The 117,830-nt window shown below is 40.5% G+C and overlaps 1 protein-coding gene across 1 annotated transcript; it reads left to right on the top strand.

The window, feature by feature from the left end:
- The first annotated feature begins 11,083 nt into the window (after positions 1-11,083).
- Positions 11,084-92,861, top strand: TMCO1 (transmembrane and coiled-coil domains 1). Its single transcript, XM_055401837.2, has 7 exons — positions 11,084-11,301; positions 11,712-11,789; positions 28,682-28,741; positions 49,866-49,912; positions 52,036-52,103; positions 70,209-70,353; positions 92,271-92,861. Exons 1-7 carry the CDS (start codon positions 11,232-11,234, stop codon positions 92,367-92,369), a joined length of 567 nt encoding a protein of 188 aa, XP_055257812.1. The 5' UTR covers positions 11,084-11,231; the 3' UTR covers positions 92,370-92,861.
- The last annotated feature ends 24,969 nt before the right edge of the window (positions 92,862-117,830 follow it).

The raw sequence follows: 117,830 nt of genomic DNA, 5'->3' as shown, positions 1-117,830 counted from the left end.
TTTGGTGTCTTTCCACTATCACGGCTCTTTTACACTTGAGATATTTAAATGCTCAGGCAAAAGTGTGGCAGTCAATCAGAGGGTACTTGAAGCTACATGAGAAATGTGAAATTTTTCTAGAATGTCATTTTTACTTGATAGCAAGTAATTTAAAAGATTACCCCCCTCCTTTTCTTCAACAATATCAAGCAGATATAGTTCAATGCAAAAAGAAAGAAATACTTTTAAGCTCAGATGCAGAGAATTAGATTTACTATTATTCTTGGCTCCTGACACATTCTCACCAATCATTCAAGGCTCTCAAGCCTTCATTCATTCTGTCAACTACAAATTGGCACTTACCAAGAGCATCACTAATGCCTGAACAACAAGGCATTTGGCATCTGCCTCTACGGAGATTGACCCCCATGATGCAATAGCTGTTGACCTTCAACACCCCCTGAGGAAGTTCAGGGTGGAGTGAGGCACCCTGTACTCCAGGGAATCTGGTGGGGCAGGTCTTTAGATAGTTGGATGTTTTTAGGAACAGATTTTATGATCTCAATCCCTGCATCTCCTCATATCTAGAGAAGCACTAAATCCTTTCACGGTGACATCAGATCCTCATGACTGACAAAAAACCTTTTGTAAATTGAGTGCTTCATGGTATTGAACTCCCCCTTCACCAAAACCTTATATAATGACTTTCCTCCACTGCCGCTTTGGAGCAGTCAATCAGAGCTATCTGAGATGCTGCCTCCCGGGCTGCAGTCCTCTTTTTGCCCCAAATAAAACTTAACTCATAACTCTCAAGTTGTACATCTATTTTTTCGTTGACAATTCTTTCATTTAAAATAATACAACAGGACTTTCTTGGTGGTCCAGTGATTAGGAATCCACCTACCAATGCAGGGGCATGGGTTTAATCCCTGGTCTGGGAAATTTCCACTTGCTGAGAGGCAACTAAGCCTCTGTACCACAGTTGTGAGGTCTGTGTGCCGTAGAACCTGTGCTCCACAACAAGAGAAGCCACCACACTGAGAAGCCCACTCACTGAAAAGCAACTAGGGAGTAGCCCCTACTCAGTGCAATGAGAATGCTCACCCACAGCAATGAAGATCCAGTGTAGCCAAAACTTAATCAATTAAAAAAATACCCATGAAATTACCAACGTGAAAACTAGAACATGAATTTACATTCACCTCTTTGACCCTCCATTGAATCATCTAGTCGCTCAGTCGTGCCCGACTCTTTGCAACCCCATGGACTGTAGCCCACCAGGCTCCTCAGTCCATGGAATTTTCCAGGCAAGAGTACTGGAATGGGTTGCCATTTCCTTCTCCAGGGGATCTTCGCAACCCAGGGATTGAACCTGGGTCTCCCGCATTGCAGGCAGACGCTTTACCATCTGAGCCAACAGGGAAGCCCCCCTATTCAAGGTACCACTATCTAAATTATCATTCTCCTAGATGGCAGAGTAGAAGGACAGGACATGTATTTATCTCCTCCTGCGAAAGCACCAAAATCACAATTAGCTGTTGAACATTCAACAGGAGGACTCTGGAACAAACCAAAAAAAGATGTGAAAGTCACTCAGTCATGTCCGACTCTTTGTGACCCCTTGGACTATATAGTCCACGGAATTCTCCACACCAGAATACTGGAGTGGGTTGCCATTCCCTTCTCCAAGGGATCTTCCCAACCCAGGGATCGAACCCAGGTCTCCTGCATTGCAGGTGGATTCTTTACCAACTGAGCTATCACTGAAGCCACCCCCTCCCAAAAAAAAAAGACAAGAAGCTGCAGTGAGATGGTAGGAGGGGTACAACCACAATAAAATCAAATCCCATACCTGCAAGGTGGGTGACCCACAAACTGGAGAACCAAAGAAGTTCTCCCACTGTGGTGAAGCTTCTGAACCCCACAGCAGGCTTCCCAGCCTGGGGATTCAACAAAGGGACTGGGAATCCCCACAGAATCTGACCTTGAAGGCCAGGGGAATTTGATTACAGGACTTCCACAGGACTGGGAAAAACAGAGACTCCACTCTTGGAGGGCACAAACAAAATCTTACACACACCAAGACCTGGAAGGAGCAGTTACCCTCCAGGAGACTGAACTAAAGGTATCTGCGAGTGTTGAACCATCTCCTGTGGAGGCGTGGATCAGCAGGGGCCACCACAGGGACGCAGGCACTGGCAGCACCTGTCTGGGAATGTCCCAGTTGGAAGTTCCTCTTGGAGGTTGCCATTAATCCTACCTTAGACCCCTGGGCTGGACTGCCTCAGGCCAAACAACTACCAGGGAGGGCGTAAGACCCCACCCATCAAGCAGATAATTGGATCAAAGCTTAACTTAGCAAGGTCCAGAGCAAGATCCAGTTTTTCCCATCACCAGTCCCTCCCATCAGGAAGCTTACACAAGCCTCTTCAGTTCAGTTCAGTTCAGTCGCTCAGTCCTGTCCGACTCTTTGCGACCCCATGAATCACAGCACGCCAGGCCTCCCTGTCCATCACCAGCTCCCGGAGTTCACTCAAACTTATGTCCATCGAGTCGGTGATGCCATCCAGTCATCTCATTCTCTGTCGTCCCCTTCTCCTCCCGCCCCCAATCCTTCCCAGAATCAGAGTCTTTTCCAGTGAGTCTACTCGTCACATGAGGTGGCCAAAGTATTGCAGTTTCAGCTTTAGCATCAGTCCTTCCAATGAACACCCAGGATCGATCTCCCTTAGAATGGACTGGTTGAATCTCTTTGCAGTCCAAGGGACTCTCAAGAGTCTTCTCCAGCACCACAGTTCAAAAGCATCAATTCTTCGGCGATCAGCTTTCTTCACAGTCCAACTCTCACATCCATACATGACCACTGGAAAAACCATAGCCTTGACTAGACGGACCTTGGTTGGCAAAGTAATGTCTCTGTTTTGTAATATACTATCTAGGTTGGTCATAACTTTCCTTCCAAGGAGTAAGCGTCTTTTCATTTCATGGCTGCAATCAGCATCCGCAGTGATTTTGGAGCCCCAAAAAATAAAGTCTGACACTGTTTCCACTGTTTCCCCATCTATTTCCCATGAAGTGATGGGACCAGATGCCATGATCTTTATTTTCTGAATGTTGAGCTTCAAGCCAACCTTTTCACTCTCCTCTTTCAGTTTCCTCAAGAGGCTTTTGAGTTCCTCTTCACTTTCTGCCATAAGGGTGGTGTCATCTGCATATCTGAGGTTATTGATATTTCTCCCGGCAATCTTGATTCCAGCTTGTGCTTCTTCCAGCCCAGCGTTCCTCATGATGTACTCTGCATATAAGTTAAATAAGCAGGGTGACAATATACAACCTTGACGTACTCTTTTTCCTATTTGGAACCAGTCTGTTGTTCCATGTCCAGTTCTAACTGTTGCTTCCTGACCTGCATACAGGTTTCTCAAGAGGCAGGTCAGGTGGTCTGGTATTCCCATCTCTTTCATACATATAGATAATTACCTTAAATGTAAATGGATTAAATGCACCAACCAAAAGTGACTGGCTGGGCAGATATAGAATGTTTATTAGATATATGTGTGTGCATGCTAAGTCACTTCAGTCATGTTCAACTCTTTGCAACCCTACAGACTATAGCCCAACAGGCTCCTCTGTACGTCAGATTTTCCAGGCAAGAATACTGGAGTGGATTGCCACGCTCTCCTCCAGGGAATCATCCTAATTCAGGGATCGAACCCACTTCTCTTATGTCTCTTACACTGGCTAGGCAGGTTCTTCACCACTGGCACCACCTGGGAAGCCCTGGTAGTTATATGTGCGTGTATGCAATTCCAATTACCACATCACTTGCTGGACCCCCAAACTGTATTACATACATTGTTTTATACTATTAGGTTAATCATGTTCCCATTAAGGCTTGCAATGTAATGTTCTTTTATTTTTCATCTACTGATGGTGTAAACTGATAAATATTTTTTACTATTGTGATTATGTAACTATTACTCACTTAATACCATTGTAGCATGATTGGTCAATAGAAAAATAATAGACCTCTATATCACCAAAACTACTATTAATAGAAACACCTGTAATCACCTTTTAAAATCCTGATGCGTATCCTAGTTATCTTGGAATTTTGTGAAAAATACAAACTCCCAGGTATTGTTTTATTTTCTCCAGAGTTCCAGATATATTTCTAATGAGAATCCATGTTTAAAAACAACTGTACTATATGATAATCTTTTACGTTATCTAGTTTGTTTCACTTTTTCTATTTCATATTCAGTGCTCCCATTTTGGAGAAGGCAGTGGCACCCCACTCCAGTACTCTTGCCTGGAGACTCCCATGGACGGAGGAGCCTGGTAGGCTGCAGTCCATGGGGTCGCTAAGAGTTGGATATGACTGAGCGACTTCACTTTCACTTTTCACTCTCATGCATTGGAGAAGGAAATGGCAACCCACTCCAGTGTTCTTGCCTGGAGATTCCCAGGGATGGGGGTGCCTGGTGGGCTGCCGTCTATGGGGTAGCACAGAGTCGGACATGACTGAAGTGACTTAGCAGCAGCAGCAGCAGCTCCCATTTCAATTAGTTTGTTTTCCAATTTCTCCATCTCCTTTTTTTTTAAGATGTCTTTTCTCAAGCCTTTATCAAGCATGGTATCTTGAGATATATATATACATTTTTGTATATATAAAAACATTATATATATATATTTTTGTATATATTTTCAGTTCAGTTCAGTCACTCAGTCGTGTCTGACTCTTTGCAAACCCATGGACTGCAGCATATACATATAATATGTATAATATATATATATTTTAGAGAACTTATGAAATTTTGCCTATTTGAAACATTTATGACATTTTGATTCCACTTATTTGACTTAGTATGAATAGAATGCTAGATTTCTAATTTAAAAATATGCAACAAGCAATAAAGGTTTACTGTATAGCACAAGGAACTCTAGTCAATATCTTGTAATAACCTATAATGGAAAATAATCTCAAAAATATATGTGTATATGTATAACCTTGCTGTGCACCTGAAACACTATAGGTCAACTATACTTCAAAAATATGTATATACTAAAAACAATCATTTTCTTGCTTTTCTTTTTATCATCACCTATATATATCTATATATACATATATATTCCTAAATAGTGTTGGGTGGGGAACTTAGAAGTTATTAACATTATAAAGTCTGCTTCATGCTGTATATAATTCTTACATTCTTTTCACTCAATATTGTGTTGTTAGGATTAGTTAAGGTATGCTTGTGTGCACGCTCAATCGCTTCAGTTGTGTCCAACTCTTTGCAACCGTATGGACTGTAGGCTCCTCTGTGCACGGGATTCTTCAGGCAAGAATATTGGAGTGGGTTGCCATGCCCTCCTCCAGAGGATCACTCTGACCCAGGAATCAAACCCGTGTCTCCTACACTGCAGATTTTTTACCTACTGAGCCAACTGGAAAGCCCATTATTAAGGACTATAACTGTAGTACTGTATAATCTAGAGTATATATCCTAATTTATCTACCCTCTATTTGTATATGAGCATTTGGGTTGTTTTTAGATTTTGATATTAAAGAGAATGCTCATATGAACAATCTCGTATATATTCTGGTACTTGTTCAAGTTTCTTTTGGGTATATACCTAGGAGCAAAATGGTAGGTCATGGGGTATGCAAATCTCTACAGGGTAATGACAGGCTTTTGAAGGGGGCTGTACCAATTTACACTCCCACAAGGATAAAAAGATTCTGCTGATCCATATCCTCTAGATATGGTCCAAATTAACACAATCTTTTAAAATTTATGGTACCATATACACAATATCAAGCCGACCTTTTTAACTGTGTCTAAGGGTACAGTTCCCCTTTCATAGATAACAGCTTTGACATGTTGAAGAGGCTTGCATAACTCAATGAAGCTATGAGCACCCAAGACAAATGGGTTATAGTGAAGAGTTCTGACAAATCATGGTCTACTGGAGGAGGAAATGGCAACCCACTCCAATATTCTTGCCATGAGAACCCCACTGACAGTATGAAAAGGTAAAACGATATGACAGTGGAGCAATTACTAATAGCTCCAGAAAGAAAAAACTAAAAACTAAAAAAAAAAACAAAAGCCAAAAACCATGAAGCAGTTGTGGACGTGTCTGGTAGTGAAAGTAAATTCCAATGCTATAAAGAACAATACTGCATAGGAACCTGCAATGTTAGGTCCATGAATCAAGGTAAATTGGAATGATCAAGCAGGAGATGACAAGACTGAACACTGACATCTTAGGAATCAGTAAAGTAAAATGGATGGGAATGGGCAAATTTAATTCAGATGCTCTTTATGTATAGTACTATGGGTAAGAATCCCTTGGGAGGAATGGAGTAACCCTCTTAGTCAAAAAGAGTCCAATTCATTCATATTGCTGTACAACAATCAGCCACCACATCCATCTTCAGAACTTTTCATCTTCCCAAACTGAAATTCTGTGCCTATTAAACAATAACTCTTCTCTCTCTCCTCTTCCCAGTCCTGATCATCCACCATTCTACTTTCTATGTCTATGGATTGATGACTCTAAGTACCTCATAGTGGAATCACAGAGTATTTATCCTTTTGTGACTGGCTTATTTCACTCAGCATAATGTCTTCAAGGCTCATCTATGTTGTAGCATGTATTAGAATGTCCTTTTTAGACTTAATAATTATATATATATATTTGTATATATATATAAGGGAAGTGTAAGTATATATGTAAGTATAAGGGAAGAAGAGAAAACTGGAGTTTGGGTGAAAGAACTGCATAGATTCAGTTTGGATTATCCACGTGAAAATGCCTAGTTGGCAGTTAGATACTAGGTCTGAGAATCAGAAAAAAAATTTCAGCTACCAGTGGATAGATGGTAACTGAAGCTATTGAAGAAAGCAAGGTCACCAGGAAAATGAACAGAATGAGAAAAAGCTAGTCCAGGGATTATGTGCTAGGTGCTTTAATAAGAACCAATAATAGTAACAGTTAACACTTACTGTGAACTTTCTATGAGCCAAGTGCCATTTTAAATACCATTTTAAATACTATTCACATAATTAAAAAAAACCTTTGGGCTTAGGTGCTATTATTATTATGTCATTCAGGGAAACCAAGGGACAGTGCAGTGAAATAATTTGCGTAAAAATGCACATCTACTTGAGTGGTGAAGCTAAGACTTGGAGACAGGTATCCTGAATCCAGAACTTTGCCCCTAACCTGATATAAACCTCATAGTAATTCTGGAAAGTAGATATTTTTACCTCCATTTCACATATTAAAAAAAAAAGAGGCTCAGAGAAATTAAATTCACTTCCTAGAATAATACAGGTTGCATGAAGTAGGGTTACAATTTAAACCTAAAGACCATATTCTTTCGTACCTCAGTTAAGAGAAGGAATTTAATTTCTCTCATAATCTGACAATGCTGAGCCTAGTAGTAAATATAATTATTTCTACTAATAATGTAAGAACACTGAAGTTTAGCTCCCACTTAGCTTTCACAGAAAGTTACTTGAGGTTGCACCACAACATAAAAAAAAGGTATAAACTAAGACAGAAGATGTGGGTCCAGGAAGCAGTGACTCCTTTCCTAGAGAAGAGTGACAGGAAGTTCCAGGACAGAAGCCTTGAATAGTCATAGGAATTAGAGCAGGACAGTGACTTTTTGGAGTGGTCTTCAGGGACAAAACTTTGAAACCTAAAAATTAGTACAACCGAGTGCTTAAAGAGATGATAAAGGAATCTAGTAGCATGCAATAAAGATGTCATTGCATTGCCTCTAGCACTATTCTTCAGCAAGAGGGTCACATCATTGCCCTAGGGAGGGCTTCCCAGGTGGCGCTGGTGGTAAAGAATCCACCTGCCAATGCAGTAGACATAAAAGACAAGAGTTCGATCCCTTGGTCAGGAAGATAACCTGGAGAAGGGAATGGCAACCCCCTTCAGTATTCTTGCCTGGAGAATTCCATGGACAGAGGAGTCTGTCAGGTTCCTATGCATCCACTGGGGAGCAAAGAGCTGGACATGACTCAGCAACTAACACACACAGAGACGGAAATGTTATCCTAACAGTAGACGGTTTGTAGTAAATATTATTTGAGGAATAATTTAAATGCTTTTTATTACATTTTAACACCTTTGGATGAGATACATCTTACAATCATGGTTTCATTAGTTATTTTCTTTCTTAGTAGTACATAAAATAATACCATGTTGGATGTGATCAAATGTGTGTGCCACAGTTTTATATGTTTTATAATATACTCTAATTTAATCTTCATAATGGTTTCATCTAGTTGATGCTATTACTATTTTACAGGTAAGGAAATTGAGGCTTAAAGATGTTAATATGTTCAAGGACTGTGGTTAATTAAGTGCAAAAGCAAGTACTACAAACCAGGTATGGGGAATTCCCTGGCGGTTCAGTGATTAGGACTCAGTGCTTTAACTGCCTGGCCCCAGGTTCGATCAGCAAGTCTTGTGGCACGATGGCAAAAAAAGAAAAAAAAGACAGAAAGGAAATCAAGAGAGAAAACCAAGTCTAACTTCAAAGGTCATGCTCTTTTGTACCTCAACATTTACCATGAGTGATACAAAGCTGAATAAAAACCATCCAAGTTGAATAGTTCAAATGGGATGAAGCTTTTCCAGCTCCTCCGGAAAGAGCCAGTCTTGCCCTCATCTGTGCTTGTAACATTTTATGAACATCTCTGTGGATGTAAAATGTCACTTGCCATATCAGCAACACATGATGCTGCAGCCATCAAGCCATCAGCCACTATTCAGCCCTGAGGGAGCTCAGGAAAGAGACAAACAGGCTGCCCACCACCAAGCTGTCAGCCACTGCAGTTGTCCCTGGTGGTGCATCCTGAAGGGATTCAGGAAGGAGTAAAACAACAACAACAACACCAAAATAGGATACTGGACCTAGATAGTTAAGGTGCATATCAAAAGAATAACTTCAATAATCCCAGACTCTTGCATCTTCCCATATATGGCTAAATTCATTAACTTGAGATGTCTGGTTTTTCTTTAATTAGCAGTGATCACTCAACTTCCAACCTGGTTTTTATTGTAGAAAACTCCTCCTGGCTCCTCCCATACCCCTTTGGAGCAGTCCCTCAGAGCTTCTTGGCTGCCTTCAGGGCTTAAAGCCTCAGAAAGACTTGGGAACAAAATGTTAACTCCCAACTTTGAGGTTGTAAGGTGGTTTTTGTTGTTGTTTTTTCAGTCAACACCTCTCTTACATCTTATTATAACATGTAACTTTCAAGGAAGTCAGGAATAGTATCTTGATAATTACTGTTTCCAATCACTGTAGTGTCTACCAGTGATCCTCACACATGTAGAAGCTCAATGTCGTTAAAAGGAAACAGGATATCTGCCACTAAGTCTAAAGAGGAGACAAGAAATGCATATATAAGAAATAAAGGCCAAATACAGTTGTTACAGGGAAATTATAAATAAAGTGCACTGGTGTTTAGGAGAAAAGAACAAAGAATAGAAAGTACAAGTTAAGGGGAGACAGTTCAGCCAGCTTCCTGATTTTCATACACACTCACACAGACATAATCAGTCTGGAAAAGCTGAAAAGGCTGAAACTAAGCTGCTGAGACAACTTCTTTCTTCAACCATTTTTCCTGTATTGCAGGCGGATTCTTTACTTTCTGAGCCACCAGGGAAGCCCTTTAAAAAGTTACCAGCATCTATAGATTGAACATTTAAAATTTCACATAACTCAGGATTTGGGGATTTTCTTGAAAAATGGGAAGATACTGGAAACTGGGTGCTCATTCTCCAAGGTAAATTGGTTACATGAAGCAGTGGTTCCTTTCAGATCAAGTTCGTGCTCCCTTACTCATCATAGTACCTCCACCATTTTCTTAAGCCCACCCTGTGTAATGGTGGTTATTTGAGTGTATGTATCAGTTCAGTTCAGTCATTCAGTTGTGTCCGACTCTTTGTGACCCCATGAACCGCAGCACACCAGGCCTCCTTGTCCATCACCAACTCTGGGAGTCCACCCAAACCCATGTCCATTGAGTCAGTAATGCCATCCAACCAACTCATCCTCTGTCATCCCCTTTTCCTCCCACCTCCAATCTTTCCCAGCATCAGGGTCTTTTCAAATGAGTCAGCTCTTTGCATCAGGTGGCCAAAGTATTGGAGTTTCATGAGTGCTAAGACATGCCGCTCACTGCTCTATTACACACCAGGTATTTTCAAGGACTGTGTCTTTGCCTTTCTCCAAAACACTGACTCCTCTGCTGCTAAGTCACTTCAGTCGTGTCCGGCTCTGTGCGACCCCACAGATGGCAGCCCACCAGGCTCCCCCGTCCCTGGGATTCTCCAGGCAAGAACACTGGAATGGGTTGCCATTTCCTTCTCCAGTGCATGAAAGTTAAAAGTGAAAGTTAAGTCGCTCAGTCATATCCAACTCTTAGCGACCCCATGGATTGCAGCCCACCAGGCTCCTCCATCCATGGGATTTTCCAGGCAAGAGTACTGGAGTGGGGTGCCACTGCCTTCTAAGTCACTGCTTCAATTCCTTTCCTTAGCTCCCTCTGACCACCTGCTGAACCAGGTCACCGCAGCATTCTGATCACACCTCTGTAAAAGTTCTAATCACACCGTATGCACAAGTTTCTCTCCTTTGCTAGGATCGGAGTGCCCGGAAGCCAGCGGCCCGGGGCTCATTGATGTTCGCGCCTCCTGCCCCAAATCCATGACCTGGAACCTAAACAGAGTTTAGGTATGTGTGTTTGGAAGCCAATTTCCCCACTTTAGGCAAACCGAAACTACACTATCTACTCGGCCTTAAATGTGGGACTGAAACAGAAACACGGACGAGCAGACGAGTCAAAACACGCATAGGGGGCGGCAAAAAAGAGCACACCAGTACCGCAGCTAGCAGACTGTACCAGAGGAAGTCCCGCCGCTACAACCAGGTCGCAGGCCCGCCAGCTCCAACTCTCGCGAGGTTGGGCTTGAAAGCCAGCCCATCCGCCCCAGATACTTGCAGCGCGGTTTCCTCAGGATTCTCGCGGCAACAGAGCATGTCAGAATGAGCACTTCCGGCGCTGCGCCCAGGAAGCGGAAGTGAGGCTTCCTGTCTGTCAGAGTCTGTGTGTTACTCCGTGGTCCTGAACTCTAGGAAATCGTTTTCGCTTCACTTTCCCTGGCTGTGAAGGGCTTCCCCCCGGAGGGTGGGAGTGCAGAGAGTGAAGCGTCGCGAGATGAGCACGATGTTCGCAGACACTCTGCTCATCGTCTTTATCTCCGTGTGCACGGCTCTGCTCGCCGAGGGTGAGAGCAGCTGGTTTTTTCGTGTGATCAGACCCCGAGGGAAGGGAAGGAGCCTAGGCCCGGGGTCCCTGGAGCCTCCAAGGAAGAGGTCACGAGCCTTGCTTCCTTTGGTGGCGGTGGGGATGGGTCTCATGTACTCTACTTAAGGGAATCTTACCTTCAGGAGTGGGAGGGAATCCAGTGTGCAATCTATTGTCAGGTTTCTCCGGTCCAGGGTAGATTTCATTTGCGTGTTTGTGGCGACAACTTCTAATCGTGTCATGGTTGTTTTGCTTGAACATCAGTTGGTAAGCACTAGTGAATATAAAGGAAAAAGTCGAAATGCATTTTTACCTAATAGTAACCACTAGTAAGGGTTTTGTGACGGTTCAAAACATTTCTCTATTAGCATGCTGCTTTTAATGTTTCAGGTATAACTTGGGTCCTGGTTTACAGGACAGACAAGTACAAGAGACTGAAGGCAGAAGTGGAAAAACAGAGTAAAAAATGTAAGTATGCCAACATCCTTTAGAAACAAGTCAGGTTTACTGAAGTGCATGTTCACAGTACGTATTTTAGGAGCACCAACTGTTGTAAAATTTTATAAGACTACAAAGGTGAATCCGACTTTAAGTCTATTTAGAAATATAAGACTTTTGTGCAAAATATGTACTACAAACCTCAGCAGAACAACTCTGGGGAGCCGTACTTGTTATGTGTTGTGGTAGTTCTAAAGAAGATATCCCAGTTCAGTTGTGAGGGGCCACGGAAGCCTTTGTGATGCAGATAGCCTTGGAGTCCTTCTTGGGTAGTTAGAATTTGGACAGAGGATGAGATAGCGAAGGAATTCCAAGCAAAGAGGATAGCATATGTGCAAAAAACGTGGAAATTTTAACTAGTAAGATGTGTTTGGAGAAATCAGGTCATTATGATTGGTGTCAAAATTAAATGGTGTCTTTAGGGATAAGCCCAATTTTCAGTTGGGTGTGACAGTTGAAGGAATATTTGAGAAGAGAGTTAAGAGCAAGTCTAGTTGTTTTTGAAATAAAACAGGAATTCCACAGGATACAGCTGAGGGAGCTGCTAGAGGTATAATGTGGATGGTTCCTTATAGTCTTGGTCTGGTTTTCAGTCTTCTGTCTTACAAAGATTAACTTGCACATCTTAACTTTCTGTATTCCATAACTTTTCTGTATGTATTCATAGGAGTTTGAAGTCTTCTTTCTTACAACATGTCATTTCTAATATCCACATAGCAACCATTTGTGTAAATATTGTTGTATAAATATTTTTCTCCCTTTGTAAAAAAGGAGATTGAGACTCAGAAAGGTTAAATGACATGTTAATGTCTCAGAGCAAACAGAAACCAAATCCAGACCTTTCAAATTACATTTTACAGTTCCTTTACTTATTCAGTGTTGATAATGTACCTCAACATATTTAAAGCCAAACTCATTATCTTTACCTTCACACATGGGATCCTTTTCTGCTGCTGCCGCTGCTGCTAAGTCGCTTCAGTTGTGTCCGACTCTGTGCAATCCCATAGACAGCAGCCCACCAGGTTCCCCCATCTCTGGGATTCTCCAGGCAAGAACAATGGAGTGGGTTGCCATTTCCTTCTCCAATGCATGAAAGGGAAAAGGGAAAGTGAAGTTGCTCAGTCGTGTCCGACTCTTCACGACCCCATGGACTGCAGCCTACTAGACTCCTCTGTCCATGGGATTTTCCAGGCAAGAGTACTGGAGTGGGTCGCCAGTGCCTTCTTCGGATCCTTTTTTAGGATTTCTGTATTTGGAGAATGTTACTTCCTTGCTTCCAATGGTACAAGCCAGAAACTTTGCTATACTTTCTTCATTTGGCTTTCAGGACACCACATTCTTAGTTTTGCTTTTGTTAATTGATTATTCTTTTGAAATTTCCTTGTTCGTTCCTCTTCTTGACCTCTTACTGGCAGTGATCCAATTTTTTTTTCCCTCTATACTCACTCTTTTTTTTTAATTTATTTTTTTTAATTGAAGGATAATTGCTTTACAGAATTTTGTTGTTTTCTGTCAAACTTCAACATGAATCAACTACAGGTATACATATATCCCTTCCCTCCCCATCTCACCCCTCTAGGTTGATATGAGCCCCTGTTTGAGTTTCCTGAGCAATACAGCAAATTCCCAGTGACTGTCTGTTTTACATCTGGTAGTGTAAGTTTCCATGTTACTCTTTCCATACCTCTCACCCTCTCCTCCCTCTCCCCACGTCCACAAGTCTACTCTGTCTGTTTCTCCATTCAGTTCAGTTCAGTCGCTCAGTTCTGTCCGACTCTTTGCAACGCCATGAATCACAGCATGACATTACTGCCCTGTAAATAAGTTCTTCAGTACCATTCTTCTAGATTCTGTATATGTGTGTTCAGTTCAGTCGCTCAGTCGTGTCCGACTCTTCGTGACCCCATGAATCACAGCACGCCAGGCCTCCTTGTCCATCACCAACTCCCAGAGTTCACTCAAACTCATGTCCATCGAGTCGGTGATGCCATCCAGCCATCTCATTCTCTGTCATCCCCTTCTCCTCCCACCCCCAATCCCTCCCAGCATCAGAGTCTTTTCCAGTGAGTCAACTCGTCGCATGAGGTGGCCAAAGTATTGCAGTTTCAGCTTTAGCATCAGTCCTTCCAATGAACACCCAGGACTCTCCTTTAGGATGGACTGGTTGGATCTCCTTGCAGTCCAAGGGACTCTCAAGAGTCTTCTCCAACACCACAGTTCAAAAGCATTAATTCTTCGACGATCAGCTTTCTTCACAGTCCAACTCTCACATCCATACATGACCACTGGAAAAACCATAGCTTTGACTAGACGGACCTTTGTTGGCAAAGTAATGTCTCTGCTTTTTAATATACTATTTAGGTTGGTCATAATTTTCCTTCCAAGGAGTAAGCGTCTTTTAATTTCATGGCTGCAATCAGCATCTGCAGTGATTGCTGCTGCTACTGCTGCTAAGTCACTCCAGTCGTGTCCGACTCTGTGTGACCCCATAGACAGAAGCCCACCAGGCTCCCCTGTCCCTGGGACTCTCCAGGCAAGAACACTGAAGTGTGTTGCCATTTCCTTCTCCAGTGTGTGAAAGTGGAAAGTGAAAAGTGAAAGTGAAGTCGCTCAGTCGTGTCCGACCCTTAGCACCCCACGGACTGCAGCCTACCAGGCTCCTCCATCCGTGGGATTTTCCAGGCAAGAGTACTGCAGTGATTATGGAGCCCAAAAAAATAAAGTCTGACGCTGTTTCCACAGTTTTCCCATCTATTTGCCATGAAGTGATGGGACCAGATGCCATGATCTTTGTTTTCTGAATGTTGAGCTTCAAGCCAACCTTTTCACTCTCCTCTTTCACTTTCATCAAGAGGATTTTGAGTTCCTCTTCACTTTCTGTCATAAGGGTGGTGTCATCTACATATCTGAGGTTATTGATATTTCTCCTGGCAATCTTGATTCTAGCTTGTGCTTCTTCCAGCCCAGCGTTCCTCATGATATACTCTACATATAAGTTAAATAAGCAGGGTGACAATATACAACCTTGACCTACTCCTTTTCCTATTTGGAACCAATCTGTTGTTCCATGTACAGTTCTGATTGTTGCTTCCTGACCTGCATACAGGTTCCTCAAGAGGCAGGTCAGGTGGTCTGATATTCCCATCTCTCTCTTTCTGACTCACTTGACTCTGTTTAACAGGTTCTAGTTTTATCCACCTCATCAGAACTGACTCAAATGCATTCCTTTTTATGGCTGAGTAATGAATCACAGCACGCCAGGCCTCCCTGTCCATCACCAACTCCCGGAGTTCACTCAAACTCATGTCCATCGAGTCGGTGATGCCATCCAGCCATCTCATTCTCTGTCGTCCCCTTCTTCTCCCACCCCCAACCTTTCCCAGCATTAGAGTCTTTTCCAGTGAGTCAACTCGTCACATGAGGTGGCCAAAGTATTGGAGTTTCAGCTTTAGCATCAGTCCCTCCAATGAACACCCAGGATTGATCTCCTTTACAATGGACTGGTTGGATCTCCTTGCAGTCCAAGGGACTCTCAAGAGTCTTCTCCAGCACCACAGTTCAAAAGCATCAATTCTTCGGTGCTCAGCTTTCTTCACAGTCCAACTCTCACATCCATACATGACCATGGGTTAAAAACCATAGGAGTCGGACACGACTGAGCGACTGAACTGAACAGAACTGAACAGAACTGAATATTCCATTGTGTGTATGTACCACAACTTCTGTACTTATTCTTTTTTTTTTTTTTTTATCTTCATTGGAGGTTAAATGGCAACCCACTCCAGTATTCTTGCCTGGAGAATCCCATGGACAGAGGAACCTTACGGGCTACAGTCCATGGGGTCGCAAGAGTCGGACAGGACTGAGTGACTTTCACTACTACTACAATATTGTAGTGGTTTTTGCCATCAGTTCAGTTCAGTTCAGTCGTGTCCGACTCTTTGCGACCCCATGAATCATATCACACCAGGCCTCCCTGTCCATCACTAACTCCCAGAGTTCACTCAAACTCATGTTCGTCGAGTCGGTGATGCCATCCAGCCATCTCATTCTCTGTCGTCCCCTTCTCCTCCTGCCCCCAATACCTCCCAGCATGAGTCTTTTCCAGTGAGTCAACTCATTGCATGAGGCGGCCAAAGTATTGGAGTTTCAGCTTTAGCATCAGTCCTTCCAATGAACACCCAGGATTGATCTCCTCCAGAATGGACTGGTTCGATCTCCTTGCAATCCAAGGGGCTCTCAAGAGTCTTCTCCATACATTGACATGAGTCAGCTATGGGTATACATGTGTCCCCTATCCTGAACCCTGGTCCCACCTCCCTCCCCAGCCCATCCCTCAGGGTCATTCCAGTGCACCAGCCCTGAGCACCCCGTCTCATGCATCAAACCTGGACTGGTGATCTCTTTCACATATGGTAATATACATGTTTCAATGCTATTCTCTCAAATCATCCTACGCTTGCCTTCTCCCACAGAGTCCAAAGTCTGTTCTTTAAATCTGTGTCTCTTTTGCTGTCTCGCATATAGGGTCATCGTTAGCATCTTTCTAAATTCCATAAAAATCCGTTAATATACTGTATTGGTTTTTTTCTTTCTGACTTACTTCACTCTATAAGTTCCAGTTTCGTCCACCTCGTTAGAACTGATTCCAATGCATTCTTTTTAATAGCTGAGTAATATTCTATTGTGTATATGTACCACATCTTTCTTATCCGTTCATCTGCGGATGGACATTTAGGTTGCTTCCATGTTCTAGCTATTGTAAACAGTGCTGTGATGAACATTGGGGTACACATGTCTTTTTCAATTCTGTCTTCCTCCATGTGTATGCCCAGCAGTGGGATTGCTGGATTGTCTAGTCAAGGCTATGGTTTTTCCAGTAGTCATGTATGGATGTGAGAGTTGGACTATAAAGAAAGCTGAGCACCAAAGAATTGATGCTTTTGAACTGTGGTGCTGGAGAAGACTCTTGAGAGTCCCTTGGACTGCAAGGAGATCCAACCAGTCCATTCTAAAGGAGATCAGTCCTGGGTGTTCATTGGAAGGACTGATGCTAAAGCTGAAACTCCAATACTTTGGCCACCTGATGCAAAGAATTGATTCCTTGTAAAAGACCCTGATGCTGGAAAGAATGAGGGCAGGAGGAGAAGGGGACGACAGATGATGAGGTGGTTGGATGGCATCACTAACTCAATGAACACGGGTTTGGGTGGACTCCGGGGGTTGGTGATGGACAGGGAGGCCTGGCGTGCTGTGATTCATGGGGTCGCAAAGAGTCGGACACGACTGAGTGACTGAACTGAACTGAACTGATGGCAGTTCTATTTCCAGTTTTTTAAGGAATCTCCACACTGTTCTCCATAGTGGCTGTACTAGTTTGCATTCCCACCAACAGTGTTAGGGGGTTCCTGTTTCTCCGCACCCTCTCCAGAATTTATCATTTGTAGACTTTTTGATAGTAGCCATTCTGACCAGTGTGTGTACTAACTCTTTTAATAAACTCATTTATGTGCTCTATTTGCCGTGGAGCTCCAAATATATGTCCTTAGTCTTTTATCCTTAATGCAAGATTCAGATATCCAATTATGAACTTGTTAATTCTACTGGAATGTCTGATAATCATCCTAAATGCAACCTGTCCAAATTGAACTCTTATTCCTCGCTTCTAAGCCTATTATGTATGTTATCTTCACAATCTTGGTCAGTGGTAATACTGTCCCTCCAGTTGTTCAGGACATAATCCTCCTGTTGTTATCTTTAACTTTTCTCTCACAGCCACATCCAGTACTGTTGGCCTGCCTTCAGATATATCCACAGCCTGACCACTTTACATCATTTCCATTGCTAACTACCAGAGTCTAAGCTGCCATCATCCTTTGCATGAATTATTATGATAGCCTCGAACAAATGTTCCTGTTTCCCTGTAGTCTGTTCCCAAGATAGCAACCAGAATAATCCTTTTTTGTAGTGTATCAGTTCATGTCCCTCCCCTACTCATAACTCTGTGATAGTGTCCCATTTTACTAAGGAAAAAACCACAGAGTTTTTACAGAGGTCCCAAGTTTCAGCTCTGAGCTTCTTTCCCTCTCACTCACTGTGCCCACCCTCACTGACCTGTTGCTGTTCCTCACTACACGTCAGCCTCACTCCTATGTCAGGACCTTTCTAATGGCTGTGCCCTCTACCTAGGATGTTCTTCCCTATCAAATCTGCTTACCTAATCCTCATGTGTGCTTAGTCGCTGAGTCATGTCCAACTCTGCAACCCCATGGACTGTAGCCCGCCAGGCTCCTCTGTCCATGGGGATTCTCCAGACAAGAATACTGGAGTGGGTTGCCATGCCCTCCTCCCGGGGATCTTCCCAACCCAGAGATCAAACCCAGGTCTCCCGCATTGCAGGTGGATTCTTTACCAACTAAGCCACCAGAGAAACCGAAGAATACTGGAGTGAGTAACCTATCTCTTCTATAGGGGATCTTCCTGACCCAGGAATTGAACTGGAGTCTTCTGCATTGCAGGCAGATTCTTTACCACCTGAGGTTCCAGGGAAGCCCATATCTTCATATCTTCTTTAAATCTTTGTTTAAAGCTCACCTCAGCAAGTCTTAACTTGGCCACCCTATTTAAAACTGCAGTCAGCTTACCTCCTCTACCACTGCTACTCAACTACTTTATCCTGCTCTGTTTTGTTTTGAGTCATCTGCTAAAATGATACTTCACTGGAGCAGGATGGTTTTATTTTTTTAATCGTTTTTGTGTGCTGATTTATGCTGTACACCTAGAACAGTGGTTGGCACATGCTTACTGTCTAATAAATACTTGTTGATTCCGATACTTTCTCCTGTCCCCCTGTATGTGCAGTCCATTGTCAAGCCCTGATGCTTTACTGTCCTTCTGGATTGTTTTCAGTCTTTGCACATCTCTTCACTTCCGCCAGCATCATCGAGTCCAAACTTCCATCAAGTCTCATTTAGTCTACTGGGACAGCTTCCTCACTGTCTACCTGCTGCTGCTCAGATCTCCTCCATACAGAAACACCTGGAGTAATTTTTCAAAATACAAATGTGATTATGTTACTTTTCCTTCTTAAAACTCTCAATTTTTTCCCATTGCTTTGAGGACAAAGGTGTGGCCTACAAAGTCTATCATGGTCATGTGCCTCCCTGTCTCCTCTCTGACCACATCTGTATCATGTTTTTCCCTACTCTTTCTCTAGCCATCGTCTGAACTAATTTTGCTTTTTCTTACTATGTAGTTGGGCTTTTGTACTACTTTTTCCTCTGGGATAATTTTTCTTTCCCATTTTATATAATGAACTCCTACTCATTCTTCAGATCTCAAAGCCTTATTTAGTCTCCCCTATAATGATCCCTAATTTCTACAGCTACTTCTCCTTAGAGAACTTGTCATAATTATAATTTTATCTGTGTATGGTTATTATTGTTTGAATAATGTCCTCTCCCCAACTAAACTATAATTTCTATGAGAGCAAAGGCCATTGTATCTCTAGTACACACAGTGCCTGACATAGATTTGATGCTGATAGCTTATGGTGAACAATGTTGGATTTGTGATCTCTGAAGAATATTTAGCTTCGGGACCTGGGCTTGATCACTCAAGAGCTTTTTTGTAGGAGTTTTATTGGAAGTATTAAAGGGACAGAGAAAGCTTCTGACAGAGACATCAGAAGGGGATTGGAGAGTGCAGCCACTCACTACTAGTCTTATCAAGGCCTTATATACTTTTACCACCCACTCCCACAACATACATCTTAAAGTTAACAAGATTAGAGCTAACAATAGAAAGGTCTTACCAGACCCACTCCCACAATGTACATCTTAAGATAACAAGGTTAGTCAGAAGGTTCTTCTTAAGGAGAAACATGTCCTCATTGTTATATTGACTAACACAAAGCAATGTAGAAAAAAATGTTTGTCCTTTTCTCCTCCTTGAAAACCCAGATCTCTTCCTCCTTGAGGGCCCCAGACTCCCTATCAACCTACCTAAGCCTTAGCTCTCTCAATGCTTGATAAAAGTGGGTTGAATATATTAAAGAATAAACTATTTCTGTAACATAACACCACATATATTCTTTGTGAGAAATTGTTCTGCTCTGATCATAAACTAGTTAGCCAGCATGTAGCAGCATCCATAGACAAATTTCTTCATGTCATATGTATCATGAAGTAGTCTTATGAAATATAAAACACATTTAACTTTGAATTTGTTTAGATCAGTATTCTCATATCTTAAATACTTACATGAATTTACTCTATAGATTTTGGGATTTCTTAGTGTCCACAATTAATTACCTTGTTTATAGTAGTTATCTGTATTACAAACATTGTCTCCTTCACCTGACACCTGAATTCAAAGTAGTATAGTTGCCAGGCAAAGCTTCCATAGTTGTATTTTTTAATGTAATTGACTAATGTTCTTTCTTTGAAGATAAGTATAAGGTTGGTTGACAGTGATTAGAAAGTCTCTTGGTATTTTTTATGGTCTTATGTCCTCTACTTTATAAAAACTCGGTGAGCATGCACAGACATAGAAAACAAATTTATAGTTACCAAAGGGGAAGGGGAGGGGAGGAGTAAATGAAGAGTTTGGGATTAGAAGTATATATAAAATAGATAAACAAAAGGTCCTAGTGTATAGCACAGGAAACTGTTCAATATCTTGTAAACTGTAATGGAAAAGAATCTGAAAAAGAACTGAATCACTTTGCTGTATACCAGAAATTCACACAGCATTGTAAATCAACTATACTTCAATTAAAAATAAAACACAAAAACTCAGTGAGCATGTGTTATTTTCATTTATACGATCAGTTGAAACTTATGATTGCTTGCTCTGTATAGAGTTTACCATGAAGAGTGAAGTATACAGTGAAGGGGCGTAGATACCTTTTTCTAGATATTCGTAACAGGAAGAAATAAGATAAATTCCCTCTTTAACCAAATGTCTTCATTGCAAACAAGCCCTTCTGACATTCTCTGTTCAGAATGGTATGGATCAAGGCAAGAAAAGTTTGTAGGGACCAAGTTTAGAGATGGCCCAGGTATAGAACTTGTACATAACTATGATTGGCATGTTATAGCATCTGGTAGAAAAGGTAGACAACATGCATGAACAGATGGGGATTTTCAGGAGATGGAAACTCTAAGAAAGAATCACATGGAAATGGCAGAAATAAAAACATATTCCAGTAGTCATGTGTGGATGTAAGAGTTGGACCATAAAAAAAGCTGAGCATCGAAGAATTGACGCTTTTGAAATGTGATTGTTGGAGAAGACTCTTGAGAGTCCTTTGAACTACAAGATCAAACCAGTCGATCCTAAAGGAAATCAGTCCTGAATATTCATTGGAAGGACTGATGCTGAAGCTGAAACTCCAATATTTTGGCCATCTGATTCAAAGAACCGACTCATTGGAAAAGACCCTGATGCTGGGGAAGATTGAAGGCAGGTGGAGAAGGGGACGACAGAGGATGAGATAGTCGGATGGCATCACCAACTCGATGGACATGAGTTTGGGCAAGCTCCGGGAGTTGATGGACAAGGAGGCCTGGTGTGCTGCAGTCTATGAGGTTGCAAAGAGTCGGACACAACTGAGTGACTGGATTGAACTGGACATAAAGGATCCTTTGAGAAAATTACCAGATACACAAGGTCTTAAAGTTTTTTATCTCAGCAAACTATTGGAAAATACTCTACCTCAAAACAAATGAGTAAACCAGAAAAAGAAGATATGAACTCCAGGAAATAGAAACACCAACATAGGTTTCCAGTAAAGGGAATCCGCTGGACAATGGTGAAGGCAGATTTAGATCTGACATGCTTAAGAATGTCAGGTTTGCTCCATACTGAGCTTGTTAGAAGATGCTAGGAGAAACTTCTTTAGAAAAACTTATAATTCCTAATGATCTGATTTTATATTGGAAAGATGAAGACAGCTAGCCAAGAATTTGGGGCTGAATTAGTGATAAGTATGGAGAAGGAAATGGTAACCCACTCCAGTATTCTTCCCTGGAGAATCCCATGGAAGGAGAAGCCTGGTAGGCTACAGTCCACAGGGTCGCAAAGAGTCAGACACGACTGAGCGACTGAACGGAACGGAACGGAACGGATGGAGACAATTGAACAAATTTTAAAATGACATAAATCTGGGGAAAACTTGCAAGAAGGAAAGAATCATCATAGTTTCCTGTGTAAATCACCTGTGAACAGTATTTTCACAGTCATAATTTTGTAAATGTTGAACTCACATTTAACCAAAATTACAACTATGACAATGGGTTTTATGATATTTCAAGACACAGAAGTTAAAACACACACACAAACACACACACACACAACTTTATGGGCGTTCCCACTGCTATGGCCCCAGGTTCAGCCCCTGGTTGGGGAACTGACCTGCTGCATGGCTCTGCCAAAAAAAAAAAAAAATGATATAGGAGTAAATACCAAAACAGTCAGCTGAAAGAGGTAAAAGTGGTTTTTCTTTGAAATGAAGGAAATGGGAAAGTGCGGGGCAATCATAAGAACCTTGCTTATCTTTAAAACTACAGGATGACTGACACTTTAAATGAGTGTTTTACTGTGGTATTTTAAAAATGTTTTTCAGTGACAACTCTCACTGGATGATCACCAACTTGTGGACTGTTAAAATACTTACTATGTGATATTTCAAACTTAAATAAAAATCTAATCTATTCACAGCTTTGTTGGTGGTGGTGGTGATTTAGTCTCTAAGTCGTGTCCGACTCTTTGCGACCCCATTAACTGTGGCCTGCCAGGTTCCTCTGTCCATGGGATTTTCCCAGTCAAGAATACTGGTTGGGTCGCTGATCTCTTCTCCAGGGGATCTTCCTGACCCAGGGATCTAATTCATGTCTCCTGCATTGGCAGACCAATTCTTTACAGCTGAGCCACCAAGGAAGCCCATTTACAACTTTCAGTTCAGTTCAGTCACTCAGTCGTGTCCAACTCTTTGCGACCCCATGAATCACAGCACGCCAGGCCTCCCTGTCCATCACCAACTCCCGGACTTCACTCAAACTCATGTCCACAGAGTTGGTGATGCCATCCTGCCATCTCATTCTCTGTCGTCCCCTTCTCCTCCCTCCCCCAATCCTTCCCAGCATCAGAGTCTTTTCCAATGAGTCAACTCATTGCACGAGGTGGCCAAAGTATTGGAGTTTCAGTTTTAGCATCAGTCCTTCCAATGAACACCCAGGATTGATCTCCTTTAGAATGGACTGGTTGAATCTCCTTGCAGTCCAAGGGACTCTCAAGAGTCTTCTCCAGCACCACAGTTCAAAAGCATCAATTCTTTGCCAATCAACTTTCTTCACAGCCCAACTCTCACATCCATAAATGACCACTGGAAAAACCATAGCCCTGACTAGATGGACCTTTGTTGGCAAAGTAATGTCTCTGCTTTTTAATATGCTATCTAGGTTGGTCGTAACTTTCCTTCCAAGGAGTAAGCGTCTTTTAATTGCATGGCTGCAATCAGCATCTGCAGTGATTTTGTAGCCCAAAAAAAATAAAGTCTGACACTGTTTCCACTGTTTCCTCATCTATTTCCCATGAAGTGATGGGACCAGTTGCCATGATCTTCGTTTTCTGAATGTTGAGCTTCAAGCCAACCTTTTCACTCTCCTCTTTCAGTTTCCTCAAGAGGCTCTTGAGTTCCTCTTCACTTTCTGCCATAAGGGTAGTGTCATCTGCATATCTGCTGCTGCTAAGTCACTTCAGTCGTGTCCGACTCTGTATGACCCCATAGACAGCAGCCTACCAGGCTCCCCCGTCCCTGGGATTCTCCAGGCAAGAACACTGGAGTGGGTTGCCATTTCCTTCTCCATGTGTGAAAGTGAAGTCGCTCAGTCATGTCCGACTCATAGTGATCCCATGGACTGCAGCCTACCAGGCTCCTCCATCCATGGGGTTTTCTAGGCAAGAGTACTGGAGTGGCTTGCCATTGCCTTCTATGCTGCATATCTGAGGTTATTGATTTTTCTCCGGGCAATCTTGATTCCAGCTTGTGCTTCTTTCAGCCCAGCGTTCCTCATGATGTACTCTGCATATAAGTTAAATAAGCAGGTGACGATATACAACCTTGACGTACTCCTTTTCCTATTTGGAACCAGGCTGTTGTTCCATGTCCCGTTCTGACTGTTGCTTCCTGACCTGCATACAGATTTCTCAAGAGGCAGGTCAGGTGGTATGGTATTCCCATCTCTTTCAGAATTTTCCACAGTTTATTGTGATCCACACAGTCAAAGGCTTTGCCAAACAAAAATCCTGTATAAGTATTAATAAGTATGCAGCCACAGTTGAAAAGTAGAAATTTTCTGTTGAGACAGTTTTGAATCAATTAATCCATTTTGGACTTTTATAGCTCAAAATAAATTTAAGATGACTAAGTGTATTTTCACACATTTCAAACAAACAAATCAATAGTAATAAACCAAACTGAAAGGAGGCCTTGCTGTTTCATCTGCTCTTTTTCTGTAATAAAGTGGTTTTATGTTTTGAGCACAGACTCAAAATGTAAAAGACTAAAATAATTAAAATCTCCCAAAAAAAGGTTTGTTGCGCTTTTGAGGAATATGAAATATAAATAGATTTCAATCACAGATTCAAATCCTCATCTTGTGCAGATCTGATCTTAGGCATTATTTGGAGAATACTGATGTTGTCTAGAAAACTGTGCTACTGTGGTAGACATCCCTGTTGAAAGATGCTTTTTTAAAGGTACCAAGTTGTTTGATTCAGGTGGTCTCTAGATGAGTGTGCTCTAAATGTCAGTCAGTCTTTTTTCATTGTTGTATAATATAGACTGATGAAAGAACAATTCAATAAATGAGAAAGATTAAATAATAAGGATTCTTGTAACAAAATTATTTGAGAACATTTATTAAGTACAAATTATTGTAATGTATGAAGTATTTCTTTGGTTTACAGTGAAACATGATAAAGCTTTTCGAGTAATTTATAAACTGTTTGACAGCTATGGAATTCAGAATGCAGTAATACCAGGTCATAGGCAAAAATATATTTCATAGTAGACATCTTTTTTTTGTCAACTCTGATATCTCCATTTCTTAGAGTTCCTTTGTAACTTTGTGAATTTAAAGAAAACCTTGTATTATCCCTGGAGAGGATTTATCTAGTCTTGATCCACGGTGCTAGAAGATCAGGTTAATGGTCATAGTATCATCTTATGTTTCTGTTTTCTAGCCTTCTGATTTGTTTCCTCCAGTTTTTATGCAGCCATGGTTAAATGCCAAGTAGTTGTGTTATAGTCCTTCTGGGGTGAGGAGAAATATTTTTTGTTTCTGTAACATCTTGTACAATATGACTCTTTTATGATCTCACACTAGTAGTTCATTCTACATCTCTGTTTTTCTCTCCCTATATATGTCATCTTTTTCTTTTTATCTACCTGGAATAGTGCCTATCACTTAGACACCCAATGTATATATTTACATACACACTCAGGTTTTATTTTAGTCAGAATTTACCATTTTATTTGTAATTGTGGAGTTAAATTAAATTTTACATCTCTGATAAAGGAGTAACGCCAATTTTGCTTTTAAAAGTCAAGCAGCATACTTAATATAGTAAGGGAAAGATTCCTAGCTGCAATTCTCTTTAATGCAACTTTTAGAAATAATATATATACTGTACCATGTGCTAGTAAAGGAAGTATACTAAGATACTATAAGAAGCAAATAATGTAAATAAAGGTTTTACTGTATATATTGCTAGTCTATTGACAGGTAGTTCTTCTCCAGGGAATCTTCCTGACCCAGGGATGGAACCTGGGTCTCCTGCATTGGAGGCAAATTCATTACCATCTGAGCCACTAGGGAAGCTCCATAGGTGATTAAAGATAGTAAACATAAAATACAAATACGTTACATTGTTCTCCCAAAACTCACTCTATTGTCATATTTGAAAAGTCTCAGGAAGTGTTCATCCTAGCTGTTTTGACTCTCCTGGTCTTCCTACCCTGCGCATTCTATACTGTAATTGTTATTTGATTATATGCCCTCACTAGATTGCTTTTTAGATGGCAAGGATCGTGTTTATCTTTTTATCTACCTAGAATGGTGCCTATTACTTTGGCAGAGAATAACTGAATGAGTGAATGCCCATTTTCTGTAGTGAATTTGAGACCGGAACTGCAATTAATCACCTGAGGAAGCAGAATTTTATTTTATTTTAAAATTTTTACTTAATAAATGGTACAAAGCACAATGCCAAAAACATTAACAGTTAAAATTTCACCAAATGAAAAAATACTATAGAATACACAGTTGTAAAAAGCTACATTAAATTATTTTACAACTGCCTCAGGCTGCAAAAAGAAAAAAACCCAATGCCATACCTAAGTTATCCCTCTCTCAAAATAATGCCATTTGTGTTATAAACCATGAGCACCCCATCAAAAGACGGGAACTGCTTTTGTTAATTCATATATATATATGACTGTATTACTTTGCTATACACCTGAAACAGACACAACACTGTAAATAAAATATAGTACAATATAAAATAAAAATAAGTTATAGACCTTTGGGGCTTTACACCGAGTTAGAGTTCCTATCAGAGGGATAACGGCATCACAGCCGCACTAAATCCTCATGAAGGAGGCACACGAATGACTGGATTACAAGAGTTACAGGAATGAGAGCTGCTCACTTCCCAGAAACTACAGCTCACAGAAAACCAACAAAGGCACGAGATACAGACCATTTACTTATGAATGTGTAAAACTCAAGAAAATCCACATTATTCCTACAGCATGTTGAAAGTGCTTCAGAATTCACACGATACTAATTTTCTTTTGGTTCTGGTTAAATTATATATACCAGTTTATAACAAATGGTAAAATCTGTAACTCTGTTCAAAGTTTTAAAAGATTACTTAAGAATAGTTTCTTGTATTTCTATGCCACCTTTATAGTTCGGGTTTCTCATTTCTTAATTAGTAAATTCAGCATGCAGGTTCTATTCCAGGCTAATTTATACACTTCCGGAAGGAACAGCCTCTTAAATCCACAGAGTGTTGAGGTGGGAGCCCCCAACCACGTCAGATTCGTTTCACATATGATAATATACATGTTTCAATCCATTCTCCCAAATTATCCCACCCTCGCCCTCTCCCACAGAGTCCAAAAGACTGCTGCACACATCCAAGTCTCTGCTGTTGTCTCGTCTACAGGGTTATCGTTATCCTCTTATGTGTTAATATACTGTATTGGTGTTTTTCTTTCTGGCTTACTTCACTCTGTATAATAGGCTCCAGTTTCATCCACCTCATTAGAACTAATTGAAATGTATTCTTTTTAATTGCTAGGTAGTACTCCATTGTGTAAATGTACCACAGCTTTCTTATCCATTCATCTGCAGATGGACATCTAGGTTGCTTCCATATCCTGGCTATTATAAACAGTGCTGCAATGAACATTGGAGTACATGTGTCTCTTTCAATTCTGGTTTCCTCAGTGTGTGTGCCCAGCAGTGGGATTGCTGGGTCGTATGGCAGTTCTATTTCCAGTTTTTTGAGGAATCTCCACACTGTTCTCCATAGTGGCTGTACTAGTTTGCATTCCCACCAACAGTGGAAGAGGGTTCCCTTCTTTCCACATCCTCTCCAGCGTTTATTGCTTGTAGACTTTTGGATAGCAGCCATTCTGACTGGTGTGAAATGGTACCTCATTGTGGTTTTAATTTGCATTTCTCTGATTATGAGGGATGTTGAGCATCTTTTCATGTGTTTGTTAGCCATCTGTATGTCTTCTTTGGAGAAATGTCTGTTTAGTTCTTTGGCCCATTTTTTGATTGGGTCGTTTATTTTTCTGGAATTGAGTGGCAAGAGTTGCTTGTATATTTTTGAGATTAATCCTTTATCAGTTGCTTCATTTGCTATTATTTTCTCCCATTCTGAAGGCTGTCTTTTCACCTTGCTTATAATTTCCTTTGCTGTGCAGAAGCTTTTAATTTTAATTAGGTCTCATTTGTTTATTTTTGCCTTTATTTCCAATATTCTGGGAGGTGGGTCATGGAGGATCCTGCTGTGATTATGTCGGAGAGTGTTTTGCCTATGTTCTCCTCTAGGAGTTTTATAGTTTCTGGTCTTACATTTAGCTCTCTAATCCATTTTGAGTTAATTTTTGTGTGTGGTGTTAGGGAGTGTTCTAGTTTCATTCTTTTACAAGTGGCTGATCAGTTTTCCCAGCACCACTTGTTAAAGAGATTGTCTTTTCTCCATTGAACAAAAAACCTCGCATAGCCAAAGCAATCTTGAGAAAGAAGAATGGAACTGGGGGAAACAACGTGCCGGACTTCAGGCTCTACTACAAAGCCACAGTCATCAAGATAGTATGGTACTGGCATAAAGACAGAAATATAGATCAATGGAACAAAATAGAAAGCCCAGAGATAAATCCATGCACCTATGGACACCTTATCTTTGATAGGGGAGGCAAGAATATTCAATGGAGGAAGCAGAATTTTAAATTGTGCTTAGATTCTGCATAAGGCTGTCTCAGCTAATGGCCTGAAGATCATCTCAGTTTTGATTATGACTTTGTCTTTATGAAGTCTTTTTTGGGTATTTGATTAATGATGTTTGCCATGTTGCTGTTACATTCTTAGAATATTGTGTCTGCCTTTTACTGTCAGCAGGTGTGGGAGCACACCAGTTAACTTAATCACGACTACCATCAAAGTCAGTGTGTAACTTTCTTGTAAGCTTCTTTCATTGGTTCAGCTGTGATAAAATATAGTCTTTGTTTCTTGAGTGTAATGAATAATTAATTTTTTATGATTTCACTATGTTTACAGTAGAAAAGAAGAAGGAAACAATAACAGAGTCAGCTGGTCGACAACAAAAAAAGAAAATTGGTAAGATGCATTATTGCTATATACAATATTAAGGTTTTCTTGGAAAAATAAATTCTTAGATAATGAAAATACAAGAAATTTTTTTTTGTTTTGTCAAAGAATGTTTGGCTGTGCTGGTTCTTCGTTTCTGCACAGCTTCTTTGTAGTTGCAGCAAGCAGGGGCAGGGGCTCCTCTCTAGTTGCCATATGTGGGCCTCTCATTGTGGTGGTTTCTCTTGATGTGAAGCATGGGCTTTAGGGCATGTAGGCTTTTCTTTTTAAATAAAGTTTTCAGTAGTGATAACTCATGTTTGTATAGTTTTACAGTCTACAAGAGCACTTGCATACATTATCTTGCATGCATGTGTGTTGAGTCACTTCAGTCATGTCCAACTCTGTGCGACCCTGTCGACTGCAGCCTGCCAGCCTCCTCTGTCCAAGGGATTCTCCAAGCAAGAATACTCGAATGGGTTACCATGACCTCCTTCAGGGAATCTTCCTGACCCAGGAATCAAATCTGTGTCTCATATCTAACCTGCATTGGCAGTCAGGTTCTTTACTGCTAGCACTGCCTGGGAAGCCCTGTAAATTATCTTACTTGATTCTTTCTACCATATTGTAGGACAGGTTCAAGCACTTCCTTATTTTTGCTCCTAACTTTCAAATTTCAATTTAGTAAATTGATGTTGACAGTCATGGCTTTTGAACTTGGCTGAAGGTGTTTGGCATAGTTTGTAAAAGTGTTTTGTTTTTCTTATCTGAGATGATTATTTCCAGTTAAGTCTGAGTTACGTGTTTATTGTCACCATGACTTCCTTGCTGAGAATTGACTGGTGATGGAAACCCACCAACTCATAGGAAATTTTCTGCTGAATAATTTTACCTACTCTGCAAAATAATTTTTTTTTGTTTTTCAGTGTAATTTGAATTTAATTACAGAATGTAATTCTGTTCCAAAAAGAACATTTATAAATGGCTATATATAATTTGTATTTGTACTTTATGATGCTTCCTGATTCTAAAATCAGAAAAAAATTGTTGTGAAATTGTGTATTTGGATCAAAAACAACGTCTCTATACCTGGATCATTGCTATTAAACCCTGGAAGATTACTCTACCAGGCTTGACTATACCAGTGTCCTTTACTAGTTATTGTTGTTTTTTAATCACTAAGTTGAGTCCGATCCTGCAACCCCATAGACTGTAGCCTGCTAGTCTTTTCTGTCCACGGGATTTCCCAGGCACAAATACTGGAGTGGGTTGCCATTTCCTTCTCCGGGATCTTCCTGACCCAGAGATCGATCCTGAATCTCCTGTACTGGGAGATGGATCCTTTACCACTGAGCCACCAGGGAAGCCCAGTTTCCTGTTCTGGTTAAAGCTTCTCAACTTAGTGTTGGGATGTTAGATGTGTTTTTAATGGCCTGATCATTCAGTTCCATGGCAAAATGCTATTGTACATCTGCTCTGTATGGGTATACCAGTGCACTACTCTGTATACCCAGTCACTCTGGTAGGCATTGATGCAACAAAGTAGAAAAATAATCCTGTCTTTTAAGAGATCTTCATTGGAGGGACTGATGCTAAAGCTGAAACTCCAATACTTTGGCCACCTCATGCGACGAGTTGACTCACTGGAAAAGACTCTGATGCTAGGAAAGGTAGGGGGTGGGAGGAGAAGGGGACGACGGAGAATGAGATGGCTGGATGGCATCACCGACTCTGTGGACATGAGTTTGAGTGTACTTCAGGAGTTGGTGATGGACAGGGAGGCCTGGCGTGCTGTGATTCATGGGGTCGCGGAGAGTCGGACACGACTGAGCGACTGAACTGAACTGAAAGACGGAAAGCAAATCAGTGCAGTATAATACATATTTTTTAGAAATACATTCTGAGTGTCATAAAAGTAAAGAGAAAGGATATTCAATAACCAATCTACGGGATCAGGTTTTCTTGGAGATAATGCTTTAAGTTGAAACTCAAAGCTTTAGTGTGTATTAACTAAGAAAACAAAGATCATGGCATCTGGTCCCATCACTTCATGGGAAATAGATGGAAAAACAGTGGAAACAGCGTCAGACTTTATTTTTTTGGGCTCCAAAATCACTGCAGATGCTGATTGCAGCCATGAAATTAAAGGACGCTTACTCCTTGGAAGGAAAGTTATGACCAACCTTGATAGTATATTAAAAAACAGAGACATTGCTTTGCCAACAAAGGTCCGTCTAGTCAAGGCTATGGTTTTTCCCATGGTCATGTATGGATGTGAGAGTTGGACTGTGAAGAAGGCTGATCGCTGAAGAATTGATGCTTTTGAACTGTGGTGTTGGAGAAAACTCTTGAGAGTCCCTTATACTGCAAGGAGATCCAACAAGTCCATTGTAAAGGAGATCAGTCCTGGGTGTTCATTGGAAGGACTGGTGCTAAAGCTGAAACTGCAATACTTTGGCCACCTCATGCGACGAGTTGACTCACTGGAAAAGACTCTGATGCTGGGAAAGGTTGGGGGCGGGAGGAGAAGGGGACGACAGAGAATGAGATGGCTGGATGGCATCACCGACTCGATGGACATGAGTTTGAGTGTAGTCCGGGAGTTGGTGATGGACAGGGAGGCTTGGCATGCTGTGATTCATGGGGTCGCGCAGAGTCGGACACGACCGAGCGACTGAACTGAACTGAACTAAGTAAACATATAAATAAATAAAATACTGGTCAGTTGGACCATCTGCAAAACCCTGAAGTAAGCCTTTACATATTTTTTAACTCTTTTGACAGTGGTATTTGGTAGTGAAAAGTGTTACTTCATTTTTAGTGATGAGAAAATTGAGGCTTAAGTAACTTGTTCTTGGTCATTCAGTGGTATGGTACAATTAATTAAATCCCAGTGGAGAAGGGATTTGAACCTGTACATTTATAACTTTAGAATACACATTTTTAAGTCTTGTATATTCTTGGCAGGATAGCCATATGCAGAAGCATAGAGCTGTCAATAGCAAGGTATATACCTGGAACTATAAACAGTATACTATAACAAATGTAAAAAGGTATGTGTAACATGCAAGCAGACAAGCCTAGAGAAATGAGTAGTGCCTAGTCCATAAAGGTCCTTATAAATTAAACTAAGATAAGGAGATTAACATATGTAGAAAGGAATTTAAACAGAGGTTTGAAATCACATTTTAAGGAAGACAAATCTGGCAATATTTGGAGGATAAACCAGAGAGGGGATCATTCTGGAGGTAGGGGAGTTATGAGATTTTTCAAGTATTCTTGGCATACAAATAGCATAGCAAGAACCTGAACTAAGGCAGTGGTACTGGGACTGGAGTAGGTGGCACATATTCAAAGGATTTAAGCAAGTAGTGTAACACAACTTGATGACCTTTTAGATGTAAGGTCTGGTCCCATCACTTCATGGGAAATAGATGGAAAAACAATGGAAACAGTGTCAGACTTTGTTTTTTTGGGCTCCAAAATCACTGCAGATGCTGATTGCAGCCATGAAATTAAAAGACGCTTACTCCTTGGAAGGAAAGTTATGACCAACCTTGATAGTATATTAAAAAGCAGAGACATTACTTTGCCGACCAAGGTCCGTCTAGTCAAGGCAATGGTTTTTCCCGTGGTCATGTATGGATGTGAGAGTTGGACTGTGAAGAAAGCTGATCGCCGAAGAATCGATGCTTTTGAACTGTGGTGTTGGAGAAGACTCTTGAGAGTCCCTTATACTGCAAGGAGATCCAACCAGTCCATTCTAAAGGAGATCAATCCTGGATGTTCATTGGAGGGACTGATGCTGAAGCTGAAACTCCAATACTTTGGCCACCTCATGAGACGAGTTGACTCACTGGGAAAGACTCTGATGCTGGGAAAGGTTGGGGGCGGGAGGAGAAGGGGACGACGGAGAATGAGATGGCTGGATGGCATCACCGACTCTGTGGACATGAGTTTGAGTGTACTCCGGGAGTTGGTGATGGACAGGGAGGCCTGGCGTGCTGTGATTCATGGGGTCGCGGAGAGTCGGACACGACTGAGCGACTGAACTGAACTGAACTGATGTAGAGAAGAATGAGTCTGGGAAGAAGCCTGGATATCTGATTAGAACAAGAAATATTGGAAGAGTAGCAGATTGGGATAAGGAAGAAGAGAGGATGATTTCATTTTTGAACATGTTGGATTTGTTGTGCCTGTGTGACAATTTGTTGGAAATATTTGGTACACCATTGGATGTATGGTTGGGAGCTGGCAGAGAGGTAAAGGCTACAAATAGAGTTTCTTTATTTATTATTTTTAAAAGTTTGTTCAGTTTTTGTCTGTGCTGGGTCTTCATTGCTATTCAAGGGCTTTCTCTAGTTGCAGCGAACATGGGCTACTCTTCATTGCAGTGCGCAGTCTTCTCATTGAGGTGACTTCTCTTACTGCAGGGCACAGGCTCTAGGCACACAGACTTCAGTGGTTGCAGCATGCAGGCTCAGTGGTCGTGGCTCAAGGGGCTCTAGAGTGTAGGCTCAGTAGTTGTGGTGCATGCTCTGTGACATATGGGGTCTTCCTAGACCAGGAATTGAACATCGAACCCCTGTCCCCCACATTGGCTAGCAGATTCTTAACCACTAGATCACCGGGTTTGTTATCGTTCAGTCACTAAATCGTGTCTGACTCTTTGTGACCCTGTGGACTGCAGCATGCCATGCTTCCCTATCCTTCAGTATCTCCCGGAATTTGCTCAAACTCGTGTCCATTCAGTCAATGATACCATCCAACCATCTCATCCTTTGGGCCACCAGGGAGGCACCTACAAATAGAATTTAGAATCATATGATTATAAATTGTAATTGGGTCCACAAACTAAGTGAGATCACACAGTGAGGTCTTATAAAGTAACAAAAGCAAAGGGCTGAGGATGGAGAGAGTCCTGAAACATAAACATTTAAGGAGTAGGAGAAGTGAAGCTCAAAAAAGTAACGCCCCAGAGCTGTTAGAAAAGATCTGTGTCACAGAAGTTGAGGGGAGAATTTCAGGGGACAGGAAGGGTTAGAGGGTAGGTGTTAAATATCTAAGAGGCAAAACAAAGATATTAGTGATTTAGCAAGAATAATTTCAGTGGCATGGGATTTCCCTGCTGGTCCAATGATTAAGAATCTGCTTTCCAGTGTAGGAGGTACGGGTTGGATCCCTGGTCTGATCAGGTAGCTAGGATCCTGCATGCCATGGGACAACTAAGTCAACGCTCCACAACTAAGACCTAACTCAGCCAAATAAATATTTTTAAAAGAGAGTAGTTTCAGTGGCATTATAGGGGACAGAAGCCATATTGCATAGATTAGGGAAATAATGCACGTGAGAAAGTGAAGACATTGGATATAGGCAGTTTACAGCTTTGTTATAAAGGATAAGTAAGATATAAAAATGGAAGGCACATTACCCCTACCCCTAAAGTGACAGCACAGAGTGTCTACACTCAAATTATTTCAAATTAGCTTAACATGGGGGGCAACCTTGAATTGTTTGCTCACCAGAATATTATCAGAATGTAAAAGAAATAATATTTATGAAGAGTTGCTTATCAAAATCTTATCAAAAGTTACAAGACATAATATTTAATAGCAGTTGCTTGAAGGGCAAACCTCCTATCCATTCTGTAGATTTATAATTTTTAGTCCTAAATTAAGCCAGGCTATCATCACTACAAACAAAGCTAGTGAAAGTGATGGAATTCCAGTTGAGCTATTTCAAATCCTAAAAGATGATACTGTGAAAGTGCTGCATTCAATATGCCAGCAAATTTGGAAAACTTACCAGTGGCCATAGGACTGGAAAGGTAAGTTTTCATTCCAATCCCAAAGAAAGGCAATGCCAAAGAATGTTCAAACTACCACATAATTGCACTCATCTCACATGCTAATACAGCAATGATCAAAATTCTCCAAGCCAGGCTTCAATAGTACGTGAACCATGAACTTGCAGATGTTCAAGCTGGGTTTAGGAAAGTCAGAGGAACCAGAGATCAAATTGCCAACATCTATAGAAAGCTGATCGCCGAAGAATCGCTGCTTTTGAACTGTGGTGTTGGAGAAGACTCTTGAGAGTCCCTTATACTGCAAGGAGATCCAACCAGTCCATTCTAAAGGAGATCAATCCTGGGTGTTCACTGGAGGGACTGATGCTAAAGCTGAAACTGCAATACTTTGGCCACCTCATGCGACGAGTTGACTCACTGGAAAAGACTCTGATGCTGGGAAAGGTTGGGGGCGGGAGGAGAAGGGGACGACGGAGAATGAGATGACTGGATGGCATCACCGACTCTGTGGACATGAGTTTGAGTGAACTCTGGGAGTTGGTGATGGACAGGGAGGCCTGGCGTGCTGTGATTCATGGGGTCGCGGAAAGTCAGATACGACTGAGCGACTGAACTGAACTGAACTGATAGATCATCATAAAAACAATAGAGTTCCAGAAAAACATCTATTTCTGCTTTATTGACTATGCCAAAGCCTTTGACTGTGTGGATCACAACAAACTGTGGAACATTCTGAAAGAGATGGGAATACCAGACCACCTGACCTACCTCTTGAGAAACCTGTATGCAGGTCAGGAAGCAACAGTTAGAACTGGACATGGAACAACAGACTGGTTCCAAATAGGAAAAGGAGTACGTCAAGGCTATATATTGTCACCCTGCTTATTTAACTTATATGCAGAGTACATCATGAGAAATGCTGGGCTAGAAGAAGCACAAGCTGGAATCAAGATTGCCGGGAGACATATCAATAACCTCAGATATGTAGATGACACCACCCTTATGGCAGAAAACAAAGAAGAACTAAAGAGCCTCTTGATGAAAGAGGAGAGTGAAAAAATTGGCTTAAAACTCAACACTCAGAAAACTAAGATAATGACATCCAATCCCATCATTTCATGGCAAATAGATGGGGAAACAATGGAAATAGTGAGAGACTTTATTTTTTTGGGCTCCACAATCACTGCAGATGGTGACTGCTGCCATGAAATTAAAAGGCGCTTGCTCCTTGGAAGAAAAGTTATGACCAACCTAGATAGCATATTAAAAAGCAGAGACATTACTTTACCAACAAAGCTCCATTTAGTCAAAGCAATGGTTTTTCCAGTAGTTGTGTATGGATGTGAGAGTTGGACTGTAAAGAAAGCTGAGTGCCGAAGAATTGATGCTTTTGAACTGTGGTATTGGAGGAGACTCTTAAGAGTCCCTTGGACTGCAAAGAGTTCCAACTAGTCAGCCCTAAAGGAAATCAGTTCTGAAAATTCATTGGAAGGACTAATGCTGAAGCTGAAACTTCAATACTTTGGCCACCTCATGTGAAGAACCCACTCATTGGAAAAGACCCTAACGCTAGGAAAGATTGAAGGCAGGAGGAGAAGGGGACGACAGGGGGTAAGATGGTTGGATGGCATCACCAACATGATGGATATGAGTTTGAATAGGCTTCGGGAGTTGGTGATGGACAGGGAAGCCTGGTGTGCTGCAGTCCTTGGGGTTGAAAAGAGTTGGACACAACTGAGTGACTAAACTGGCTGATCAGAAATCTTTAAACCTAAACTTGTATTATTTGGGCCTTTATAAAATTGCTTCAACTGTATTTTGCCTTGACATTGCACTTTAGGTATGTCATGAAAAACTCAGCCAGATATAATTTTTTTTTATTTTTTAATTTATTTTATTGGAGGCAAATTACCTTACATTAATATATTGGTTGGTTTTGCCATACATTGACACGAATCCGCCCCAGGTGTACATGTGTTCCCTTTCTTGAACTCCCCCTCCTACCTCCCTCTTCCCCATATCTTCCCTCCAGGTCATCCCCGTGCACCCGCCCCAAGCATCCTGTATCATGCATCAAACCTGGACTGGTCACATATGATAATATACATGCTACAATGCCGTTCTCCCCAATCATCCCACCTTCACCCTCTCCCACAGAGTCCCAAAGACTGTTCTATATACCTTAAATGGCAACCCACTCCAGTGTTCTTGCCTGGAGAATCCCAGGGACAGGGGAGCCTGGTGGGCTTCCATCTATGGGATCACACAGAGTCAGACACGACTGAAGTGACTTAGCAGCAGCAGCAGCAGCATACAGGGTTAAGGTTGCCATCTTTCTAAATTCCATATATATGCGTTAGTATACTGTATTGATATTTTTCTTTCTGGCTTACTTCACTCTGTATAATAGGCTCCAATTTCATCCACCTCATTAAAACTGATTCAAATGCATTCTTTTTAATGGCTGAGTAATACTCCGTTGTGTATATGTACCAAAGCTTTCTTATCCATTCATCTGCAGATGGACATCTAGGTTGCTTCCATGTCCTGGCTATTATAAACAGTGCTGCAATGAACATTGGCGTACATGTGTCTCTTTCAATTCTGGTTTCCTCGGTGTGTATGCCCAGCAGTGCGATTGCTGGATCATATGGCAGTTCTATTTCCAATTTTTTGAGGAATCTCCACACTGTTCTCTATAGTGGCTGTACTAGTTTGCATTCCCACCAACAGTGTAAGAGGGTTCCCTTTTCTCCACACCCTCTCCAGCATTTATTGCATGTAGACTTTTGGATAGCAGCCATTCTGACTGGTGTGAAATGGTATCTCATTATGGTTTTGATTTGCATTTCTCTGATTATGAGGGATGTTGAGCATTTTTTAATGTGTTTGTTAGCCATCTTGATGTCTTCTTTGGAGAAATGTCTGTTTAGTTCTTTGGCCCATTTTTTGATTGGGTCACTTATTTTTCTGGAATTGAGCTGCAGGAGCTGCTTGTATATTTTGGAGATTAATCCTTTATCAGTTGCTTCATTTGCTATTATTTTCTCCCATTCTGAAGGCTGTCTTTTCATCTTGCTTATAATTTCCTTTGCTGTGCAGAAGCTTTTGATTTTAATTAGGTCCCATTTGTTTATTTTTGCTTTTATTTCCAATATTCTGGGAGGTGGGTCTTGGAGGATCCTGCTGTGATTTATGTCAGAGAGTGTTTTGCCTACGTTCTCATCTAGGAGTTTTATAGAATCTGGTTTTACATTTAGCTCTCTGATCCATTTTGAGTTTATTTTGGTGTATGGTGTTAGGAAGTGTTCTAGTTTCATTCTTTTACAAGTGGCTGACCAGTTTTCCCAGCACCACTTGTTAAAGAGACTGTCTTTTGTCCATTTTATATTCTTGCCTCCTTTGTCGAAGATAAGGTGTCCATAGGTGCGTGGATTTATCTCTGGGCTTTCTATTTTGTTCCATTGATCTATATTTCTGTCTTTATGCCAGTACCATACTGTCTTGATGACTGTGGCTTTGTAGTAGAGCCTGAAGTCTGGCAGGTTAATTCCTCCAGTTCCATTCTTCTTCTTCAAGATTGCTTTGGCTATTCGAGGTTTTTTGTATTTCCATACAAATTGTGAGATTATTTGTTCTAGTTCTGTGAAAAATATCGTTGGTAGCTTGATAGGGATTGCATTGAATGTATAAATTACTTTGGGTAGTATACTCATTTTCACAATATTTATTCTTCCAATCCACGAACACGGTATATTTCTCCATCTATTAGTGTCCTCTTGATTACTTTCACTAGTGTTTTATAGTTTTCTATGTACAAGTCTTTTGTTTCCTTAGGTAGATATATTCCTAAGTATTTAATTATTTTCGTTGCAACAGTGAATGGAATAGTTTCCTTAATTTCTCTTTCTATTTTCTCATTATTAGTGTATAGGAATGCAAGGGATTTCTGTGTGTTGATTTTATATCCTGCAACTTTACTGTATTCACTGATTAGCTCTAGTAGTTTTCTGGTAGAGTCTTTAGGGTTTTCTGTGTAGAGGATCATGTCATCAGCGAACAGTGAAAGTTTTACTTCTTCTTTTCCAATCTGTATTCCTTTTATGTCTTTTTCTGCTCTGATTGCTGTGGCCAAAACTTCCAGAACTATGTTGAATAGTAGTGGTGAGAGTGGGCACCCTTGTCTTGTTCCTGACTTTAGGGGAAATGCTTTCAGTTTTTCACCATTGAGGATAATGTTTGCTGTGGGTTTGTCACATATAGCTTTTATTATGTTGAGATATGTCCCTTCTACTCCCACTTTCTGGAGAGTTTTTATCATAAATGGATGTTGTATTTTGTCAAAGGCTTTCTCTGCATCTATTGAGATAATCATATGACTTTTATTTTTCAGTTTGTTAATGTGGTGTATTACGTTGATTGATTTGCGGATATTGAAGAATCCTTGCATTCCTGGGATAAAGCCCACTTGGTCATGATGTATGATCTTCTTAATGTGTTGTTGGATTCTGATTGCTAGAATTTTGTTCAGGATTTTTGCATCTATGTTCATCAGTGATATTGGCCTGTAGTTTTCTTTTTTTGTGGGATCTTTACCAGGTTTTGGGATTAGGGTGATGGTGGCCTCATAGAATGAGTTTGGAAGTTTCCCTTCCTCAGCAATTTTCTGGAAGAGTTTGAGTAGAATAGGTGTTAGCTCTTCTCTAAATTTTTGGTAGAATTCAGCTGTGAAGCCGTCTGGACCTGGGCTTTTGTTTGCTGGAAGATTTCCGATTACTTCCTCTAGTTCCGTGCTTGTGATGGGTCTGTTCAGATTTTCTATTTCTTCCTGGTTCAGTTTTGGCAAGGTGTACTTTTCTAGGAATTTGTCCATTTCTTCCAGGTTATTCATTTTATTGCCATATAATTGCTGATAGTATTCTCTAATAATCCTTTGTATTTCTGTGTTGTCATTTGTGATCTCACCATTTTCATTTCTAATTTTATTGATTTGGTTCTTCTCCCTTTGTTTCTTGATGAGTCTGGCTAGTGGTTTGTCAATTTTATTTACCTTCTCAAAGAACCAGCTTTTGGCTTTGTTGATTTTTGCTGTGGTCTCTTTTGTTTCTTTTGCATTTATCTCTGCCCTAATTTTTACGATTTCTTTCCTTCTACTAACCCTGGGTTTCTTCATTTCTTCCTTTTCTAGTTTCTTTAGATGTAGAGTTAGGTTATTTAGTTGACTTTTTTCTTGTTTCTTGAGGTGTGCCTGTATTGCTATGAACTTCCCCCTTAGCACTGCTTTTACAGTGTCCCAGAGGTTTTGGGTTGTTGTGTTTTCATTTTCATTCATTTCTATGCATATTTTGATTTTTCTTTTGATTTCTTCTATGATTTGTTCATTATTCAGCAGCGTGTTGTTCAGCCTCCACATGTTGGCATTTTTAATGGTTTTTCTCCTGTAATTGAGATCTAATCTTACTGCATTGTGGTCAGAAAAGATGCTTGGAATGATTTCAACTTTTTTGAATTTACCAAGGCTAGATTTATGGCCCAGGATGTGATCAATCTCGAAAATGTTCCATGTGCACTTGAGAAAAAGGTGAAATTCATTGTTTTGGGGTGAAATGTCCTATAGATATCTATTAGGTCTAACTGGTCTGTTGTATCATTTAAAGTTTGTGTTTCCTTGTTAATTTTCTGTTTAGTTGATCTATCCATAGGTGTTAGTGGGGTATTAATGTCTCCCACTATTATTGCGTTGTTGTAAATTTCCCCTTTCATACTTGTTAGTAATTGTCTTACATATTGCGGTGCTCCTATGTTAGATGGATAAATATTTATAATTGTTATATCTTCTTCTTGGATTGATCCTTTGATCATTATGTAGTTTCCTTCTTTGTCTCTTTTCACAGCCTTTCTTTTAAAATCTATTTTCTCTGATATGAGTATTGCTACTCCTGCTTTCTTTTGGTCTCTATTTGCGTGGAATATCTTTTTCCAGCCCTTCACTTTCAGTCTATATGTGTCCCTCAATTTGAGGTGGGTCTCTTGTAGACAGCATATATGGGGGTCTTGTTTTTGTATCCATTCAGCCAGCCTTCCTCTTTTGGTTGGGGCATTCAACCCATTTACGTTTAAGGTGATTACTGATAAGTATGATCCCGTTGCCATTTTTCTTTATTATTTTGGGTTCGAGTTTATACACCCTTTCTGTGTTTCCAGTCTAGAGAAATCCTTTAGTATTTGTTGGAGAGCTGGTTTGGTGATGCTGAATTCTCTCAGCTTTTGCTTGTCTGTAAAGCTTTTGATTTCTCCTTCATATTTGAATGAGATCCTTGCTGGGTACAGTAATCTGGGCTGTAGGTTATTTTCTTTCATCACTTTAAGTATGTCTTGCCATTCCCTCCTGGCCTGAAGAGTTTCTGCTGAAAGATCAGCTTTTATCCTTATGGGGATCCCCTTGTGTGTTATTTGTTGTTTTTCCCTTGCTGCTTTTAATATTTGTTCTTTGTGTTTGATCTTTGTTAATTTGATTAATATGTGTCTTGGAGTATTTCGCCTTGGGTTTATCCTGTTGGGGACTCTCTGTGTTTCTTGGACTTCGGTGATTATTTCCTTCCCCATTTTAGGGAAATTTCCAACTATTATCTCCTCAAGTATTCTCTCATGGTCTTTCTTTTTGTCTTCTTCTTCTGGGACTCCCATGATTCGAATGTTGGGGCGTTTAATATTGTCCCAGAGGGCTCTAATATTGTCCTCATTTCTTTTAATTCGTTTTTCTTTTCTGTTTCTGTTTCATTTATTTCTACAATTGTATCTTCTAGCTTGCTTATCCTGTCTTCTCCCTCCGTTATTCTACTGTTTGTTCCCTCTAGAGTGTTTCTGATCTCATCTATTGCATTATTCATTGTATATTGACTCTTTTTTATTTCCTCTGATTCCTTATTGAACATTTCTTGCATCTTCTCAATCCTTTTCTCCAGTTTATTTATCTGTAACTCCATTTTGCTTTCCAGATTTTGAGTCATTTTCACAATTAAAATTCGAAATTCTTTATCGGGTAGGTTCCCTATATCTTCCTCTTTGTTCTGTTCTGTTCAGTCGCTCAGTCTTGTCCGACTCTTTGCGACCCCGTGGACTGTAGCCTACCAGGCTTCTCCATCCATGGGATTCTCCAGGCAAGAATACTGGAGTGGGTTACCATTTCCTTCTCCAGGGGATCTTCCCGACCCAGGGATCGAACCCGGGTCTCCCGCATCAGAGGCGGACGCATTAACCTCTGAGCCACCAGGGCTTGTTGGGTATTTCTCTGCCTCTTCATCTTGCTTATATTTCTGTGTTTGGGGTGGCCTTTCCGTCCTCTGGCAGTTTGTGTAGTTTTCTTTATTATGTAGTTACCTCATTGTGTGTGGGGTTGGATGGGTGACTTGTCAAGGTTCCCTGGTTAGGGAAGCTTGTGTTGATGTTCTGGTGGGTGGAGCTGGATTTCTTCTCTCTGGAGTGCAATGAAGTGTCCAGTAATGAGTTTGAGATGTCAGTGGGTTTGGAGTGGCTTTGGGCAGCCTGTATATTGAAGCTCAGTGTTATTCTCCTGTGTTGCTGGATAGTTTGCATAGTATGTCTTTCACTGAAACTTGTTGACCTTTGGGTGGTGCCTGGTTTTAGTGTATGTATGGAGGCATTTGATGAGTACCTATCAATTAATGTTCTCTGGAACAGGAGGTCTCTGGTGTTCTCAGGATTTGGCCTTAAGCCTCTGCCTCTGGTTTTCAGTCTTATTCTTGCAGTAGGCTTAAGGCTTCTCCCTCCGTTACTTCCAGGGCAGTTCCTTCTGTTGAAAAAGCTCTTCTGTTTTCTGGTCTCCTCGGTGTCTAATTCCTGTCCTGACACCAGGAAGCGGTGGTGAACACTTTTTTTCCCGGCTCACCTATTCAGTCCTACTATGGGGAGGGAGGAACAGCTAACAAATATCCCTGGCAGGCGATATCTCTGTGGGGAGTGCTCACAGTGTCTCGGATACACTGGGAATGCTCCCGCTCGAGGCGTGTGTGCTTTCCCTGTTTATGCTGCTTAGGCTTTAGGTTGCTCTGCTGGGAGCTGTCCGCGGCTGGTGCTGGGTTGCATGCACTTCCCAGGTCTGAGCAGCTCAGGTTCAGGTCCTCGGGTACTCGACAAAGGCGCAGACTTGGCTGGGCCTGCGTTTTGTGCCTTCCCCGGTCCTAGCAGCTCAGGTGACCAGACGTTTGGCGAGCGGGGTTGCTGCGACTTATCGCCTTCCCGGTCCCTGCCGCTCGGTTTTCTGGGAGTACAACCGGCGCACTTTCTTAGGCGGATATCGACCGGCCCGAACCCAAGAAGTCCTGGCCAGCAAGGAAGCCTGCCTGCAGCTTGGCACGGGAAGCCTCTCTGGGGCCGTGGCTGCCCCCGCCCCGGTGGGGGCTGCCATCCCCGCCTGCGTCGGTGGGGGCTGGGGGCTGGGCCGCCCACTGCTGGCTCGCTCTGCTCAGCGCCCTGTTCTGTGGGCGGGACTAGCGAAGTCCTGGGTTGGGGCTTTTCGCAGGCTTTTCCTAGCCTTTTTGCCTTTTAGCTGTAACTTCTGCTTTGGTATCTTAAGTTTGAGCCCTCAGTTTGCCCTGGGGCGTTCAAGCCTAAGCACCTGCGCTGGTGCCTCCCTGCCCAGCCCCCACCTGCCAGTGGAGGGCGCAGCCGTCTTTGCGCTTCTCCGCTGAGAGTTTCCTCTGGGCGCTTAGTCTGTGAGTTTTAATTATTTATGTCTTTTGTCTCCCAGTTATGTGGCCCTCTGAGATTCCACTGGCCAGTGTTTCCAGGTGTTTGGAAACTTCTCTTTTTTTTTTTAAAGCCTCCGTCCCTCCCTCTTTTGTCTCACTTTTTATCTATTTCCTACCTCCTTTCAATGACTATGGGCTGCTTTTCTGAGTGCCTGATGTCCTCTGCTGGTATTCAGTTGTTTTGTGGGATTTACTCAGCGTTCAAATGTTCTTTTGTTGATTTTGTGGGGGAGAAAGTGGTCGCCCCATCCTATTCCTCCGCCATCTTCCTGTGCTCCCCCAGCCAGATACAGTTTTATTTTAGTAGTACTATGGACTATTTATTGAGAACATTACATTACTTACATTAGATGGTATTCCTTTGATAAGAGATTATGGAAACTTTCTAGTAGTTTAAAACATCAAGACAAGCAGTGATTCTCATAAATAATGAATTTACTTTTATCTTATTGACACTGTGTTTGAACTGATGGTTTTTCCTCCTACTTTAAACCAGCTGCTAATAAGCATAGAGTCAGATTTTCTATTTCATTTCCAGCAGCTTTATGAGACCATTAAATGCATTTCTGTCACTGACCCTACCTATCAATATAATTTTATTATGTAATGCTTATTTTTCCTTTTCTCAGATTCCCCACTTGGGCTTCTTTAAAAATTAAATGTATAGGGACTTTCCTGGCAGTCCAGTGGGCTAAGACTCAGCACTACAAACGCAGGGGCCTTGGGCTCAATCAGTGGTCAGGGAACTGGATCTCACTTGCCACTTGCTGCAACTAAAAGATCCCTCACACTGCAACTAAGACCCAGCACAGCCCAAAAAAAAAAAAAAAATACACACACACACACACACACACACAGGGCTTCCCAGGTGGCAGTAGTGGTAAAGAACCCACCTGCGAACACAGGAGACGTAAGAGACACAAGTTTGACACACACACACACACACACACACACACACACACTGGGCTTCCCAGGTGGCAGTAGTGGTAAAGAACCCACCTGCCAACACAGGAGACGTAAGAGACACAAGTTTGATCCCTGGGTCAGGAGATATCCTGGAGGAGGGAATGGCTACCCACTCCAGTATTCTTGTCTGGAAATCCTGCAGTCAGAGGAGCCTGGTGGGTTACAGTCCATAGGGTCACAAAGAGTTGGACACGACTGAAGCGAGTTAGTATGCATCATACACACACACACACACACATAGTGATGAGGGGACTATAAAGAGTGATATTGCTGCTTTGAAAGGAGGGAGTTTTTAGTAAGAGGGGAAAGGTCAGCAAATTCAATGTTTCAGAGAATCAAAATGTCATTGATATCACTTAGGTGACACTCTTAGACTGTGGTCTTAGAGACATTAATTTGAAACTGAAGTGTCTGAAGAATTTATTTTTCATTCCTAATTTCAGGAGCAGATATTTTGGTTATTTTATGTTTCCCTATCATAGAAGATAAACTACTTTTGATGTATTTTATTTAGCTCTTTGGCTATTGTAAGCTATTTCAAGTAATGAGGAATTTAAGGGTATATATGATCAAAAACTCAGGAAAAGCTGAACTAACTGGTTACAGGAAGGCAAGAACTGTGTTAAAGCAATTCCTGCAGATAGAGCAAGCCCTGGGATAAGCCAGACATTGGGCTTACTATGAATTTATAGTACCTTTCTCTCTTCTGTATGCAGTGCTTCCTAGCATTTAATTTTTGCCTGCACCTAACTTTGGCTTGTGTCCTACAGTTCTTTCTATATAGTATTTCTCATACATGGTCTCCAGTGCTGCTGCTGCTAAGTCGCGTCAGTCGTGTCCGACTCTGTGCGACCCCGTAGATGGCAGCCCACCAGGCTCCTCTGTCCCTGGGGTTCTCCAGGCAAGAACACTGGAGTGGGTGGTCTCTAGGCCACGCATATCGGTTTTGCTGGAGATACTTGTTAAAACGAAGGGTTCTCTGTCTTTGTTGTTCATTTGCTCAGCTGTGTCCAACTCTTTGCGACTCCACGGACTGCAGCACGCAAGGCTTCCCTGTCCTTCATCTTCTCCCAGAGCTTGCTCAAACTCACGTCCATTGAGTCATTGATACCATCCAACCATCTCCTCCTCTGTCATCCCCTTCTCCTGCCTTCAGTCTTTCCCAGCATCAGGGTCTTTTCCAGCGAGTCGGCTGTTCACATCAGGTGGACAGAGTATTGAATCTGAGTCTTACTCCTAGGTTTTACTGAATCAGAAGTTCTAATCCAGTGTCTAAGACTGTATTGTCCAATTCTGCACCCTCTAGCTACCTTTGACTGTTTAGATTTTAAATTAATTGAAATTAAATGAAGTTGAAATTTTATTTCTTCAATCACACTGGTCATATTTCTTTGCTAAGTAGCTATATATAGCTGTATTTATAGCACAGATATAAGATATTTTTATAATTGTAGAAAGTTCTTTAGAATAGTATTGCTCAAGGAATCAAGATTTTCCAAAGGAGGTGACGTAAGAGCTGAGGCTTAAAAGTTGAGTTATAGGCTAGCCAGGAAAGGATTTGATGGGATAGGATGAAATAGTCTAGGTAGAAGTAGGGTAGCCAATCATTCCAATTTGTTTCACCCAAGGAGTTTCTTGGGATGTGAGATTTTCAGAGCCAAAACTGGAACAATCTAAGAAAGCTGGGACACTTGGTCACCCAAGGTAAAAGAAACTTTATGCACAAAGATGTTGAATCAAGAGAAAGTCATCATATATAAAGGAACTTTGGTGATGTAAGAACATAAAAATTTATGGGAGTGGTCAGAAATGTGTCTTCAGAAGTAAACAGGAGCCAGATATAGGACTTGCAAGTGATATTGAAACATCATCTTGGGACTTCTCTGGTGGTCCAGTTCCACTGGACTCTGCACTTCCACTGCAGGGGGTAAGGGTTTGATCCCTGGTCAGGGAACTAAGATCCCACATGTTGCATGGCACAGCCAAAAAAAAGATAGAAAGAAATAAACATGATCTTATAGGGATAAAAAGCCATGGAAGGATTTTAAGCTGGTGAGTATCTTGATCTTGTTCAGTTTGCCTTTTCGGTAGATCTGATATGCATTTATGTGGAACGTGAATTTGAGGAGAAAAGTTTGGAGACAGTGAGGTCTGTTAGGAGGTTTGAAAGTAATATAGATAGCATATTAAAAAGCAGAGACATTACTTTGCCAACAAAGGTCCGTCTAGTCAAGCCTATGGTTTTTCCCGTGGTCATGTATGGATGTGAGAGTTGGACTATAAAGAAAGCTGAGCACCGAAGAATTGATGCTTTTGAACTGTGGTGCTGGAGAAGACTCTTGAGAGTCCCTTGGACTGCAAGGAGATCCAACCAGTCCATTCTAAAGGAGATCAGTCCTGGGTGTTCATTGGAAGGACTGATACTAAAGCTGAAACTCCAATACTTTGGCCACCTCATGCGAAGAGTTGACTCACTGGAAAAGAGTCTGATGCTAGAAGGGATTGGGGGTGGGAGGAGACGGGGACGACAGAGAATGAGATGGCTGGATGGCATCACTGACTCGATGGACATGAGTTTGAGTGGACTCCGGGAGTTGGTGATGGACAGGGAGACCTGGCGTGCTGTGATTCATGGGGGCGCAAAGAGTCGGACACGACTTAGAGACTGAACTGAACTGAAGAGATGTTGCAAACCCTAGCTAAGGAAGTGATAGTAAGGAGGAGGGGAGGCGGTAGATTTCGTAAGCATTTATGAGGTATAATTAATAGAAATGGATGTTTGATTGAAGATAGAGTTGGAAGTCAAGGGTGTGCAGGTTTCTAGCACAGATGCTTTTCTATACCTTTCTTTTCATGTCTCAGTGGCAGTCCTTTCCCACTTACACTTGTTCTTTGCCTGTTTAACTTCTGGTCATCTCTTACCCCAGTCCTCAAACCTCCAGTTTTAAAGTGTCTTATTATACTGTAAGAGAGCTGCTCAGTAGAAAAGGAGCTCTAGCCCTCGAGATACACCGTAGCTCCATCCCATTTTGTTCATTTTCTTCCATATATCTTCACCTTCAACTCTTTCCTGCCTGTATCCTTTCCTCCATGGAGAACAAACTGGGTAGGAACTGTTTAAGACAAGGAGTCATATATTCATCTCACCCATGCGTTGTTTGAAAACTGCAGTCTAGTCTGCAGTTCCTATAGGCCTGTTTTTCTTCCTTTGTTTCTTTTACCTGCCTGAACTTGCCCTCCCTCACACCACTTTAATATACTCCAATTGTGTGGTTTTTTTTATTTTAGAAGGTTTTTTATATTTTTATTTCATAATGTTCTTGTGAGGGTATGAATTGGTGTGTGTTTTGATCATTCATTTACCCCTAGTACCCGGAAAAGTGCTTGGCATGTAGTAGGTAATCAATAAGTATTTGTTGAGTGAATTAATCCTGGTGATAAAAATACATGATCAAAGAAAGCAGTAGCATGGTATATATAGAGATCATTGGATTGGAGTTTGGGAAACTTGGATTCCAGTCCTGGGTTTGCCATAAAATGCCTGTGTGGGCTCTGAGAAGTCACTTCCCCTTTGCTGGACCTCAGTTTCTTCATAGGCACAGCAATAAAGTCCATTATGTTGATGGAAAACTCAGCAGTGGCCACAGGACTAGAAAAAGTCAGTTTTCATTCCAGTCCCAAAGAAGGGCAGTACTAAAGAATGGTCAAGCTACCGTACAATTGCTCTCATTTCACATGCTAGCCAGATAATGCTCAAAATCCTTCAAGCTAGGCTCCAGCAGTACATGAACCAAGAACTTCTAGATGTACAAGCTGGATTTAGAAAAGGCAGAGGAATGAGCGATCATATTGCCAACATCTGTTGGATCATAGAAAAAGCAAGAGAATTCCAGAAAAACATCTACTTCTGCTTCATTGACATTTAAGACTTTCACTGCGTGGATCACAACAAACTGTGGAAAATTCTTCAAGAGACAGGAATACCAGACCACCATACCTGTCTCTTGAGAAACCTATATTCAGGACAAGAAGCAATAGTTAGAACTGGACATAGAACAACAGACTGTTTCAAAATTGGGAAAGGAGCACCTCAAAACTGTACATTGTCACACTGCTTATTTAACTTATATGCAGAGTACATCATGTGAAATGCCGGGCTAGATGACTCACAAGCTGGAATCAAAGATTGCTGGGAGAGATATCAACGACCTCAGATATGCAGATGATACTGCCCAAATGGCAGGAAACAAAGAGGAACTAAAGAGCCTCTTGATGAAGGTAAAAGAGGGGAGTGAAAAAGCAGGATTACAACTCAACATTCAGAAAACTAAGATCATGGCATCTGGTCCCATCACTTTATGACAAATTGATGGGAAAACAATGAAAACAGTGACAGATTTTCTTTTCTTGGGCTCCAAAATCACAGCAGATGGTGACTGCAGCCATGAAATTTAAAAAACACTTGCTTCTTGGAAGAAAAGCTATGACAAACCTAGGCAGTATATTGAAAAGCAGAGACATCACTTTGCCGACAGAGGTCCATATAGTCAAAGCTATGGTTTTTCCACTGGTCATGCTTGGATATGAGAGTTGGACCATAACGAAGGCTGAGAGCCGAAGCTTTGATGCTTTCGGATTGTGGTGGTTCTCAAGAGAAGACTCTTGAGAATCGCTTGGACAGCAAGGAGATAAAACCAGTCAATCCTAAGGGATATCAGCCCCAAACATTCATTAGAAAGACTGATGCTTAAGCTGAAACTCCAGTAGTTTGGCCACCTGATGCGAAGAGCTGACTCATTGGACAAGACCCTGATGTTGGGAAAGATTGAGGGCAAGAGGAGGAGGGGACAACAGAGGATGAGATGGTTGGATGACATCATTAACTCAATGGACATGAATTTGAGCAAACTCCAGAAGGTGGTGGAGGACAGGGAAACCTGGTGTGCTGCAGTTCATGGGGTCGCAAAGAGTGGGACACAACTTAGGAACTGAAGAACAACAACAATATTCATGGGATACAGAAGATAAGAGCGTTAATGTGTAGCTGAAACTTCTTTAGCAGTTTAGATTTGGTGTATATAACAATTTTCTTGAAATATATGTCAAATTTCCTAGCTTTCCAAGTGACTTAAACATAAAAGTATGCTTATTTTTAGCTTCATTTGACTGTAAGATGAAACAAGCTGAACCTTAACTTTATCTTAATTGGCTTTTAATTTTTAGATGCTGTGCTCTCTTAAACTGAAAAAGGGGGAAAGAAACTTGAGATGGGTAATTAATATTTGAAACCTAAGTATAGTCATTATGATTGTACCTCCCATTGATGTAATAATAAGATTATATCTTAATGTACAAGTTGAAACACTTAATACCAGATGTAATTTTTAAAATTAAACTTTAAAGATTTTTATTTATTTAAATCGGACTATTTTAGTGCTCTCCTGCATTTGAATTTTCTGTTAATACAAAGTATATGGTACTCCAGGTATTCAGCTTCCCTTATTAAGTGATGGCTGAGACAGAAACGTTGTTGTAGTCACCAGTCAGTGGCACTTTAACATCTGCTTCTTGCTCAGCGCTGTGTGTTAACCAGTTCCTTAATCCCTTGCAGAGCGGCAAGAAGAGAAACTGAAGAATAACAACAGAGATCTGTCAATGGTAAGAGTCCTAAATATAACTTCATGATAAACCACATGTTTTTCTGCAAAAGACCATGATTTCCATCAAGTCCATTGTACCACCTTGTCAGAAATTTATAGTTATGCATGCTATAAATAATATAATGGGTGTTCCTAGACCAAATAGAAGTGAAAATATGCTCCAGGGCTGAAGCTTCATGTTGGTAATATGAATAGCTTCTTTTTTTAAGGGTGTCTTGAGGTCATAATTTTGTCATTTTCACACAGTTTTGTTTTTTTTTTTTTTTAGCTTCTCCCTTATGTTTTCAAATGAAGTCACTTATTTTCTTTTTTTTCCTTATGTTATTACTGAATCTTTGGCTTATGGTGACCTGGTAATCCCATCATAAGAGTTGGAACATCGTAGATGGCCTTTATTCTTTAACAGACCTTTTGTTCTGAAGGTCAGGCATATCATAAAGTGTAAGGAAAAGTGATTTTATTGGTTATTTGCTCATTATTTATAAAGAGTAGAGTTTGTTCAAGCATGTCTTTCTGAGGCATAGGTAGGCGAATTATATGGCTTGACTAATTTTTCTGCCTCATTTCTGTATATTCAACACAAGATACCTAAACTGTGCAACAGTTACCTTTTGCTTACTGAGAGACCTTTGCTATATTATTTTATCTTCTGTTTCTTAAAACTCTTTTTTTTAAAAAAAAAAATATTTATTTGTTCGTTTATTTGGCTGTCAGGTCTTAGTTGCATCACGTGGGATCTTTCATTGCAATTCAGACTCTCTAGTTGTTGCATACAGGCTTAATTGTTCCGTGGCATGTGGTATCTGAATTCCCTGCCCAGGGATTGAACCTGAGTCCCCTGCATTGCAAAGTGGATTCTTAACTACTGGACCACCAGAGAAGTCCCTTGAAATTCTTTTTAAGAAAGGTTATAATTTAGAAGTGTATTTTTTTGAAAATAGCTTTTCTTTTTTTTTTTATTTTATTTTTATTTTTTTTTAATTTATTTTATTGGAGGCAAATTACCTTACATTAATATATTGGTTGGTTTTGCCATACATTGACATGAATCCGCCCCAGGTGTACATGTGTTCTCTTTCTTGAACCCCCCTCCCACCTCCCTCTTCCCCATATCCTCCTTCCATGTCATCCCCGTGCACCAGCCCCAAGCATCCTGTATCATGCGTCGATCCTGGACTGGTCACTTATGATAATATACATGCTACAATGCCGTTCTCCCCAATCATCCCACCTTCACCCTCTCCCACAGAGTCCCAAAGACTGTTCTATATGTCTGTGTCTCTTTTGCAGTCTCGTATACAGGGTTCAGGTTACCATCTTTCTAAATTCCATATATATGCGTTAGTATACTGTATTGATGTTTTTCTTTCTGGCTTACTTCACTCTGTATAATTGGCTCCAATTTCATCCACCTCATTAAAACTGATTCAAATGCATTCTTTTTGATGGCTGAAAAATACTCCATTGTGAAAATAGCTTTTCTGTTGTCACAGTTATTCCACTTTCAAGAGACCAAATTTGAAAACTGCAGAAAGAAGAGATAAAAATTTCTGATAAACTGTTAGTCATGTCTTTATGATCTTTTGTTTATTTATGCTTTTATGGCACATGTAATTAAGAAAGTAGCAAGCTGCAAAAAACAAAATACCTTATATGCTTGAACATGTTTTTTTACTTGATCAAGAGGTAGACGTTGGTAGTCCCGGGCTGGTGTGGCAGCACAGTAGTGTCACTAAAGACTCCAGTTAGCCTTCTTTAGCTTATGGTCATTTGGTTGTTTGATGTTGCTTTACTGTCAGGAATTATGTTCTTCATTCCAGACAAGAAGTATGGGCAGAAGGCCTAAAGGGATGCTAGCCAAGTTTGCCCCTTTTAAAAGTTCTGGTTAGTACTTGTACTTGTCACTCATTGGCCAGAATTAGGTCATATGGCCACTCCAGTACGGTTCATCAGAAGGTGACACGGAGAAGAGGCCTTGGAGGTGGAGGGTGGGTTAGACAACAGACAGTTTTTTGCCAAGGAGCACCTTTTCAAAATGATATGATGTTAAAATTTTGGGGGATATGCTTTAGTAGTGGTTTTCCTTTAGTGTGAAGTGACAATTTGTTGATCTCCTTACAGGTTCGAATGAAATCCATGTTTGCAATTGGTTTTTGTTTTACTGCCTTAATGGGAATGTTTAATTCCATGTGAGTATCCTTTTATATGGATTTATCTAACTTGCTCTGTGTGGACAATTAACTTTTTTGTAATATTTTGGTATTTCATATTTACAGAAAAGTTATAGGACTAGTATATCCATTAACCAGATTCACAATTGTTAAAATTTTTCCTCATTTGCTTTCTTTTGTTCTGTTTCTCTATATCATAAATATTTGTGCTCATTCATATATTATTTGTATATTTTTCTGAATCTTTCAGAAGTTTGATGTGGATTTCATGCCCCTTTTTTCATAACTACTAAAAGTATGTGTTACCTAAGAACATGGACATTCTCCTATCCTCAGTCCAATTGTCAAAATTCAGGGAAATTTAATTTTGTTAGAATACAGTTATATGGTAACTTTTTCACCCTCTTAATTTTGAGGCTATCTTATGTATAAAGCAAAGACTAAGCTTTTATGAGGCCTCTAAAAGGAGTTTAGTATGTCCGTTGGGTTTTTAAGTTCCTTACTAGCAAACTGCTTCCAAATGAAGGTAGACAGTCATTCAGAGATATTTGACTCTTAAAATAATCTTAACAACTATAATCTTGTTTAACAATAAGGTAAGTGACTGTTTTCTAAACTAACGTGTAGCAGGCCTGAATAATTATGGGACTGATTTTGGCAGAAGCTGGGAAAATAGCCAAAGATGACAAGCAGTCATTTATTACCTTTCAGAGCTCACCTGAGCTATCCCACACATATGAGGATTTTCCTCTTACTCTTCCTTCTCTTTCTCCTCTTTCCCCCCTCCCTGCTTCATTTCTGTCTCTCCCTTCCCTTGTACTCATCCCCCCAACACTATTCTGTTCTCTTCACACCTGTTAAGTACCTGCTTTGTGCCAGGAATTGTGCTAGGTATCAGAATATAACAAATAACATGTGTTCCCTGCCTTCAATAGTATCAAAATTTTATGGAAAGAAAAGACTGATAAATCAATACATTAATGGATGTTAGTAGACATAAGTGTGTGTGAAATATAGTAGGGGGAAAAAGTATAGTAGGTCTCTCATGGTTAGGTGAGAGACCAACGGGAATGTCCAAAATTATTTCAATACAAAATTTCCACTTAACTGGTGATTTTGAAAAGGACCTTTGGAAGATTGAATAACTTGCCCAGGTTATATAGAAGTCTTATAATTTCTGACTTATAACTCTAATCTCAGTATTGTTTTTTCACTGCTCTGCTTTCTCTTATTTCTTGGATATATTTCACCATGGATTACCAGTCAAATCAAACACTGAAAGATTTTATACTTAACTAGCAAGCTTAACGGAGAAGGCAATGGCAAGCCACTCCAGTACTATTGCCTAGAAAATCCCATGGATGGAGGAGCCTGGTAGGCTGCAGTCCGTGGGGTCGCTAAGGGTCAGACACGACTGAGTGACTTCACTTTCACTTTTCACTTTCACACATTGGAGAAGGAAATGGCAACCCACTCCAGTGTTCTTGCCTGGAGAATCCCAGGGACAGGGGAGCCTGGTGGGCTTCCGTCTATGGGGTCACACAGAGTCGGACACGACTGAAGTGACTTAGCAGCAGCAGCAAGCTTAAGGTTATGACCGATCTAGGCAGCATATTAAAAAGCAGAGACATTACTTTGCCAACAAAGGTCTGTATAGTCAAGGCTATGGTTTTTCCAGTGGTCATGTGTGGATGTGAGAGTTGGACTGTGAAGCAAGCTGAGCACAGAATAATTGATGCTTCTGAACTGTGGTGTTGGAGAAGACTCTTGAGAGTCCCTTGGACTGCAAGGAGATAAAACCAGTCCATCCTAAAGAAGATCAGTCCTGGGTGTTCATTGGAAGGACTGATGTTGAAGATGAAACTTCAATACTTTGGCCACCTGATGAGAAGAGCTGACTCATTGGAAAAGACCCTGATGCTGGGAAAGATTGAAGGCAGGAGGAGAAGGGGACGACAGAGGATGAGATGTTTAGATGGCATCACCAACTTGATGGACATGAGTTTGAGCAAGCTCCAGGAGTTGGTGATAGACAGAGAAGCCTGGCGTGCTGCGGTTCATGGGGTTGCAAAGAGTCGGACACGACTGAGCGACTGAACTGAACTGAACTGAACTGAGCAAGCTTAACTAGTAAGCTGTGTGGATCACAACAAACTGGAAAATTCTTAAAGAGATGGGAATATCAAACCATCTTACCTGACTCCCGAGAAACCTGTATGCTGGTCAAGAAGCAACATTTAGAACCAGACATGGAACAATGGACTGGTTCAAAATTGGGAAAGGAGTATATCAAGGCTGTATATTGTCACCCTGCTTATTTAACTTATATGCAGAGTACATCATGTGAAATGCTGGGCTAGATGACTCACAAGCTGGAATCAAAGATTGCTGGGAGAGATATTAACGACCTCAGATATGCAGATGATACTGCCCAAATGGCAGAAAACAAAGAGGAACTAAAGAGCCTCTTGATGAAGGTAAAAGAGGCGAGTGAAAAAGCAGGATTACAACTCAACATTCAGAAAACTAAGATCATGGCATCCAGTCCCATCACTTCATGACAAATTTATGGGGAAACAGTGAAAACACTGACAGCTTTTGTTTTCTTGGGCTCCACAATTACTTCAGATAGTGAATACAGGCATGAAATTAAAAGATGCTTCCTCTTTGGAAGAAAAGATATGACAAACCTAGACAATATATTAAAAAACAGAAACATTACTTTGCCAGTAAAGGTCTATATAGTCAAAGCTATGGTTTTTCCAGTGGTCATGTATGGATGTAGGAATTGAACCATAAACGTGGCTGAGTGCAAGAAGAATTGATACTTTTGAAATATGGTGTTGGAAAAGACTCTTGAGTGTGAGTCCCTTGCACTTCAAGGAGATCAAACCAGTCAATCCTAAAAGAAATAAGTCCTGAATATTCTTTGGAAGGACTGATGCTGAAGCTGAAGCTCCAATAGTTTGGCCATCTGATGCAAAGAGCCAACTTATTAGAAAAGACCCTGATGCTGGGAAAGATAGAAGACAGGAGGAGAAGGGGACGCCAGAGGTTGAGATGGTTTGATGGCATCACTGACTCAATGGATATGAATTTGGGCAAGCTCCGGGAAGCCTGGTGTGCTGCAGTCCATGGGGCTGCAAAAGAGTCACACATGACTGAGCGACTGAACAACAGTAAGTTCACTGCATGCATGTGTGCTCAGTCATGTCCAGCTCTTTACAACCCCATGGCCTGTCACCCACCAGCCTCCACTGCCCATGGAATTTCCCCAGCAAGAATACTGGAGTGGATTGCCATTTCTTCCTCCAGGGGATCTTCCCTGACCCAAGAATCAAACCTACATATCCTGCGTCTCCTGCATTACATGTGAATTCTTTACTGCTGAGCCAGTGGGGAAGCTTCGCTGATACAACTCAAACACTCAAAATTCTTTAATTTGTCGCATTCTGGACAGTATAGAGCTGGCTAAGTTTTCATCTATATTTTATAAATTTGATCTTTAACCTCTTGTTTATCTCATACTTCTGATTTTTAAAATAATATTTTTATAGGTTAGTGGTGTGTGTGTATGTGTGTATAGCTATTCTTAACGGGTCTTGGCTTCTGTTGCTGTGCTGTGCTCAGTCATGTCTGATTCTTTGTTGTGTGATAACTACAACAAATTTGAATCCCTGCTTTGCTTGAAGTTGACCATTTGATTTTACTCCTTAGTCCATGTACAGGTGCCTTCTAATGAAAGAGATTGAGAAATAATTGTGGGGAATATAACTAATATTTTATAATAACTCTAAATGGAGTATAAACTTTAAAAATTGTGAGTCACTGTGTTGTACACCTGAAACTTATATAATATTGGAAATCAACCATAACTGAATTTAAAAAAAAATAAAGAGAAAGAATGATGGCCATTTCTATCAGTAGTAATGCTATATTATATTCATGTGATTCCCTTTCTTAATGTTATTTGTGAACATATTGTGGTGTGAAAGGCTGCTCTATGGAAGGGACATCTGCTTCAAATATATATTCACATATGTTTAATATTTATTTATTTGTCTGTGTTGGGTCTTAGTTGCAGTGTATGGGGTCTTCACTTTGTCATGTGGGATGTTCTGTTAAAACACATGGACTCTCGTTGTGGCACACATGGGCTCAGCAGTTGGGATGCACAAACTTAGTTGCCCTTTGGCATATGGGATCGTAATTCTCCCCACCAGGGATTGAACCCATGTGTCCTGCATTTCACAGGGGATTCTTCTTTTTGTTTCTTTGTTTTGAAATTTTTACAATGTTGTATTGGTTTCTAACATAAAACAATGAGAATCAGCCACAACTACACATATATCACCTTCCTCTTAAATCTCCCTACTCTCCCCCAGTCCCAGCCCTCTAAGTCATCATAGAGCTCCAGGCTGGGCTTCCTGTGTTATGCAGCAACTTCTTACCAGCCATCCACTTTACACGTGATAGTGTATATATGTTGATGTTACTTATCTCCATTCGTCTGACACTCTCCCTCCCGCACTGGGTCCACAAGTCCATTCTCTACATCTCTGTCTCCATTCCATCCTAGCAAATAAGTTAATCAATACTGTTGTTCTAGATTCCATGTATATCTGTTAATGTGTGATATTAGTTTTTCTCTTTCTGACTTCTGTCACTCTGTGTAACTGACTCTAGGTTCATCCACCTCACTAGAACTGACTCAAGTTCGTTCTTTTTTATGGCTGAGTAATACTCCATTGTATATATGCACCAAATCTTCTTTATACATTCATATATCAGTAAACATCTAGGTTGTTTCTATGTCCTGGCAATAATATTGTAAATAGTGCTGCAGTAAACATTAGGGTACATGTGTCTTTTAAAATTGTGGTTTTCTCAGGGAATATGCCCAGTAGTGGGAGTGCAGGGCCATATGGTAGTCCTGTTTTTAGTTTTTTAAGGAACCTTGGACTGTTCTCCATAATGACTGTATCAGTTTACATTCCCACCAACAGTGCAGGAGGGTTCCCTTTTCTCCATGTCCTCTTCAACATTTATTGTTTGTAGATATTTTGATCATGGCCGTTCTGACTGGTGTGAGGTGATAGGTCTTCTGCCCACTTTTTGGTTGGGCTATTTGTTTTCTTGATATTGAGCTGTATGAGCTGCTTATATATTCTGGAGATTAATCTTTGTCAGTTGTTTCATTTTCAATTATTTTTGAGGGTTGTCTTTTAATCCTGGATGTTCATTGGAGGGACTGATGCTAAAGCTGAAACTGCAATACTTTGGCCACCTCATGCGACGAGTTGGCTCACTGGAAAAGACTCTGATGCTGGGAAAGGTTGGGGGCGGGAGGAGAAGGGGACGACGGAGAATGAGATGGCTGGATGGCATCACCGACTCTGTGGACATGAGTTTGAGTGTACTCCGGGAGTTGATGATGGACAGGGAGGCCTGGCATGCTGTAATTCATGGGGTCGCGGAGAGTCGGACACGACTGAGCGACTGAACTGAACTGATTGTTTCCCTTACTGTGCAGAAGCTTCTTAAGTTTCATTAGGTCCCACTTGTTTATTTTTGTTTTTATTTCCATTATGCTAGGAGATGGGTCAAAGGGGATCTGCCTGTAATTTATGTCAAAGAGTGTACTGCCTACATTTTCCTCTAAGAGTTTTATAGTTTCTGGACTTACATGTAAGTTCTTAATCCATTTTGACTTTATTTATGTATATGGTGTTAGGAAGTGTTCTAGTTTCATTCTTTTAGATATAGCTGTCCATTTTTCCCTTACTGGAGAGGCTGTGTTTTATCCATTATATTTTCTTGCCTCTTTTGTCAAAGATAAGGTGCCCAGAGGTGCGTGGGTTTATCTCTGGGCTTTCTGTCTTGTTCCATTGGTCTGTATATCTGTTTTTGTGCCAGTACCATACTGTCTAGATGACTGTAGCTTTGTAGTAAAGTCTCAAACCAGGAAAGTTGATTCCTCCAGCTCCATTTTTCATCCTCAAGATTTCTTTGACTATTCAGGATCTTTTGTGTTTCCATACATCAGCAGTGGCCACAGACTGGAAAAGGTCAGTTTTCATTCCAATCCCAAAGAAGAGCAGTGGCCAAGAATGTTTCAACTACAGAACATTTGCACTCATTTCAACTGCTAGCAAGGTAATGCTCAGAACGCTTGAAGGATTTTGAAGGCTTCAACAGTACGTAAACCGAGAACTTCCAAATGTACAAGCTGGATTTAGAAAAGCCAGAGGAACCAGAGATCAAATTGCCAACATCCATTGGTTCATAGAAAAAGCAAGGGAATTCCAGAAAAACATCTGCTTCATTGACTACATTAAAGACTTAGTTTGTGGATCATGACAAACCGTGGAAAATTCTTAAAGAGATAGGAATACCAGACCACCTTACCTGCTTCCTGAGAAACCTATGTGCAGGACAAGAAGCAACAATTAGAACTGAAGATGGAGCAATGGACTGGTTCCAAATTGGGAAAGAAGTATGTCAAGACTGTATATTGTCACCCTATTTATTTAACTTATATGCAGAGTACGTCATGTGAAATGCCGGCTGGGTGACTCACAAGCTGAAATCAAGATTGCTGGGAGAAATATCAATAACCTGAGATATGCAGATGATACTGCCCAAATGGCAAAAAGCAAAGAGTAACTAAAGAGCCCCTTGATGAAGGTGAAAGAAGAGAGTGAAAAAGCAGGGTCAAAACTCAGTATTCATAAAACTAAGATCATGGCATCGGGTCCCATCACTTCATGCCAAATAGATGGGGGAAAATAGAAACAGTGAGAGACTTTATTTTCTTGGGCTCCAAAATCACTGTGGCTGGTGACTACAGCCATGAAATTTAAAAATGTTTGCTCCTTTGAAGTAAAGCTATAGTAAACCTAGACAGCGTATTAGAAGGCAGAGACATCACTTTGCCAACAAAGGTCCATATAGTCAAAGCTATGGTTTTTCCAGTAGTCACATACGGATGTGAGAATTGGACTCTATAGAAGGCTGAATGTGGAAGAATTGATGCTTTCAAACTGTTGGGCTGAAGAAGACTCTTGAGACTCCCTTGGACATCAAGGAGATCAAACCACTCAATCCTAAAGTAAATCAACCCTGAACATTTGATAGAAAGACTGATGCTGAAGCTCAAGCTCCAATAGTTTGGCCACCTGATGCGAAGAGCTGACTCATTGGAAAAGACCCTGATGCTGGGGAAGAAAGAAGGCAGGAGGTGAAGGGGACGACGGATAAGATGGTTGGACGGCATCACCGACTTAATGGACATGATTTTGAGCAAACTCTGGGAGGTAGTGAAGGTTAGGGAAGCCTGGTGTGCTGCAGTCCATGCTGTCACAAAGGATTGGACATGACTTAGCAACTGAGCAGCAACAGCAAATTGTATAATTTTTTGTTCTAGTTCTATGAACTATACCATAGGTAATTTGATAGAGATTGCATTGAAGCTGTAGATTGCTTTGGGCAGTATAGTTCATTGTCACAGTATTGATTCTTCCAGTCCAAGAACGTGTATCCATCTGTTTGTGTTGTCTTTGATTTCTTTCATCCATGTCTTATAGTTTTATGCTTACAGGTATTTTGTCTCCTTAGGTGGACTTATTCCTAGGTATTCTATTCTTTTATTGCAGTGGTGAATGGAATTGTTTTTTTAATTTCTTTCTGATTTTTTCATTGTTATTGTATAGGAATGCAAGAGATTTGTGTGAATTAATTTTGTATCTTGTAACTTCAGTGTATTCATTGATTTGCTCTGGTAATTTTCTGGTGGCATCTTTAGGGTTTTGTATGCTCCAAGGCAGAGGAACCAGAGATCAAGTTGCCAACATCTGCTGGATCATGGAGAAAGCAAGAGAGTTCCAGAAAAACATCTATTTCTGCTTCATTGACTATGCCAAAGCCTTTGACTGTGTGGATCACAATAAACTGTGGAAAATTCTGAAAGAGAAGGCAATACCAGACTACCTGACCTGCCTCTTGAGAAACCTATATGCCGGTCAGGAAGCAACAGTTAGAACTGGACATGGAACACCAGACTGGTTCCAAATAGGAAAAGGAGTACGTCAAGGCTGTAAATTGTCACCCTGCTTATTTAACTTACATGCAGAGTACATCATGAGAAACGCTAGGCTGGAGGAAGAATAAGCTGGAATCAAGATTGCCAGGAGAAATGTCAATAACCTCAGATATCCAGATGACACCACCCTTATGGCAGAAAGTGAAGAAGAACTAAAGAGCCTCTTGATGAAAGTGAAAGAGGAGAGTGAAAAAGTTGGCTTAAAGCCCAACATTCAGAAAACTAAGATCATGGCATTTGGTCCCATCACTTCATGGCAAATCGATGGGGAAACAGGGGAAACAATGGCGGACTTTATTTTTCTGGGCTCCAAAATCACTGCAGATGGTGATTGCAGCCATGAAATTAAAAGACGCTTACTCCTTGGAAGGAAAGTTATGACCACCCTAGACAGCATATTAAAAAGCAGAGACATTACTTTGCCAACCAAGGTCCGTCTAGTCAAGGCTATGGTTTTTCCAGTGGTCATGTATGGATGTGAGAGTTGGACTGTGAAGAAGGCTGAGCGCCGAAGAACTGATGCTTTTGAACTGTGGTGTTGGAGAAGACTCTTGAGAGTCCCTTGGACTGCAAGGAGATCCAACCAGTCCATCCTAAAGGAGATCAGTCCTGGGTGTTCATTGGAAGGACTGATATTGAAGCTGAAAGTCCAGTACTTTGGCCACCTGATGTGAAGAGCTGACTCATTTGAAAAGACCCTGATGCTGGGAAAGATTAGGGGCAGGAGGAGAAGGGGACGACAGAGGATGAGATGGTTGGATGGCATCACTGACTCGATGGACATGGGTTTGGGTGGACTCCAGGAGCTGGTGATGGACAGGGAGGCCTGGCGTGCTGCAGTTCATGGGGTCACAAAGAGTCAGACACGACTGAGTGACTGAACTGAACTGAACTTATGCTCTAAACAATGACAGTTTTTCTTCTTTTCGTATCTATATTCCTTTTGTTTCTTTTTCTTCTCTGATTACCATGGTTAGGATTTCTAAAACTATGTTGAAAAATAGAGATGAGAGAGGGCATCCTTGTCTTGTTCCTGATCTTAGAAAAAAATGCTTTTACATTTTCACCATTAGGAATAATGTTTGCTGTGCATTTGTTGTATATGGCCTTTATTATTTTGAGATTGAGTACTTCTAGGCTTAATCTAAAGAGGTTTGTTTTGGGTTTTTTAAAAATCATAAATGGGTGTTGAATTTTGTTGAAAGCTTTCTCTGCATCTATTGAGATGATCATATGGTTTTTATCTTTCAGTTTTTAATATGATGTGTCACATTGATTGATTTGCATATATTGAAGAATCCTTGTATACCTGGGGTAAACCCCACTTGATCCTGGTGTATGATCCTTTTACTCTGTTGTTGGATTTGTTTGCTAGAATTTTGTTGAAGATTTTTGCACGTGTGTTCATATTGGCCTGTTGTTTTCTTTTTTTGGTGGCATCTTTGTCTTGTTTTAGCATCAGGGTGATGGTGGCCTCGTAGAATGAATTTGGGAGTTTTCCTTCCTCTGCAGTTTTCTGGAGGAGTTTGAGCAAGATAGGTGTTAGCTATTCGCTAAATGTTTGGTAGAATTCACCTGTGAAGCCATCTGGCTCTGGGCTTTTGTTGGAAGATTTTTGATCGCGGTTTCAATTTCAGTGCTTGTGATTGGTCTATTTATGATTTCTGTTTCTTCTGAGTTCAATTTTGGAAGGTTGTACTTTTCTGAGAACTTGTCCATTTCTTCCAGGTTGTCCGTTTTATTGGCATATAGTTGCTCTTAGTAGCCTCTTATGATCCTTTGTATTACTGCATTGTCTGTTGTAACATCTCCTTTTTCATTTCTAATTTTATTGACATATAAGTCTTCTCCCTTTTCTTGATGAATTTGGCTAGTGGCTTGTCCATTTTATTTTCTCAAAGTTTTTTTAGTTTTATTGCTGCTGCTAAGTCACTTCAGTCGTGTCCGACTCTGTGCGACCCCATAGACGGAAGCCCACCAGGCTCCCCCGTCCCTGGGATTCTCCAGGCAAGAACACTGGAGTGGGTTGCCATTTCCTTCTCCAATGTGTGAAAGTGAAAAGTGAAAGTGAAGTCGCTCAGTCGTGTCCGACCCTTAGCGACCCCAAGGACTACAGCCAACCAGGCTCCTCCATCCATGGGATTTTCTAGGCAAGAGTACTGGAGTGGCTTGCCATTGCCTTCTCCGTTAGTTTTATTGGTCTTTGCTATTGTTTTCTTCATTTTTTTCCCATTTATTTCTGCTCTGATATTTATGATTTCTTTCCTTCTACTATCTTTGGGTTTTTTGATCCTTCTTTTTCTAGTCACTTTAGGTATAAGATCAGGTTGTTAATATGATGTTTTTCTCATTTCTTGAGGTAGGTTTGTATTGCTATAAACTTCCCTCTTAGAACTGCTTTTGCTGCATCCTCTAGGTTGGTAAAGAATACGCCTGCAATGCAGGAGACCCTGGTTTGATTCCTGGGTCGGAAAGATCCACTGGAGAAGGGATAGGCTACCCACTCCAGTATTGTTGGACTTCCCTTGTGGCTCAACTGGTAAAGAATCTGCCTGCAATGTGGGAGACCTGGGTTGGGGAAATCCCCAGGAGAAAAGAAAGGCCACCAACTCCAGTATTCTAGCCTGGAGAATTCCGTGGACTGTATTGTCCATGGGGTCACAAAGAGTCGAACCCAACCAAGCAACTTTTACTAGGTTTTGGATTGTCATATTTTTATTACCATTTGTTTCTAGGTATTTTATAAATTTTCTTTTAGTGTCTTCAGTGACCTCTTAGTTTTTGAGAAGGGTGTTGTTTATCTTCCATGTGTTTGTGGTTTTTTAACAGGTTCTTTCCCTGTAATTGATATCTAGTCTCATAGCATTTGGTCAGAAAAGATGCTTGATAGGATTTCAGTTTTAAATTTACCAAGGCTTGATTTGTGACCCAAGTTGTGATCTGTCTTGGAGAATGTTCTTTGTTTAGTTGAGAAAAAAGTGAATTCTGCTGTTTTGGGATGAAATGTCCTAAAGATATCAATTAGGGCCATCTGGTATAATGTGTGCTTTAAGGCTTGTGTTATTAATTTTCTGTGTAGATGATCTATCCTTTAGTGTAAGTGGGGTGTTAAAATCCCCAACTATTATCAGTTTACTCTCAATTTCCCCTTTTATGGTTGTTAGCATTTGCCTTTTGTATTGAGGTGCTCCTATACTGCATGCATAAATATTTATAATTGTTGTATCTTCTTGGATTGACCCCTGCAAGCTGGATTCTTAGCCATTGGACCGTCAGGGAAGTCCCCCTATGGTAATCTTTAAAATACAGTACGTGTGAACTTTGCATAATCATTTTTATTGTCTGTAAATATTCCATTGAATGGATGTACCCTTACGTATATAATCTTCTATCAATCTTCACACAGAATTTTCACAGGTAGTATATACACCAGTATACATCTACTTATTTTTTCCCCATGTATATCCTACAAATACTGCTTGGGTAAAGTTTTGATAGAAATTGTTCTCTAGAATGTTGCTTTTTGTTTGGCTGTGCTTTGTGGTGTTGGGGAATCTCAGTTCCCCAACCAGGGATTGAACTTGGACCCATGGCAGTGAAAACATAGAGCCCTAACCACTGGACCACCAGGAAATTCACCTAGAAAAGTTTTTATTCATTTATGTTTTTAGATTACTGTCCTCAAGGCTTGTGGATGGTTCTTTCTGTATATATTTGTCATCACTAGAAATTATGTATCTGTTTAATATTTGTAAATCTAATAATTGAAAAATAATATATATTTTTTAATTTGCAATTTCTGCTGATGTTTAGCATGTTTTCATTTATTTATTATGCTTTTACTATTTCTAAATTTCTAGTTCATGTTATCCTTATTTTCTTTTTATAAGAATTCTTTACATATTAAGACTCTCCTTTACATATTAAACTCTCCTTTTGGAGATACATCAGTTCAGTTCAGTTCAGTCGCTCAGTCGTGTCCGACTCTTTGCGACCCCATGAATCACAGCACGCCAGGCCTCCCTGTCCATCACCAACTCCCGGAGTTTACTCAAACTCATGTCCATCAAGCTGGTGATGCCATCCAGCCATCTCATTCTCTGTCGTCCCCTTCTCCTCCCACCCCCAATCCTTCCCAGCATCAGAGTCTTTTCCAGTGAGTCAACTCGTCGCATGAGGTGGCCAAAGTATTGGAGTCTCAGCTTTAGCATCAGTCCTTCCAATGAACACCCAGGATTGGTCTCCTTTAGAATGGACTGGTTGGATCTCCTTGCAGTCCAAGGGACTCTCAAGATTGTCTTCTCCAGCACCACAGTTCAAAAGCATCAATGCTTCGACGATCAGCTTTCTTCACAGTCCAACTGTCACATCCATACATGACCATGAGAAAAACCATAGCCTTGACTAGATGGACCTTGGTTGGCAAAGTAATATGCTATCTAAATTGGCCATAACTTTCCTTCCAAGGAGTAAGCGTCTTTTAATGGACAATATTAATTTTTATGTTACTTTTCTGTTGTATAAATAGTACCTTTCTTACACCCAATTATATAGTTTTTTCTTTTTTATATTTAAATAAATTTTGTTTCATCTGTAATTTATTTTGGTGTTTAGTTTCCAACTTTACTAACCTCTTAGCTATTGTCAGTACTAGGTAGGGAATAAATAATGTTTTCCCTCTTGATTTGAAATTACTAGTTTATGATATATCATGTAGCTTCTGAAGCTTATGCAATAGATCTTAACCAGGAATGTACATCAGAACCAAGGAATTTTGGTTCCAAAATTCTAAAACAAGAATTTTCTTATGCTGCTGCTACTGCTGCTAAGTCACTTCAGTCGTGTCCGACTCTGTGCAACCCCATAGATGACAGCCCACCAGGCTCCCCCGTCCCTGGGATTCTCCAGGCAAGAACACTGGAGTGGGTTGCCATTTCCTTCTCCAATGTGTGAAAGTGAAAAGTGAAAGTGAAGTCGCTCAGTCGTGTCTGACTCGTAGCGACCCCACGGACTGCAGCCTACCAGGCTCCTCTGTCCATGGGATTTTCTAGGCAAGAGTACTGGAGTGGCTCGCCATTGCCTTCTCCGATGGTACATATATTGGTGCATATATTGCAAAATGATTACCACAATAAGATTAGTTAATAAATCCTTCACACAGATATCAGTTTGTTGTTGTGGTGGTAAGACTAATTAAGATTTACTCTCTTAGGAAATTTCAAGTATATAATACAGTAGTATTAAATATAATTACTATTCTGTACATTAGATGCCCAGAACTTATTAATCTTAAAACTGAAAGTTTGTACCCTTTGACCAACATCTCCCTGTTTCTTTCACCTCCCATCCTCTGGCAACCGCCAACCTAGTTCTCTAAGAGTTAAGCTTTTTTTAGATTCCACATGTAAGTGATGTCATACAGTATTTGTTTTTCTCTGTCAAACTTGCATACAGTATATATATACACATGTAGAGATGTGTGTATATATTCACATTTCCTTTACCCGTTCATCTGTTGGTGGCACTTAGGTAGTTTCCATATCTTGGTTATTGTGAATACTACTGCAGTGACATGGGAGTACAGATCTCTTTGAGATAGTAGTTTATTTCAATTTCTTTGGCTAAATCGCTAGAAATGGGATTTCTGAATCATATGGTAGTTCTGTTTTTAATTTTTTGAGGAACATTCATGTTGTTTTTCATAGTGGCTGTACCAATTTACATTCCCACAAATAGTGCCCAGCATTTGTTATCTCTTGTCCTTTTGGTAATAGTCATTCTAACAAGTGAGAGATGAAATCACATGGCTTTAATTTGCATTTCTCTGATGGTTAGTAGTATTGACCATCTTTTTATGTACTTCTTAGCCATTTGTATGTCTTTTTCAGAAAAATGCCTATTGAGATCCTCTGCCCTCATTTTAATTGATTATTTGGGAGAGTTTTGCTATTGTACAGATCCTTATATATTTTGGATATTAATTCTTTAACAGATATATGGTTTACAGATATTTTCTCTTATTCCATAGTTTGCATTTTCCTTTTGTTGTTTCATTTGCTGAGCAGTAGCTGTTTTGTTTGATGTGGTCACACTTGCTGAGTTTTGTTGCTTGTGCTTTTGGTGTCATATCCAAAAAATCTTTGCCAAGAGCTGTGTCATGGAGCTTTTTCCCAGTGTTTCCTTCTAGAAGTTTCATGGTTTCAGATCTCATGTTTAAATTCTTAATCCATTTTGAGTTAATTTTTGTGGGTGGTTTTTGATCGGGGTCTGGTGTCGTTCTTTTGTGTGTGAATATCCAGTTTACGCAGCATCATCTACTGAAGAGACCCCCTTGAGAATTCTTTGCTCCCTTGTCAAATACTAGTTGACAGGGTTTATTTCTGGGCTCTTCATTCTGTTCCATTGGTCCACATGTCTGTCTTTATGCCAGTGTCATCTTTGTTTGATGACTGCACATTTGAAATCAGAAAGTTTGATGCCTCCAGCTTTCTTAAGACTGCTTTGCCTATTTAGGATCTTTTGTGATTCCATATGGGTTTTAGTATTAATTTTTCTATTTTTGTGAAAAGTAGAATTTTGATAAGAGATTATATTGGATCTCGGGATGACTCTGGATAGTATGGGCAAGTTTTTTCTTTTTAATATTTATTTATTTATTCTGCTGGTTGGATCTTTGTTGGGGTTTTCAGGCTAAGTAGTCGTAGCGCACAGGCTTAGTTCCCCTGTAACATGTGGGCTCTTAGTTCCCCAACCAGGGGTCAAACCCACAGCCCTCACATTGCAAGGCAGATTCTTCACCACTGGACTACCAGGGAAGTCCCAGGAGGGACATTTTAACAATAGTAATTCTTCCAGTCTATGAGCGTGGATATCATTTGTGTGATCTTCAGTTTATCAGTGTCTTACAGTTTTTAGCATAAATGTTTTTCACTTCCTTAATTAATTTTGATTAAATAAATTAGTTACATTAGTGATGCTGTTGTAGATGGGATTTTGTGTGTGTGTGTGTGTGTGTGTGTGTAGGGCTTCCTTGATAGCTCAGTTGGTAAAGAATCCGCCTGCAATGCAGGAGACCCCAGTTTGATTCTTGGATTGGGAGGATCCTCTTCTGAAGGTATAGGCTATCCACTCCAGTATCCTTGGGCTTCCCTTGTGGCTCAGCTGGTAAAGAATCCACCTGCAATGCGGAAGACCTGGGTTTGATCTCTGGGTTGGGAAGATTCCTTGGAGAAGGGAATGGCTACCAACTCCAGTATTCTGGCGTGGAGAATTCCATGGTCTGTATAGTCCATGGGGTCACAAAGAGTTGGACACAACTGAGCAACTTTCACTTCACTTAATAGGTCATAGACGTGCAACTGATTTTTGTAGGTTGATTTCTGTCTTGAAACTTTACTGAATTCGTTTATTAGTTGTAAAAGGTTTTTGTTTTGGTTACCGTTTCAAATTAAAAATAACAAGAAATAAAATGACTATAGAAGGTGAATTTGGGGGTGCATATCAAGGCTATGGTTTTTCCCATGGTCATGTATGGATGTGAGAGTTGGACTGTGAAGAAAGCTGATCGACGAAGAATTGATGCTTTTGAACTGTGGTGTTGGAGAAGACTCTTGAGAGTCCCTTGGACTGCAAGGAGATCCAACCAGTCCATTCTAGAGGAGATCAATCCTGGGTGTTCACTGGAAGGACTGATGCTAAAGCTGAAACTCCAATACTTTGGCCACCTCATGCGACAAGTTGACTCACTGGAAAAGACTCTGATGCTCGGAAAGGTTGAGGGCGGGAGGAGAAGCGGATGACAGAGAATGAGATGGCTGGATGGCATCACCGACTCTGTGGACATGAATTTGAGTGAACTCCGGGAGTTGGTGATGGACAGGGAGGCCTGGCGTGCTGTGATTCATGGGGTCGTGGAGAGTCGGACACCACTGAGAAACTGAACTGAACTGAACTGATGTTAGCAATAAGAAGGATAAACATTTTTGTCTTTATTTATTTCAGCCCTGCTTCTCACAGTTAACTCTATAAAAAAATAGTAGAGTGTCATACGTAGAACCAGCATAGTGTAAACAGCATATATATAACCAGGAAATACTGCAGCAACTCTATATCATACTTCTTATGACTAAATGGGAGTATCTCCTCCTGGAAAAGTTCTCTTTTGCTTTGCTTTTATGAGGTTAGTAGACAAGAATGATTACTTCTTATGGATCCTTCAATATTTTTTATCATATCCAAGTAATAGCACTTCATGATTGAGCCCTTTCCCTGTGTAAATATATACTAGGAAGGCAGTTCAAAGTAGTAAGTGGATAATCATATGTATTTATAGAATATGTCTATTTCATTCTGTTCTATTTTCTTTGGAGTTCAGCTATGTAAGAAGCTCGCAATAGTTTATATGGATAGATATTTAGGAAATTTTTCTTCAAAGGAAAAGATAGTAATGCTACCTCTCTTTTCCCTCTCCCTCTATAGAAACATTCTAAATACCAAGCATTTTTTTTTAAAAGGAATGTTCTTGGACTTCCCTGGTGGTACAGTGTATAAGAACCTTTCTGTCAGTGCAGGGGACACAGGTTGGATCCATGGTCTGGTAAGATTCCACATACCACAAAGCAACTAAACCCATGTACCACAGCTACTGAAGCTGCAGTCTAGAGCCCATGCTTCACAACTATTGAGCCTGTGCTTCAGAACCGGGGAACCGCAGCTGCTGAGCCAGGTGCTACAGTTACTGAAGGCTGCTTCTAGCTCTGTGCTCCGCAGCAAGAGCAGTCACCTCTATGAGAAGACCACGGGCCACAACAGAGACTAGCCTCTGCTCACCACAGCTAGGGAAAGTTCACGTGCAGCAACGAGGACCTAGCACAACCAGAGATGAATAGAATAAATACATATTTTTTAAAAGCAAATGTTCTAGACATTTTAACTGGAAGTAAAGACTTTATTTGGATAATTTAACTGATGTGTCATATATTTTTCTAATATTGTGAAGTATCACTATCCTTAATTGCACTAATTTCATAATTCTCTTTGTCTGATTATACAACTTATTGAAGAGTATAAAAGAAGCTCATATCCCCAGTACCTCAAAATAAACACTGATATATACTTCTAGCTTTTTTATAAGCTTTTCCTCTTTTCAAAACATTTTTCTTTTCTGTTTTAGAAAAAATAGAATTAATTTCAAATATTAGAAGTATGTTAAAAGTTATCTCAGAATATTATGTATACTATTTTTCATTCACCACTGTCTATATTCCATGAATTTCATGTTTAAGGTATATACTGGGAATCTTTGACTCTTGGTAAAGAGGATTCTTAAAATCTTATTGATGTCATGGTTTAGAACAATGCTTCTCAAAAGTATGGTTTGGGGAATGCTGGCAGTCTCAGACTTTTAGGAGGTCCTTGAGGTAAAAATTATTGTAATAATTCTAACAATTTTTTTTTTTTGCCTTCCTCACTTTCATTCTCTCATGAATGTATGGTGGAATTTTCCAAAGGCTTCATAGGGTGTATAATATTGTAACAGCCCAAGTAACGAAGCAGCTATGAAATTAAGAGGAGGAAGGAAGAAGCCGCCTTCTCGGTGAATTCTTTTTTTGTTTGGAAAATGTTGTTTTCTGTAAAAATACTTGTGTTAACATATACTGAGTATTGCTGTCTTTTAAGTGGTTTGACAAATATTTTAAAATTTCTCAGTTTTAATTTATTAAATAGTAATACTGATAATAAAGCGAAACCTGTAAATAAAACCTTTTTGGAGTCCTCAATATGTTTTCAGCGTGTGAAGTATCCTGATATTGAAAAAGCTAAGAATCTCTAGTTTAGGAAAAGATTAATGGGGAAAATATCTCCTTATAACCTTATACTACAAATATATTTTTAGAATATCACCATTTCTTGGTTTTTTAGAGATCATGAGACTTGAAGTTCTGTCTTTGTCCCAGATTCTTCTCCGGAACTCAGTTTGTCAGTCTTCTGAAAATAACAGTTGTCTGTTCTTTGCTTTTTAGATTTGATGGTAGAGTGGTGGCAAAGCTCCCTTTCACGCCCCTGTCCTATATCCAAGGACTGTCTCACCGAAACCTGCTCGGGGATGACACCACAGACTGTTCCTTCATCTTCCTGTATATTCTCTGTACCATGTCAATTCGACAGGTGAGTGCCCACGTCATCTATTTCGTATGAACATCCTTTCTTGCTCTTACACCCTAAATTAACGTCTGTTTCTGTAATACTGAAAGTGTCTACCTGTTGCTACCGAGATCCTTCAGTTGCTTGTTTCAGAATTCCAGAGTATCATCTGAAACTGTTTTAAATAGGTTTATATTACTGATCCTTAGGGATGGAAAGTAGTCATAAAGTCACACATGGTTTTCATCTCATTTTGAAGAAAACTCTCAAGTTTCTTCTTTATTGCAGCTATCTAAAGGTAGAGAAGTAAAGAGTCGATTTTGCCTTCCCACTATCATTTTTCTTTATTATTCACCAGTGCCTTTTGCACTTCAGGAACACAAGTAAACGTAATAATTTGGTGACTTTAAGTTAGTCACGGTTGAGGTAAAGTCTGAATTGTAGAATTTACATTCAGGCAACATGATGATCAGATATTCATAGTGAAAAAAGGGTGAGAACTAAGTCAGATAGGATTGTGAGAGCCTGGAAGAGAGACTTCGCGTTAAGTTAGTGGCAGACGATTCAGGCAGCAAGGTTGAAATAATAAAGTGGCTTTGGAGATGGGACTTTAAAAAATAAGAGAGGTTAAAGTCTCTTGCTTTAGAACTCTTCATATTTCAGGGCGTTATTCAGTGTTTGAACATACTGTCATTCAGTAGGCATTACAGTGGCGAGGTTGGCACATGCAATAAGTATGAACATGATTATTTCAGTGTTTGTTGTATAAATGATTCAGTTGTTTTTCTTCTTCCTCTGAATATTGTCTGCGGCAGCAGGTTTTTTGATTGGTCTGACGTGTGTGAATCAATCGGAAATGGAATTATAATTAGAAGTTCACAAAGGTCTTCATGATCTTAGCACTTAATGCTCTCCCTACCTCATCTCTCACCTCATCCAGCACTCCAGCCATTCTGACGTATCTGGCAGTTTTCATTCGCCACTCACCCAGACTTGCTTTTTGTGAATATTCTTTCTTCTATCTGGATTCCCCACCTTCTTCTTTTGCATGTTAAATGCAACCAAGTTTTCAGGCTTCCTGGAATCATTTTCTGATACTTACTGCTTCTGAAGGATAGATGTGAGGGGGACATGACCACATGCAGAAATAACAGATAACTATTAGACTAATCTAGTAAAAAATCACTTTGTTCTAAATTATTACAGTGCTGAAATGATTGAAGAGGGGACAAAGTTGAGAAATATATAGAGGTAAGCTGGCAGAACTTAATGATTGATTTAATGTGAGAAAGGAGAAACTAAGGTGGCTTCAACATTATGGCTTTAGTGACCAAATGGAGGATGCGAAAAGAAGAAAGAGAAGTAGGCTGGTTGGAAGACTGCTGTTTCAGTGGTCTGTGGGGCAGTTAAGTGGGTGTGTGCAGCAGGAAGTGGTATTCTTGCGGTGGTGTTCAGTCACTCTGTCGTGTCTGACTCTTTGTGACCCCAAGGACTGCAAGCACAGCGGGCTCCTCTGTCCTTCACTATCTCCCAGGGTTTGCTCAAACTCATGTGCATTGAGTCGGTAACACCATCCAACCGCCTCATTCTGTGTCCCTCCCTTCTCCTCCTGCCCACAGTCTTTCCCAGCATTTTGTGTAACTGAGGTGTTTACTACATCTTTTGAAATGCTTTAGCATTTTGGCTTATCCAAGGTAAAACCCAAGACAGTGACAACATGATTCTCTTTGTTGGTTTAATAGAGATCATCGATAACTAGAATATTGCAGTTAAATTTGATAAGAATGAGATATTAAAATTATAACTAGAGACAGAATATTAATGTGAAGTCAAGTGGGCCTTAGGAAGCATTACTACAAGCAAAGCTAGTGGAGGTGATGGAATTCCAGTGGAGCTATTTCAAATCCTGAAAGATGATGCTGTGAAAGTGCTACACTCAATATGCCAGCAAATTTGGAAAACTCAGCAGTGGTCACAGGACTGGAAAAGGTCAGTTTTCATTCCAGTCCCAAAGAAAGGCAATGCCAAAAAATGCTTAGACTACCGCACAATTGCACTTATCTCAATTGCACGCTAGTAAAGTGATGCTCAAAATTCTCCAAGCCAGGCTTCAGCAATACGTGAACCATGAAATTCCAGATGTTCAAGCTGGTTTTAGAAAAGGCAGAGGAACCAGAGATCAAATTGCCAACATCTGCTGGATCATGGAAAAAGCAAGAGAGTTCCAGAAAAACATCTATTTCTGCTTCACTGACTATGCCAAAGCCTTTGACTGTGTGGATCACAATAAACTGTGGAAAATTCTGAAAGAGATGGGAATCCCAGCCCACCTGACCTGCCTCTTGAGAAACCTGTATGCAGGTCAGGAAGCAACAGTTAGAACTGGACATGGAACAACAGACTGGTTGCAAATTGGAAAAGGAGTACGTCAAGGTTGTATATTGTCACCCTGCTTATTTAACTCATATGCAGAGTACATCATGAGAAACACTGGGCTGAAAGAAGCACAAGCTGGAATCAAGATTGCCAGGAGAAATATCAATAACCGATATGCAGATGACGCCACCCTTATGGCAGAAAGTGAAGAGGAACTAAAACGCCTCTTGATGAAAGTGAAAGAGGAGAGTGAAAAAGTTGGCTTAATGCTCAGCATTCAGAAAACTAAGATCATAGCATCTGGTCCCATCACTTCATGGCTAATAGATTGGGAAACAGTAAAAGCAGTGTCTGACTTTATGTTTTTGGGCTCCAAAATCACTACAGATGGTGATTGCAGCCATGAAATTAAAAGACACTTACTCCTTAGAAGGAAAGTTATGACCAACCTAGATAGCGTGTTAAAAAGCAGAGACATTACTTTGTCAACAAAGGTCCATCTAGTCAAGGCTATGGTTTTTCCAGTGGTCACGTATGGATGTGAGAGTTGTACTATAAAGAAAACTGAGCTCTGAAGAATTGATTCTTTTGAACTATGGTGCTGGAGAAGACTCTTGAGAGTCCCTTGGACTACAAAGAGACCCAACCAGTCCATCCTAAAGGAGATAAACCTTGTGTGTTCATTGGAAGGACTGATGTTGAAGCTGAAACTCTAATACTTTGGCCACCTGATGTGAAGAGCTGACTCATTTGAAAAGACCCTGATGCTGGGAAAGATTGAGGGCAGGAGGAGAAGGGGACGACAGAGGATGAGATGGTTGGATGGCAGCACCGACTCAATGGACATGGGTTTGGGTGGACTCCGGGAGTTTGTGATGGACAGGGAGGCCTGGTGTGCTGCGGTTCATGGGGTTGCAAAGAGCTGGACACAACTGAGCGACTGAACTGAAAATATTAATAAAATACAATGATGTATATATTGTGCCTTAAGCAACAAGGAGCAGTGCTAGTTTAATTACATGCGTTGCAATTCTATTTTAATTACAAAGATGTTACTACTATGTTTGTGATTACTCGCAGTAGTTTTTTGGTGGTTTTTTGCTGTTGTTGTTTTAAATAATTTTATTTATTTTTGGCTGTGCTGGGTTTTTGTTGACATGCGGACTTTTCTCTAATTACAGCGGACAGGGGCTACTCTTCATTGCACTGTAAAGGCTTCTTACTGCAGTGGCCTCTCTTTTGCAGAGCAGAGGCTTGAGGGCATGCAGGCTTCAGTAGTTGCGGCACATGGGTTCAGTGGTTGCAGTTCCTGGGCTCTAGAGCACAGGCCCAATAGTTGTGGCACTCGGCCTGAGTTTTGTTCTGCCACCCTTGGGATCTTCCTAGACCAGGAATCCAAGCTGTGTCTCCTGCATTGGCAGGCAAATTCTTTACCACTAAGTCACCAAGGAAGGCCAGGTTTTTTTTCTTTTTTTGGCTGTCTCTCGAGGTTCTGGGAACTCAGTTCCGTGGCCAGGGATTAAACTCGGGCCACATCAGTGAAACACAGAATCCTAACCACTAGGCCACCGGGAGACTCACAGTTGTTGCTGTTCAGGCACTCAGTCATGTCTGACTCTTTGCAGCCCCATGGACTGCAGCACGCCAGGCTTCCCTGTCCTTCACCATCTCCTGGATCTCGCCCAGATTCATACCTATCGATACAAACACCTATCCAACTATCCTCTGTCATCTCTTTCTCCTCCTGCCCTCAACCTTTCCCAACATCAGGGTCTTTTCTCATGACTTGACTCTTCCCATCAGGTGGGCAACGTATGGGAACTTCAGCTTCAGCATCAGTCCCTCCAGTGAATATTCAGGACTGATTTCCTTTAGGATTGACTGGCTTGATCTTGCAGCCCAAGGGACTCTCAGGAGTCTTTTCCAGCATCACAGTTCAAAAGCATCAATTCTTCAGCATTCAGCCTTCTTTATGGTTCAACTCTCACATCTATATATGACTACTGGAAAAATCATAGCTTTGACCATACAGACCTTTGTCAGTAATGTAATGTCTCCACTTTTTAACATGCTGTCTAGACTTCCCTGGTATCTCAGCTGGTAAAGAATGCACCTACAATGCGGCAGACCCTGGTTCACTTTCTGGGTCAGAAAGATCCACTGGAGAAGGGATAGGTTACCCACTCCAATATTCTTGGGCTTCTTTGTGGCTCAGTTGGTTAAGAATCTGCCTGCAGTGTGGGAGACCTGAGTTTGATCCCTGGGTTGGAAGATCCCTAGGAGAAGGAAATGGCTACCCACTTCAGTATTCTGGCCTGGAGAATCCCATGGACTGTATAGTCCATGGGGTCACAAACAAAGGGTCGAACAGGACTGAGCAACTTTCACTTCACTTAGGTTTGTCATAGCTTTTCTTCCAAGGAGCAAGCGTCTTTTAATTTCAGGCTACAGTCATCAGCCACAGCGATTTTGGAGCCCAAGAAAATAAAGTCTGTCATCGTTTCCATTGTTTCCCTGTCTATTTTGCCATGAAGTGATGGGACTGGCTGCCACGATCTTAGTTTTTTGAATGTTGAGTTTTAAGCCAGCTTTTTCACTCCCCTCTTTCACTCTCATCAACAGGCTCTTTCGTTCCTCTTTGCTTTCTGTTATGAGGGTGGTGTCATCTGCATATCTGAGGGTGTTGATATTTCTCCTGGCAATCTTAATTCCAGCTTGTACTTCATGTAGCCTTGCATTTTGCATGATGTTCTCTGCATATAAGTTAAACAAGCAGGGTGACAGTATACAGCCTTGACATACTCCTTTCCCAATTTTGAACCAGTTCATTGCTCCATGTCCGGTTATAACTGTTGCTTCTTGACTGCATACAGGTTTCTCAGGAGGCAGGTAAGGTGGTCTGCCATTCCTATGTCTTTAAGAATTTTCCACAGTTTGTTGTGTTCCACACAGTCAAAGGTTTAGCATAGTCAGTGAAGCAGATGTTTTTCTGGAATTCTCTTGCTTTCTCTATGATCCAACAGATGTTGGCAATTTGATCTCTGCTTCCTCTGCCTTTTCTAAATCCAGCTTGAACATATGGAAGTTCTCAGTTCACGAACTGTTGAAGCCTAGCTTGGAGAATTTTGAGCATTACTTTGCTAGCATGTGAAATGAGTGCAGTTGTGCAGTAGTTTGAACGTTCTTTGGCATTGCCTTTCTTTGGGATTAGAATAAAAACTGACCTTTTCTAGTCCTGTGGCCACTGGTGAGTTTTCCAGATTTGCTGGCATATAGAGTGCAGCACTTTAACAGCATCATCTTTGAAGTTTTGAAATAGCTCAACTGGAATTCCATCACCACTAGCTTTGTTCATAGTGATGCTTCCTTCCTAAGGCCCACTTGACTTTGCACTCCAGGATGTCTGACTCTATGTCAGTGATCACACCATCATGGTTATCTGGGTCATGACGATCTTTTTTGTACAGTTCTTCTGTGTATTCTTGCCACCCGCTTCTGTTAGGTCTATACCATTTATTTTCTTTATTGTGCCCATCTTTGCATGAAATGTTCCCTTGGTATCTAATTTTCTTGAAGAGCTCTCTAGTCTTTCCCATTCTGATGTTTTCCTCTGTTTCTTCACATTACTCACTTAAGAAGGCTTGTCTTATCTCTCCTAGCTATTCTTTGGAACTTAGCATTCATATGGGTATGTCTTTCCTTTTCTCCTTTGCCTTTCACTGCTCTTCTTTTCCCAGTTATTTGTAAGGCCTCCTCAGACAGCCATTTTGCGTTTTCGCATTTGTACTGCTACCTGGACTTCATTACCTAGAAATCACCATCTGAAAACTGTAGCATTTTCTTAAGTGAAATAAATGTTAAGAATGATTGTTGAGAAAGTTCAGCTCAAGCTAGTCTTTAAACTCGTTTCAGTTATTTCAGAAATTTTGGTGAGGTATATGTATGGCAGTTAATTTCATGAGGCCATTTACCATGGTAGTCAGCAAACTTTCTGTTTACTCACTACTTTGTATGGGTCTAGGTGATGAATATTTTTGTATTTACTTTTCAGACCATACAATTTTTATCACGGCAACTCACCTCTGCCATTATAATATGAATACAGCCCTAGACAATATGTAAAGAAATGAGTGGGGCTATGTTCCAACAAAACTTTATTTATGAAAATCCGGCAACAGGGTTCAGGCAGGCTTTTGCAAACTCTTCCATTATGTTATGAAAACAGCCCTAGAAAATACATAAGTGAATGAGTGTTGCTGTATTCCGGTGGAACTTTATTTCTAAAACCAGGCTATAGCACAGTCAGCCATGCTCCTCCGAGAACCAAGAGTGTGTAATATGTGCTATAAAGTTAAAGTAAGAGTATCTACAGATACTAGACTGGTAGAGCTTAATGAAGTAATTGCTTACTGAATACCCCAAAAAGGGTAGGAGGAGACAATTGGCAGCCAAAAAAGAAAATTCAGTATTTTTTTTCAGCCAAGGAGGATGTATGTTCATACTTTTAATTTCTGTTTGTCCAGTTGTCTGCACTGATATTAATAAAAGAAAAGTATATAGAGTTATAGTATAGGTATTCTGAGATATTAAAAACCTTTGAAAAATCCCTAAAATGACCTTTTATAATTTTTATTTTATTAGCTGACAAAAGTTTCTATAGTCCTTTCCCCACTTCTTAGTATGTATTCTAACAGGAGGATTATGAACTTATATCAATTTGAAATAGTTCAACATTTGAAGTTTTTCTGTGGAATATATGCTTCTTTCTTTTAATTAAAATCCTTATTCACTTGCTCTTTCCGTATTTTCTTTTTTTGTTTCATTTGATTTTTAGGATCTTAGGTTACATAAGATTTGACTCTGTAGATGCCTGTTTAACCAGTCATCATATAAAATATGAGGCTTTCAGAGTACAGAATACAATTCCCTCAATGAGACCATTCTTAGGCAAAGAAATAGGCCACTTGATTTCAGATATATACTGTAGCATAAAGTAATTTTGAGAGAACATAATGAATTGTTTTTGTGTTGAGGTTGTCAAATTGATTAAGTGATGAGGAAACTAAGATAGAATGATTTAAGTTTCTATAGTGATTGGTCATACTCTGCCTTACACTACAGGATTTTTTAATTTGTTTTTGTCTACTTGTAATTTTCATCTATGTTATCCTTTCCTCCCCAACTCTTTTAAGGTAGTGATTTCTTAATTTCCTGTATATACCTTAAAGAATCTATATAGAGTACATAGTATGCACCTAAAAGGCATGTATGAAACAAAACAGTAGATATTATACCCAAATATAAACTTATAAACTTGGCAAATTGAGGTTGTACCACTTGTTGTCCCTACCGCTATGTATGAAAATTCATCAGTTCAGTTCAGTTCAGTCACTCAGTCGTGTCCGACTCTTTGCGACCCCATGAATCACAGCACGCCAGGCCTCCCTGTCCATCACCAACTCCCAGAGTTCACCCAAACTCATGTCCATTGAGTCGGTGATGCCATCAGTCATCTCATTCTCTGTCGTCCCCTTCTCCTCCCGCCCCCAATCCCTCCCAGCATCAGAGTCTTTTCCAGTGAGCCAACTCGTCGCATGAGGTGGCCAAAGTATTGGAGTTTCAGCTTTAGCATCAGTCCTTCCAATGAACACCCAGGATCGATCTCCTTTAGAATGGACTGGTTGGATCTCCTTGCAGTCCAAGGGACTCTCAAGAGTCTTCTCCAGCACCACAGTTCAAAAGCATCAATTCTTCGGTGCTCAGCTTTCTTTATAGTCCAACTCTCACATCCATTCATGACCACTGGAAAAACCATAGCCTTGACTAGATGGACCTTTGTTGGCAAAGTAATGTCTCTGCTTTTCAATATACTATCTAGGTTGGTCAAAACTTTACTTCCAAGGAGTAAGTGTCTTTTAATTTCATGGCTGCAAAGTCTGACACTGTTTCCACTGTTTCCCCATCTATTTCCCATGAAGTGATGGGACCAGATGCCATGATCTTTGTTTTCTGAATGTTGAGCTTCAAGCCAACCTTTTCACTCTCCTCTTTCACTTTCATCAAGAGGCTTTTGAGTTCCTCTTCACCCTCTGCCATAAGGGTGGTATCATTTGCATATCTGAGGTTATTGATATTTCTCCCGGCAATCTTGATTCCAGCTTGTGCTTCTTCCAGCCCAGCGTTCCTCATGATGTACTCTGCATATAAGTTAAATAAGCAGGGTGACAATATACAGCCTTGACATACTCCTTTTCCTATTTGGAACCAGTCTGTTGCCCCCAACTCCAGTAGAAATTGTCAAACTTTGGCGTTTTTACTGTATGTTAGGTAAGAATTGCTATCTCATTGTAGTTTTAATTTGCATTTGGATTGAGCATCTCTATTTGTCTAAGAGCTACTCATGTATTTTTTTCTTTCTTTGGTAGGTGAGTCACTGTGTATGCTTTTTGCCTGTTTAACTATTGGGTTGTTGGTCATTTTCTTAATTTTTAGCTCTTAGGGAGTTTAGCCCTGTGTACTCTAAGTTACTAATAATCTTTGCAAACTGTCGTTTGTGTTTCAGTTTTACTTAGTATGGTTTTTCCCATGCAAAATTTTGTTTGCTGGAGTTTTTTTATTATTATTATTAGTCTTTTATTTAAGTTATACAGATATTCATCTTTGTTTTCTTCTACTATTTGTTAGTTTCTTATATAGTTTCTTATATAGTCATGGCTCAATCAATTTGGAGTTAATACTGGCATACCTTATTTTTTCTTTTCTCTCTTGTTCTTTGCCTACTTTTGTGTGATTTTTATGAGGAAAAACATGAAAATATGGATTCATTTGAGATCAAAGTTTGCCTCCCCATTTTTTTCAAAGACCAAGAAGCTAGAGGGTCGTGAGATTGCAGTGAGGTGAATGATAATTCTTGAATTTGATATGTATTTGAATAGGGTGAATCCCTGTCAAATTATTAATTAATATTTTCTCTTTGAAATTTGAATGTCTGTGTTTGAGTAGGGATGCTCCTCCTTTCTTCACACTTTGTGTAGATGATCAGGTCTTTTGGAATTTGGGAGCCATAGGATGGGTGAAACAGTGTTATCTGAGATCCTAGAGCAAAAGAATATGAAGGAGTGGGTCAAAACATACATGTCATATTGGAGAGTCTCAAGGTTTAATTTGTCAGTGTGACTGCCCCTGGTAGCAGTTTTCCCAAGGAATCCTCAGGCAGTGCTTTCTTATGCCCAGAAACTACTTTCTAATTTCCTATACTCAGTAATTCCAGTACTTTTAATCTTTTTCGTTTATTGTGGTAAAATAAATATCACATAAAATACAGTTTTAACTGTTCATTTCTTTGACATTAAGTACATTGCGTGGTGTTGTACAACCATCACCACTATCCATTTCTAGAATTTTTTCATCTTTCCAAACTGAAAATCTGTGCCCATTAAGCACTAAATCGCCATTATCCTCTCCCTTCAGTCCCTGGAAACCACCATTCTAATTTCTGTCTCTGATTTTGACAGTTCGTGTTTGTGAATTTGCCCTCATAAATGTAGAATTATGTCCTTTTGTAACTGGAATGTTTTCAGGGCTCATCTGTGTTGTAGCATATGTGATAATTTACTTCCATTTTAAGAGTGAACAAACTCTCCACTGTATGTATACACTGTTTTTCATCTATTCATCTGCCAAAGGACTGCTTCTACCTTTTGGCTGTTGTGAGAAATGCTGCTGTGAACACAGGTATATAAATGTCCGAGTTCTCGTTTTCACTTCTTTTTCATTTATATTCCACAGGTAGAATTGCCGTCATACTACAATTCTATGTTTAATTTTTCTGAGGCATCAGCACACTGTTTTCCATAACTAGCTACCATTTTTACCCAGCACTGTTAATCTGAAGTCTCATTTTACCACCAGTTTGAGACCATAATCTTATGAAAGATTAATATGTCAGTTAATAACATCTCTATAGAGTTAACCAGAATCCACTTCCTTTACTGAGAGTGATAGTGTGATTGAATCAACTAGCTCTTCATGACAATACCCCGAGGGCATTAAAAAAGAGCATCACCTTAAGAACAAGTGCACAGACAAACGAAAACAACAACTGCTAACTTATGTATCATTGTCATGTGATTAAAAGAGGGTTAAAAAAGAGCATCACCTTAAGAACAACTGCACAGACAAACAAAAACAACAACTGCTAACTTATGTATCATTGTCACGTGATTATCATAACATCAGGGCTTCCCTTTACCCTTTACAACATTGGCTCAGATTGTAAAGAAGCTGCCTGCAATGCAGAAGACCTGGTTCGGTTCCTGGGTCAGGAAGGTCCCCTGGAGGACTAAATAGCAACATACTGCAGTATTCTTGCCTGGAGAATTCCATGGACTGAGGAGCCTGGTGGGCTATAATCTTTGTGGGTCACAAAGAGTCAGACATGACTGAGCTACTAACACTTAACTTATCATAACATGCCCCCTTATTATGATAGAGGTATACTATTAAGTTGAATAAGGATATCTATCTGCTTCAGTAACTTTTCCCTGTTTCCCAGGTTTGATTCCTGGGTCGGGAAGTATTCTGGCCTGGAGTGGGTAGCCTTTCCCTTCTCCAGGGGACCTTCCCAATCCAGGTCTCCCGCATTGCACGTGGATTCTTTACCATCTGAGCCACAAGGGAAGCCCAAGGAAATACAGTATTTGGAGGTAAAACAGCAAGGTTTGATTCTTGTTGCCACTTACTAGCCTAATGTCCTTGGGAAAGTCATATAACCTCTCTGAGTCTCAATTTTCACAAAGATGAAATCGGGTTTAGGGTTTAGTGTGCAACTTCACTACATTATGATAATCAGATGCCAATGATATAGAAAGTTATCTGTTATTCTTAAAGTGGTAGTTTTTTATTTTTTTAAAAAAGTTAGCGCCTGCCCCTGCCCTTGGGATGTTTTTTAAATTAGTGTTTGTTTCCCAGCCCAAGATAGGACTGATTCTTTTCATAGATTTTTTAAAACATGGTGGTGATATGTCAAATTAACTGAAAATAAATCTAATTACCTTTCCTTGTTTTATCTTTCTCCTTTTGTTTACTTCCTTAATATGTGGTGATTAGTGATTAGTTGCCTTGACCTTCACATCACTATTTCCTTTGTGTGAATTTGTAGCAGCGGAAATGGTAGGTCTGCCAGCTTTTATCGGAGGTGTTAAGTTAGTCCAGTGTAGTGACGGATTTTAAGAATAAAAGGAATTTTCTTAATTCGTAAAATTAAAATACTTGCTTTTTTTTTTCCTTTTCTTATTATGAGTCAGTAATGGATTGAGTAAATGATCTCCTCTATAGAAAGTGTTCTAAATCTTAGTGAAAATCCCAGCAAATTTACCTGGTAAACAGCTAAGGGAAAACAGGTCTCTTCTTATAATGATAATTATATCATTATATGATATAATATTTATATGATAATTAAAGCCATAACAAAATTCTCTTTACTTTGAAAGCAAAAAGAATTAGTGTTTATGAGGAAAAGTACAAGAAAGAGTTTCTTATATTTTTTTTCCTTTGTCACCCACATCTTAGTATATAACCATATGGATATATGTCTATGATCTGAAGAAATGTTAGTGAGAATTTGTCATTGTCTCCTTCCATAGGTATATGTGCTTAGGACAGGGATAAAAATAAGTTTAATTTTTTTATCACACTTTTGGCTTATGTAGGGCAAAGAATTTTGATATGGCTTGTATGTCTGTAAGGACAGGTTCTAATTATGTCATGTCAGTTTATCTTAAAGTCATCAAAATGGTGGAAGGACCAACTAGATGCCTGCCATCTCCTGCATCTCATCAATTTATGTCAGTTTATTTAAGGATTAGAACTTAATTCATTAATTTCAGTATAGCTCATCTTTAAGCAAAGTATTTTCATTTGTAGTATTTAACTTTAAATCAGAGAATGCATTTGGTTTGAAAAGTGATAGGTAAGTACTAAGTGAGAACAGGTTATTCAGGTGTCTTCTTAATCTGATCCCTTTGAATTGTTTCAGTGAGTTTAAGGCTTCATTTAGAATATTCTTGTCCATGTTGAAGAATGATTCAAATCCTTCACTATGCCAGGAATTCTTTGATGCTGAGATGCAAGAGCAAGGAGTGTAAAGATTATCTCTGCCCTTTTGAAACTCAGTCTATGTGGGAAGACAGATCCATAAATAATAGCAGAGTGTGATTGATAAATTTTGTATGTGTACATATATAAAATGGTTTGAGAGGGGGGAAAGTGTGCTATGGAAGTGAAATGACTATAGGAATTAGTTCTGTGAAACTAAATTTTATACAAGAGGGGCATTTAAATTGTGTCTTGAAGGGTGAGTAGGGGTTTTCCAATTTTATCAGAATTTTCTTGGCATCAGATCAGATCAGATCAGTCGCTCAGTCGTGTCCGACTCTCCGCGACCCCATGAATCACAGCACGCCAGGCCTCCCTGTCCATCACCAACTCCCGGAGTACACTCAAACTCATGTCCACAGAGTCGGTTTCTTGGCATAGTTGTAGTAAAAACATGAAGGCTTGAAATTATGTAGTGAACATAGAGATCACCAAGTCCAGAATTGTTGGTGAACGTCAGTGCTTAATGCCTGTACTTCACAGTACAGTATTAAGTGATTTTCCCCTGTGTTTCTTTCCTTCTTTCTATGTGTTTCTTTTTCCTTTGTTTATTTATTTATTTATTGGCCCTGTTGTGTGGGTTATGGGCTCTAAGTTTCCTGACCAGGGATTGAACCCAGGCCCAAGCAGCAAAAGTACCAAATCCTAACCACTGGACCATCAGGGAACTCCCTGCATGTGTTTTTTGTAGTGTCAGTCTGCTAGTGACAGATTATCTTACTCTTCATTTATCCCAAAATATTTGTTTATCCTTACTTTTGAAGGATATTTTCATAGGATATAGAATTCTGGATTGACTGCTTTTGTTTGTTTTAATCCTTTGAGCTTCAGTTTTGTTTTCTTTTAAATAGTGTCAACCCATATTTATTACAATTATATACAGTCAGATCTTATATTCTGAAACCTATACCTGATCTCAGGAAACAACACGTTTGGGGACGGGGTGGGGACAGAGGAGGGCCCGGGCCTGGCTCCTGGTGGGGTGGGACGTCTCCCCAGGGCGGCAGCAGAGCCACAGCAAGTGAGCAATCAGGAGCAGTGTACTGTCACTTGTAGCAACGACCAGGCCGGGGCTGTGACAGGCACACACGGCAGCATCATCTGGGCAGGGCCTTGCTGGGGAGCCCGGGGGCCTTCACCCAGAGGGGAGCGCAGGGCCATCGCTTCTGTAGTCAGGACAGTGTGGGCCCCGTGGCCACTGGTGAAGCATCTTCAGGTATTTCTGATGAGAAGACCTTTATGTCTTTGTATCCCTGTAGATAATAATAACTTTTCTCTGGCTGCTTTCAGATATTTTTCTTTAAGCTGGGTTTTCAGCAATTTGACTATTATGTGCCTAAGGGTACTGTAATTTAACTTTTTGTTTTTTGCTGTACTGGGCTTAACAGGATCTTAGTTCCCCAACCAGGGATTGAACCTGGGCCTCCGTGGTGAAAGCACCAAATCCTAACTACCAGACCAGCAGGGAACCCTGCCCCCCCAAGGGTATTTTTTTTAAATTATCCGTCTATAGCTTAGGGTTTGTTTTTTTTAATTTGGGAGAATTTCAGCAATTATTTCTTTACATATTTTTTTCTGCCCCATTCTTTCTTTCTTAATTCCATTTACTTATAGTCTATTTAGTATTGTGCAATAGTCTCTTCAATTAGTCTTTTTCTGTCTGTTGTTTAGATAGGATAATTTCTTGTAATCTGTTTTCAAGTTCACAGACTCCTCTCTTATATCGCTAATCTGAGTTTATCCTAAGCTCATCCAATGATTTTAAAATTTTGATATAGTATTTTTTAGCTCCTGAATTTCCATTTGGTTAATTTTTAGCCTTTTTCCTTCCTTGCTGAAGTTTACTATTTGTTCATTTATTGTGAATGAATATATTTTCTTTTATGTCCCTTGGCATGGTTAATTAGCTTCTTTAAAACCTTGCTTACTAATTCCAACGTTTGGATCATCTCAAGGTTGAACTCTGTCTGTTGCCTGTTTTCTTTTGTCTGGGTCATGTTTTCCTGTTTCTTGGTATGTCTCAATTTTGGATTGTATCATGTGCATTGTAAATGATAAGCTATAGAGAGTAGGAAAAACAAGAGATCTTTTCAAGAACATTAGAGATATCAAGGGAACATTTCATACAAAGATGGGCTCGATAAAGGACAGAAATGGTATGGACCTAACAGAAGCAGAAGATACTAAGAAGAGGTGGCAAGAATACACAGAAGAACTATACAAAAAAGAGCTTCACGACGAAGATAATCACGATGGCGTGATCACTCACCTGGAGCCAGACATCTTGGAATGTGAAGTCAAGTGGGCCTTAGAGAGCATCACTACAAACAAAGCTAGTGGAGGTGATGGAATTCCAATTGAGCTATTTCAAATCCTGAAAAATGATGCTGTGAAAGTGCTGCACTCAATATGCCAGCAAATTTGGAAAACTCAGCAGTGGCCACAGGACTGGAAAAGGTCAGTCTTCATTCCAATCCCAAAGAAAGGCAATGCCAAAGAATGCTCAAACTACCGCACAATTGCACTCATCTCACACGCTAGTAAAGTCATGCTCAAAATTCTCCAAGCCAGGCTTCAGCAGTATGTGAACCGTGAACTTCCAGATGTTCAATCAGGTTTTAGAAAAGGCAGAGGAACCAGAGATCAGATTACCAACATCCGCTGGATCATGGAGAAAGCAAGAGAGTTCCAGAAAAACATCTATTTCTGCTTCATTGACTATGCCAAAGCCTTTGACTGTGTGGATCACAATAAACTGTGAAACATTCTGAAAGAGATGGGAATACCAGACCACCTGACCTGCCTGTTGAGAAACCTGTATGCAGGTCAGGAAGCAACAGTTAGAACTGGACATGGAACAACAGACTGGTTCCAAATAGGAAAAGGAGTACATCAAGGTTGTATATTGTCACCCTTCTTATTTAACTTATATGCAGAGTACATCATGAGGAACGCTGGGCTGAAAGAAGCACAAGCTGGAATCAAGATTGCTGGGAGAAATATCAATAACCTCAGATATGCAGATGACACCACCCTTATGGCAGAAAGAGGAACTCAAAGGCCTCTTGATGAAAGTGAAAGAGGAGAGTGAAAAGGTTGGCTTGAAGCTCAACATTCAGAAAACAAAGATCATGGCATCTGGTCCCATCACTTCATGGGAAATAGATGGGGAAACAGTGGAAACAGTGTCAGACTTTATTTTTTTGGGCTTCAAAATCACTGCAGATGCTGATTGCAGCCATGAAATTAAAAGACCCTTACTCCTTGAAAGGAAAGTTATGACCAACCTAGATAGCATATTAAAAAGCAGAGACATTACTTTGCCAACAAAGGTCCATCTAGTCACAGCTATGGTTTTTCCCATGGTCATGTATGGATGTGAGAGTTGGACTGTGAAGAAAGCTGATCGCCAAAGAATTGATGCTTTTGAACTGTGGTGTTGGAGAAGACTCTTGAGAGTCCCTTGGACTGCAGGGAGATCCAACCAGTCCATTCTAGAGGAGATCAGTCCTGGGTGTTCATTGGAAGGACTGATGCTAAAGTTGAAACTCCAATACTTTGGCCACCTCATGCAATGAGCTGACTCATTGGAAAAGACTCTGATGCTGGGAGGGATTGAGGGCGGGAGGAGAAGGGGACGACAGAGAATGAGATGGCTGGATGGCATCACCGACTCTGTGGACATGAGTTTGAATGAACTCCGGGAGTTGGTGATGGACAGGGAGGCCTGGCATGCTGTGGTTCATGGGGTCGCAAAGAGTTGGACATGACTGAGCGACTGAACTGAACTGAACTGAACTGAACTGATAGAGAGTCTAGATTCTGTTATTCTTAACAGAGAGGGGTGTTTTTGTCTGTCTGTTTGTTTAAGTGGGCAGTTAGGTTGGCATTCAGACTCCAAGGTGTTTCTTCTTTGTGATAGACATCTAGGAAATGTCAGTTGTTTTAGTCTTAGTTGGTTGAAGGCAGTCTCTCCCATGAATAGTTTAAGAGTTAACCAGAGAATTGGGCAGAGTTTGCATGCTAAGTTGCTTCAGTTGTGTCTGACTCTTTGCAACCCCGTGGACTAGCCCACCAGGCTCCTCTGTCCATGGGGTTTTCCAGGCAGGAATACTGGAGTAGGTTGCCGTTTCTTCTCCAGGGGATCTTCCTGACCCAGGGATCAAACCTGCATCTGTTACATCTCCTGCATTGGCAGGCAGGATCTTTACCACTAGCGCCACCTGGGCAGAGTTTAGATGCAGAATTTTACAGTGCCCTGTTCACTCTGTTTTCCAGGAATTTTTTTCAGTTGCTATGGTTGGAGAAGGAAATGGCAACCCTCTCCAGGATTCCTGCCTGGAGAATTACATGGACGGAGGAGCCTGGTGGACTTCAGTCCATAGGGTCACAAAGAGTTGGACACGACTGAGTGACTAACACTTTCACGTTCATGGTTGCCCTCAACTCTGTCCTTTGGTACTTCAAACTAGTAAGACTACAATTTCATACTGAGTTTTAGATACCCCACATAGTGCCAGCTGGGTTCTACTATCTGTTATGAGATTTTAAAAGGATAGAACATCTATCTTCTTACACAAAACTAAAATTCAGACCATTCTCCTTGACTGATTGAAATTGTCACTTGATCCCCTATGCTTCCCAAAAGAGATCCTATTTACAAAAGAGGCCTTTGGACAACCTAAGGAGAGAAAAATGCTCATTCAGCTTTACAAAGGAAATGATGTTATTCTGGTGCAGATTTGATGTGCTTATCCTCTTAGAATTTTGATTTTCACCTTGCAAGATATGTGTTGAAGTCAGCAATATAATTTATTACAACGTAGCTGTGTTCAAGAATGTTAGAGTGCCACAGCCACACAGGACTGTGGCTCCTTTCAAGGTGCTTGGTGGGAAAATTTGAAGGGCCCAACAAGGGGCTTCAGGTTCCCAACACTATTTTATCAATTTTCTTTGTTGGTTTTTTACATGAGATTTTGTTTAAAGAAAGGGTTCTGTGACTAAAGAGTCTAAAAATAATTGATCTAGTGAGCCCCTTCTTTTAAATATAAGGAAAATTGAGATTTGGTACAATAAAAAGATATTGTGTATTGGTTTTCTTTTTTGCATAATTTGCCAGTATTGGAAATCAAGTCTTCTGACTGTTACCCAGTACTATTTCAGCTACATAAGTGTTGTACTGTCATTAAATATTTAATCTTTTTGTCATCCTCCTGAACAGCCTATTCTGATACAGTGTGAAAATCCTGGGACTGTTGCATTCAATGTGACCATTCAGGGTGTTTGGATTTACAGGCAGTATTATGCATAAAGTAAAGATTATGTTATGGGAACTTGAAAAATTGTAATCAATTGGAACGGAAGGTTAGTTGCCGGATGCCAGAGAAACTAACAAAGAGCGAAGTGAGGGTGGCTATGGCTTGAGTTATTTTAGCTAAATGACTAAGAAATAAAATTTAGCAGAATGTGTTTATTGCCAGTGACCTGGGTCTTCCCAAAATATCCAGTTAGCAATGAACAACTTCCTTTTCTTGATCACCAGTCCTTATCCTTTGCAGAGAGGAAGGAACGCAAATCCTGTAGTGGTATTTTTCTGAGCTTCCTGCCAAAAGAAGGCATGATTACGGGAAAATGTTTGTCCTTTGTTTTTCCCTTCTGACACACACTCTTCAGTTGTTACCCGATTACACAGGACTGGACAGAAATTCAAAATAATTTTTCCAAAAAATAACTTCTAAAGCATTACCACATCTTATATTTTGTATTTCTGTTAAGCATTCTTCTGTATTATCTTCTTACTATATTAAAACTCTTATCTTTTAGCATAGTGCATATTTCTAAACTGTATCATATAAGAATGCCTGAAAAATTGGAGGAGAATTGAGAGACTATAGGAAAGCAGTCAAGTTTAATTAATGAAGTTCTTGAAAGATACAAAGGAGAAAATGTATATAAACGAATCTGCTATACAGTGTGAAGCTCAGTGAATATTTATTGAATTACAACCTGACAGTTGGATCTCCTTTTTTTAATCTACATATAAGGATAATATGTGTCACTGAGTTGTTGTGAGAAATGAGAATATGTATGTGAAGTGCTTAGAATAATGCCTAGCACTTTGAGATAGCACCTATGGAAATATTTCACATTTTTAATTATCCTGTTCAGCAATATTGTAAAAAGTTGAAGACAAGGAATGAGAAAGTGATTTATAACTATTTTTATTTTTTTTTTTATTTCTAAAAAAGAATTTTTAATACAGTTATTTTCCCATATATTCTTGAGTCTTTGTATGCATGTTTATGACTCTTTTTTAGAGCAGTTTTAGGTTCACAGCCAAACTGAATGGACTGTACAGAGATTTCCTGTCTGACTCCTTGTCCCCCAGTTGCACATAGCCTCCTCTACTGTCAGCACCTTACAAAAGAGTGGTACATTTCTTTACAATCAGTAAACCTACATTGACACATCATCTTTCAAAAGTTCATAGTTTATATTAGTGTTCACTCTTGATGTTGTACATTCTATGGGTTTTGATTTATATGCACTTATTCACTTATGGAGAAGGAAACGGCAACCCACTCCAGTGTTCTTGCCTGGAGAATCCCAGGGACGGGGGAGCCTGGTGGGCTGCCGTCTGTGGGGTCGCACAGAGTCGGACACGACTGAAACGACTCAGCAGCAGCAGCAGCAGCATTCACTTAACAATGTATTTTTTCTTTCTATGGTGTGCTCTTATATAGTCTTCATAATTGTAAGTTTTTAACAGGTCAGGCCTGCTGATTTTTCACTTCTAAGATAAAATATCCTTTAGAGAGTTGTGGTTTAATAGAGGAAAACTGTGCCTGATTTATAACCTTCATCTGCCCCAGCTTTCTTATCTCAAAATCAAGGATAACTAAGGACTGACATAGAGTCCTTAAAGCTATTCACAGACTTTAGAATTTATAGAAATGTAGAATATTATTACTCCTGTGGAGAGAATCATGGCCTCTAGCCTTCACCAAGGTCTTCTGCATCTAAAACCTCCAGTTAGTTTCTACATCTGTTTCAGAGGAAAAGACTTCATAGACAGAGAAGCAGGGAGAATTTTATCTAAGAAAAGCTATTCCATAAAATAAATCCTTTTTCTTTCTAAGGAAGGGAGGGGCTTCCCTGGTGGCTCAGTGGTAAAGAACTTGCCTGCCGATGCAGGAGACATGGGTTCGATCTGTGATCCAGGGAAGATCCCACATGCTGTGGGTCAACTAAGCCCATGCACCCACAACTACTGAGCCTGTTCTCTAGTGGCCAGGAGCCGCGACTGCTGAAGCCCACGTGCCCTACAGCCTGTGCTCCACAATGGGAGAAGCCGCTGCACCCGCAGTGAGAAGCCTGTGCACCACAACTCGGGGGTAGCCCTGAAAGTGAAAGTGTTAGTCACTCGGTGGTGTCCGACTCTCTGTGACCCTGTGGACTGCAGCCCGCCAGGCTCCTCATCCATGGGGTTCTCCAGGCAAGAACACTGGAGTGGGGTGCCATTTCCTTCTCCAGGGGATCTTCCCGACCCAGGGATCAAACCGCAATCTCCTGCACTGCAGGCAGATTCTTTACCATCTGAGCCACCAGGGGAGCCCAGAGAGTAGCCCTCGCTCACTGCAACTAGAGAAAAGCTCATATAGGAACAAAGACCCAGCACAGTCAAAAATAAATAAGTAAACATTAAAAATATTGTGGGTTCAATTTTGAGAGAATAGGAATTCAAACTCATTTTTAGAATTTCACTAAAAGATAAGATTGCATATAGTAAATGCAGAGCATGGGTATTAAAATACAAATACTTGGGTAATGTACCACTGATAAACTTGATTTGGTATTTACAAAGGGAGTCTGGGATGAGATCCACAAGGAGAACAAAGCATAAACCTGCCTGAATTTACATGAACTTCGGTCCTGGCTACTAAAGTGCCTTGTTTTAACATTTCTGTTGCTATTGTGGTCATTGCTGTTAGGGCTGTTTTCCATCTAGAACACTGGCTTCTGTCCAGTAGTCATTTATATGTTTTTAATTCATAATGAGATTGTCAGCAGTCTACCCTTTCAGTCTGCACTTGGAAATATTTCCTATTTTCCTTTTACTTGCCTTCTTTAAATCACAGTAAACCTGTGATTTAAAGGGCATCAGAGGTTTTTGCACTGGTCTTTATCTCTAAAACGATAAGGACTCACTTAATTGACCCTTGTCTCTACAGAATAAGTGAGCAAGGATGCTTTGTACATTTTGTCTAGATTATATTATTGTATTTGTTAGCTAGAGAAATGTGTTTATAAGTAACTAATTCTGTAATGTCTTATTATTTTAGATTTTATCTTTAAAGTAATGTCCCATCATGCGTTGCTTTGCTGGATACATTATAGGTGGTCAGGGAATACATCCTGATTAAATAGGAGTGGCATTCTGTTATTTGGTCTTTTTACTGCTTTGTGCAATGAATTTTTAAAGGGGGCATGAAGGAGCTACTTTTATTATGAAACTAACAAATATTCTCCAGCTTTACTGAGGAAAACTTACCTGAACTACTAATGGTTGTTTTTCTTCTTGTTTTTAGATTTACTTTTATTGTTTATTTCTCTATGGCCATGCTTTGAGGCTTGTGGGACTTTATCAATACTCTTCCAGGTTTTAATTGATTTCTCAAATATTAAATGAAGGAATTAGCAAGCATAATTAGATATCTTTAAGGTTTTTCCCGCTTACAAATGCTGTACAAAGTCTTAACCGACCTTTACTTACCCCTCCAAATTCATGTACCTCTTTCCTCCACCGTTAAAACAAACCAGTTCCTCCCGACATCGCACCACCCACTCCTGCTTGCTCTTTAGAGCGCCTGCGCCTCTCTGCTCCCCTTAGTTGGGCCCTTGTCCTTCAAGAGCCAAATGTGTTCATTCCCAAACTGTCTGTGTTAGTTTTACTCATTGTTGTATTTATGTGATTTAATTTAATGTTTTATTATATTAACTGATGAAATCTGAGTATAAAAATAATTTTTTGTGAGTTCTAGTTTCATAAAGTGAGTTCCTAAAAAAAACCCAAAAAACTATTGAATTAGATTTAAGTGGGACAGCTGAAACAGATGAGGGGCTGTGCTAAAAATATAGGTGGATTCTGGACTCAGATCTCTTTGCAAGATTCTTAATTCTTTCACTTATTTGAAGAAGTTGATACTGACTATTTTAGTTTTAGCTTCAGGTGTTGCAATAATGAATGAATTCAGCTATAAGATTCAGAAAAGTCGGAAAAATAACAGAGTAGTCATCATTCTATTTTAGGTGATATCAGTACTTTTTATTTGTAAGGCTTCTCTTTATGAGATGTATTTTAAATACTTTTCTCATATTAAAACCCAGTTTTTATTCTGTTTCCTTCACAGAACATCCAGAAGATTCTTGGCCTTGCCCCTTCACGAGCTGCCACGAAGCAGGCAGGTGGATTTCTTGGCCCCCCACCTCCTTCTGGGAAGTTCTCTTGAAATCAAGAAGAACCCTATATTTCTGTCATTCTTTTCAGATATTCAAATCAGACCCAGCAACTATTTCACAGCAAGAGCCATAGGCAGCCTTAGCACTTGGGCTAATTTCTAGATTTGAGTTATTTTTAACCTTTTTGGGGGATATAATTTGAATAAGAATGGTACCTAATAAACGTGATAGTGCTTTTGGTCAGAGATTAATTTTTTTTTAATAAATATGTTGATTAAATAAGCCCAGGTGATGTTTGTATAATGAGAAACAAATTCGTATTTTGCTTACATGAATTTTTCCGTGGGGTCAACTTTCAAGTATGTGCTGTGTGCCATGTATCGTGGAAGTTGGCTCTCCATGAGCATTTTGAGATCTGGAAGAAAAATTTAGTTTATATAACTCTTAATTGAAACTATATATTGTGTTTTTTTTTTTTTTTTTAGCCAAATATATGACCTGAGATCTAATAAAAGAGGCTAGAATTTTACTTATTTCATCTACGAGGAGATATCTGTTTTGATTCGCCGTATTTCTAGATACATATTTTTAGTAATCTGAACATAAGGGCAAATGTTGGCTAGAAAGGGGCAATGCTGTTTTTGTTTTTGTTCTTTTTCTCCCCTTCCCCTCACCACAGCGCAGTGTTTGAGAGTAATATTTTATCACTCTTGCTTCATATGCTCAAATATAAAGTTGCCCCGTTATAGGAATTGGAAAGCATGAAAGGAAAGGAAAGTAGTAACTCACGGGAGTGTGACAGTGGAGCTCCTCCGCAGTCTCCTTCGTACCCCAGTACAGTCTGCGGGGTTCTTGAGAAGATTCAAGCTGATCCCGCTCTCAGTTCTCCCCTTGGAGGCACATTTATAGTTGCATGTGGTAGATTTGCAGAGCTTCCTTGTAGTCACAGTGGCCTTCAGTTCCTGCTGTGCTTCCTTATAAAGGACAAGAGAATGCTTATACCATGGTCTTCCTCCCTGATCCATGGAATTGGAAATCCTGTGTGGACTGATGACTCTAGTTACTTAAGTATTTACATTTATCAGTAGTGTCCTTAGATGCATGTTTTCTACCAATGAGAAAGTCACAGCTGGTAAACCAACATCAGACTTTTCAATTGCATAAAATCCAAAAGACCGTGGGACAATATTTTCAAAGCTAGACAAAATAATTATCAACCTAGAATTTTATGTACAGCTAAACCATAAGTTTGGGGGCAAAACTGTGGACAGTGTTTTGACAGCTATGGTATCCAAGATAGTTGAACTATTAAAGGATGTATTTTCAGAGACAAAAAAGAATACCCGGGGAAAGGTGTGGGATATAAGCAACAATGGTCAGCACAGAAATTGATAAAATCTATGGTTAAAGTTAAATGTTTCATGGATTATCTAGTTTAGGGATTATCTCAAGACAGCACCACAAGGTTATACTGTTGTCACACTCATTTAACAGATGAAGAAACTGAGGCAAGAGAGGTTAAATAACTTGATCAGCATCACATAGCTAGTGAGTGGCAGAGTTAGGATTTGAACCCAAGCAGTTAAAAGCCGTCTAGCCCAAGCTCTCAAATGCTGTGTTGCATTATAATTTCCCCATACAGTATGTGGTGAGTCTCTTCCCATCACTTTATCTTATCTCCCCAGAAGATACGAGCTCCAAAGTTGGAGCTTTGTCTTTTTTTGTTCTTGTTTCCTGGAAGCCATCACATCACATGGTGGGAGAGAGCACCACAGGAACTCATTAGATGCAGATGAAATGCTGCAGAAATCTCTGTCTCAGGGCTGGCAAGTTATCAGAAAAGGAGGCTTCCCTGGTGGCTCAGTTACCAATCCGCCTACCAATACAGGAGACACAGGAGATGCAGCTTTGATCTCTGAGTTTGGAAGATCCCCTGGTGAAGGAGATTGCAACCCCCTCTAGTATTCTTGCCTGGAGAATTCCATGGACAGAGGAATCTGGCGGGTTATGGTCCATGGGGTTGCAAAGGAGTTGGACACAACTGAGCGACTAACACTTATCAAAAAAGCTGCCTGATAATGGATGGTGATGACTCCTAGTGGTCTTTTCTCCATATCACTAACTGTTCCAGGCTAAATAAAAATTAAAAGGCTGACAATGAAGGAAATGCTGATCATAACAATGATGACAAATGATGGAATATCTAAAATAAAACATAAAAAGAGAAGAAATCATACTCAAAATTCTGCCATCACCTGGTAAAATGAAAATATACAGTTCATCTTATCAGCCACCCCCTTAGATTTTGAAGCTGATGCTTTCTAGTCAGATTTCTAATGGATGTTGAGGGTTTTATAAAGTAAATTTCAGTGGAAGAGGATAAATAAGAGGGAGAAGTAAAAAGGGAGAAGGAAGGAAGAGAGATAACATCTACTCACCCTATTCCTGAAAGGAAGCAATAGCAAGGATGTATACAGAGGAAACAAAGCTGTTACATCACAAGAATGTAAATTCAAGGAGATTTTAAGGGCTACTGGAGCCTCACCGTTAGTTGTTTTGTTTTTGTTGTTTTTTTAACTACTTGCCCTGAAAATTTTTTAGTCATTTGGATGACTCTAAATCCAGACCATCACCAAGTTAATGGAGATGACATTCATGGCCAATCTTAGGTCTACCCTTGCTTGCTTCTGTTTTTCTTACATTATTCTAAAACAAATCCTAGGCATTGTATTTTTTACTCGGATATTTCAAGGCTTTAAAAAATATATATCTACATTTATATCTCTATCTCAGTACCATTTTCACACTTGAAAAATTTAGCAGTTCCTTGATAGGATAAATGTTAAAATTTTTTACATTTTTTTAAAATCTGGAGCCAAATATTAGATTGCCATATTGTAGTTGGTTGATAAGTGTTGTAAATCTCTTCTATTGTAGTGGTTCTCAAACTAGAATACATTAGAATCACCTGGAAGTCTTGTTAAAGCACAGTCCCCTGAGCCCCATTGCAGAGTTTCTGAATAGAGCTTGAGAAGTTGCACTTCTAACAAATTCCAAGGTGACAATGATGTTGGCTGGTTTAAAGTCCACTCACATTTTACTTCCCTACCATCTGTCTTTCATTTCCTGCTTTGCAGTTTTTAAAGAAATATGCTTAGAGAATTTTAATAGTGTTGGGAAATACTTATGCAATAATATATGGGAAAGTATCATTAAAATAATAGAATATATCTTCAGTTCAGTTCAGTTGCTCAGTTGTATCCAACTCTTTGCAACCCCATGAACCGCAGCACACCAGGCCTCCCTGTCCATCACCAACTCCCGGAATCCACCCAAACCCACGTCCATTGAGTTGGTGATGCCATCCAACCATCTCATCCTCTGTTGTTCCCTTCTCCTCCTGCCCTCAATCTTTCCCAGCACCAGGGTCTTTTCAAATGAGTCAGCTCTTTGCATCAGGTGACCAAAGTATTGGAGTTTCAGCTTCAATATCAGTCATTCCAGTGAACACCCAGGACTGATCTCCTTTAGGATGAACTGGTTGGATCTCCTTGCAGTCCAAGGGACTCTCAAGAGTCTTCTCCAACACCACAGTTCAAAAGCACCAATTCAGGACTCAGCTTTCTTTGTAGTCCAACTCTCATATCCATACATGACTAGTGGAAAAACCAGAGCCTTGACTAGACAGACCCTTGGTGGTAAAGTAAGGTCTCTGCTTTTTAATATACTATCTAGGTTGGTCATAACTTTCCTCCCAAGGAGTAAGCATCTTTTAATTTCATGGCTGCAGTCACCATCTGTGGTATTTTGGAGCGCAAGAAAATAAAGTCTTTCACTTTTTCCACTGTTTCCCCATCTATTTGCCATGAAGTGATGGGACCAGATGCCATGATCTTCATTTTCTGAATGTTGAGCTTTAAACCAACCTTTTCACTCTCCTCTCTCACTTTCATCAAGAGGCTCTTTAGTTCTTCACTTTCTGCCATAAGGGTGGCGTCATCTGCATATCTGAGGTTATTGATATTTCTCCCCACAATCTTGATTCCAGCGTGTGCTTCTTCCAGCCCAGTGTTTCTCATTATGTACTCTGCATATAAGTTAAATAAGCAGGGTGACAATATACACCCTTGACATACTCCTTTTCCTATTTGGAACCAGTCTGTTGTTCCATGTCCAGTTCTAACTGTTGCTTCCTGACCTGCATACAGGTGTCTCAAGAGGAAGGTCAGGCGGGCTGGTATTCCCATCTCTTCCAGAATTTTCCACAGTTTATTGTGATCTACACAGTCTATTTCTGCTTTACTGACTATGCCAAAGCCTTTGACTGTGTGGATCACAATATTTTCACTACATTTAATTAAAATAATAAACATAAATTGAAACCCACTTTTATGTCCTTGAATACTTCTCCTAAGAGTTACCTGTGGTATCTCTTAGAAGTTAAGTTAGTTACCTGTGGAACATACCCTCGCTTTCAGATTCAATCACTTGCTCACTTGTTCTTTGCTATTTCCTGGAGCATATCTCAGTCCTGCCTTGCAATTTATTTTTTGAAGAAACTGTATTGTTTCCCCTGTAAACTTTCTCTCAGTTTGAATTATGTTGCTTGAATGCCTGTTTTACACACTGTTGATAGTCTCTTTTTATAATGTTAACAGCTTTGCTAATCACTAATTACTAATAATTAGGGATTGAAAATTATAATATTCTAGTATCCCTTCATTTATTAGGTAAAACACCTCTATAGACAGAAACTTCCCTTCATCTACTCTGTTTGCACAGGGTTAAATTTTTTAGGAAAAGCAGAATAAATGCGTGATTATCTAGTTTTCAAAATAATGAGCTGTCTTCTATAATCTTGTAGGGGTGAACAAGGTGTGTGGGTGTGTGTGCAGTTCACAGGTTTAGACATACTTTCTTCACTTAAATTCACTGAAGTTATTTTTTTTGTGGATGCTCACATTGTCCTGTTTTTGGCTAGTGAGAGGCTATTTGAGTTGGCTTCTGGGGCTGCTTAACATGACTCTGGTTTTTATTGGTGGCATCCTCGCTAAGGGATAGGATGTTTCAGTATCACCTCACATTTCCTGCCTGACTGGAAGGCAGTGCTTTCTTCAGGGAGGCCTGTTTCTTTTTAATGGGGAATGGTATTTGGAGAATGTAATCAGAGCATTAAAGATTCTCCTAGAGACTGGGTTACTAGGTTTCTAGGCTTTTTTTGTGGACTAAGATAGGTGGCTTAGAGGTTAAAAGCGTCTGCCTCCAATGCGGGAGACCCGGGTTCGATCCCTGGGTCGGGAAGATGCCCTGGAGAAGGAAACAGTAACCCACTCCAGTATTCTTACCTGGAGAATCCCATGGACGGAGAAGCCTGGTAGGCTACAGTCCACGGGGTCGCATAAAGTCGGACACGACTGAGCGACGGAACGGAAAGATAGGTAATATGTTTTGTGTTTTAAGATAAGATACATCATAAGTTTATGCCAATATTCTGTCTCACTTAAATTCAGGGCCACAGAATTTTCCCTTAATTTCTTTGACCTATGTCTTTTAATTCTCATGCTAAGAATACCAATTTTCATTGCTAAAAATGATGGAATAACATATAATTAGTCATTAGCATAATCCCACAATATCCACCCAGAAGTCTCAGAGTATCAATATCAATGTTACTATCAATCAACAATATAATTACTGAAAAATAATTGAAATTTTTTTGTGGTAAGGGGATTCTTTAAAATATATCCCACTGCAGGTTCATAGATTACTGAAATTTCAGATTAAAGGAATAGTTTGTTTTTTCAGTTTCTCATTCATGTCTTCCCTGGTGGCTTAAACGATAAAGAATCTGCCTGCAATGTGGGAGACCTTGGTTCAATCCCTGGGTCGGGGAAATCCCCTAGAGAAGGATATGGCTACCAACTCCAGTATTCTTGCCTGGAGAATTCCATGGATAGAGCCTGTGAGCTATAGTCCATGGGGTCGAAGAGAGTTGGATGTGACTGAGTGACTTTTTCATGTCCTCATCACTGTCCCCTTAATTTCTCTGAAATAGCCTCCCAGGTAGTCTCCATTATGCAGGTCTCTCCTGGCTCTGCTCCATCATTCACCCTGTAAAGGCAAATAACCTTTCTAAAATATAAACCTAATTATTCTGCTCCTCCAAGGAGAATTGTCCACTGGCTCCCAGTAGCCTGTAAGTAAACTCAAGTTATTTAGCATAGGAAATCATCTTATCCTGGATCTCCAGCCTCTCGCACCCCAGGATCAACCCCTCTCCTATCCCTTTCTTGCCTATATCCTAGGCTCCAGTCAAGCAGATTTATTTTTTAAATTCTTCATTTTTCACATTCTTTTAAAACTTGACTACCTTTGTTTTCTCTGCCTGGAATGTTCTTCCTTTTATTGGCCTGATTTTCTCATGTTTTCTTCTCAAGTCAGCTTAAGCGTCTCCTCCTAAAGGTTTTCTCTGGTCTCTATGTGGTCATATTAGGTTTCTTTTCCCTGTATCTCTTTGAGCATTTCTTATACAAGTCACTTATAAAAAATGGGCAAGTCTCTTGAAGGTTAATTACTTTACAGAATTTTGTTGTATTCTGTCAGTCATCGACTAGAATCAATCATAGGTACACCCATTAACCTTCAGTTAAGTAATAAATTTTTTTTTTTAATTTTTTAAAAAGAAAAAAAAAGATGGGCAAATCTGTTAACTTTCGATGGCCTCATCTGAAAAACGAGATGAGTACTCTGACAAAAACTCTTAGGCCCACCATCACTTCTCTGAATCTTCAGCTGGATTCTCTCAGTTCCCTCTTAAAGGCCTGCTGGCTGGTGCCCACAGCACACTGGATGCTGTCATCTGCGCTTATGCTCTTTAGCTCTTATCAGGGAACAGTAAAACATTACTCATTTTACTTGTTAATTTTATATATGTTGGCTGAATATTATGTAAGCTAATGAAATATGAATGCAAAAAAGAGAATTGTGTCCATGAAAACTAATTTGAATGGTTTGAAATGAATCAGTAAAAGCAAATTGCTAAAAATGAATGCTTTGACTTACGTATGGGTAAAATTGCAGGAACTAAGAAGTAATAAAAGTTTAGAAAGATTCAGTACTCACATTAATTCTTCGTGTTTTATTTAGTCCATGCCTCACTTTAAACACACCCAAACTGGAGATGAGGTGATGCATCTTTTAACATACTTATTTATTTGGCTGCACTGGGTCTTGGTTGTGGCGTGTGCGATCTAGCTCCCCAGCCAGAGATGGAACCTGGGCCCCTGCACTGGGAGCGCAGAGTCTTAGCCACTGGGCTACCAGGGAAGTCCCCAGAGGCAATACGTTTTGATCTTATAAACATTTTAAGAACGCCTAACCACAAAACATGGACTTTTCATTATTACAAATTCTGTTTAGGGACTTCCCTGGCAGTCCAGTGGTAAGAGTCTGCACTTTGACTTCATGGGGCTTGGGTTCAATCCCCGGTTGAGGAACTGAGATCTTGCTTGCAACATAGCATGGCCAAAAAAACAAAACAGAAAAGCAAATTAATTTTAAAAGCCAAATTTTGTTTTAATTCTTCCAATATTTGAAAGCTTTGAGTTGTGAATGTTTGATTTTGTTGTTTTATTACTATTAAATATTCATTGAAAACAAAGAAAAGGCTTCTTTGAAATAAATGAGCCAGTCATGATAAATCAAACAAGAGATGATGATACATTATGGGTTTGATGATGATACATTATTATATACAAATAATAATAATAATGAGACTCCAAGCAATAGACTTGGATTCAGGGAAAAGGCCTTGGCTCTGCATCAGAAGTAAAGAGGTATGTATGTATTATAAGTTAAAAGTTTCTGAAATACATAAGAATTTTTTTTCATGATTCTGTAATTAACTTTTTAGATTAACCTACAGATTACTGGTTCTAGTCACATCAGCCACATAGGTTTTTACCTCACAGTGTTTCTGATGGATTATATAAAGCAACTGACTTTATGCCTGGCATATTGAAAACATTTGATCTTCAAACACAGCAATCCTATAAGGTAGATAGGGGATATCTTTTTATTATCCGGATTTTATATGTGACAAATCAGATTATGAGATGTTACGGTGTTTCCAAGATCACAGTAAGTGGCAGAACCAGGAAGAACCTTAGGCGTCAGGATCCACACTCTTGCAGAGTATAGATGCTCTTTCATAGTCTCAGCCTGCAGAACACCCAGTAGGCTGACTCCACTGGATCTACAATGTAAGACTGCTGAGCTGGAATCCTGCTGGACTTGTACCCTGTATGCAGAATGTCTTCATGTAAAGCAAGCTGGGCTTTCCAGGGAGTATTATTTAAGTGACTATCTCTATGTCTTTTCCCTCTATTCTCAAAAACCTTTCCCATATTTCTATTTCACCATCTGAATGGTACATATTGACAAGACTTTGTGAATCTTAGAAGAAAATTTTAAATTATTAAATCAATTAGGAAATTGCCCAGCTGTCACAGATGAATATGGAAGAGGATAAACGTAAGTCTAGATACAGTTTATTTTTTAATTTCAAAATTGCTTTTAAATTATTTTTATTTTTTAAACATATTTTACTGAAGTAGTTGATTTACAAGGTGTTATTTTCTGATGCATAGCAAAGTGATTCAGTTATACAAATATATACATTCTTTTTCATATTCTTTTCCATTATGGCTTATCACAGAAATGATATTTTGAATGGCTGCTTTCTGCAGATGGGAAGCTAAACACATATTTATTTAAATTCAGAAAATTATATTTGGATCCATGGCCCATATGGCTGTTTGTGAATATAATCAAGGGCCTGTTTTATATACGTGATTTTTAGGTTTGTAATTAATGCTGCAACCATTTGCTGAACAAAGTTGTTGATCATAAAAGAGATCATATCAAGAAAGTTGAAAAAGACTGAAACCAGCTTGAGCTGGTGACAGACTGTTCCATTCTAGAGTAGATTTCACATTTTTAAGCAAAATAAGATGATAACTTTAGAGCAGTGATTTTGAAACTTTTTTTGACCACCGTAAGGAATACCATTATGCAACCCATACACTGAAGTTTCATGAAACAGTGTTTACCTCCTATATGCTCTTTGATGATTTCATACTGTTTCATTTTTCAAAAGCATTGGTTATATTCTGTAAATGCATTTCTGCTCTTTTTTGGTAACACTGCTCCAAGAATACTCAGATATAAACAGTAAAGTCAGCTTGGGCAGGAAAATGGAAATTCCACTGGCTTCCCTATTTCCATTTATATCCCTTGACTCAGAGGTGATATTTAAAATATAAAAATGCCATTTAAAAAGCTTGCTAAAGAGATCCCTGTAAAATTTTGTTTGTTCTCCATGTCCACATCAGTTTTTCTCTTTAATCTGTAAAGATCCTATATGTACAAAAAATTGGGGTCTCCATCTATTAATTTCTACCACCTACTAGTAGGTGGTACCAGAAAGTTTGAAGAAGAAAAAAAAAAAAAAACAAGAAAACCCCAAACAAACAAAAAAACAAGACACAGAGAAAGAAAGATCTTTTTAGAACTTGAATTAGGAAATTTTGCTTAAGCCAAATTTGGGGCAATAGAGAAGAACACTGCTCAAATTAGATATTGCTGGGCTCATCTACAACTTTCTGACTGTATTATGTTAATCAGTAATTGGGTCTTTAAAATGAAGAACAATCAAGTTCTAGAAAGACTTTGGCCAAAGTATGAGTTCTTTCCTCAGATATGCTGGGATGATGGAATGATACTTTCTGGTAGATGAGAAAACAGAGGAACCTGAAATTAATGTCAAGATATAATTATATACATTCATTCACCCATCCACCAAGCACACACACAGCACCATCTTTTTGCAAGACTGGGAACATAGTGGCTTCAAAAGTGAGGTGAGTAGGATTTTATGTTCAAACAACTGACAATTTGTGACTACTGTATCAGCTACCTTACCTAACAAAAGAGGATGATAATTCCTTCAGTGGGCTGCTGCTCACAAAACTGTTATAGAGATGAAATGAGGAATAGATACATACTTTGTAAATTATAAGGGAACATTAATAAAAAGCATTAAGTAAAATGGTCATTTGTTTTATTTCTATAGATACTGAGTGATCATTTGACAATTTGTTTTTCTTTCCCTTTAATCATCAACTTGTAATATAACTCTAGATTTCTGAAGTTCATTTGCCTAGTGAAATCTTGCTGATAAAAAGCACTAGACTTGTGGATGAACAAATTTCATTTCCTTCTAATCTTGGTTGTACCGCATATCCATGCTGCTGCTGCTGTTAAGTCGCTTCAGTCATGACAGACTCTGTGCAACCCCATAGACGGCAGCCCACCAGGCTCCCCCATCCCTGGGATTCTCCAGGCAAGAATACTGGAGTGGGTTGCCATTTCCTTCTCCAAAGCATGAAAGTGAAAGTGAAGTCGCTCAGTCATGTCCGGCTCCTAGCGACCCCATGGACTGCAGCATACCAGGCTCCTCCATCCATGGGATTTTCCAGGCAAGAGTACTGGAGTGGGTTGCTATTTTCTTCTCCACCCCATAGGGTAATTAAAAATCTTATCTTCCAATAAAAAAATAATAAACCAATTTCTTGCTTATCTCAGTAGATAGGATTTAGTGATACATAATAAAACACTCAGCAGTGTGTTTAAAAAAACACCCAGCAGTCTTCAAAATAAAATACTATTAGGTCTGCTCTCAAAAAAGTACATGACTATAGATAGAGACAGGTCATAATCTGTATAATCTGGTAACACTCAATCCTTAAAGGTTCTAACAATGTGAATATCACCTTCCCAATGTGATTTTTGTCAGTCGCGTCAGAGCAACTCAACAGCACCAGGGAGGTGCAGGGTTTAATAATACCTAGTCAATATCCTCTCGAAGCAAGGATGAACAGCACTAATGACTGTGGTGTATATTGCAATAGAGGTAGCTACATGGAGAGGAGACCATTGATTCTGTTTGAGGGAACAGGTTAGCAAAAAGTAGTAAAACAAAAGCCCTGCCTTCAAAGAGCTTATTACAGTATCTGTGGGTAGCATTTGACTGACTCAACCAAGTACGGCAAGCAAAGACGAGCATGTTGTGTTATAGGACATAGAGAAGGATGTCTAACACAGCCAAAGAAGGGGTTCTGAAAGAGGCGACAACCAAATTCTGAAGTAATTAGTAGAGTTGGCTGGTAAACAATTGGAAGGAAAACCACTGGAGACAAAAAATAATGTATAAGTAAGGAAGGAAGCAAGAAAGAGTGGGTAGTTTGGAGTAACTGAAGCCTTGGGGATGCCCAGGGAACTGGCAAGCCATGAAGTGAATTCCTGACCAGTTAAGGATTTAGTTTGGAAGCTCTAAGCCACTGAGTGGTTAAAAAAAAAAAATCTGTCTGCCAATGCAGGAGACGTGGGTTCAATCCCTGGGTTGGGAAGATCCCCTGGAGTAAGAAATGGCAACCCACTCTGGTATTCTTGCCTGGGAAATCCCATGGACAGAGGAGCCTGGCAGCCTGCAGGCCACGGGGTTGCAGAGAGTCAGGCATGACTGAGCAGCAAGCACAACTAAACACAAGCCATCGATTACAAGAAGAGAATTTTCATGATCAGATTTCCATTTTAAGCTCACTCTGGTACAGGACAAACAGAGATTAAGAAGAGAAAGCCTGTGGACGCGTTAGGAAGACATCCATTCCTGTCGTGTGTATTAAATACCTATTGTGGGCCAGGACACTGTGGTTATCAAAAACACATGGTTGTACTTTCATGGAGTTCCATTCTGGTGGGGTCAGTAGGTGTCAGAAGAATACCTATTTACAAAACATGCACTCATTGAGGCATGCTCAGTTGCTTCAGTCATGTCCGACTATTTTGCGACCCTTTGGACAGTAGTCCACCAGGCTCCTCTGTCCATGAGATTCTCCAGGCAGGAATACTGGAGTGGGTTGCCACTTTCCTCTCCATTACAAAATAAAAGTATTCTAAATAATCACTGTAATAAAGTAGGACAATGGGACTGTGGTCCTACTCTGCTGTTGTTTATGCCTAACATCCCTTCTTCCTTCTCACAGTTTTCTTTAAGGAATCATACCTTCCCGACTCCATGTAGTATGTCAGTCACATTGTTCCTTCTTCCTAAAAGGTGGGTACGTAGCCAGGATTAGCCAATTAGAATACTCTGTCCTCCTGGCCCCAGGGCATAGGCTCCAGGCTGGACATATGGACAAATAAACCAAGCAGTAACTACTCTGGTATTGAATGTGATGCTAGGAAAGAGAGCCTCTTATTCTTTTGGATCAATAGCTTGAACCATCTTTCCTCATAAATGTAGAGAACTAGAGACTGGATCCAATAAACTTCTGGAAATAGAGCAGAGACAGAAAAAAAACAAAAACCGGCTGTGGCAATGTTATTTGGGTCCCTGTATCTAACTATGCCTAAAGCTTAAGCCATCTTTGGACTTTCCAGCTACACTGAAGGGAATACAGGAAGAAGAGGCACATGCTTTGGAGAAAAAGTGAGTCCAACTTTAGACAAAAAGAATGGAAGAAGTTTGTGGATAGCTAGGCTAGCTGGAAATGCCTAATAGGGTGGGAAATCAAAGATGGAGCTATGCATTTGAGTTACGGAAATACAAGTGAAAGGTGAAGTCCAGTTTGGCTGTGAACTACAAGGAGAGTCTACTGATTGAGAAAGAACAAGTACAGGGGAACGTTACCATTTACAGCAGAGACAGAGGCAAAGATGCCCCATACAGAATAATAAGGAGGAAACCCAGGCGGCTATCTGAGCTGAAGGTGAATATGTTTTTAACAAGAAGACATTCTAGGTTCTCTCTCTCCTCACACCCCATCAACCAGCATATTCTACCTAGACTGTAACAGTGGTCTACCATTGCCTCTCACCCAGGTTGTTTCATTAACGTCGCAATGGGTCCATTTGATCCCACTCTTCTGGTCTTAATACAGCAACAATGTGGGATTCCTTTACAAAGTCAGCAGATCCTCTGTTTAAAGCCCTCCACTGGCTCCCTGTATTAGTTTTCTGGGGCTGCCATAATGAAGTACCACAAATTTAGTGGCTTAACAACAGAAATTTGTTGTGTCCCAGTTCTGGAGCCAAGAAGTCCAGGATCAAAGTGTGGGCAGGGCCATGCTCCCCCTGAAGACACAGGGAAGCGGATGTTCTAGGACTTTCTCCTGACTCCTGGCCACTCCTTGGCTGTGGCAACATAGCTCGTGTTTCACAAGGCCTTCTGTCTACGTGCCTATCTTGTCTTTGTGTCCAAATTTCTCCTTTTCTCTAAAAGGGTACAGTCATATAGGATTAAAGTGAAAGTGTTAGTCACTCAGTCATGTCCGACTCTTCGACTCCATGGACTATAGTCCGCCAGGCTCCTCTGTCCAGGGAATTCTCCTGGCAAGAATACTGGAGTGGGTTGCATTCCCTTCTCCAGGGGATCTTCCTGAGCAGGGCCCACCCTAATGACGTCATTTTAATGATAACTGGTTATCTCTGTAAAGACCCTATCTTTAAATAAGGTCATATTCTGAGGTAACGGGGTTAGACCCCAATATACCTCTTTCCAGGGGACACAGTTCAACCCATAACACTTCCCAACTCAGGGTGAAGTCCAGAGTCTTTGCAAAGGTCCTGCTGGGCTCTACAGACGTGCCCTGCCCCCTCCTCCCTCTGCCCAGCCCCACCCCTGCCCTCACCCTCTGACAACCTCCCTTACTAGTCTGTTATTCACTCGTGTGCTAACAGGGCCCTCCCTCTGGTCTCTGCACACAGAGCACACCCCCCTCAGCGCCTTTGCACTTGCTCGCCCCTCTGTCTGAAGAAGTCTTCCCCCTAGTTTTCTGCATGGATTTCGTTATCACTTTTTTTTTCTTGGCTCAAGGGTCATCCCGGTAAGCCCTTCTCTGGCCCCATTATTGAAAACATTCTACATTCAAATCATTCTAGCACTCTTATCGTATTTTGTGCTTCTTTTCTCCATACACCTACTGATGTACCACAGGACTTTCTCTTAACACATTCTGATGTGCCGTATAACTTTCTTATTGATTTATTCTATTGCCCATCTCTTCCCGCTAGAATATATGCTTCATGAACACAGGCATTTGGGACTATTTTATCACTAATGTATCTTCAGAACCTAGAACAATGACTGCTGTATGGTTGAGGCTTAATGAACACTTACTGAACAAATGAGTAAGTGGTTAATAGAGTCAAATGCCACACACAACAATTATCAATATGAAAACATCAGAAGAACATCCTTTGAATTTGGCAGGATGGAGATTATTAACACCTCGTCCAGAAACCAAATCCAACATTGACAAGCACCTGTCCTCCAATTAAAAAAGACACCATTATTCAAAGAGGCTTCAACAGAGTGGCAGGGGGAGGACAGTGGATTCGGGAGTGAATGTGACATGAAGGAGTAGAGACAGCAGGTGTACTGTTTCCCTATCAGCCTGGCTCTGAAGGAAGGAGACATACAGGTCTGCAGCTAGACAGACACATGGCCAGGATGGAAGAGGACTGTTATTTTTAGAGGAGAGGAACATGGATCTGTTTGAAGGCTGAAGAAGTAACTTAAATACTGCCTGAGCTCATGTGTCAGAGAAGGCAATGGCAACCCACTCCAGTACTCTCACCTGGAAAATCCCGTGGATGGAGGAGCCTGGTGGGCTTCAGTCCATGGGGTCGCTAAGAGTTGGACACGACTGAGCAATTTCACTTTCACTTTTCCTTTCATGGATTGGAGAAGGAAATGGCATCCCACTCCAGTGTTCTTGCCTGGAGAATCCCAGGGACGGGGGAGCCTGGGTGGGCTGCTGTCTATGGGGTCACACAGAGTCGGACACGACTGAAGTGACTTAGCAGCAGCAGCAGAGCTCATGTGTGGCCCCTGGGTCCATGGATTGCCTGGAGCCACAGGGCTGGGACGCTCTGCACTGTGCACCTCAGAAGCAACTATAATGGGGGAGGCAAGAGGGGCTCTGTGGGGCCCGCTCTGCTCGGCTTCTATATCAGGGCTGAGGCTCCCGCCTACCCACATGCGGAGAGCTGGGGAAGAGAAGCAGGGGTGACGGGAAGAGGGCACAGCCCTGGCTCGGGCTCAGCTCTGAAGAGGTGCGGGGCCTTCCCAGCTGCTTATCCGTGTCCAGGAGCACCCTGTTTTCACCCCGGCCCCCACCCCTAAGAACAAAAGGACACTCTCTCTCCGCTTCCCCTTTCTTCCCTTCGCCCCTTCCTTTGACTCTCTGATAAGCCTCTTCCTTGCTTAGACAAGCTTACTCTCCACACTGTTGGGAAAGAGAATGAAGGCTCTTCCTGCATCGGGGCTTTTCTCTCTCTCCTTTTTTTACTGAAGTGTAGTTGATTTACAGTGTTGTGCTAGTTTCTGCTGTGCAGAAAGTGACTCAGTTATGCACACATATACAGGCTTTATATTCGTTTCCATCTTGGTTTATCTCAGTAGTTCGGGTACAGTGTCCTATGCTATACAGTAGGACTTTGTTATTTATCCATTCTAAATGTAATAGTTTGCATCTACCAAACCCAGACTTGAGGTTCATCCCTCTTCATCCCCCTGTTCTTGGCAACTGCAGATCTGCTCTCCATGCGAGTCTGTTTCTGTTTTGGAGATAGGTTCACATGTGTCATGTTTTAGATCGGGTTTCCTTGGTGGCTCAGGCAACGGTACAGAATCCACCTGCAATGCAAGAGATTCCTGGGAGTCTGGAAGATCCCCTGGAGAAGGGATTGGCTCCCCACTCCACATCCTTGCCCGGAGAGTTCCACAGGCAGAGAAGCCTGGCAGGCTGCAGTCCATGGGGTTGCAAGCAGTCGGACGTGACTGAGCGGGTAACAGTCTCACTTTTGTAGGTGATGTCGTGTGGTGTTTGTCTTTCTCTCTCTGACTCGTTTCACTTAGTATGAGCATCTCTAGTTGCACTCATGTTGCCACCCATGGCGTTATTTCATTCCTTTTATGGCTTAGTAATGTTCCATTGCATATATGTACCACATCTTATTTATCCATTTATCTGTCTGTGGATATTTACATTGTTCTCATGTCTTGGCTATTGTAAATAGCGCTTCTGTGAACACAAGGGTGCATGTATCTTTTTGAATTATAGTTTTGTCCAGGTATATGCCCAGGAGTGGGATTGCTGGGTCCTATAGTAGTTCTATTTTTAGTTCTCTGAGGAACTTCCACACTGTTTTTCATAGTGGCTGCACCAACTTATATTCCTACGAAGAGTGTAGGAGGGTTCTTTTTTTCTCCACACCCTCTCCTGCATTTGTTATTGGTAGACTTTTTGATGATGGCCATTTGGACTGGAGTGAGGTGATACCTCTTTGTAGTTTTGATTTGCATTTCTTTAATGATTAGCAACACTGAACATCATTCTATGTGCCTGTTTGGCCACCTGTATGTCTTCTTTAGAGAAATGTCTGTTAAGATCTGCTCACCTTTTGATTGGGTTGTTTTTTGTTGTTGAGTTGTATGAGCTATTTGTATATTTCAGAGACTAAGCCCTTGTCAGTTGCATCATTGCAAATAGTCTCTCCCATTCTGTGGGTTGTGTTTCTGTGTGTTTTTTTTTTTCATGGTTTCTTTTGCTGTGCAAAAGCTCGTACGTTTGATTAGGTTCCATTTGTTTATTTAATTGCTTTTATTTCTATTGCCTTGGGAGACTGACTTCAGAAAATATTGGTATAGTTTATGTCAGAGAATGTTTTGTGTATGCTCTCTTCTAAGAGTTTTACAGTGTTATGTCTTATGCTTAAGTCTTTAACCCATTTTGAGTTTATTTTTGTGCATGGTGTGAGGGAGTGTTCTAACTTTATTGATTTACATTAAGCTGTCCAGCTTTCATATTGGGGATTTTTTTGAGCTGGGAAATCTTTTCACATTAGATTCCTGGCTTCTGTAGTGCTCATTCGTTGGATCTGGGTCACATTCTCACCCCCAAGCCCATCAGTGCCAAAGGGAATAAGACAATCCTGGTTGGCTTAGTCTACTCATGACTTGCCCTAGTTATGTGGCAAAGGAGTTAGACAGTGGAACAAAATCCAGGATCTTTAAGCCTGGGAAAAGAGAGAAATGGCTTTGTGTGGATACAAATAGTTATCAAAGAATATTTTAGTTAATACTCTAGTTATACAAAGAATATGGATAATGATTCAGGGAGGCCGTTCAAGGTAGAATTGGGCTGTCTGAGGGGCAACGTGGTCCTAAACGGGTCTCTTATTTTGTGTCTGGCTATTTGCTGCCACCTGATGCAGGGATGGCTTCCCAGGTGGCTCAAGGGTAAAGAATGTGTCTGCAATGCGGGAGACATGGGTTCGATGCCTGGGTCGGGAAGACCCTCTGGAGAAGGAAATGGCAACCCACACCAGTATGCTTACCTACTAAATCCCATGGGCAGAGGAGCCTGGAGTACTACAGTCCACGGGGTCACAAAGTCAGACACGACTAAGCGACTCAGCACAGGCACAGGTACAAAGATATTTCTTTCCATCTTGACCACGAATCCAGCCTCAAGTCTGGGGACTCCAGAAAATGCCACCTGGTGGTCGAGATTTGGAAAGTGCAATAGATGTTGGAATCTGTGGACCTCGTTCCTTGATTCCTTCTTTGCTGTGTGTGTTTGCTTTTTCTTCTTGTCTGACTTTATTCTTTCCACAGGCTTATGTGTGTGTGCCACCTGGTGGTAAGCATGGGTTCTGCAGGCTCTGCAGAAGAAGGACTCGCTGTGTCCTTGGAGCCTCCTGGCCCCTCTACAGCAGAAGGGACCACACACTGAGAAGATTCTAGCGTGGGTGCTCAAGTAGGGCCAGTGGGAGGCTCCCTGTCATTGAGCAGGAAGCCATAGATCTCATAAACGCATGGCAAGTATGACCTTTCCCCCCTCCTAGACTCTTTCCACCACTCCTCAAACCTCTCAATGTGCCTCCAAGAAAAAACAATAACAATATCCCCAAAAGACTTGCTTCTTCCTTGACTTGGTAACTTGACTTGACTTGGTGAAATAGGAGAGAGCGAGAGCAAGTGGACCCATAAAGTTTCCCCTTTTACCTACTGGCGGCCCGACCGTTGTTTCTTCTCTTATTGCCCATCTCTTTCCAGCCAAGCCCTTCTTCCTTCTGCTTCCCCTTTCCTGTCCATCGAATCCTCTGATGCCCTGCTGTTTGCTTAGACTTTGCTGCAGCCTCAATTTTATCACAGAATACCCCAGCCACGGTAACTAGAAACCTGACTTTCTCGTGAGGGAAATATAAATATGATGACATACATGCATTTGGTAATACATGGTAATTCACAACTCTCTTGAGCAGAGGCTACGGTTTCCCTGACACTCCTATCTGAGAACCAAGGGATGGGATGATGTGCTCTAAGCTTCCCATTGCCCTGCCCTCTGTTTTTCAAGAAGCCTGTCTTCTTTTCAGACTTATCAGTCTACAACATCTTATGTCGCTTCTTAAAAAGTAATTTTTCAAAAAAGAAAGTGATATGTTCACACAGTAAAACATCTAGTGTTTACGAAGATATAAAAATAGCAAAAGTCTATGCCTCCCACTGTTGACACTTGGGTATCTGTGGTGGGCTATTTTATGTGTCAGCTTGGCTAGGCCACGGTGCCCACTTATTTGGACAAGGCACACCTAGATGTTGCTGTGCAGATACTTTTTAGATGTGATAAACGTTTACATTTAGTAGACTTTGAGTAAAGCAGACCATCCTCCATAATGTGATTGGAGCCTCATCCAAACAGCTGAAGACAAAGAATCAGGTTTCCCAAATAAGAGGAAATTTTCCTTAAGATGACAACATAGAAACCCTGCCTGAGTTTCCAGCTTACTGCCCCGTGGAATTTGGTTTCAAGACCGCCACTTCAATCTTCAATTCTTTTTTTTGAGTACAGTTGATTTACAATGTTGTGTTAATTTCTGCTGTACAGGAAAGTGATTCAGTTATTCATACATATACACATTGTTTTTCATATTCTTTTTCATTATAGTTTATGCCACATCAACTCCTACCTGAATTATCAGCCTGCCAGCCTGCCTAAGGACTTCAGTCTTGCCAGGCCTTCATCCTCTGACCTAAGTCAGTTCCTTAAAATCTCTCTCTGTCGCACTTTATCTATATAAGTATAACCTTGATTCTGTTTTGTTAGGTAGTTAGAATAGGAAACAGGAGTCCAGAGTGGTGATGGCTAAAATTGTGACAAGCAAGGGAAAACCCTGCAAAAATAGAACAAAGGAAAGTCCGAGGACCGGAGTGAGGACCTCAGGTAGAACAAACAGCACTCCTGGCTGACCCAATTTACATAGCGTGGCCCCAGGGGAGGAAAAACCGTATAAAAAGAGGAGCCAAAGGGCTGGGGCTCTCTCCTCTTTTCCTGTCTTTTGGGTCGGCATGCCCTAAATACATGCTTCAAGGATGTATTTTCCTGCTATTTTCTAAATAAAACTGAGCTGGAACACAGAGCTGTAACACTGATCTGTCTAACAGCTAGAACACAGTCTGTCCAAAAGTTGTGATGCACTGAGGGCTTTAATGTCCGTTGCTTCAAATTTCTGTTGAGACGAGACAGAACCAAGGAGATATACTCCCCTGACAGTTTCTCAGAAGAATCCTGACTAATAGAATATCTGTGATGGGGATCGATACTTGTCTCCACAAATCCATATTTTGTTCTCCTAGGTAACCAAGGATGAGTTGCAGTTTGGCGTGGCCATGCACCTAAATTCTCTCCACTGAAGTGGGAAGACAAGTAACATGAGTGACGTCCATGCCTGACCCATTACACCTCCTTGCTCTGTGTCTTTTCTGGGTGACCGGCAGGTAACACAGAGGGCATCCTTGGAAACCATGTGTTGCAAATGGCATCCTGGATCCTTCTGTAACTGCAGGGAGCCAAGTGCCCCCCTTCTCACCTCTAGCCTCACAGATCTTAAACATTCTAACCTAAATACCCCTGGACTGTTAGGTAAGTTGTAAATAAATTTCTATTGTTTTCAAGCTATTACATTTTGGATTTGTTTCATAAACTAGCTTAGCATACGCTTCCCCAACCTTGGGTCAGATGGTAAAGAATCCACCTGCAATGTGGGAGACCCAGGTTCGATCCTTGGGTTGGGAAGATCCCCTGGAGAAGGGAATGACAACCCACTCCAGTATTCTTGCCTGGAAAATCCCATGGAAAAAGAGCCTGGCAGGCTACAGTCCATGGGGTCGCAAAGAGTTGGACATGACGGACAGAGCGACTAACACACAATAGAGAAATCAGCACCTTGAGTGGAGCGATAAACACCTAGGGAGTTCCCTGGCAGTCCAGTGGTTAGGACTCCTTGCTTTCACTGCCAAGGGCCAGAGTTTGATCCCTGGTCAGGAAACTAAAACGCTACAAGCTGCGCTGGTGTGACAAATAAAGTAGAACAATGAAATACAGGCATCGGCTCAGTAGATGCGTAGCAGGGAGTTAGGACCGGTGTCACTGGCTGAAAGTACGGTGGCCCCTCTTCTGCCACGGCAAAGCTTTTGGTAGGACTGACGCTGTGATAGCGTGGACGGCAGACACGATCCTCACGGTGCCAGCGGTGTGAGGGAAGGTGGCTGGACCGACCCAGAATGGATGAGTTGCCCGCGGTGTGTAAATTTCCTTTAACTGGAGGATAATTGATTTGCAGTGTTGTGTTCGTGGTAGGTGTACAGCAGCTGATTCGGCCATACATATATATTTTTCAGATTCTTTTCACTTATACTTATTACAAAGTACTGACTGTAGTTCCTTGTGCTATACAGGAGGGCCTTTTGATCTATTTTATATATATTCAGGTGTAAAATGTCAATCCAAGCTCCGAATTTATATCCCCCCACCTTTTCTCTTTGGTAACCGTAAGTTTGTTGTGTCTGTGGGTCTACTTCTCTTTTGTATATAAGTTCCTTTGTATCTTTTTTTTTTTGGCTACAGTGTACAGCTTGTGGGATCTTAGTTTCCCAACCAGGGGTTGAATCAGGCCCCCTGCTATGGAAACATTGCAGAATCCTAACCACTAGATCACCAGGGAATTCCTTCTTTTTTTTTAGATGCTACACATAGCGATACCATAATTATATGATAACCTCTATGTCCATCCATGTTGCTACAAATGGCATTAATTCATTCTTTTTACAGTTGAGTAGTGTTCCATCCTATAAACAGACTGCATCTTCTTTATCCACTCATCTCTGGACTCATCTGATGACATTAGCTTTCTTCTGTGTCTTGGCTATCGTGAAGAGTGCTGCAGTGAACACTGAGGCGCATGCACCTTTTGAAATGATGATTTTCTCCATGTCTGTGTCCAGGAGTAGGATTGCTGAATCACGTGGCAGCTTTTTTTTCAGTTTCTAAAGGAAACTCCATGCTGTTCTCCACAGTGCCGGCATCAATTCACATTCCCATCAAGGAAAGCTCCTTTTTCTCAAAACCCTCTTCAGCATTTATTATTTGTAATGCTGCTTGCTGTATTTTTCTAGGCATTACAAAATAGAAATGGGCTCAGACCAGAATCTACTGGTTTGCAGGAAGAATAAGGGAACAAAGAACCCAGAAATTTTGGATCTTTTAGATATTAATAAGCCAACTGCTTCAGTACCATAAATAGCAAGAGACAAGACTTGCTGCTTAGAAGCCTCTCATTAAGACATCTAGTCAGACAAAAAGCTCATTTCAATTTTCAATTCTTTCAGATGGTTTCAAGGAAAATACCATTAACCTGAGAAAGAGAAGCTTGGGGGCAAGGAAGCAACTTGCTGAAACAGATTAAGGACTCTCTCTAAGAACTCTGAGTATGGCCCCTGGCACATGGAACTGAATAAAAGCAGCTAGATTAAATGCTTTGTAAGAACAACACAAGCCATGACTCTACACATGGACAGGACCAGATGGTCAATGCCGAAATCAGATTGATTATATTCTTTGCAGCTGAAGATGGAGAAACTCTATACAGTCAGCAAAAACAAGACCAGGAGCTGACTGTGACATGATCATGACTCAGATCATGAACTCCTTATTGAAAATTTAGACTTTTATTGAAGAAAGTAGGGAAAACCACTAGACCATTCAGGTATGACCTAAATAAAATCCCTTATGATTATACAGTGGAAGTGACAAATAGATTCAAGGGATTAGATCTTATAGAGTGCTTGAAAAACTATGGACGGAGGTTTGTGACATTTTATAGAAGGCTGTGATCAAAACCATCCCCAAGAAAAAGAAATGCAAAAAGGCAAAATGGCTGTCTGAGGAGGCCTCACAAATAGCTGAGACAAGAAGAGAAGTGAAAAGCAAAGGAGAAAAGGAAAGATATAAGCATCTGAATGCAGAGTTCCAAAGAATAGCAAGGAGAGATCAGAAAGCCTTCCTCAGCGATCAATGCAAAGAAATAGAGGAAAACAATAGAATGGGAAAGACTAGAGATCTCTTCAAGTAAATTAGAGATACCAAGAGAATATTTCTTGCAAAGATGGGCACAATAAAGGACAGAAATGGAATGGACCTAACAGAAGCAGAAGATATTAAGAGGAGGTGGCAAGGATACACACAAGAACTATATAAAAAAGATCTTCATGACCCAGATAATTACAATGGTGTGATCACTCACCTAAAGTCAGATATCCTGACGAGTGAAGCCAAGTGGGCCTTAGGAAGCATCACTATGAACAAAGTTAGTAGATGAGATGGAATTCCAGATGAACTATTTCAAATCCTAAAAGATGATGCTGTAAAAATGCTGCACTCAATATGCCAGCAAATTTGGAAAATTCAGCAGTGGCCACAGGACTGGAAAAGGTCAGTTTTCATTCCAGTCCCAAAGGAAAGAAATGCCAAAGAATGTTCAAACTACTGCACAATTGCACTCATCTCACATGGTAATAAAGTAATGCTGAAAATCCTCCAAACTAGGCTTTAACAGTACCTGAACCGAAAACTTCCAGACATTCAAGCTGGATTTAGAAAAGGCAGAGGAACCAGAGATCAAATTGCCAACATCCACTGGATCATAGAAAAAGTACATAAATTCCAGAAAAACATCTACTTCTGCTTCATTGACTATGCTAAAGCCTTTGACTGTGTGGATCACAACAAACTGGAAAATTCTTCAAAAGATGAGAATATCAGACCCCCTAACCTGTCTACTGTGAAATCTGTATGCAGGTCAAGAAGCAATAGTTAGAACTGGACATGGAAAAATGGACTGGTTCCAATTGGGAAAGGAGTACGTCAAGGCTGCATATTGTCACCCTGCTTATTTAACTTATATGCAGAGTACATCATGAGGAATGTTGGGCTGGATGAAGCACAAACTGGAATCAAGACTGCCAGGAGAAATATCAATAACCTCAGGTGTGCAGATGACACGACCAGTATGGCAGAAAGCAAAGAGGAACTAAAGAGCCTCTTGATGAAAGTGAAAGAGCTGCCTTAAGACTCAACATTCCAAAAGCTAAGATCATGTCCTCCGGTTGCATCACTTCATGGCAAATAGATGGGGCAACAATGGAAACAGTGAGAGACTTTATATTTTTTGGGCTCCAAAATCACTGCAGATGGTGACTGCAGCCATGAAATTAAAAGGTGCTTGCTTCTTGGAAGAAAAGCTGTCACCAACCTAGACAGCATATTAAAAATCAGAGGCATTATTTTGCTGACAAAGATCTGTCTAGTCAAAGCTGTGGTTTTTCCAGTAGTCAAGTATGGATGTGAGAGTTGGGCTATAAAGAAAGCTGAGCGCCGAAGAATTGATGGTTTTGGACTGTGGTGCTGGAGAAGACTCTTGAGAGTCCCTTGGACTGCAAGGAGATCCAACCAGTCCATCCTAAAGGAAATCAGTCCTGAATATTCATTGGAAGGACTGATGCTCAACTGAAGCTCCAATACTTTGGCCACCTGATGTGAAGAACTGACTCATCTGGAAGGACCTTGATGCTGGGAAAGATTGAAGGCAGGAGGAGAAGGGGATGACAGAGGATGAGATGGTTGGATGGCATCACTGACTCGATGGATATGATTTTGAGCAAGCTCTGGGAATTGGTGATGGACAGGGAAGCCTGGAGTGCTACAGTCGATGGGATTGCAAAGTGTCACACATGATTGAGTGACTGAACTGAAAATTGTGAAGTGAGAAAATCCTGAAGAAACTGTCGAAAGCCTGGCCTAAAAAAGTTTTGTTAAAATAAAACAAATCCTGGGCTTCCTGATTGTGAAATAATGCTGCAAAAGCTGAATAATCCTCAAAGAAGGACTCCATTTTAGAACTTGTATTTATCACAGTTTCCTAGAATTTTGGTTAGGACATGTGTTGATGTACTTTTGTTAGTATTTCTTCTGTTTGAGCTTGATTGAACTTCTTGGATTGGAAAATTTATAATTTTCACGAAATTTAGAAAAATGTGGGGCTTCTCACGAGTAAATAATCTGCCTATAATGCAGGAGCCACAAGAGACGTGGGTTCGATCCCTGAGTAGGGAAGATCCCCTGGAAGAGGGAATGGCAACCCACTCCAGTATTCTTGCCTGGAGAATCACTATGGACAGAAGAGCCTGTTGCGCTATAGTCCATAGGATTGCAAAGAATCGGACACAACAGAAGCGACTTAGCACACACTGCACTTGAAGACTCCTTACTTGCTAAACTTTAAGTCTCATCTCCCAACTTGACTTCAAAACATTTTCCAAACTGTTTATCAGTTGTCACTTGAAAAAACAGTGCTGCGTTCAAATGAGAGTGGGAAATCATAGGTTATAACATTGAACAAATTTCTTTCTTCAATTATTATTTTTATTGAGGTATAATCAACTTAAAATATTACATTAGCTTCAGGTATACAACAGAGTGATTCAATATTTCTATACATTATAAAATGATCACCACTATAAGTCTGGTTGCCATATGTTACCATACAGTTATTGCAATATTCTTGATTTTATTCCCTATGCTGTACATTATACCCCTGTGACTCTTTTATTTTGTAACTGGAAGTTTGTACTTCTAATCTCCCTCACTTGTTTTGAACAGATTTCTTTACTGCAGTACTTACTTGAGCTCTAAATGTGCTAATAATTATTGTTAATTCCCAGGAGAAGGGAATATTAAATAGAATCTTTTTTTTAATAAGGAATATGTTACAAAATCAGTGTTCCAAGAGTCATAATTTGTAAACAAATTTAGTTGTTTCTAGTGTGGTCCAAGGACTACATGAGTCACCTGCATCAGAACTGTCTGGATGCTTTTTATGACATACAAGATGGTAGCTATGTCTCCAAATGTCTGAAGCTCCTCTATGAGAAGATAATGGAGAGCAGCTTTGAAAGAACATGGAGAAATTAACATGTGAGAGTGTCAGAGCAGAAGAACCGAGGGGGCCTCTTTCTAATACTTTAGGGCCACTGTATTATGGCTGCA

This window comes from Moschus berezovskii, chromosome 4 (genome assembly GCF_049115385.1).
Source record: "Moschus berezovskii isolate FMDL1 chromosome 4, NW_MosBer_1.0, whole genome shotgun sequence".
NCBI classification, from domain to species: Eukaryota; Metazoa; Chordata; class Mammalia; order Artiodactyla; family Moschidae; genus Moschus; species Moschus berezovskii.
This window is presented reverse-complemented; position numbering and strand designations above follow the sequence as displayed.

Bases quoted from the DNA above. Each gene is read 5' to 3' on its own strand.
- TMCO1 (XM_055401837.2), top strand. From the start codon at position 11,232: ATGAGCACGATGTTCGCAGACACTCTGCTCATCGTCTTTATCTCCGTG. The intron at 28,742-49,865 runs GTAAGATGCATT...AATCCCTTGCAG, and splicing joins ACAACAAAAAAAGAAAATTG to AGCGGCAAGAAGAGAAACTG. The intron at 49,913-52,035 runs GTAAGAGTCCTA...ATCTCCTTACAG, and splicing joins ACAACAGAGATCTGTCAATG to GTTCGAATGAAATCCATGTT.